A 144,179-nucleotide genomic window follows, 5' to 3' on the forward strand; every position below is an offset into this window, starting at 1 on the left:
AAAAGCCTCCAAGAATCCAGCTAGTTTCAAAGTAAAAGAGCTTCTGTTCTTTGGATACCAGTCAGGCAGAGAGCAAAGCTGATATGATTTCATGAACTGATAAGCCTGGCTTGCATTCCAAGTGTTGGAGGACAATTCTACCTCTAGCAGAGTTAACCAGAGGGTTGCATCTAGACAAGACTACCATTTTTGCTTCCAGAGAAGCCGATTTGGATGCTCTCCAAATTTGGGGGTGGACTGGGGCTCAGGTGGTGTGGTTCAAGAACAAGATGAAACAAGACTGGACATAAGCTGATAACTGCTGAAGCTGAGACGTGGTACATGGCTTCATTACCTTATTCTCTCTATTTCAGCTTTTGTTTAAAAATTTCCATTGCAAAATGTTGAAGCAAGAAAATTCAAGTCACACACACACACACAGCCTGGCTGAAGCATTTGATACCTAATTATAGACTACAGATACTCCTGTGGGCCTTTTACATCTATTCTTGAATCAAATTAATCACCAGAAGAATGACTAACTTAGATGAACCTGATTAATTTATACTCTTGTGGAAAAGTCTTTACTAAGTTACCTTTTAATGTTATATCCCTTGCTGTTACCAGTGGTGGATGTAAAAGATGCCCTTATAGAAAATATTTCTGCATCTTCTATGTAATCAATGCAAAGAGATCTTATCTTGTCAGATCTATATACTCTAGAATTGCAGGCTTGATCTGATTCAGGTACATTTTTTTTTCAGCAATACCAATAACAAATGGTATTGCACACTTCTCCCAGAAGGCATCTGTGACCAGTTTGCCTATTTGTGATGTGGCAGCCATTGATGGTCTTTGCCTAGACTCATCATCTCAAGAGGCATTTACAAAGTGATGATATCTGAATGATATCCTCACCTCATTTATTTACTGAAAGATATCTATGAGAGTAATTTTTTTCTTGTGACATTGCACTTCCTCTCTATACAGCATGGTGGACACAATATAAACCTGGAAAATGCTATGAGAAGCTACGGCCTTCTTCAACCTCAGGAGAACCTTACTGAGCCCAGGAGTCTTCTGGAATGGCGAGCACGGCATTTGGACAGTGCAGACTAGATGAATTCATATATGTCCTGGAGGGATATTAGGGGCAGATGAATAAGTAGGGCTGCTTTAACCTTGTCTATTTGAACATTAGCCAGTTTTCCCAAAGCAACAATTTCAATGTTTTTGTTGTTGTTGTTGTGCTTTTTCAGGGTCGCTCTTGCGGCATATTCCATATGTTCCTCTAGTTCCCAGGCTAGGGGTCCAATTGGAGCTGCAGCTGCTGGCCTTACACCACAGCCACAGCACCACCACATCTGAGCAGCATCTGCAATCTCCACCACAGCTCGAAGCAATGCCAGATCCTTTAATCCACTGAGCGGGGCCAGGGATCCAATCTGCATCTTATGGATACTAGTTGTGTTCATAACCCGCTGAGCCATGACAGGAACTCCCAACAATTTCAGTTTTGACATAAATTCTCCAGAACTTCTTTGGACTATGTAGAACAGAGTTGGTTGTATACTAAGACCTCTTCTGGTTGGTGGCAGTAAAGCCACAGAGGGCTAAGCAATGAGAGAAAGGGTGTAGTCGTGGTGCCAGGGTAGAAGCTGGGACTAGGACATCCCTATAAAACAGGAGCAGTCACAGCAGCAAAGATCTTAAGTCAGTACATTTGAGCTCAAACCCTAGCTCTGTAACCTACCAACTATGTGTCCTTGAGCAAGGCATTTGGCTTCTTTGAGCCCCAGTTTCCTCATCTGTAAGCGGGGCTTGGACATTGCGACCGACCTTTCAGACTTTAGAGATAACATAAGCCAAGCACTTTGCCCAGTGCCTGGCAGAGAATAGACACTCGCTAAATGGAGATCATCAAAGTACCTGCTTAATGATCAGGGTAAATAGTTAAGCAGGAATGGGGGCCCATCCCTAAATTCAACAGATGGACACATCCAGTGGCAAAATAACTTCTGGAGTAATTGAATGGGTTACATTTGAACTGGGCTGGGAGACTTGTAGGCTCCACAAAATACAGAGACATTGCTGCAAGATTATCAAGTTAGGGCAACTCTCCCGTCAGCTACCAACAGAAATCAGAGTTCCCACCACACTTCCAGGAGTCATTTGGTGGGAAATATGGCTAAGTCGTGTTCACTGTGAAGTCTAATGACTCATTTCAAGCTTTCTCAGTGATGTTTACTGTATGTTAGCTTTTAAAATAGAAACGTACAGAAGGATTTGAGCTTAACTCTCTGTGGCTTCCTTTGTATTCGGTTTGGTGTGGTAACACCACCAATTTTAGTTTGCTAGCAGACTTTGTAATCTGGTCAAGCCTTCTAGTTACCCAGGCTTGTGACAGATGAGGCTAATTGCTGTTGCTTTCTGGTCTGAGTGTTGGTTGGGAGACAGATGGAAACACTCTTAAGGAGGCAGAGTGGAGCTGAAAGGCTCTTTGAAAAGTAAATAATGGAAAATGTTGGGCTCTCCTCTTTCCACCTTCAATATATACTTAAATATCTTGGCACCACTTTTAGACAGTTCAGAGCTCCCTGCAAACACCCCCTAATGTTCTTTAGTTTTCCAGCCCCTTAATTGAGCCATTGCTGTTACAAGTTCAAACAGAGTAGGGGTTGTGGTATGGAGGATCTGGTCCAAGACTTCCAAATCCATGTTGGTAATAAATATTGAAGTGAAAGGATAGTCTTGGAATTGAGATTTGGATCCTAATTTGCCAGTCCGCAAAGTTTGTGGTCTTAAACACTCTGACTCAAATAAAAGTAGACTTGTTTATTAGGGAGCTGAAGAAAGATGGAGAGAACTAAGTTCTGGTTGTCTGTGTCAGGCTCAGGAACTGTGACATGGAGACTGTGGGACTGGTTCCCTGATAATTCTCCCTCCATGCTTTCCCTTATGATCAGCAAAGAAAAGGACCAAAGAGTCCTACATTCCAAAGATGGAAGAAAATGAATTTTCAAAGTCCAAGGTGCCTGGAGACCAATGTTGAATTCCAGAAGGAAGGTCAGCCTGTTGGCATTGTGGCATTGTGATACCCTAGTATCAGAGAGCATGTCCGTCACTGAGGAGAGGATACATTTAGAAAGCCCACAGAGATACCTCTGTGGAAAAAGTGCACCAGGCATCTTGTCTCTAGACATATTGGCCGCTAGACCTGGCTGGTCTGAGCTGAGCTCCAGTAAAGCAAACCACTTCCTCACTGGTTCTGAGAGGGGGTGACCTTGCTCCAGACCAGGGGTGACTGGATCCGAGCCAGCCAGGTGATGCTCTTGCTCCACAAGGAAGTCAAGGGTTATCTAAGAGGATAGCAGCTGGGGAAGAGATTTGAGTAGACAGCTGGTGGGAATGTCATCGTGGTGGAAGTATTGATGTTTTGGCTGTGGCTCTGTGAGCTGATGCATCTTCTTAGTGGACCTGAGCCACTCGTCTGTTTGCTGTGTCGGGCGGGTAAGTAGAACCTCATAGGGGACCGTTCTGCAGGCTATTACAGGAGTTCAGCCTTGGGTAGCTGTGTAGGGCTTTGATTTTTTTTTTTTTTTAATTTACACTTGGATTCAAGCCTTGGAGAATCTATTTTTGTCTTCTTTGTTTCTCAGTTCCCTTATTTGTAAAGTAGTAAAAATAATAACCTCACAAGGTTGTCATGGGGATTAAATGAGATGATATGCGGAGAACAGTTAGGAAAGTGCCTGGCAAAGGGCAAGCTTTGGACCAGCGGGTCCCATCCTCAGCTGTGCCTTTGATACCAAGGAGAACCTAGAAATGGTTGCTGCCAGGTCACCAGAAATCAATCCAATCAGAATGCTTATGATTCTGTTCCTCCAGGGCTGAGAACCCTGCTACTGAAGATTACAACTTGTCTTCAGAAAACTCTTTTGGGGGCTAGAAAAGAGTGGTGGCTTTTGGTTAACTTTCAGTCAAGGCCTGTGTTCTTAACCATTATTGGGTTTCTTTTATATAAAGTGGTAACTTAGAGAAGGTACAGCCACCTCTGTCTTGTAAATCGATTTGGATATAGCCCTGGTTCTAGGCAATGCCCTTTGCGTCTAAGGCTGAGGGAGCAGAATTGGGAAGGTATGGGAGTGAAAAAGTCCCTCTGGAGCTCTGCCTCTGTGAGACATTGGTCAAGCTCATCAGGTTTAAACTGGGGACAGGTGGGATTAGTGTGACTCCAGCAATTTAAAGATGCTCTGCGGGGGCCTCCACCATGCTGTAAGAGCTTTTTCCTGAGTTCTTATTTGGAGCTTCAGAACCTGGAGTATCTCAGAACCTGGAGCATCTCAGAATCTGGAGCATTCCAGAACCTGGAGCATTCCAGAACCTGGAGCATTCTAGAACCTGGAGCATTTCTCCCCAGGAGATCCCATCCTCTCCTCCTCCTTCCTCTGCACTGTAGGGCCCCTCCTGAGGACTGGCTCAGGCAGGGGAACTAAGTGGATTGCAGACCTCAGATTCCAGTTCCTGGGTTTTCTCATGTAGTGACTGGAAAATTTCAGGCTGAAGATAACAGGGCTTTTCCAGGAATTCTCCTGGGTTGTTACCGACACTAGGCTTAATATTATCCTGAGCGGGAAGACCAAAGGGAGAAAAAAAATTTCTCCTTTGTCTCTTGGGTTACTAGGTTTGGTTACATGGAAAGAAAATCGTCTTCCCTTTTTGGGTGAGCAGCAAGTTCAAAGGGTTTCTCTAGCACTCAGCTGCCTGAGAGAGAGACTGAAGCGCCTGTGATCACATTGCTGTCTTCCTCTTCCTTCTTTGTTCAGAGCAAAAGTAATCTCAAGCACTGAAATGTTCTTATTCACATATTAAAATTAAAACATTCACGGAGTTCCCATTGTGGTGCAGCGGAAACGAATCCCACTAGGAACCATGAGGTTGCGGGTTTGATCTCTGGCCTTGCTCGGTGGGTTAAGGATCTGGCATTGCTGTGAGCTGTGGTGTAGGTTGCAGATACCACTCGTATGTGGCATTGCTGTGGCTCTGGCGTGGGCTGGCAGCAACAGCTCAGATTAGACCCCTAGCCTGGAAACCTCCATATGTCACGGGTGCGGCCCTAAAAAGACAAAAAGACAAAAAAAAAAAAAAAATTACAACATATGGGATTTCCCTCTGTGGTGCAGCGGGTTAAGGATCTGACATTGTCTCTGTTGTGCCTTGGGTCACTGCTGAGGCGTGGGTTCGATCACCAGCTCGGCACAGTGGGTTAAGGATCTGGCATTGCTGCAGCTGTGGTGTAGGTTTGCAGTTGCACTTGAATTCGATCCCTGGCCTAGGAACTTCCATATGCCATGAGTGAGACCGGAAAAAAAGAAAAGAAAAACAGAAAAAAAAAAAAAAACCTGAAGTTCAAATAAAATGTTCAGTAGACTGTGAAAGAAAAAAAGTCCGATGGAGTTCCCGTCGTGGCGCAGTGGTTAACGAATCTGACTAGGAACCATGAGGTTTCGGGTTCGGTCCCTGCCCCTGCTCAGTGGGTTAACGATCCAGCGTTGCCGTGAGCTGTGGTGTAGGTTGCAGACGCGGCTCGGATCGCGAGTTGCTGTGGCTCTGGCGTAGGCCGGTGGCTACAGCTCCAATTCGACCCCTAGCCTGGGAACCTCCATATGCCGCAGAAGCGGCCCAAAGAAATAGCAAAAAAAAAAAAAAAAAAAAAAGAAAGAAAGAAAAAAAGTCCGAGGGAAGATGAGTACATTCGTGTCTGCCAGATTCAGCCTGCATGTCCAACATCAACCCAACTGCAGTGTTGTCTCAGAGAGATCCTGCAGAAATGGATCCTAAATGGTGTGGGAAAATGAATCTCCAAAACATATTTGCTAAAAACATTTACTGGTGGATAAAGCACAGAATCCCTAAGCTGTGTTTCTCTTAGAGTACAGAAGGCTTTAAAAATGTTGATCGCTCCGATGCAACCCAGACCTCCTGAACCTGGATCTCATGATGGAAGGCCCAGTTTTAATAAACTCACCAGATTCAGAAAGCTCTAGAAGGCATTTGTCCAATGTACGGCTCAGGATATGGCTATTGACTAACCATTCTGCTCACAGGATTCCCCAGCAGTTTCCTGACGTGGGTAACTAGAGTCAGATTAAGGACCTTGCCTGGAGCAACCATCTATAGATGGAGTTAAAATTTTCCTGAAATAAACAACTGCAAACGAGGTCCAATCTGTTCAAATAGATAATGGGGGCGGGGTCGGGGAGAACCCTTTATTAGCCTCAGACTCTCTTTGGGGAAATTTTTAGGGTGAGCACATGTGACTATTAGCTAATAATCTGCAGCTGCGTTATGTATGTTTCAGTGTATCTTACTTGGCATTAGCGATTTATTTTACTGAGTCTTAAATCATTTATTGATTCCCTAAAGTGTTGTGGTTTGGAAAATTGCCCAAAACAGCAACATCCAAATTTTTATAAAGTTTTCATCTGGTAGGCTATCCAAACTTTACTCATTGCTAACTAGCACTGTCCATAAATTACACATTACTTAAATAGTTTCTAGGGCTAAGGAGAAATGGATGAGACATTATTATAGACAGAAGGGCTAAAATATTTAAATACCATGAAGCTGTTAGTCAGAAGAATTTGCCCACATCTTTTCAATTCTCCACTTGTTTCCATCATATAATTTATAACTACTTTGCTATGATAAAGGGAATTAGTAATCTTTATCAATTAAATTTTCTTATTCTTCCTCTTATTCCTGAATCAATATTAAATTATTGAACTAAGGAGTTCCTGCTGTGGCTCAGTGGTTAATGAACCCAACTTGTATCCATGAGGATGCAGATTTGATCCCTGGCCTCGCTCAGCAGGTTAAGGATCTGGTGTTGCCATGAGCTGTGGTGTAGGTTGCAGACGCGGCTCTGATCTGGCTTTGCTGTGGATGTGGTGTGGCCGTGGATATGATTTGACCCCTAGCCTGGTAACTTCCATATGCTGTGGGTGTGGCCTTAAAAAAGACAAAAAAAGTTATTGAACTAGAAATGCTTCATTTTCACATGAAAATGAGTACCTAAAATGCAGTTGTGTTTATCTTGAATCACGGGGGAGAACATGCATGCTCTTAAGCTTTGGATTTAATCTGGAATGATAAAATCTAGATAACTTTATAAATTATAAATGTATGATTTAATATATAAATGATGAAACACACATCTCTGAGAACCATGCTAACCCATTATCGTAGAGAGCACAGAAAAAACCTTTATAATTATGAGATGCAATCACCTCTGCATTTTCTCTGATGGGTGGTTTGGGCCTTTTTATTTTTTTTTTTCCTTTTTCAGCTGCACTGATAGCATATCGAAGTTCCTGGGCCAGGGATTGAATCTGAGCTGCAGCTGCAACCTACGTCATGGCTGCAGCAATACCAGATTCTTAACCCACTGTGTCAGGCAATACCATGGAGACAAGCTGGATCATTAACTCACTGTGCCACAGTAGGAACTCTGATTTGGAACTTTTTAGAGTTTAAGCAATTTGATTCTTTGACTTGGAAGTTACAGCCTAGGAGTAGCATAAAATATATAAAGCGAAGCCCAATTTAGGTACTTAGCCATCTCCTGTTAGGAGCAGACTCACATAGAGGAACTTCTTCATATGTGTGTGTGTGTGTGTGTGTGTGTGTGTGTGTGTGTGTGTTTTCATTATAGCTGGTTTCCAGTGTTCCGTCAATTTTCTATTACACAGCATGGTGACCCAGTTACACATAACAAGTATACATTCTTTTTCCTCACATATATTTTTTATTACTTCCACGGAGCCAGAAGGAAAATAATCTGGCAGAGTCCACACTTGTGGTGAATAGATTGGACTTTGAATCAGAGAGAATAGGGTGGGAGTCCTGAGTCTGCAATCACAGGCTGTGTGACTTGGGCAAGAGGTAAAACCCCTCTGTGCCTTTGTTTTCTGTCTATTAGAATCCATTTCATGGCTGGTTATAAAGATTAAATGTATATCATATTTTAAAACTGATATACCAACACGCTATGAATGTAGCTGTAAAATATCACTAAGAAATGATGACTATAATAGCAATACATAAATACATAATATACATATACAGAATATATACATATAGACATAATATATAAATATATATATATATACACATAAATACATGAATAATACATAAACTTTTTTTTGTCTTTTCAGGGCCACACTTGCAGCATATGGAAGTTCCCAGGCTAGGGGTTGAATTGGAGCCGTAGCTGCCCACCTACACCACAGCCACAGCAACATGGGATCTGAGCCACATCTGTGACCTACACCATAGCTCACAGCAATGCTGGATCCTTAACCCACTAAGCAAGGCCAGGGATTGAACCCACGTCCTCATGGATACTAGTTGGGTTCATTAACCACTGAGCCATGACAGAAACTCCCATAAACTTTCTTTTAAAGAAAATGTTATAGGTTTAAAAGTACTTTTTGCAAGCATTATGAACAAGTTTCCAAAGAAGAAGCAAACTCCTTTCAGAGCAATACCGCAAGATTCTTGTCATTGATTCACGAAATGAAACATACAAGTGGAAGCTGTTTGAATTTGTGGGACAAGGTCATTTTATTCAATTCTTGGGAAGGCAGAGGTGTTAAGAATGTGCGAGTTGCTTTAGCCTCCCTAACTTCATTTCCCTAAATGTAGTTATGATGATTGTGAGACAGAGGAAGAAGGAACTTTCTTGGGCTTGTAGGTCAGCCAAGCCTGCTAACCACTGGCATGCAACTAGGTGGTTTCATTTCAGGGTCCCCAAGACATATGAGGCTTAGAGCAAGCAAAGGGTCTTCTCAAGGGCCCTGGGAAGGAAGAAGCCCGTCTAGGCAGTAGGCTGGGCTCTTGTGCTTTCATTGTGCTAGAAATCTAGATGCACACCTAGAGATAAATGGAAAACACGACACAGCTCAGGAGAAGCCCAGAAAGGAATGTCAGAATGAATATCACATTTGATATAAAAATAACTTTGATTTTCATCTTTAGTGTAGATTCCAAGAGTGACTGAGGGGCGGGAATCAGAATCTGTCTACAAGAGGCCTTGACTTAAGAAATCTGGGGCTCTTGGTTTTTGCTGTTTAATTGGAAACCTTATTTTGAGTGGAAAAAGCAGTCACTTTCTCAGAGTGGTAAGAAAAAAGGTTTGTGTCTTGGGGGAAGGCTCCTGCTGGTTGGTTGTTTTATGCAGACTTTGAAGAGGTACCTTGGATTTCAGAAGCAGGTGCAGCCAGATGGCATCATTGGTTGTGCCTTCTGAGACATTCCCCATGTCTCTTGTGGCTGGTTATCAATGAACTGCATCACTGCTCAGACATGGCACCCTGTGCTCTGTGTTTGAGATAGAATCTACATAAATATTTGTCAATTGAGTCTTCTATGCAGACACTGCTTGGGAGCAAAATATGGATAAAACTCTGATGTCATGAAGCTCACCCTCAACAGATGGTTGAACATATGGAAAGTTTTTCCACTTTAACTTCTTGTCTTTTAATTTATGGAACCTTCTAAAAATCAGAAATCAGAAATCAACTTTGAGATATATTAGATGTGAATTAACTTCTTTTCATACATACCCATTTCTTTCCTGGAGTGCATGTAGTAATACCTTTTATGACATCTGATGGTTCCTGAAAATCAATAAACCAGTCAATGGTTAATGTTTGACTGAAGGCAAAGGGAGAGGCTGGGGAAGTGGAACACTGCAGAGGGAGTGTCCTCTGGGGGAGCTACTCAAGTTCCAGACAGACTCTCAACAGCTGACTGGAAGAAAATAACTTTTAACAACCATTTTGTTACCTGCTTACAGAAAGGTAAGGCTTGACATGTCTTAACTACGTGGATAACATATTTCTTTATGAATAGCAGAATAGATGGCGGAGGGGTTCCTTAAGAAGTTGCTGGACAAATTTATTCCTTGAGGGGTGCTATGTAGCATTTGTTGGGAAAGGAATTTTATTCCTGGTATGACAAGTTTTGCTGATGGAGCATAATTCCTTTTGTGGTTTCTTTCTTCTCATTAGTCTATATCTTTTCTAAATTCATTTGATGAAGCAGTTTGGGTTGAATCAAGCTTGGTAGTGGAGTGAAAGAAAAGACTAAGCTTTGGAGTGTTTAAATGAGGATGACACATTCTTTGTAATTAAAATGTAAAAGTGCCTAGCCCTGAGATGCCCTGCAGCTCTTATAGTCTACAGATCAGAACTGGAATTTCATTCTCACGAGGTGTCATTTCTCAGATGTGGTCTTCAAATAATTGAGCATTTGGAGTTCCTATTGTGGTTCAATGGGTTAAGAACCCGACAGTGTCTGTGAGGATGACGGTTCGATCCCTGGCCTCACTCAGTGGGTTAAGGATCTGGTGTTACCACAAGCTGTAGCATAGGTTGCAGATGCGGCTTGGATCTGGTGTTGCTGTGACTGTGGCATAGGCCGGTAGCTGCAGTTCTGATTCAACCCCTAGCCTGGGAACTTCCAATGCAGGTGTGGCCATTAAAAAAAAAAAAAAAAAAAAAAAAAAGAAAGAAAGAAAGAAAAGAGAAGAAAAAGAAAAGAAAACAAAACAAAACCCTGAGCATTCTATTTACTTCTCAGAGAAGGAGATCCAATTTAGGATTTTCAGGACTGTCTGGGACACAGAGGGGGAAGGGGAATGAACAAGAGAAAAAAAGAGCAGTGGAATAAGAATTGAGAATGGAGAGATCTGCCTTCCCAACTGGGAAAGCAAAGTTGATGTATGTGTTGGTTAGAGTCTGGTCTTTCTCTCAGCAGAGCTGGTGGTGGTGGTGATATTAGCTAATGAGTGATTATTCTGAGATGTCAAGCAGCGTACAGCTTATTGGTATCTTTAAATGTTATAGTCCCTGCCTTCGTCCCAGTTTTTTTTTTTTTTTTTTTTTTTTTTTGCTGTGAGTGACTTTCTGGGAACAGATGCCCTCTGTGACGGGAAATGCCAAGCAAGAGATAAGAAAGGCATTGCATTCTCTAATATTTTCTTGTCTTGATTTTTTTCTTCAAAAACTTAGATCGCAAGGGAGGACCCATTTGAAAAAAGGGGAAAGCACATGTGTAGATGACATGGAAAATTTATCTCTCACCAGGAAACAAAATGAGTCTTTCTGAAGGTTTATTATAGATTATAGGAAATAGAGTTTATGAGTCCTCAGGGTTGGTTAGATGGGTTAGGTCAGTTTCATCATTTACTAGCCAGTGGGCACTGAGAAGATTGCTTAAGCTCCCTGTGCCTTGATTTTCTCATCTATAAAATGCAGACATTTGTCTAACCAAGTAGTTGTTAGAGTAAATTAGATAAGCACGTAAAGAACTCAGTCCATTGTTTGACATACAATAGACATTCAATGAATGTTAACTCTCTTTTCCAGTAGAAAGTTCAAGCAGGTGACAGGTCAAATTGAGAAGTGGTTTCATTCTCTAGAGAAAGAAATTCAACAGTAATTCTACTATAACTACAACTTACAATGTACAAGGGAGCAACTAATTCTTTTTTTTAAACCAGCAATATAAGCCTATTTATTTATTAATTACAGACTTGTACGATTGCACTACTATGTGTATTATAAATGATATACAAAAGCATTTAGAAGGATGACATGAAAATTCAATGCAAATAAAAAAATTTTCTTGATTTTTTTTCTTCCTGGTTCTTATTAGACTGTCTTTCGAACCTCACTTTGGAGAACACTTTTTATTTTGTTTATTTATTTATCGACTTTTATAAGAACATATGGAAGGATATTTTTTACTCAAGATAAGAAATGATTTCTTAAATCCAAAAAGCATGGCTGTAAGGAAAATCATGATAAATTTGAGTACACTGAAATTACAACCTTTTTTTTTGGCACTTTAACTTTGTTTATTAAGTTTTTTTTTTAATTAAAATGTAGTTGATTCACAATGTTGTACCAATTTCTGCTGTACAGCAAAGTGACTCGGTCATGCATATATATGCATTCCCTTTCTTATAGTATCTTGCATCCTGGTCTAGTCCAAGAGACTGGATATAGTTCCCTGTGCTCTACAGTAGGACCTCATTAGGGAGCCATTAATTCAAAGAAGTGAGGTCCAACAAGATGAGAGAATAAGAAAACACTTGGGTTTTGCTTTTTTTGTTTTTTTGTTTTTTTTAAATGAGGCATTTTAAAGCCTCTCTGATGTTTCCTGTATCAGTCTTCCATTGAGGTGTGGGTGTGGCATCCTTTGAAACCTGCTAAGATAACCCCGGAAAAAAGTCATCATCCTTCAAGGTGAAGACTGCATTTCCGGTGCCTCCTCCCTTCTCTTATGAAAGGCAAAATATATCCTGGCAGCAACTCTACTTCCTGTTCCATTGTCAAAGTAATGCTCTGAAAAGGAGCCTGTGCTCCCACTTTTCTTCCAAATGAAAAGAAATGACCCTGAGAAGAAAAGCTGGGTATCAGCGTGCTCCTTTTCCCAAGGACCCACATGTGACTGCTGGTTTACATGGGCAGAAATACCCAAATGTATTTGTTGATGTAAGAGCGTATTCCTTCAGAAATCCCTGGTGTCAACGTTAGAGGGGACTCGTTGTTCTGTGGTCTCTTCATCAATTAAACAAGGAAAGAAGTACTGAAGATCTTTGGGGAAATATCTACCTACCTCCTTGTTACTAGTGAGAACAAACAAGAATGTTTACTTTGGAACAAGAAATATGAACTTAACAAAAGCAGATATTCACCCAATGGTTGAGGTTTTAACCATACTGAAGAGGGTTTTTCACCTAATATAAAAAAATACGTAACAGACCAAGCTCTCCTTGGCTATCGTGTATGTGGCACAAAGAAAACTTAATTTCTCTTCAAATATTCTGTAAGATTGAATTGAATTCTCTCATCCATGATATTCTGAATCAATGATTTCTTTTTATTTTAATTTTTTAAGAAACATTAGGACTTGTGTTTTTGAGTAAGAGACAAAGAGAAATCAAAAGGATAGATTTGTGCCTTTAAAAAATGTCTAAGGGTTCCCATTGTGGCTCATTGGGTTAAGAACTCAACTAGTATCTGTGAGGATTCAGGTTCGATCCCTGGCCCTGCTCACAATCTGGCATTGCCGTGAAAGCTGTGGTGTCATTCAAAGATAGGGCTCAGATCCCATGTTGCTGTGGCTGTGGTGTAGGCTGGCAGCTGCAGCTCCGATTCGACCCCTAGCCTGGGAACTTCCATATGACACAGGTACTGCCCTAAAAAGAAAAAAAAAAAAAAAAAAGAATGCTTAAACTAAAGATGTGATATCTTCCTCACAAGGACTGTTCTGTGCTTGGTCTCTGTCAGAATGGCAGCCCTTCCTCCACCTCACTGAGCTGTTTCCTGCCCTGTAGGATGACAACAGGCCTTGCCTTGTAGGATTATTATGAAACTTAAGGAAGTCGTCCAAAAGACTTAACTTAGTAAATGCTCACTAAATGCTAGCTTAAAAAAAAGTTTCAATTATAAAAAACTAACTCCTGAGTGTGATTTCATGCTGATATGGTAACCTTTATGAAGATAGAATTAAATTCATTTTCCCTTTCCTCTCTTGCCCATCCCAGCTGTCTATTATGACTTAATTACAGAAATCAAAATGTTAGGCTACTGTACTTGAATATGACTGTACAATTTTGTCATTAGAATTCTTGCTTCAAGGTCATCTTATAAATGAGCTTAGTATTATAGTAATTCTTTTTTTAAGTATGTTATTGAAGCATAGTTGACTTACAATGTTGTGTTAATTTCTGCTGTACAGTAGAGTGACTCAATTACTTTTCATATTTTCCATTATGGTTTACTACAGAATATTGAATATAGTTCCCTCTGCTGTGCAGTAGGATCTTGTGGTTTATCCATCCTATACATAACAGTTTGCAACTGCTAATTCCAAATTCCCAATACTTGTCTCTCTCCCCCTCCCTCCCCCTTGGTAACCATCGGTCTGTTCTCTATGTCTGTGAGTTTGTTTCTGTTTTGTAGATAAGCTCTTTTCCCCTTTGTTTTAAATCTCCATATTTAAACCCTATGGGGTGGACCTAATTTAGATCTAGCTCATACTGAATTTCTAAGGCCACACTGTGTAATTTTATTATCCTGACACTCATCTGCACCTTTTATAATACACAAAGAAACGTATAACACTTGAAGAAACTCTTTGTCAAAAATAACGAAGCCACTTTTTTTGAGAAATAGTGATTTCTCGCCTCCTCTTTGGGTCGGGAATGACCCTTGTGATGTTGTTCTGCTAGATGTGGAGAAAAGGAAGTCCTCCCTCTGCCTCCCTTGTAGGGTTTCTGAGATGTAAACCTGCATACTTCTGGGAACACAACACCAACGTCCTTACTGGCAACTGGCTTAAGACGTCAGAGAAGCATCATGGTGGAGTAGCCATCTGCGTTCCCATGTGGGTGCCTCCCTTCCCTCTGACCTAGTCTGGACACCACTGGCGCTCAGGGCTGGGGCACCCTGAGCCACTTCTAGGAGTGGGCCTCTCACTCTAGCTGCCCCTTCCCTTGCTCCCTCTGGGGAAGTGCTGGTGGGTCTTCTCATGATTATTTTCTTTAATAATTATGCTAGTAATTTGTATATAAATCAATTATATAAATTTAATAAATTTATATAAATATGTATTTATATAATAAATATATGTAAATAAATAATATATAATAACTATATAAATTTATATAATTTATATAAATTATATAAATTTAAATTAAATATAAATTTAATTATAAATCAATTATATCAATTATATAAATCAATAATATAAATTTAAAATATTTTAAGAGGAGCCATCTACCCCTCCCATGAGCCTATTTCCTCGCCCGTGAACATATTGATTAAATAAATAATCACCCCCAATTTTGCATATGCATAAATCCAGACTTTCATATGCTGAAAGGTTGGCATATTTTCATTGCATAGTCTAGTGAGAGAAGAAAGTGCTGACATTTCTGTGTGTGTTGGATGGGAAGGGGGCAATCCACCCTTCCTTTCCTTCCTTTCTTATTCCTTGTCAGTCTGAAGTGCAAGGCAGCAGCCCAGATTTTATTCCTCCCTCTTTGTTTCTAGCTTATTAATGGCCACTTTAATTGGATCCCTAATTTGCTATGAGTGCAAATTGGTCAGATCCTCCTGTGGTTTTTTCCTAAACCTTAAGAGATGTAATTGGTATCAGGGATTTGTGAGTGAGACCACAAAGATGGGCATGATTGAGCTGAACATTTCTTGATGAACAATGATGTGAGCAAGCTTTTAATCTGATCTTTATTCATATCTGGCCTTGCTGTGTAATTTATGCCACTCTTAGAAATATACAATGCGGAGGTGAACTAAATGGCACCCAAGATATTTGGCACTGTTTGGTCCTGGGGGTTTTATGAATTCTAGTCACATTCTTTCCTGTCGACATCACCTATGATAGTTGAAACAAATTTTGCAGCTGTCTCCTCCTGTCCCTTCTTTGTTTCAACCTCAGAGCATGGTGAATTATTTTACTTCAAAGCCTTTAATATATATATTTTTTTCTTTTGAGAGCCACACCTGCTGCAAAGGGAAGTTCCCAGGCTAGGGGTTGAATCAAAGCTGCAACTGCCACCCTACACCACAGCCATAGCAACACTGGATCCTTAACCCACTGAGTAATGCCAGAATTTGAACTTGCATCCTCATGGGTAATAACTGGGTTCATTACCACTGAGCCACAATGGGAACTCCCAATACGTGTATGTGTTTTTTTTTTAAAAAAACCAAAAAAGATGAGTGATGACTGATTCTCTTTAGGTTTTGCCTATCACTTAGCTTTTTGTAAGTGGGGGGAAAAATCAATGATTGTGTATTGATTTACTTGTGGGTTTTGAGAACTGAGACTTAGAAATTCCCTATCCTTACTCAGATAAATGGGGAAATGACAGGAGTATCCAAAAATGCCTCTTGGAGGCACTGGAGCCCAGCAGGAGCTTGGAGCAGACTTTCTGTGATGCCATGGGCACTGCATATATAACTGAACAAAGCCTCATTGGAGGCCACCTCTATCTGGGATGACAGCACCTTTGTCAGTTAAAACTAGAGTTCCTTGATATATTAGTTTGCTAGGACTGCTTTAACAAAGCACCACAGCCAGAGTGGCTTAAGCAACAGAAATTTATTGTTTCACAGCTCTGGAGGCTGGAAGTCCAAAATCAAGGTGTCTACAGGGTTGGTTCTCTGAGGGCCATGAGGTTTGGTATGAAGCCTCTCCCCTTGGCTTACAGGGGCCGTCTTTCCCTACATGTCTTCATACTGTCTTTCCTCTGTGTGTGTCTCTGTGTCCAAATTTCCTCTTTCCATGAGGACACCAGTCTATTGGATTAGGGCCTACCCTTATGACGTCATTCTGCCTTCAGTATCTCCGGAAAGACCCCGGCTCCAAATCAGATGACATTCTCTGGTACTTGAGAGTTAGGACTCCAACATGAATTTTGTGTGTGGGGCAGACATTATTCAACCCATAACACTTGGCTTGATTAAAAAGTAAGAGATGCCTGAGGTGAAGGTCAGAGGGGAAATGAGAAGGAGAGATGGTACAACACAGAAATAGATGTGCCCTAGGAGCTAAATCTAGGCTGACAGTCCTCTGGGAAGGTGGAGTCATGTCAGCATCAGAAGAGGAAGAGCAGCCATGGAGTGAAAAAAGCAAACAAACTTTGGAAGTTTTGGAAAGATATGTAACAGATTAAGTGATCCTAGATGTCTTATTTGTGAGAATATCTGTGCTTTCAGAGGGAGAATAATATATGAATAAGCACCTAGGTGTGAACTGAGCCAGGCAATGTGATCTTGGACAAGTCTTATAACTGCTTTGACTCTTAACCTTTTTTTTTTTTTTCAAGAGTTTCTTTAATTTGATTCTCAACTTTTGATTTTTGATTTATAAGAGACAAATTTTAACAGTACCTGTTTCACAGGGTTCTTAAGAAAAATCAATAAGATACTTCATATAAAAAAAAATCTCATCATGTGCTGAGACAAAGGGCTTCCAGTACAGGTGAGCTGCCTTTGTGTTGTTATTCTGGCTGGACACAGATTCAAGGCATGGAGAACTTTCCGTGTTTTCTGGGCTGTGTCAAATTCAATGAAGGTATCAGCCCTAAGCAGCAAGGCCAACAGCCCTGGTTCCATATTTGTAAATGATCCGCGGTGAAAGCAAGCGGTGGTGGCTTTTTAAACCCCCCCCTTCAAACCTTTGACCTTTGTTGCTAAGGATGTACTCGGCCTCTCAGATAGTTGCCATAGAAACCATGTGAATTTAGTCTTTGTACCTGAGGGAAACCCTGACAAATAGCAAAAATTCCCAGCAGATGGTTGGATCAAGTATTTCAGGTAGTTCAGATATAATGTCACTGAATTATCTGGAAATCTACTCCAATCTGTTTCCAAGTAGGGTTTGTGAAATAATCTATCAAGTGTCTATGGCTTGGTGGTTTTAGGCAATTTCAGTTATAAACATGGTTTCCCTCCAGCATCATTATGATCCAGGATGTGATACTCACTGGAGAAATTATGTCCATGCAAAGAGGAAATACAGACAAGGCTTGTTTGAGAGGCCGAAGTTCTCTTCTGGCATAATCCTAGCAGTGGCGTAGTTTGCCCTGAATCATTCAGACAAAGGCTTTGCCTCTCCACTTCACTGACTGTGAGGATGTCACTGTCAAGTCTGCTTCTTGATTATCCTCCTGACCAGGGCCATCGAAAGCTGGGAATTGTGACAGATGTCCTGTATGACAGTGTTTAAAGTTCTGACTAAGCAAACTTGGGTGGCAGAAGGAATTTTTATTTGACAAACACTCTTCGAAATATTAACTTATCGAGTCCCATAACTCTCAAAGGTAGGTAATATTATTATCCTTGCTTTACAAATGAGTAGGCATGAGTCAGTGGAGGAGCCAGGATCCAAGCCAGACAGACTAATAACCACATCGTGAGATAGAGTCATCTACAAAGAAATCACGGGACCCTAGGCATGGGAGCAGAACACAATTACTTCCGTTTCTCACCGGAAATGCGTCTGTGAGGGATGAAACTAAATGTAAATGACAAAATAAAGGATGAGTGCATTGCTAACTTTACTTTTTAGGTTCCATTAAAGCACCCCAGACCATGGCCTGTGTGAGCATTTGACTAAAGTGAGGCATTTATTTTATTTTTATTTGCTTTTCTATCATTCAAATTATATGTCTTTGGAAGATTGAAAGTGCTAAAAAAAAATCACTTCAAGGAGAGGTGATGTATATCAACCAGTTCTTATTTACTAAGCATAAATCTGTTAGTGTATTTAAAAGAGAAATAATCCTTTCGTCAACAATAAAAATGTATTGTTTTGCATCAAAATAAATGTTTCAATCTTAAATTAGTTTCCTTAAACATTTTCTGTTTATTCTGAACACTCTTATAGATTGGACAAAGCATAGGATATGAATGTTAGACATTCATAAATGTTTTAGATTTTAACCAACATCTATTGAGAGCTTAATATATACAAGCCATGGCAGCTGTGAGCAATTAAAAAAATTTTTTTTAAAAGTAAGGCCTCATCTGGAAGGATTTTGTTTTCTAGTAGAAGCAGAAACAGAGGCATATAAATAAACAATGAAAAAATAAAATAAAATACAGGCCGGAGGGGCTTTAGAAGGAAGATGCTTCCAGCTGGAAATCAGAGAGGAAGTAGGTTCTAGCACCACAAAGCAGACCCTGTACTCCTTATTTTGTTATCCCAGTTCCTAGCTCAGGATCTGGCACATAATAAATCTTTTTACAATTCGGCGACTTTAAAATAAATGAATGGTCCTAGATGGAAAGAAATGAATAAAAGTGGAGGTGAGAAGGATAATTTCAATCTGGCTTAATTCAGCAAATAGCAATTGTCATTTACTCCAGGTGGGGCCCTATGCCGGGTGGGGAGAACAGCAAGTGCCGAAGCCTGGAGACAAGGAAGCTAGGTGCAAAGTCCATGGGGTGCTAGGCATTACTGGGTGTGGGGAGGGAGTGGGAGATAAGGCTGGAAGAGCAAATTGGGACAAGTATTGGAAAGATCTGGTGTGCCGAGGGGTTTGAGGAGAAAGATCCTAAATGTGTCATTATAGTCTCTACTTTTACTTTTCCTAAGCAAATATTGATTGATGGCTGATCATGTTCATTTTGCTAATAAAAAAAGACTTGTTAGACTTAAGAATACAGATTTATTCATTTAGATGTATTTCACATTGCAATCGTCTAGAACCTGGGATTGCCATTTGTTTCTGTGTGTTTCCAAACCGCATAAGAATTCTAAAGTAGCAAAAAAATGTCTTGTATGTGTTTAAGAGAAGGAGCCAATCCTAAAATGATGTTTGGACACAGAGACCAAATGGATTCTGTTGCAAAAGCTCATTTCTAAACATTCACAGAATTTACAGATCTAACTCACTGAGAGTTTTAGTCCCAGGTTTTATTTAAAACAGCAGTAGATCCCTGGGACAAGTTGCTTAAGCAAGTTTAACTTATAACTTCATTTAGAGCAAGTGGCTTCATTTATAGCAAGTACGAAGAATATGTACATTTTGCATATCTCTATATCTCTATGCCTGCCTCTGTGTCTCTTTAGCTATCACACTCTATAGGGTTACAGCAAAAAGAATCGAAAGAGGTTTTGGACTTTGACATCTGACAGATCTGGTTGGAAGCAAGGCAAATGTCACTTCATAGCTTTAAGCAAATGGCTTAACTTTGAACCTCAATTTCCTTATGTAAAAAATAAGAATAACATTTCCTAACTCATTACGTTTGTGGGATACTCCTGAGAGTACATATTTATGACTGAGCAACTGCTCTGTATTTTCCCTTTGAGGAAACTGAGGCACAGAGAAGTTAAGTAGTACAGCTGAGACCACACAGCTAATGAAATGCAGAGCTGGGTTTCCAATCCAGACTCTGACGCAGAGTTTACCTTTTGTACCTCTGTCATTCTGTTTGTAAAGGCCCCTTTACTAATTTACCATATAGGTGATGCTTAATAAATGTTCATTTCTTTTTTTTTTTTTTTTGGACATACCTGTGGCATGCAGAAGTTCCCAGGGATCAAAACCAATGGCACAGCAGGGACAAGGCCAGAACCTTAACGTCTCGAGCCACCAGGGAACTCCAATGTTCATTTCTATCTTTATCTTCCAGGGTATTTGTGACACTAAAATGAGATAGTACTTTGATCTTTTCAAAGTTCAAATATAAGCTATCCAAAAGTAGGGAATTAAGTAATTTCAGGGTCTAAATTTTTAGAGTGGCTAGAATTTTGTACATTTTATCTATTTGGATTATCTAGTGATATAAGTTTAATGTAGAAACTTTAAAACATGAAGAAAAAGATGAAGTATGCCAAGATCATCCATAATTTCTAGAGACAATAAAATCATTGGAATTTTTATGAAGTGACTGCATTCTTCATTTCCTTGGCTTTTTGCTTTGTTTTAGAGTCCAATATTATGATAGGCAACAGCCCTGCTTTACAGGCCATGTGGAAAATTTATCTCAGCTCTTAAAATCAGTTGGGATGTGTCTTAGAGCAAAAGTTATAATTTCTATGAAATATGAAGGCACAAGGAAAAAGGGAAAAATAATGTTGAAGAAGAGAAGAGGGGCAGAGTTTAGATTTAGATTCTTTTTTTTTTTTTTTTTTTTTGGTCTTTTTAGGGCTGCACCACAGCATATGGAAATTCCCAGGCTAGGGGTTGAATCAGAGCTGCAGCTGCCAGCCTGCACGACAGCCACAGCAGCATGGGATCTGAGCCACATCTACAACTTAACACCACAGCTCACAGCAACGCCAGATCCTTTACCCACTGAGCGAGGCCAGGGATCAAACCTGCGTCCTCATGGATACTCGTCAGGTTATTACTGCTGAGCCACACCCGGAACTCCCAGAGTTTGTATTCTTACTGGGTTGCTTCTGGAGTAATAAGAAGTACATTTTCCCCTCTGATTTAGTGCATAGTTAGCAACAAGGTTTTGAAGAGCAAAGAGGTGGAGAGGTGTTTGAATGAAGGATTGTGAACCTTCTTGAGTTTTTCCTGCTTGAAGAATCTCGTAAATTTGCAGCTTTGAAACAGAACCACTCAAATTTTAGTATCTGCTTATTTTGGCATGGGCCAAAACTTATCTCCATCATCCATATAATGAGTGAAAATTACACTTACTGCCAATCATTTAAGACTCTTAAATGGAGAAGACTATAATAAAGTAAAGCAGTTATTAAAGAAATGGAATTGCCACAAGTTCATTTCAGGATGTTGACTTGTGATGGCTGTGGATAAGGTATCATTAAGCTTCTAGATGACCAGGCTGTTCCACAGAGGATGCCGTTATACCAGGCTTATACCTGAATTTCGTCCAATGATCCTTTCTGCTTGGAAAGACGTGGTTTTAACAGCCTGGGAAATAAGTTATCTCTGGTTTATTCACAGGAGTTTGAATAAAGAAAACCATGACGACGCAAGCCCGACTGGACTGCTTGTGTCTCCTGATACTTTACTTGGTAAGAGAAGAGAATGTTCTGTGTTTATTTAGCACAATATTTCTCATCATCCTTCTACCCTGTGCCAAGGAAGCAATGGCTATCATCACTTAAAAAAAAAAGTCTATCAAAATTAACTCACTGTGTACGAAGGACACATAGTTTACTCCAATGGGCTATTTTTTTTTTTCTTCCCAGTGGGCTATTTTTGATGAGATGGCTACAAGTCATATGTCTAACCTTCAACCAGGGAGGTGCTTCCTCCTCAGCTCTTAAAAGCAGATGCCACTTCACAGGCAAGGTTTTCAAATATCCATCAACCTTAGACCTTCGCATGCAGCTCAGGGAATCTGGAAAGAAAAATGTACTGATACAAGGGTTAATCTATGCCCCTTAATCTTGACTTTTTTTAAAAAAAAACTTTGACCATGAGAAATTACCACTGAAATGAAGAAAAGTATTTTCTCTATTTTCAACCCTGCTCTGCTTCTGTACTTTTCTTCCCATATATGGTTTGGAGTTTTCTGGCCAAATTTGTCCTTAGGTCACTTATTGAGCTAACCCTATCAGCTTAGAGGCTTCTAGAAGTCGGAGCTGGAGGGAACGTGGGGAGATCAGCCCTTGATCTGGGGTGGAGAGAGGAACACCCATCTTGGCTTTCCTCAAGGGGCTCTTAAAGGGGCTTTCCACAAGGGGATCACTTGCCAATTTGTTGTATTATGAAGCAAGATTACAGAGAAACATTTGCTTTCCCCTTAGGAGGAATCTTCTAGATCCTCACACTGCTAATCTTGGTTCCTTTCTTCCAGGGAACATATAACATATAACAACATAAAGCAACATATAACATATTGCATTTCAAGTTCTAGAGAGCTGCTGGAAGCCTACACAGTTCAACATATCTAGAGTGAAGTAAAGCCAAACTGGTAAACCCACCAGAGATTTCCTCTTGGTGGAGGGAAACTGTGATTCTAACTTCAAGAGCAATATGCAACCTCACAGACCTCACAGGGCACAAAACGTCGCTAGGACTACAACTGGGTCAAACATCACTTGACTTCTCTTCCTGCCCTCTCAAATGTCCTTTGCTGTCAGTATTATCATAGAATAGTGGTGAGGTCAGGCCAAGGTTTGAACTTGGCACTGTCATTTACTGATGATAGGAATTTGGCTGAGTTACTAAGTGCGGAACCTCAGTTTTCTGCCCTGCGAAATGGGTCTAATAAGAGCGCTTATCGACAATTAAATGAGATAATGCATTAATAAAGCCCTTGAATCAGTGACTGGCACAGTTTAGGCACTTGATAAATATTAGCTCTTATTATGAATACTTTTTTTTTTTTTTTTTTTTTTTGCTTTTTAGAGCCAAATGTGCAGCATATGGAAGTTCCCAGGAAGGAGTCAAATTGGAGCTACAGCTGCCAACCTACATCGTAGCCACAGCAATGTCAGATCCTTAACCCACTGAGTGAGGCCAGGGATCAAACCCATGTCCTCATGGATACTAGTCAGATTCTTAACCCCCTGAGCTGCAATGGAAACTCCTATTATGACCACATTTGAAATATTTGAAGTCTACACTCATATGTACCCTGTCCTCCATGAGGAGGACGGGGTTTTAGTCATCTTTGCAGCCTCAGCACACAGCACAGTGCCAGGAACAAGGGTGAAATTAAATACATAATTATGCACTTATATGAGGAAACAACAAATGAGATCTAAGAGGGGGGAAGATTCCATCATGATAATTTGGTATTAGCAGGCTCATTTGCTTCTTGTTTAAGAAGGGGACACACATTTTTCTTCCCAGATAAAGGGTGAAAATAAGTTTTCCCTTTCCATGCTCTCATCCCAGTGGGGTTTCTATCTGGAGTAAGAAATACTGCCCAAATCACTGCTGGCAGCAAGCACCTTGCCCATGAGACAGCAGCATGCACAGCTGTCTTTGGGTGAAGGAGGGAGGCTGCGATCTGTGTGCTGGGACTTCAGGGGCGTTGGGATGGAGCCATTTCTCTCCCGCCTCCACCTACTCCTCTTTTGTGAAGACTGGAAGTTTAGCTGGAGCTTCTTTCCTCCGGCATAAGGCTTTATTCAGTAGAGGTAGCAATTTAAAACGATTGCCCATCATTTATTCCATACTATGAGTGCCTCTCCTGTTCTTTTCTGAGAACTGGTTCTCATAGGAGTTGGAAAACACTGCAAGAGTATATCACAAGGGCACCAGAGAAAGAGTAAGTAAGTGATCCGGGGTTTGGGAGAGAGTGTTGAGTAGGGAAGCAAGGAAATCAATGAGAAGCCAACTATTTTTGAGTTTTGCCTGAGATTGTGCTTCTTCTAGAAAGAAGAAGAATAAATACTATATACATATACAGATGCCTAAATAGTATATAATCCATGCAAAGAACTCTTGCTGGAAAGTACACTGAGGGGAGCTACCAGGCAGGCAGATTTGGCAATTGCATGTGGCCTTTGCTGGGCTGGAAGGCAGTGTAGCAACATGGCAGAGTTGGGGTCTGGTTGTCAAACAGAGCTGGTACCATCCCATTGCAGCACCAATTATCTGTGCCTCTGCTGTGGGACTTCTCTGGAGATACGTTCTCTGGAGGATCTGAAGAAATGATGTGTACCAAGGGTCTAGTTCTACAGCTGCCATCCAGGAAATACTCAAAAAACTCAGCTCCATTCTCTTTCTACCTTTCACCTCTTTGTGCAAGATGGTGTTTTTTCCCCCAAATCTTTTCACAAGTTTCCACCACAGCATTTGTCTTAGTTCTGGCTGTATGGCTGGATGACTCATGATGCACACATGCATTTTGAAATCTTTATAGCTCAAATAGCCAGGTTAATGGCAGAGATTTGTTGCCCTGATAAGAGAGCCCAACCCAACTTTGAACCTTGCAACTGAGACTTATCCTTTTTTTTTTATTTTAAATATGTATGATAAATGAGCCAACTTGTCCACCTAGGAAAAAAATGCAGGTTTGTGAGATCTGCCTGACTAATGTAGTTTTCCTGGAGATGCTGTCACTGATATGATCAACTGAAAGATGGACTGCTTGCTGATCTGAGCAAGAAGTTGATGAAGGGAGTTGCTGTGAAACAGTAGCCCTTGAAAAATCACTGCCCTCATGCTGTACCAGTCAGGGTGGTGACTGGACATTTGTACCCATTTCTTGTGCCCCGTCTTCCAGAGGAGCTGATGGAGCTGGAGAAGATGTGGAAAGAAGTGGAAGGGAAGAAGAGTCCCCAGAGGAAGACACACCTTGAAAGGAACTGATGAGCTAGAAGTCTATAAAATGATTGTGTCAATTAAGAATGCTTTTAGGGAGTTCCCATTGCAGTGCAGTGGAAACAAATCTAACTAGCATCCATGAGGATGTGGGTTTGATCCATGACCTTGCCCGGTGGGTCGGGGATCCACATTGCCGTGAGCTGTGTTGTAGTTTGCAGACGTGGCTTGGATCCTGAGTTGCTGTGGCTGTGGTATAGGCTGGCAGCTGTAACTTCGATTTGATCCCTAGCCTGGGAACTTCCATATGCCATGGGTGTGCCCTAAAAAGCAAAAAAACAAAAAAATAAAGAATGATTTTAGCTGCAAGCAACTCTAGAAGAATGTCTGCAGTAAATAGGAGCTATTTTTTTTTTTTTCTCAGATAACAAGATGCCTACAGTGGGCGGTCCTGGGCAGGTTTAGCAGTTCTCTGATGTTATCAGAGATTTGGGCTTCTTTCTCCTTGCTCTACCATTATTTGAGATGGTTTTGTGATGGCTGCCACAGCTACAGACAGGAGGTCCATTGTCTGAGTAAGAATAGCAGGGAAGGAAGAAGGGCGATGCCAGATACATCTGTCTTCTTTCATCAGGAAAAACAAGCTTGGTGGGCACCATGCCCCTCCCTACCCCGCAAGCAGACTTCACCTCTTGTTTCCTGAACCAGAACTGGGTCACGCGGCCACCCTCCTAGCTGCAAGGGAGTCTGGGAAAGAGCTCACTTGTCTTCCCAAGGAAGAGAGCTTGGTAATGGCCGAGGGTGGGCAGCCAACCCAAGGGCCCACCACAACTCTGAGGGAGAGGAGGCCAAGTTCCAAAATCCTCTGTGTTCTTGTTTGTTAATTTTGTCGTTGTTGTTGGACAACCCAGATCAACGTAAGAATAAGTGAACCAAGGGATATAATACAAGATCTTTTCCTTATCATTTCAACCTAATTGTTTTTGGGTTTTCCCAGTGTTCGTAGAGCAAGAGTGCACTCTCTCTCCATAAAGAAATGGACAAAACGTTCTCTTCCCTCCAGTTCTTACTTCTTTGGTTTTACCTCTCCATTCCCCAAGCCATTAACTTTCCACATCATACTTTTGATTCTAACCTATCCCATCCCTGATCCCCACCTCAAATAGGAAGAACTACTTGGGAGGGAGCAGAACCGCATTAGGTCTGGGTGCTGGATCCTGTGTTCCAGAGGGCACCCTCCATGGTGGGGTCTGGCTGGCTGTCCCTTCCTGCATGCCACCTGCTCCGCTCTGCCTTTGGTGACACAGTCATGATGGGAGACAAGGGATGGGAGGATGTGTCGCTGAATGCTCCGATCCTTCTGGGCTAGGAGTGCTGGGAATCACCATCCTGCACAGCCCCCGCTGCCAGCTTTCCCACCAGGTTGAATCGGCCACTTTGGCTCCCCCGGTGGGTAGTGCAGAGTAGTGGCTAAGACGGCTGGATCTGGAGTGGAAGGTTGGAATCCTGCTTCTTCCACTTCCTGTGCCTCTCTGTGCCTCAGTCTCATCACCTGTGAAATGGAGCTAGCAATAATAACTTACCCCATTAAGTTGTAGTCGGGACTGAATGTACTTAGGACAGAGCTCAGCATATATTAATTTAGCAAGTGTGAGCTCTTCTTACTGTTCCAGCCACCACTTGTTGCCCTTCCAGCCTGGACTTGGGCCTACTCTGGGAGGAGGGGTTGAGGGTGGCTGCTTGTCTGTCAAGTTCAGGGTCTTTGGATTTTAGAAATGTTGTAGGGCTACTGCTTGAAGAAAACATCTTTTGCTTTAAATTTTTTTCTACATGAGTATAAATTGCTAGTCAAATGTTAAAACAACAAGTTTTCTTAAAGTTACAGTTCAAATTTGGATTCGGATTTGACTAACATTTACCATGGAACAATGTGCCAAGCCAGCATTGTACTAAATGCATCTATTTATTTTCCCTCTTATAATTTCAGTGGCCTTTGAGGTGCCTGATTTCTAGGGTGCAGGAAATCTGCCATGGATTTCCTTACACACTAATGCGAGCAGAGGGAAGGGGTTTTAAGAAGCTGGTGTAAAACCATGTAGAAGTTAAGGGCAGAGAAGCATTGTCAGAAGATCGTGAGCTTTCCTTCAGTTAGAGCCCAGTGTGTGTGTATTTTATTCTGGGCAAGTGGCTAAACTCTGTGAGCCTCATTTGTAACATGGGCATGTTAATTTCTCCCCACAGGGTGATGGCTTGAAAGGTTGAATGAGAAAAGCAATGCAAGGCTCTTAGCAAACCATCTTGACATAGTGAGCCACTACAAATATTAGACCCCTTCCAGCCTGTTTGGACTAGATTTCACATTGTTTTGAGCCAGGATAGAATCTGAGGTTTTGTGTATCCATCCTGAAACCATAATAAAACCAGCAAGTGACACATACATTCATAGTAAATGGTGATGAAAATTTTCTTTTTCTTTCTTTCTTTTTTGAAACAGACAACTGGATACGGCCAAGAAGGAAAGTTTAGTGGACCCCTGAAACCCATGACATTTTCTATTTTTGAAGGTCAAGAACCGAGTCAAATCATATTCCAGGTAATAGCTGTTCTTGATCACTGTTATCTTGATTTTGCAGGCTCTCAGACTGGACTTTTACTCCTTTATCTACGGTGCACCCGGAAATAAAACAGAGGCATAGCAGATCTCATTATCAAGAATGATTTCAGGGAGTTCCCATCGTGGCTCAGAGGAAATGAATCCGACTCGGATCCATGAGGATGTGGGTTCAATCCCTGGCCTCGCTTAGTGGGTTGGGGATCCCACGTTGCTGTGGCTGTGGTGTAGGCTGGCAGCCGCAACTCCAATTCAACCCCTAGCCTGGGAACTTCCATATGCCATGGATGTGGCCCTAAAAAAGAAAGAAAGAAAAAAAAAAAGAGAATGATTTCAGAAGCTAAGTTAAACACAAAGATGAGTGACCTCGGTATTGGAAGACCTTCTACCCGACATCCTTGTTTGGACTCTTCCTCCATGGTGTCTGGGGCCAGTCCTCCATCCCTGGGGCGGGGACCTGGGTGCCTGTGGGCTCCCTCTCTCCCCCAGGATGGGAAGGGAACCAGTCTCTGGAGTGGGATGGCCATCTGAGCTTGTTCAACGAACTGGCTGTCTGAAACATTTGAAGATGCGGGTTTTCTGGAATAGTGCTGGAATGGCCTGCCTTCCCCGTCACCTCCCCTGAACCTACCTGTGAGCCCTCACCTATGGGTTGGTCTAGGCACACTGGGAAGCATCATCCTGTTTAACTAGTTAACTGAGAAAAGCATCAGATTGAGGTGTGGACTGTAAGGGTGAGGGTGGGGGCAAGAGACTTCAGTTGTAAAGGGCACTGAAGTAAGTAATTCTAGAAATGTGACAGGGAGAGGGAGAAAAACATACTCCTGCATTGACCAGAAATCCCCTGGGGAAGCCGGCCTGGCCTTGGAGTGGTTGAGGATGCGTTGATAAGCCTGGGGTCTGGGGCTGCCCATGATCCCCGACCCCATGCACTGGGGGGGGGAGCGGAGGGTTACTAACCTTCCCTCCTTTTATACAACACAAGCAGAGGGTTACTAAACTACCACTTAAGGTGGATGCCTTCTGTGAACTGCCAAGCATTTGCTTTGTTGGACAGCTCCCATCCACAGAGGAGAGACTGAAAGCTGTCTCATCCCACCTTCTCTCATTTGGCCCTAGGTGAGTGCAAAGGGCCCCATCGTAGGAGCTGGTGGGGATGGACCTGTAACCCTGTCCGCCTCCTTGTTCTAGAGGCCTTGACTTCTCCAAGGGGAAGTCAGGCACTGAGGGAGGAGCAAATGCTTAGAGAACTGGAATCTGATAGCGAGAGAGGAGCATTCCAGCAAAGGCAGAGCCCTGTGCTAGGAGAGGGCAGGCCATCCAGGGAGTCCTGGCAGAAGGCCAGGCTGCTTGGGGAGCAGAGAGCCTGGAGAAGAAGGTGGGTGAGGAAGCTGCAGACATCAGAAGGGCCCTGACTCCTGAGGCTCTTAGATTTCCTCCCCAAAACAATGTGCCTGAATCAAGTTTCCATTCAGGGCTACAAACTGGAGAGGTGGGGTGGGTAGGAAACTGGAGAGGGTGCAGGGAACTGATTGGGAGTCTATGGTGAGGGCCTACACCAGAGATAATGTGCTTGTTTACTAACTTTCTCTGCCTTGCCAGGGTGCACTTAGTTATAGATTTCTCACGTACCTTTAAAAATTTTTTTTGGTGTTCCTGTTGTGGCTCAGCAGGTTAAGAATCTGACTAGTATCCATGAGGATGTGGGTTTGATCCCTGGCCTCGCTCAGTGGATTAAGGATCTAGTGTTACCACAAGCTGTGTCGTAGGGCTTAGATGTGGCTTGGATCTGGCATTGCCATGATCATGGCAAAAATTTCTTTTCATTTGCGTCTTTTTTGTCAATATAATTTTTATTTTCTATTGGGGTATAGTTGATTTATGATGCTGTGTTAGTTTCAGGTGTACAGCAAAGCGATTCCATTATACATATACACATATGCACTCTTTTTCAGATTCAGTTCCCATATAGGTTATTACAGAATATTGATCATTTGTGTATTTCTATGCTCCATGAGCTGGTAAGAACATTCATCTTCTTTTATTTACTCTGTATGAAGCGCCTGCTGTTACAAGGTGCTATGCTGGGTACTGGGGACACAAGATGGGCCCAACCCCATCCAGCAAGCTCGTGGAATCATAGAAGGAGACTAACAAGTAAGCAGGCATGCAGTGAAGGGTTCTGATTGGAGTCTGGTGGGATGCAGAGGGGACCAACTGCACGTGGAGAAAGGCTCATCATTTTAAATGAGGATGGTAGTGGGTGAACAGAAAAAGTTTCATTGACCCCTAAACTGAGTATTTAACATTGAAAAGGTGCTCACAGACAGAGAGCAGGCCCTGAATATTGCATGGGAAAAAGCATGGGGGTGTGCATTTAGCAAGGAAATGAAGTTTAGGGTGGGAGATGGTGTGCAGTCAAAGGTGAGGCTGCCAAGGTCAGGGAGTGGGGTTGTGGTGGGGTCTGGACTGGCTCTTTAACCTGTGGTAAGCTGCAGGGCACCATGGGAGAGTCAAAGAAGGTGTGAGGGAATTAGACTGTGCTTGTTCAGACCTACTCTGTGATCACTTAGAGCATATGATGAAGGCATGAGCCTCGAGGTGGGACGGCTCTTGGGAAATGTCAAATAGTGATTTGCCATAGACCAGTGGGAAGTGATGGAGGCCTGGATTAAGAAAGTATGAAGGCCATGATTTTCTTTTCTGAGGAGATGTTCATTTGTGCTGGATATTAGATTCCAGTTATAAGTGATATCATATGGTATTTGTCTTTGTCTTTCTGGTTCATTTCACTCAGTATGAGATTCTCTAGTTCCATCCATGTTGCTGCAAATGGCATTATGTCATCCTTTTTTATGTCTGAGTAGTATTCCATTGAAAAGAAAATCATGGACTTGGAGAAGAGACTTGTGGTTGCCTGATGGGAGGGGGAGGGAATGGGAGGGATCGGGAGCTTGGGCTTATCAGACACAACTTAGAATAGATTTACAAGGAGATCCTGCTGAATAGCATTGAGAACTATGTCTAGATACTCATGTTGCAACAGAAGAAAGGGTGGGAGAAAAACTGTAATTGTAATGTATACATGTAAGGATAACCTGACCCCCTTGCTGTACAGTGGGAAAATAAAAAAAAAAAAAAAGAAAGTATGAAGGGGGAATGGAGAGAAGGAGATGGGTAGGATCAGTGTGAGGAAAGAAGTCACACCTGCTGGGATTGGTTACAGTGAGTGCGGCATAATGTTTTCAAGGTTCATCCATATTATGGCAGGTATAGTACTTCGTGTCTTTTTATGACTGAATCATATTCCACTGCATGAATAACAACAGTTGCGTATCCATTTATCATTTGATGGACAATTTATGGTTGTATCAATAATGCTATTATGGCCATTCAATGACAATTTTTTTGTAAGGACATATGTTTCCAATTCTCTTGGATAGTTCCTATCGTGGCTCAGTGGTTAATGAATCCTACCAGGAACTATGAGGTGGCGGGTTTGATCCCTGGCCTTGCTCAGTGGGTTAAGGATCCTGTGTTGCCGTGAGCTGTGGTGTAAGCTACAGATGCAGCTCAGATCCCATGTTGCTGTGGCTCTGGTGAAGGCCGGCAGCTATAGCTCTGATTAGACCTCTGGCCTGGGAACCTCCATATGCCATGGGTGCGGCTCTAAAAAGCAATTCTCTTGGATATATGCCTAGGAGTGAAATTTCTGGGTCATAGTTAATTCAATGTTTACCTTTTTGAAGAATTGCCAAACTGGTCTGCTAAACAACTGAGCCATTTTACACTCCTACCAGCACCATATGAGATTTCTGATTTCTCTGCATCTTTGCCAATGCCTGTTGTTATGTTTTTTTTTATTGTAGCTATTCTAATGGAGGTAAAGTGGTATTTCTTTGGGGCTTTGATTTGCATTTCCCTAATGTTAAAGTCTTTTCATGTGCTTATTGGATATTGGTATATATTTTTGGAAAAATATTCAAATTCTTTGCCTATTTTTAATTGGCATATTTGCGTTTTTGCTGTTAAGACCTCTTTTTTTTTTTTTTTTTTTTTTTTGCCTTTTCTAGGGCCGCACCCACGGCATATGGAGGTTCCCAGGCTGGGGGTCTATTCGGAGCTGTAGCCACTGGCCTACACCAGAGCCACAGCAACGCGGGATCCGAGCCACATCTGCAACCTACACCACACCTCACGGCAATGCCGGATCGTTAACCCACTGAGCAAGGCCAGGGATCGAACCCGCCACCTCAGAGTTCCTAGTCGGATTCGTTAACCACTGTGCCATGACGGGAACTCCAGAGGTCTTTATGTATTCTCCTTATCAGACACATGATTTGCAAATATTTTCTCCCCTTCTGTAGCTTATCTTTCATTTTCTTGATTGTGTCACTTGAAACAGAAAGGCTTTTAATTTTGGTGAAATTCAATTTGTTTTCTTTTTTGTTTGTGCTTTTGATATCATGTCTAAAAAACTATTGCCTCGATGTGACCAAAATTTATTGCCTATGTTTTCTTCTTAAAGTTTTATAGTTTTAGCTCTTACATTTATGCCTTTTATCTATTTTTAGTTAATTTTTGCGTATGGCGTGAGGTAGGGGGTCTAACTTTATTCTTTTGCATGTGGACATCTAGCACCATTTGTTGAAAACACTTTAAATTGTCTTAGCACCTTTGTCAGAAATTAATTGACTATAAATACTGAAGTTTATTCCTGTAACCTGCTTCAATTCCATTGATCTATATGTCTATCCTTATACCAGCACCACACTCTCTAGAATACTGTAGATTTGCAATAAATTTTCCAGATTGTTTTGGCTATTCTGGGTCTCTTGCATTTCCCTATAAATTTTAGGATCAGTCTGTCAATTCTACAAATAAGACAAAACAAGACAAAAGTAATTTTGATAGGGATTTTGTTGAATCACTATCTCCATTGGGGAATATTACTATCTTAACAATTTTCTTTTCTTTTTTCTTTTTTTTGCTTTTTAGGGCTGTACCTGCAACATATGGAGGTTTCCAGGCTAGGAGTCCAATTGTAGCTACAGCTGCCGGCCTTCACCACAGACACAGCAACATCAGATCCGAGCCATGTTTCGACCTACACCATAGCTCACAGCAATGCCAGATCCTAAACCTACTGAGCAAGGCCAGAGATCAAACCCACAACCTCGTAGTTCCTAGTCAGATTCGTTTCTGCTGTGCCATGACGGGAACTCTACAATTTTCAATTTTTGGACATGGGATGTTTTTCCATTTGTTTAGAGCTTTAATTTCCTTCAGCAATGTTTTATATTTTTCAGTTTTCAAATTTCTTGTTTCTTTGGTTAAATTTATCCTCATGTATGCTATTCTTTTTGATTCTATTGTAAATGGAATTGTTTTCATTATTTTCAGATTTCTCCTTTACTAGTGTATAGAAATACAATTGATTTTTGTATATCCATCTTTTATCCTTCAACCTTACTGGGCGTATCAGCGGTAAAAGAAAAATATTAGATTCTTTAGGATTTTCCATATCTTAAAGAATCATATCATTTGTGAATAGAGATAGTTTTTTCTTTCCAATCTGGATGACTTTTATTTCCTTCTGTTGTCTAGGATCTAAAGTACAATGTTATACGGAAATGACAAGATTGGGCATCATTTTCTTGTTCCTGATCATATGGGGAAAGATTTCAGTCTTTTACCCTTAAGTATAATGTTAGCTGTGGGTTTTTCTTAGATGCCTTTTATCAGATTAGGAAGTTACCTTCTATATAGTTTACTGCATTTTTTTAAATCATGAAAAGATGTTGGATTTTGTAAAATGATCTTTCTGCCTCTATTGAGAAATATCTGGTTTTCTCTTTAATCCATTAAAATGAGGTAGTAAATTAAATTGATTTTCGTATGTTGAACAAGCCTTGTATGCTGGGACAAATTTCACTTGGTCCTGACATATAATTCCTTTTTATATGTGGCTGGATTCAGCTTGCTAGTATTTTGTTGAAGACTTTTGCATCTATATTTATGAGATATTGGTCTGTAGTTATATTGTGTTATTTTTTTCTGATTTGCTTATGAGGTTGAAACTGCCCTCATAGAATAAGTTGGGAGGCATTTTGTGAAGGTTTGGTGTTAATCCTTCCTTACTTGTTAATTAGAATTCACCAGTGAAGTTATCTGATTCTGGGTTTTCTTTTGTGGGATTTTTTTTTTTTTGGATTACTAATTTAATCTCTTTACTTATTATAGTCTTATTCAGATTTTCTATTTATTCTTTGGTCAATTTTGGTAGTTTTTGTCTAAGAATTTATCCATTTCATCTAGGTTGTTGAATTTGTGGGGAAACAATTGTGTATTCTATTTAGTCCTTTTTATCTCTGCAAGGTTTGGTAGTGATGTCCTTTTTTACATTCCTCACTTCAGTTATTTGAGTTTTGTCTCTCTTTCTTTCCTTGGTAAGTCTAGTTGAAAATATGTCAATTTTGTTGATCTTTACAAAAAAATATTTTTGGTTTTGTTGATTTTCTCCTTTGCTTTTGTATTCTCCATTTCATTAATTTCCACTCTAATCTTTATTTCCTTCTGCTTGCTTTGGGTTAGTTTATTCATCTTTTTCTAGTTTCTAAAAGTAGATTACTGATTTGAGATTTTCTTCTTTTGTAGGCATTTACAGCTATAGATATCCCTACATATACTGTTTAAACTACATCCCATTAGGTTTGGTATGCTGTGTTTTCAATTTCATTCATCTCAAAGTATATTCCAATTTCCCCTTTGACCTATTGGTTATTAGATTATGTTGTTATATCCATATCTTTGTCATTTCCCAAATTTATTGCAGTTCTTGGTTTTTAATTTCATTCCATTGTGATCAGAGAACATATTTTGTATGATTTTAATGCTTTAAAATTTATCGAGCCTTGTTTTTTGATCTATCATGCGATATGACCTAGAGAATGTTTCATGTACATTTCAGAAGAATGTGATGTGTCAAGACTTTTGATGATCAGAGTGTTCCGTAGAAGTCTATTAGCTTCTGGTAGGTTTATAGTGTTGTTCAATTTTGTATTTCCTTGCTGATCTTCTACTCGTTATATCCATAACTGGAAGTGAAGTTTTGAAGTCACCAACTATTATTATTCAATTGTATATTTTAAATTTTTTCAGTTTTTGTCTTCATGTGTTTTGCCATCTATTTGAAGGTACATGTATATTTAAAACCATTGTAGTTTCTTGATGGATTTACCCTTGTATCATTATAGAATGTCCTTTTTTTTTTTGTCTCTAGTAACAGTTTTTGTCTTAAAGTCTGTTTATCCTGATAGCTTAATTTCACCTTCATTTTGAAGAATAGTTTTGTTGGCTACACAATTCTTAGTTGGCAGTCTTTTTTTTTTTTTTTTTTTTTTTTTTTTTTTTTGCCATTTCTTGGGCAGCTCCTGCGGCAGATGGAGGTTCCCAGGCTAGGGGTCGAATCGGAGCTGTAGCCACTGGCCTACACCAGAGCCACAGCAGCGCAGGATCTGAGCTGTGTCTGCAACCTACACCACGGCTCATGGCAACGCTGGATCCTCAACCCACTGAGCAAGGCCAGGGATCAAACCCACAACCTCATGGTTCCTAGTCAGCTTCGTTAACCACTGAGCCACAACGGGAACTCCAGCAATCTTTTTCTTTCAGTGCTCTGAACATGTCATTTCACTGTCTTCTGGACTCCATGAGAAATGAGCTGTTCAGTTTATTGAGGATCCCTGCACTTTCAAGATTCTCTTTTCATTTGTTTTGTGTTTGATTATGATGTGCCCAAGTTTGGATCTCTTTGCTTACTGTGTTTTGAGTTTATTGAACTTCTTGGACACATAGATTAATGTTTTTCTCAAATTTGTGAACCTTTTGGTTAGTCTTTCTTCAAATAATCTTTCTGCCCCTTTCACTCTTTCCTTTCCTTCTATGACTCCCATTATGCCTGTGTTTGTTTGTCAATGCTCCATTGGTCTCCAGGGTTCTATTAATATTTCTTTTTAATTTTTTTCAAGGGTGATAATCTCAACTGATCTGTTATCAAGTTCATAAATTCTTTCTTCTGCTAGCTCAGGTTTACTGTTGGGCCCTTTGTAATGAATTTTTCATTTCAGTTATTATGCTTGTCAACTCTAGAATTTCTATTTCTTTAAAATAATTTCTATATTTTTATTTATATCCTCTATTTGGTGAGATATTTTTCTCATACAATTGTTCTTAAAGTTTCCTTTACTTTAGTTAGTTAATCTGTTTAAAAAGGATAATTTAAAGTCTTATCTAGTAAATCTAACATCTGGGTTTCCTCAGGAGCAGTTTCTATTGACTGCTATTTTTTTTCTTTTTTTTTTTTTTATGTATGGGTCTTACCAGCCTTTGCCAGTAGATTCTGTGTGTATGTTGGGCACACCTTCAAGGATGTGGCAAACAGTTTACATTTGTGCCTTAGCCTTTACTTCCTCCTTGCACAGAGCCTCAAGGTTAGTCAGAGGTGAGAGATTAGGGCCATCTAAGGTCTTTCCTGGACATGTGCAGAGCCCTACTTATGAACATGGCTTTTAGACTCCCAGAAATATACCGGAGGTTTTTGATTCCTGCCCCCCCCCACCCACGTGTCCAGGGACACCTCATTCTCCAGATTTACCTTTTAAATTTTTTTGGTTTGCTTCTTGTTCGCATCAACTATTATCACTGCCTCAGGTAGCTGCAGTGTTAAGCATTTGCTGATGATTATTTTTAATTCCCAAGGGAAAAAAATTGTTGCAGTGAGTGAGATTTGAGTCGGGTCAAATAAAGACAATCTACATGAGCAGGTGTTTCTAGGGAGCTTGCAGACAGGTTAGATAATAACAGTTCTTTGGGGATGGAACTTCTGGGAAACTCCACATCCCTTCTGTCTTCTTCATTGTACCATGGTTGTGAGGCGGTTCATTCTCAATGGCACTGTATATCTTGAGAAAGGATGATGGAATTAGGGCAAGTCAAAGTAACCACAAAGCTTGGTTCTTACTGATAGTCAGCAATTTTCTTTTTATTTTAAATTTAATTTTATTGAGGTATAGTTGATTTACAATGTTGTGTTAATTTCTGCTATATAGCAAAGTGATTCAGCCCATGCATGTACACATATCCATTCCCATATAGGTTATTGCAGAACACAGGGATTTTCTTAAACATTCCTTGGACTTTTCAAGCATTTGATTAACTTCCAAGGTTCTGAAAAAGTTGGTATTTACAATTCTTGCCAGTTCTTCATGAATTTTACGGAGGGAAAGTGTTTTTTTTTGGGGGGGTGGAGGTGCTGCTCCTGTGGCATATGGAAGTTCCCAGGCTACGGATCAATTAGAGCTGCACCTGCGGTCTATACTACAGCCACACCAACATGGGATCTGAGCTGCACCTGTAACCTACACCACAGCTTGTGGCAATGCTGGATTCTTAACCCACCGTGCAAGGGTATGGAATGAGTCTGCATCCTCTCAGACACTATGTTGTGTTCTTAACCTGCTGAGCCACAAGTGGAACTCTGAGGGAAAGATTTTTGTGAATCCTTACTCTACCTTTCCACTGATGTCTGGGCTTTTTATTTAAAGTGCAAAGTAATAATACTTCCATTTATTATATAAACAATATAATATCAACAAGCAAACACTCAAAAAAAAAAAAACCTCCACCCACAATCTTACCCATTTAACACATTAACTGTTTTTTTTTAATTCCATTTCTTGCCCACTGACATGAATACTTTTGGTACTGTTAACAATCATAGTCTAGATTTACTCTTATATTCTCCTCTTGGTACTTTATATCATATTGTTGTTTCTTTTGCTGCTTTGTAATTTATAGAATGGATATTTTAATGCTTAAAATTCTATCAATTTTATCTGTTATGTAATTCATTACCTTTCTTTTTGACCATTGAGGAGTTTTCAACTTTACCAGTATTATAAATAAGATTACTATAGCACAAGCATGCAGTTCATTGTTTCAAAGATATTTCCTCAGGATAAGTTCTGTTTAGTATTGTTTGCTCTCAAAGGCTGAAAACATTTTATGTTTCAAGTTATTTCCAAAAGGATTATGCTAATTTATATTTTCATCAATAATATATATGTTTATTTATGTCCTTTATAACATTGGCTGTTAACGATTTTTAATTTGTAAATACATATAACATTAAAATTATTAATGAGTTGAACAACTTTTATTTCTGCTTTATTTTATGTGAATTTTCTCTTCTTCTGGTCTTAAAATTACTATAGCTATCCCATATATAGTCATTGATATTTTCATCACTTCTGAAAAAGTGAGATTGTCATATAGAATCTTGTCATTTAAAGCCACTTTCAAATTATTTTCCTTAATATTAAAATGTCTCTTAATCATTGCCACAATTTTTAGAAGTACTAAATGATGTCTTTTTTTTTTTTAATCGTAAAGTAAAGCTATCCTTCTTAATGTTTCTTAGAGGCTAGTAGTTTTATACCTTTCAGATAGTCCCAGAAAAATCTCATGTAATTTAAAGTATCATTTAGCTTTTGTCAATGTATTGAATTATGTCATATATTTTTTCTTGAGGGAAATGTATATTTTGAGTGTTAAATAATTAGTGTTCAAGCAAACTTTTAGAATGTATCACTTTAAAAGCTTAAAACTTCTTATTTTAGTGATTGTGCAAATGAAAACATTACCTGAAATTGGTGACTTATTACAAATTCTACAACCTAATCTAATTTTTACTTTTCCCCAGTTTAAGGCCGATCCTCCTGCTGTGACTTTTGTACTAACTGGGGAGACAGATGGCATATTTCAGATACAACCAGATGGACTTCTATATCACAACAAAGCCCTGGACCGGGAAACAAGAGCGGTTCACAAACTCCAGGTGAACTAAGACCTGATGAAGGACACTTAACGCCAACCTCTCTGAGCACCCTTCGTCCTGGAAGGATCACTGGCATCTTTATCCCTGGCATGGAACCCTGTTTCAGCATGCTTTGCAAACTTCATTTGTCCTTTCATTCTCTTATTTTTTTTTTAACCAGCTAGAGAGGGATGTAGCAAATGTACCCTCGTCTCATTTTTAGGCTTTTTGACCAGAGTAACCCAATTTATATTAACAAGGCCTGAGTGTGGCCATAGTAAGGCACCTGGATCAAAACCAAGTCAATACTTCTCTAATGTTTCGCTGGTATCTGCCTGAGCTCTGGACCCACAAAGAAGGCAGCATCAGTGCTAGACTGGAGCTCCTGTGGGCCTTGCAAGAAGCAGAGGTAACCAATGACTAAAGTCAGAGACTGACTAAAGAGATCCTCCTTCCTTAGTTTTCATGGTTTGTATCTGAATACATAGGAATGGTAGAGAACTAATTGCAGGAAAAAAGAGCAAGCCGAAAGCTTTCTGTTGGTAACTTTTACTGTTGGCTTTGCAGGCGACCACTAAAATGCTTCTGTAACAGGACATGGCATTTCCATATCCTCAAGGGTCAAAGTTTTCTTATTTCATTCATTCCAACTATTTAGAAAAAAAAGCATGTCCAGTGTCCAGCACACTCCACTGCTGGAAACACAGTCATGATTATCTTGGTTTAACTGATAGGGCTTCTATTTGAGCAGCTCCCAATCTGGGCTTTTATGGGTGTCTTTCTCCCCTGTGGTCACCAGGTTATTTGTTATTTGGGTTCTAATTCCCTTCAAGTGACTTTTGGGTGTGTGATATGAAGTCCAGACTCACCAAAGCGGTTTCCCTTTCCTTTCGACATCAGGTCTCAGCCCTGGATGCTCATGGCAACACAGTGGAGGGCCCAGTCCCCATCACCATAGAGGTGAAGGACATCAATGACAATCGGCCTACGTTTCTCCAGACAAACTATCAAGGCTCAGTCAGGCAGAATTCTCGCCCAGGTAACAGGCAAGGGGCAAATTTATGCGGCTAACATCGGTAGCTGTCATTCATTAAGCTCTTACTATCTTATTTAAATTTCGCAGTAGTCCCCTGGGAGTTGTTTTATTATCCCCACCATTCTAGGGCACAATTTCTCAACCTTGGCACTGTTGACATCTTGGGCCTGATAATTCTTTTTTTTTTTTTTAATTAGGGACTGTTCTATGCATTATAAGGTGTTAGGCAGTGTCCCTCATATCGACGCACCAGGTGCCAGTAATCACATTTCCCCTCCAAGTCACAATAGCAAAAGTATCTTCAGGCATTGCTGAACATCCCCGGGAGGGGGGCAAAATCACCCCAGTTGAGAACCATTATTTTAGGGTGAAAATTTAGAATACCTTAGACCTCTAGAATACTATAGAACACTCTGGAAAGATAAGCTTACTCTCTCACATCCTCCTCAGAATCCGCTTTCTCTTGGTCACTGCTGGCTCCTAGTTCTTTTTCTTCTCTTACCTCCAGCTCCTAGCTATGGCTCCTCCCTTTGCTGTTCTCTTACCTTTCATTTCCATAAAAGTCCCTCATCAAGACACGGGTGTGTGCTGCAGGCTCTACTGAAGATGTAGAGGCATGAAGGTGCAGCATGTCAAAACAGTGTACAAAATAAACATGAATATTAGACTTTGGGTTCTCAGAAAGACTCTTGGCCAGTTCCATCATCCCAACTGTCAAATTTCCTTCTGTGTTACTTAATCTTCTCTCTCACTCCTCAATGCCACTTCCAATAACTCAGGAAGAATATTCTTTCCACTTTATTTATTTATTTATTTTAGGACTGCACCTGAGGCATATGGAGGTTCCCAGGCCAGGGGTCCAATTGGAGCTACAGCTGCTGGCCTACACCACAGCCACAATAATGCAGGATCCAAGTCACATCTGCGACCTATACTACAGCTCATGGCAACACCAAGTCCTTAACCCACGCTTGCCAGGCCAGGGATAGAACCTGCAACCTCATGGTTCCTAGTCAGATTCATTTCCTCTGTGCCCCAATGGGAACTCCTCCATCCACTTTATTATGTGGAGTAAGTTCATGTGTCTCTGTCCCTGAGGTTACATACTAAAGGCTCATTACTGAACTCTGCTATGTAAAAATCTTCCAAGTTTTATCCTTTTTCTCTTCACTAATAGGATCTTCTAGATCAGCGGTTCTCAAGTTTTTTGGATTCAGGGCTCCTGTATTCTTGTGAAAACTACTGTGGACTCCAAAGAACTTTTGGATTTGGGGACTCTATCCAGTGGTGTGCTGGTGAATTTTAATAGCTGTCTATTTAGGGGTGGGGAACCCTGATTTGTAGCATTTTCCTTCCTGTCTCTCTCTCTCTGTCTCTCTTTTTTTTTTTTTTTTTTTTTTTTGCTTTTTACAGCCACACCTGCAGCATATGGAAGTTCCCAGGCTAGGGGTCAAATTAGAGCTGCAGCTACTGGCCTACTCCACGGCCACAGCAATGTGGGATCTGAGCCACATCTGTGACCTAGAACACAGCTCATGGCAACACTGGAAACTTAACCCACTGAGCAAAATCAGGGATAGAACCTGCATCGTCATGGATACTGGTTGGATTCGTTTCTTCGGAGCCACAATGGGAACTCCCAGCATTTGTCAATTTCTGTGCTGTAAATACTCCCACCACAAACTATTTTAAGCTACCAATGGTGTTAACAATTGTCTCACAAAATTTCCAGAAATTCAACTAGTTCTCAAGAGCTGGCTCCAGTACATCTTTGGTTATATCTATCAATATTTATCATATTTGAAATTAAAACTGAGAAATTAAAAATATTTGTTTTGTAGTTGATTTAAAATAATAAGCATATTTAAAAATTTTTAAGCTTTTTTCTTTCAGTTTTATTGAAATATAATTGACACGGAGTTCCCGTCATGGCTCAGTGGTTGACGAATCCGACTAGGAACCATGAGGTTGCGGGTTTGATCCCTGGCCTTGCTCAGTGGGTTAAGGATCTGGCGTTGCCGTGAGCTCTGGTGTAGGTCGCAGACGAGGCTTGGATCTGGAGTTGCTGTGGCTCTGGTGTAGGCTGGCAGCTACAGCTCCGATTAGACCCCTAATCTGGGAACCTCCATATGCCGCAACTGTGGCCCTAAAAAGATAAAAAAAAAAAAAAGAAAAGAAAGAAAGAAAGAAATATAATTGACATACAGCACTACATAAATTTAAGGTGGACAGCATGATTTGACTTACATACATCATGAAATGATTATCACAATAAGTTTAGTGTACATAAAAGAAAAAAAAAGCATTTTTTCCCTGTGATGAGAACTCTTAGGATTTATTCTCCTAACAACCTTCATATATGTCATACAGCTCTGTTAATTACAAAATCATGTTGTACATCACCTCTCTAGTATTTATAAGTTTGTGTCTTTTTTGGGGGGAGGGATGCTGGCCCATGGCATGCAGAAGTTCCTGGGCCAGGGATCAAACCCTCACCTCACCAGTAACCCAAGCCACAGAGGTGACAATGCCAGATTCTTAGACCACTGAGCCATCTGGGAACTCCAAGTTTGTATCTTTTGACCATCTTCAACCAATTCCTCCTCCCTCTACCTCCAACTCTGGAACCACAAATCTGATCTCTTTTTTCTTTTTCTTTTTTTTTTAATTTTAATTTTTTCAGCTGTACCTATGGCACATTGAAGTTCCTGAGCCAGGGATCAAACCTGCACCAGAGCAGTGACATCAGATCCTTAACCTGTTGCACCACAGGAGAACTGATCTCTTTTTCTATGAGTTTGTTTTAAGTATGGTCAACTTACCATGCTATGTTAATTCCTGGCGTACAATGTAGTGATCTGATATTTTTTTACATTACAAAATGACCATCAACTGTTTTAGCCTCTGTACCTCTACCTAGAACAGATCTCTTCCATTTTCTCTGCTTGTAAATACCAACTCATCCCAGAAAAATCAGCTAAAAAGTTGCTCCCTTTGTGACACTCGCTTCATCTGCCCCGTAGATTTAATTGCTTTCTCTGTTCCCATGACACTTAAATTTTTTTCATGTAAGTTTTAATTGAAGGATAATATACACAAGAAAAAATAAATCTCATACATTTCAGTAATTATGCAAAGTGAACTTACTGCTGCCACAAGCACCTAATTCAAAAAACAGAATGATACTGGAGGTCCCATCATGGCTCAACGGTTAGCGAACCCAACAGGGATCCATGAAGACAGGGGTTCAATCCCTGGCCTTGCTCAGTGGGTTAAGGATCTGGCATTGCCATGAACGGTGGTGTAAGTCACAGACATGGCTCAGATCCTGCATTGCTGTGGCTTTGGCATAGGCCGGCCCCCAGCCTGGGAACCTCCATATGCTGCGGGTGCAGCCCTAAAAAGACCCCCCCAAAGAAAAGAAATACGATAATACTAGGACCACAAAATTCTCCCTTTCCACTTCCAGAGACTATACCTCCAGTCTGAATAAGATGTTGGTTTTGCCTGTATTTGAACTTTATATAAATGGAATCATACTATGTGTTTTCTTTTGAATCTAGCTCCTTCTCCCTTGTGTCTTTGAGATTCAGAAAAGATGCTGAATAGATGTAGTTAATTTGTTCTCATTGCTCTTCAGCAGTCCACATTTATCTATTCTACTTCTGATGGTCACTGAGTTGCTTTCAGATTTGTGTTGTTAGCAGAGTGTCTTTTTGTAGTTGTCCTTTTTTTTTTTTGGCTGTGTCTGAGGCATGTTAAGTTCCAAGGGCAGGGATCGAACCTACATCACAGCAGTGACCCAAGCCACTGTAGTGGCAACGCCAGATGCTTAACCCACTGCCCTGGGGTGGGGATTTACCAATGTTGTATTTTTAATGTTTCCTTTTAACACTTCCTCATTGTGTTGTAATGATTACATTCCATGTCTGACATACTAGACTTGGTTCCCTAAAAGGCTTTGTAACCTAAGTGTCGATTATATTACATGAGACATCATAGAACTTTTAAGATGTTTGTAAAGGAAGGAGCATCTGAAAGAATCCTTCTTTAGTTAAAACCCTTAAATGTATTATATTTACCTTTCTTACAGTCATGTGTGAGAAGTGGGCCCATTCTTTTTTTTTTTTTTTGTCTTTTTGCTATTTCTTTGGGCCGCTCCCATGGCATATGGAGGTTCCCAGGCTAGGGGTTGAATTGGAGCTGTAGCCACTGACCTACGCCAGAGCCACAGCAACGCAGGATCCGAGCCGTGTCTGTAACCTACACCACAGCTCATGGCAACGCTGGATCGTTAACCCACTGAGCAAGGGCAGGGACCGAACCCGCAACCTCATGGTTCCTAGTCGGATTTGTTAACCACTGCGCCACGACGGGAACTCCAGTGGGCCCATTCTTAATTAAAATGTCTCTGGAGATGTATGACCAAGGATGATCATACATTGTGATGATCACAATATATATAAATGTTGAATCATTATGTTGTACACCTGGAACTAATATGCTAGTAGTATATTATATATTATATATATATATTACATCAATATACCTCTTTTAAAAAATTCATTATTATCATTAATTTACAATGTTCTGTCAATTTATGCTCTACAGCAAAGTGATCAGTTATACATATAAATATACTCTTTTTCTCACATTATCCTCCATGATGTTCCATCGCAAGTGGAAATAGTGATTAGATTAGATATAGTTCCCTGTGCTAAACAGCAGGATCTCCAAACTCAATAGTTTGCATCTACTAACTTCAAACTCCTAGTCAATCCCAGACCCTCCCCCTTCCCTATGGCAAACACTAGTATGTTTTCCATGTCCATGAGTTTTTCTGTAGACAGGTTCACTTGTGCCATGTATTATATTCCAGATATAAGTGATATCATGGTATTTGTCTTTCTCCTTTTGACTTACTTCACTTAGTATGAGAGTCTGTAGTTCTATTCATGTTGCTGCAAATGGTATTAGTTTGTTCTTTATTATGGCTGAGTAGTATTCCATTGTGTATACGTACCACATCTTAATCTATTCATCTGTCATTGGACATTTAGGTTGTTTCCACGTCTTGGCTATTGTGAATAGTGTTGCAATGAACATAGGAGTGCACATATCTTTTCCAATGAAAATTTTGTTTGGGTAGATGCCCAGAAGTGGAGTTGCTGGATCATATGGTATTCTATATTTAGTTTTCTGAGGAACCTTCATACTGTTTTCCATAGTGGTTGTACCAGCTTACATTTCCAACAACAGTGCAGGAGGGTTCCCTTTTCTCCATACCCACTCCAGCATTTGTCTTTTGTAGACTTACTAATGATGGCCATTCTGACTGGTGTGAGGTGGTACCTCATTGTGGTTTTGATTGGCCTTTTTCTAATAGTGATATTGAGCATTTTTTAATGTGCCCTTTGGACATCTGTATATCTTCTTCAGGGAAACGTCTATTCAGGTCTTCTGCCCATTTTTCCATTGGGTTGCGGACTTTTTTGCTGCTGAGTTGTATGAGTTGTTTGTATATTTTAGAGATTAAGCCCTTGTCAGTTGCATCAATTGAAAATTTTTTTCCCATTATGTGGGTTATGTTTTTGTTATGATTTCCTTTGCTGTGCAAAAAATTTTAAGTTTGATAAGGTCCCACTTGTTTATTTTTGTTTTTATTTCTATTGCTTTGGGAGACTGACCTGAGAAAACATTTATATGGTTGGTGTCAGAGAATGTTTTGCCTATGTTCTCTTGTAGGAGTGTTATGCTGTCTTGTCTTATATTTAAGTTTTTAAGCCATTTTGAGTTTATTTTTGTGCATGGTGTGAAGGTGTGTTCCAATTCCACTGATTTACATGCAGCTGTCCAGTTTTCCCAGCACCACTTACTGAAGAGACTGTCTTTCCCCCATATTTTTGACTCCCTTGTCAAAGGGCAATTGACTGTAGGTGCCTGGGTTTATTTCTGGGTTCTCTCTTCTGTTCGATTGGTCTGTCTGTATGTCTGTTTTGGTACCAGTACCACATTGTCTTGATTATTGTGGCTTTGTAATATTGCCTGAAGTCTGAGAGAGTTATGCCTCCTGCTTGGTTTTTGTTCCTCAGGATTGCTTTGGAAATTCTGGGTCTTTTGTGGTTCCATAGAAATTTTTGGATTGTTCTAGTTCTGTGAAAATTGTCATGGGTATTTTGATAGGGATTGCCCTGAATCTGTAGAATGCTTTGGATAGTGTGGCCATTTTAAGGATGTTAATTCTTCTAATCCAGGAGCATGGAATATCTTTCCATTTCTTTGAATCTTTTTTAATTTCCTTGATTAGTGTTTTATAATTCTCAGCATATAGGTCTTTTACCTCCTTGGTCAGGCTTATTCCTAGGTATTTAATTTTTGGAGGTATGATTTTAAAAGGTATTGTATTTTTATATTTCTTTTCTAATATTTTGTTGTTAGTGTATAGAAATGCGACCAATTTCTGAATGTCAGTCTTGTATCCTGCTACTGTACTGAATTCACTGAGGAGTTCGAATAGTTTTTGTGTGGAGTCCTTAGGGTTTTCTGTACAAAGTATCATGTCATCTGCATAGAGTGACAATTTTACCTCTTCTCTACCAATTTGGATACCATTTCTTTTGTTTGTCTGATTTCTGTGGCAAGGGCTTCCAGTACTATGTTGAATAAAAGTGGTGAGAGTAGGCATCCTTGTCTTGTTCCAGATTTTAGTGGGAAGGCTTTCAGCTTTTCTCCATTGAGTATATTGGCTGTGACTTTGTCATAAATGGCTTTGATTATGTTAAGGTATGTTCCCTCTATACCCACTTTGGTAAGAGTTTTTTTAAATCATGAATGGATGTTGGATTTTTTCAAGTGCTTTTTTTGCATCTATTGAGATGATCATATGGTTTTTTGACTTCTTTTTTTTTTATGTGGTTTATTACATTGACTTCGTATGTTGAACCATCCTCGCGAATTTGGGATGAATCCTGCTGGGTTGTGGTGTATGATCTTTTTAATGTGTTGTTGGATTTGGTTGGCTAAACTTTTGCTGAGAGTTTTTGCTTCTATATTCATAAAAATATTGGCTTATAATTTTCTTTTTTCATAGTGTCTTTGTCTGGTTTTGGTATAATGGTGATGGTGGCTTCATAGAATGTCTTTGGGAGTGTTCCTTCTTCTTCAGTCTTTTGGACAAGTTTAAGAAGAATCAGTATAAGTTCTTCTTTGTATGTTTGGTAGACTTAGCCTGTGAAGCCACCTGGTCCTGGACTTCTGGTTTGTAGAAAGTTTTGTTTTGTTCTTTAACAGACATATTGAAGTTCATTTCTAGTGATCAGTCTGTTCAAATTATCTGTTTCTTCTTGAATCAGTTTTGGTGGACTGTGTGTTTCCAGAAAGTTGTCTATTTCTTCTAGGTTGTCAAATTTATTGGAATATAATTGTTCATAATATTCACATTTTTTTGGTATTTCTGCAGTATCAGTTGAGATATCTCCTTTTTCATTTCTTATTTTATTTGGGTACTCTCTCTTTGCTTCTTGGTGAATCTGGCCAGAGGTTTGTCAATTTTGTTTATTCTTTTAAAGAACTAGCTCTTGGTTTTACTGATTTTTTTCTTTTTTTTTAGGTCTATTTTATCGATTTCTTCTCTGATCCTTATGATTTCCTTATTTCTGCTGACTTTAGGTTTTGTTAGTTTTTTTTCAAATTCTTTTAAATGGTAGGTTAGATTGTTGATTTGAGATTTTTCTTCTTTTTTGAGGGAGGCCTGTATTACCATGAACTTCCCTCTGAGAACTGCTTTTGTGGCATTCTGTAGATTTTGTATGGTTGTGTTTTCTTTGTAATTTGTCTCAAGGTGTTTAATTTCCTTTTGACTCCTGTTGACCCATTGTTTTTTTAGTAGAATGTAGTTTAGTCTCCAAATAGTCAGTTTTTTTCTCATTTCTTTTCCTGTGATTGATTTCTAGTTTCACGCCATTGTGGTCAGAGAAGATGCTTGGGGTAATTTCTATACTCTTAAATGTGTCGAGGTTAGTTTTGTGCCCCAGGATGCAGTCAATCCTAGAGAATGTTTCATGTGAACTTGTAAAGAATGTATATTCTGGGTTTTTTTTTTTTGATGTAATGTCCTGAAAATATCAATTAAGCTTAACTGTTCTATATTGTCACTTAGGATCTCTCTGCCTTATTGATTTTTCTGTCTGGAAGATCTGTCCATTGATGGGAGTGACATGAGGGCTGCTCTTGGTTTGGATTCTTCCTTTCTCTTTCCTCATTGTGGGCAAACTGTTGTTCCCTTGATAGGGGGTGTGCAGACACATGTCTTGCTCATGCTTCCAAGGAGGTGGGGGCAACAGCAGTGCTTTCAGGTGTTGTCCAGTACTAGGCCCTTGGCAGTGGCAGTGACCCATGGATAGGTGAGGGTGGCAGGCTACACCTAGTTGCAGGGCCCTTGGTAGTGGCAGTGATCCCCCAGGAAGGTGGGGGCTGTGCCCTGGGGCCCTTGGCAGTGGCAATGGCAGGGCATGTGTTCCCAGGGAGGTGAGGGCAATGGGCAGCACTTGGTTGCAGGGCCCTCTGTGGTGGTGACCCCTGGGAGAACTAGGGTGGCAGATGGTACCTGGTTACAGGATCCTCAGTGATGGCAGGCCACACCCACCTCTGGAGTCTGAGATGGCTGTGGTGGTTTGTACCTGTCATCATAGCCCTCAGAAAAGGCATCCTGCCACCTGAGAGTCCATCAGTGTGTGCACAGAGAAAGAAATTCCTATAGTGGTTCCACCCCCCCAACCCCTGCCTCTTGGACCCCCCCAAAATTGTGCCTTGCTTCTCCAGTGGACCTCCTATGGCACTCCCCTGGCTATGGTGCATCACTCCCTAGCCACCTCAGTCCTTTCCCTGGGACTGACCTCTGAAGCCTGAGCCTCAGCACCAGCCCCCACTTGAGTGTCTCAGGATGTGACGTGCCAGGTGGTGATTGTCTTTGTGGCTCTCTCTCTGGCTTTGCCCAACTCAGACTGAGTACTATGCTTTTCTCTGAGGCTTTGAGCCTCCCCCTCTGTCTCAGCAGATCTCCCCACCAGTTAAGTTATGTGGCCTCCCAGAATGCAGATTCCTTTCCTCTTTCACAGTTCCCTCTCAGAAGTTCTGGTCCCATCCTGATTCATTTTTTCTCTTCTCGCTCTCTCTTTCCCATTGTTCTACCCAGTTATATGGAGTGTCTCTTGCCTTTTTTGGAAGTTTGAGGTCTTCTGCCAGTGTTGAGTAGATGTTCTGTGAGAATCATTCTACATATAGACTTTTTTTTGATGCATTTGTAGGAAAAGGAGAGCTCCACATCCTACTCCTCTGCCTTCTTGATTCTGGATCCTTAATAAGCATATTTTAATAAAAATAACTGTATTTTTGAAGAAAAAAGGAATTATGAAGAAGAATGGCATTGCTTTAATCTCTGCACATCTCTTTAATGTTTGGATTGATTGAGAACAATTAGATTCTCATGTCTGCTTCTGCATTCATTCTGTTGCCATATGCTCTTTTGGTTGAAGCATGTAAAGTAAAACTCTTCTTACATAGATAGGTAGTTGGAAAAGAGAGGAGTGTTGTTAATAGCATTTTCATATAACTGCAGATATTCTCTGACATTAGACCAAAACTCAACGATCTGTGGTTTCTCAAAAGCCAGTTGCAATGTGGAATCTTAAACTATATCAATGCCTTTTTTGGGGTACTCTTTTATACTAAAATCCATTGAGTTATCCTGTGATTTGAATGGCTCTTTTATACATTCATGAGTTTGGCTCCATTGACCCTAAAATCAGTCCCAAAGACCCCTCATGGTTCCTGGACCATACTTTAAGAAACCTCATCTGAGGGGAAAGGAGCAAAATAAAGATTTATTCCCCTATTGATGTGAATTATGGCATCTTCCTCCATTTTATTTCTGCCTTTTAGAAGGCAAATGTGGCTATGTTTGGTTTGGGTTTCAATTAATATCTTTTTTTTTTTCTGGGTATATTTTGTTAAACAGGAAAGCCCTTTATGTATGTCAATGCTACAGACTTGGATGATCCAGCCACGCCCAATGGCCAGCTTATTTATCAAATTATCATGCAGCTTCCCAAGATCAATGACGTCATGTACTTTCAGATCAACAACAAAACGGGAGCAATTTCCCTTACTGCAGAAGGTAAGTTAAATGATATCCTCATAGGACTCTCTGAGTCAGAAAAAAAGGACCTAGATTTATATCACCTGCAGAGACATCTCCTTTTCTCACTTCTCCTACTTCTCATAGGATCCCGGGAATTAGATCCTATTAAGAACCCTTTCTACAAGCTGGTGGTCTCAGTGGAGGACATGGGAGGTCAGAATGAGCATTCCTTTAGCGACAGCACATCTGTGGATATTACCGTGCAGGAGAATATTTGGAAAGCACCAGAACCTGTGGAGATTGAAGAAAACTCAACTAATACTCACCCCATCAAAATCACTCAGGTAATGGCCAAGGAATGCTTAGAGCCCTCCCAGTCAAGGCACCCACTTTGTAAGGGCTCACCCTCATGGTCTTCACTGACATTTTTGCATAGCGTAATTATAAAGTGAATTAAATAAAATCGCTGGAATTTTCCATATGGGTGTACTCTGGACTTTACCAACTTGCATTCAGATACGTGTGTGTGTGTGTGTGTGTATGTGTGTGTGTGTATGTGTCTATGTCTATATCTATCTATCTATTTCGGTTTTAAAAGGGAACTTCGCTCACTTTCTTTTTTCATTTATTTATTTATATATTTCTTAGGGCCATACCTGCTGCATATGGAAGTTCCCAGGCTAAGGGTTGAATTGGAGCTACAGCTGCTGGCCTATACCACAGCCACAGCAACAGGGATCCAAGCCATGTCTGTGGCCAACACCACAGCTCAAGGCAATGCCAGATCCCCGACCCACTGAGTGAGGCCAAGGATCAAACCTCATTGTCATGAATACTAGTCAGATATTTTTTTGTCTGCACTTCAGTGGGAACTCCTTCACTCACTTTCTAAGTAGCTAACACTGTTATTTGTTGTTCTCTGTCAATAATGTAGGATATGCCTGCCATAGAGTGGGTTGTCTATGAGACAAGTACGTGATTTGAAGTTGGTGCTGCAAATATTTTTGAAAGGCTTCTTCTTATTCCTGTGGGAAAAATCTCTATGCGAAAGATGCATCACAAGCTCAGGGACAGAGTTAGGACTGGCCAAGAGTAAGAGCTGAGTAGACAACTGTTATCCTTGGAGCCCACCCCTCCCAATTCCACCCCCTGTGGGTACCTCTCCTCTCCATTCAAATCCTCCCCCTGTCCCATCTATAATGCTGGTATCTCACCCTGAGTCCCCTCCTCCTTCTTTAGCTCCTGGAAATCCATTCTGGGGACCACCCAGATCTGATCTTTTCTGGAAGATCAGGAGGTTTCCTGACACAAAAGCTGTGAGTTAGTGGGAGAGCACTGGATCTAGAAGCAGATAAACAAAACTGGGCTCTTGCTCCGTTACTTTAAGGACTGATCATAAGCAAGTCATTTAACTGTAATAAACTCCAATTTCTCACCAATAAAATGGGGATAATAAGAGCTGTTTAGGTTGTTGTGGCAATTAGTGTCTGTGGAAGTGGATAAAATGTATTAATGTTATGAGGGAGTCCTAGTCTGTAGTACCCCTGAGTTTGTTTATATGACAATGTTGTTGTCAAGGGGCTCTGGAATTGCCTGTCCCACCATATTCATTGTCTAACCTAAAAGTTTTTTTTTTTTAATTTTAATGTTGAATTGATGTATTTCACCTTCAGGGAAAAAAAAAAAAGGGGGGGGGAAACCATGAAGTATTCTGCTTTATCAGCTAAGAAAGAATGTCAGGATGCTTTACTGTGAGAACTTCAGATTGGGTTCCTTTACTAAAGCCTTCCTGTTTATTATTCAGGTTACCTTCATAGGGATTTGTAAATGCATATACTTATTTGCTCTCAGGGCTGTCAAAGAAAAGAAGATCCAAGAAGCCACATCCAATACTCCGGCTTGAGTAGTACACTTTGGGTGTCTTGAAACTGAAGAAGAGTGGAGGGAGACAGCTCAAGAGAGAGAACTTGGGCTGGATTTTTAGGGCACAGGGTAGGCTTGCTTACAACAAAGAACATGGCCTTTGGTTTGGACAGAGGGTGGTGCTTAAATAACTAGCAAGGGACAGTTGCTTGATACCCTATCGCTGATATCTTGGCTTGAGAGGATAGTTTAATGTGAAATTTTCAAATAGCTGTAGGACCTTGGACAGGCCACCTAAACTTTTTGTGCACTAGTTTCCCCATTTATACAATAGGGATAATGATAGTCTTGACCTTATGTGGCTGTTTGAGAATTTAATGAGATAACACATAAAAATGTTTAGAATTGTGTCTGGCATGAGTAAACCCTGAGTAAGTATTATTATTAGTAGTAGACTATCAGAGAGGCCAGGCTCTGTCTATAGCAAGTAGACTGGTCTTACTATTGAGTTTATTGATTTTTTTTTTTTTTTGCCAAGTTGTTTACAAAACAATGCTAGGAGTTGGCAATTATTCTTATCCCTGATGTCTTTAAGACTAAATATTTAGGGAGGGAATGTTCTTTATTTACGTATTATTTGTCTTGCTGTAATAACAGTGTGGTGAAGAGCTGAAAGTGTCTCTTACCCTCTTCACTGGTGAGTTTTGGGAGTTCATCATCCATCATGGCTTAGTTCTCAGATAATGCCAGCTACTAAGTACATTTTGTTTGTCCCTCCCCACCCCCTTTTTTGGTTGTGCCAACAGTATACAGAAGTTCCTGGTCCAGGGATTAAACCCATGCCACAGCAGCAATACGAGCCGCAGCAGTGACAACACCAGATCCTTAATCCACTGAGCCACCAGGGAGCTCCTATTTTTTGTTACTTAAATTGGTGTTTCATGATATGAAGCCTTCACAGTCAGACTTCCAAAAGAACAACCCACAAACTCTTTAGAGGGTTCACAGAGAATCACTTTAGAGAAGGAAAAATACCCCATGTGCTTTTTTGGAGCAATGTAACTTAGTAAAAAGGAAAAAAAGGGGAGGAATTATTTTAGGTTGAAAGTGAAAAGGGTAATTTAGTAGTTATAAGAAACCTCAGACATCCAAACAAGGTTGTCAGAAATTTTAAATCTAGATCCAGAAAGTTGCTTATTTCCTTTCCTGTTTGCTCTGTCCGAATGTATCTTTCCTCACATTTCACTTTGGGCCCTGTAGGTGCGGTGGAACGACCCAGGTGCACTATATTCTTTAATGGACAAGGAGAAGCTACCAAAATTCCCTTTTTCAATTGACCAGGAAGGAGATATTTATGTCACTCAGCCCTTGGACCGAGAAGAAAAGGATTCAGTGAGTAAAACTAGGGGGAGAGTTTTGCAGATCAAGACAAGATTCTGTGCCCATGGATATCTGAGAGCAGAAACAATTTTACTTAAAAACAAAAACACCACCACCAACAAAACCACCCAAACTGTGTTCTGAACCTCAAAACATCATTGACCTCAAAGACGTGATAATATCGCTGCAAATTCCACCCATTTTATATTTTCTTATTTCCAAGTTCTAAGTAAATTGAAAATAAGGGAGTAAATGAAATAGCATTGAAATAGTTATTTTCTCTGCCTTTTGAAGAGGAGTGATGAAGGAGTCATGTTTTAACTCTGATCTCGTTGTAGTATGTTTTTTATGCGATCGCCAAGGATGAGCTTGGAAAACCACTTGCATTCCCACTGAAAGTTCAAGTGAAAGTTAAAGACATTAATGATAATCCACCTACATGTCCATCTACAGTGACTGTATTTGAGGTCCAGGAGAATGAACAAATAGGTAAGAAACTGTGTAGCTCTTCTCCCTATGTTAACTCTGTAGTCCCTTTCTCCTCCCCATGGGGTAAAAGGTAGGGGGTACACCTGAATGGGGATCAGTTGTCCATGCCCAGCACAGTGTAGAGAATGCACTTTGGGACTCACACAGGTACAGTGTTTAGGCTCAAGCAGTATCTGAGTAGTGTTCTTAAATTGGAGCTTTTATAACCACCGCTACTCCTAGCACTATTACTGCCACTACTATTACTACCGCCACCACCCTTACCACTACCACTAGCACCATAACTATTTACACCAATCTCCTATATACATATATAAGATTATCTCATTTGTATGGTTTTCCGAGAGATTATTTGCCCTCCAGCAAACTGAGTGACAGATAAAATCCCATCAATTGTGCCAAATAATTTAAACAAATATTTACACCCAATGTCAGATACCTGGCAACTGACCTTTGATTGATCAGCTTGGAAGATGAAGTTCAAGTCCTATCTGTTTTTATTCTTTTTTCCTTGACCTGTGTCATTTCCTTAGGCTGAGCCAGGAAAGCTTTAGTTTTGTGCAGGAATAACTACTACGAGCTCACTATGATTTCTGGGAGTTTTTCTTTCTCTCTCTCTCTCTCTCTTTTATTAAACATTTAATTAATTAATTAATTAATTTAGTCTTTTTAGGGCCACACCTGTAGCATATGGAGGTTCCCAGGCTAGGAGTCAAATTGGAGCTGTAGCCACTGGTCTACACCACAGCCATAGCAACACCATATCTGAGCTGTGTCTGTGATCTACACCACAGCTCATAGCAATACTGGATCCTTAACCCGCTGAGTGAGGCCAGGATCGAACTTGCATTCTCTTGCATATTTGTTTCCGCTGAGCCACAAAGGGAACTTCCAGTTTCTGGGAGTTTTTCAACTTCCCTGGATTTGGAATACCTCTTATCTATAATGCCTCAATGTTGAGCCCATTGGCTGAGCAGGCTGGCATTGCTGGAAGTATTCTGGTCTGTTTCGTGTAAGTTTCAGGACTTACAAAGTGAGTAGGCTCTCATGACTACCATTCCTAGGGCTTAGCTGCCCTCCTGGGTATATCCTCCCCGCCTCATGGACCTTCTCATCATTTTCTCTTGATCTCGCTACTCTTCTTGCCATAATCTTTTGACACAGTAGGTGCTATCTTGGTGGCATGGTGGGCACCAGCTTGCATGGCTTGCTTGCTCAATGCTCCTTTTTTTTCCCTTCTTGCTGTCAAGAGTCATATGTAGACTGCGTATTGTCAGTGTGTTCTGCTTAGGTCTTCTCTTTTGCGTTTATTCCATTTCTTGCAACAACAGGAAGAATTAAATGACAGTTTGAAGGGTTTTAGTTAATAATACGGAAGAATCTTCTCACAGTGACAGTGGAGTAACAATGAAATATGTGACAATAGTTAAGAAACACTTATAGCATCACCTTTTTGGGAAGTATGGGATGCTCTGTGATGCTGAATGAAGGCAGAAGACTTTGAAGGCCTTGTAGATGATAACTCAAGTCTCTTTGCGCAGGGCCTAACATTTTGTGCATTAGTCATCTATACTGCCTAACAAATTGTCCCCAAATTTAGCATTTTGAAACAATGAACATTTATTATCTGACAGTTTCTGTGATTCAGGAATCTGGATGTCAGGTGAGTACCTCTGATTCAGAGGGAGAAGCTTAGAGAGGGAGGGAGGGAAGGAGAGAGCTTGAGCTCAAAAAATGGCAACCAGAATGGAAGTGTCTTTTTATAATCTAACCTGGGAAGTGACATCCCATAACTTTTGCCATATTCATTAAAAGTGAGTCACTAGGCCCAGTTCACACTCAAAAGGAGGTGGTTACGCCAAGACATCAATATCAGGGGTAGGGAGGATTGCTGGGAGCCATCAGAGAGGCTGCCTGCCTCATTGGGAGGAAGACACTAGTTTTCTGAGAACTGGTAAAGAAGTCATTGTTTGTAGAATAAAGTGTTCAAGGGTTTAGCATGCTCTTTGCCTCTTGAAAATGAGAATATATTTTGTAATAATATTTTACAAAGTCTTGAGTTTTGGACTTAATGGACTAGAAGTTCTTATAAATCAGCACAGATAGCGTCTTTTCTATGTATGTAGCCTAAAAGGAGTACAAACAATGCCCCTGCCCTTTGGGGGGCTTACGGTCTAGATCAATAAAATACTAAATTATTCATTAGTATATTTATTTATTTAGTCTTTTTAGGGCTGCACCTGCAGCATTTGGAAGTTCTCAGGCTAGGGGTCTAATTGGAGCTGTAGCTGCCGGCCTATACCACAGCCACATCAATGCCAGATCTGAGCTGTGTTTGAGACCTACACCACAGCTCATGGCAATGCTGGATCCTCAACCCACTAAGTGAAGCCAGGGATCAAACCTGCATCCTCATGGATATTAGTTGGGTTCATTACTGCTGAGCCACAATGGAACTCCCTCCTTATTATATTTATATTTTCCTGTTTGGTGTCTTATATTAGCCAGAATCTTGTGGGACTCATGTCCCCAAGTCTCAGCAATGCCAACATTAATTCTGAAATCCCATTTTCTACCAGGTTCTTTATGTTCATACAGGAACGTTACCCTTTTGTTGAATTTCTATGTCCCTAAGGTATTTCTGAGTGCCCCAAGAGATGCTGTATATATCTCTGACTTGATTTGGGCTGCTGCTTGTTCCTGGTTCTTGTCATTTGGAGACATGGCACTCCTTTCACATTTGGGTTATTCACAAAATTCTGTGCTCCCACTGAGCAGTGCCCCCTACTGGAGTTTCCCTGCCATTGATGTCCATAGTCTTCATAGCGCCTCTGACAGCTGGAGGTTTCCTGTGGCGTGAGAAAAGAACAGTGTCCTCTGTGTTATGCTCACCTGCCCAGGGGGAAGGACCAGAGCGGGGATGCTCAGACACCAAACAATCACAGAATTTACTTTTTCATTGCAACAGACAGATGCTTTTCATACAAAAGCAGAGGCCTGTCCCAAAGGTAACATAGTTGCTTGTGATGGGCTCAGAAATGGCAGCTGCTACTAAACTAGTTACACATTCTCTTCTGCTCTGTTGCTCATGTTGCCCCTCCTGCCCACCCCCGCCCCCAGACATGTCTGCACGTGCCAGCTCTGTTATGGACATGAAATTGGTACTTCCATTCCTCCCCCCACAAACTCTCCAAATTTCCTGGTAAATCAGTAGATACAAAGTAGTTTGGGGAAGGGGAAGAAGCCAAACTCCACAAGTGTGGTGTACATATTCAAGTGTTAGCCCCCACATGGGATTCTTGCTGTATGTAGAGAAGCCCACAATTCCCATTTGTCTGAGCAGGATGACCCAGCACCTATCAGAACTCATCCAGAGCTGGGTGGAGCACTGAGTCATAGCTGGACTTCTGGAACTCCCTGAACTGAGACACTCACAGAGATAAAACTTAGGGTCATAAAATGCAGCAGAGCAGAGAGGATGGCTGCCTGCTCTCTGCCCCCTGCTGCCTTTATCTTTGGGGTGGAGTCAGTCTCTGCACTTGTTCCATAAATTTGCTTAGGAGTAACCACGGTCGGCTTGTCCTTGTTTAGTTATACCATTTTCCTTGTGTATTACCACAAACTTGGTGACTTAAAACAATGGAAATTTATTTTCTCACAGTTCTGGAGTTTAGAAATCAAGATGGCAGCTTGAGGAGATTTCTTCCTTGCCTCTTCTGGCTTCTGGGGGCTCCTGGCCTCCTCTGGCTGCTGGTGGCAGCATAACTTTAGTCTCTGTCCCCTTCTTCACCTTGCCTCCTGCTCCATGGGCATCTCTGTATCTTCCCTTCTTTTTTAAAAATATCATTATTATTATTTTTGGCCACACTTGTGCAATGTGGGAGTTCCCACCCAAGCCAGGGTTTGAACCTGTTTCATAGCAGCCACCTGGGCTGCAGTGACAATGTCAGATCCTTAACCTGCTGTGCCACAGAACTCCTGTGTCTTCTCTTAAGAACACCAACCACTAGATTTAGGGCTTGCTCCAAATCCAGGATGATTTTATCTCAAGACCCTGAATTGCATCCTCCCAAAATGAATATAGTGAGGCCTTGATCCCGAGCACCTCAAAGAGTGACTATTATTTCAAGAAAGGGTCTTTAAAGAAGTAATTAAGTTAAGTGATGTCATTAGTGTGGGTCTTAATCCAATAGGACTGGTGTACTTTTAAGAAGGGAAAATCTGGACAGAGATAAGTATGGGGGGAGACCATGTGAAAACACAGAGCAGATGGCCATCTTCAAGCCCAGGAGGAGCATCTCAGAAGAAATCAACCCTGCTGACCTTTAGTCTCCAGAAACTATAAGCAAATAAATTTCTGTGATTAAAGCCACCCTGTCCGTGGTACTTTGTTATGCAGCCCTAGCAGACCAATACACTTCTCTTAACACTGCACTATGGAAAGGGTTGGAAGAACCAACATCAATCTAAGAACTTTAGTCTGTTACTCAGAATTATTTACAGTGCTTTTTAGAAACCTGTTTCTCCAGTGAAACCATTTTAAAATAGATTAACAGGAGCCTGTAATGGATGGATTTCCTTCTTTCCTTCTCTACAGGGAGCAATATTGGAACCCTTACTGCTCATGACATAGATGAAGAAAACACAATCAACAGTGTCTTGGGGTACAAAATTGTGGATCAAATCCCCAAAGTTCCTAGGGATGGACTATTCCTGGTCCAAACCTACTCGGGAACATTCCAGTTAGCTGGGCAGTCCTTGAAGAAGCAAGACACTCCGCAGTACAACTTGACAGTAGAGGTTTCTGACAAAGGTTAGTATCACCTTCACTGTGTAAAGAGTGAAAATGTGAGTTTTCTTTCTAATTGTGACTTGTTCCACTGCTCTAATGCCTGGGGTATTACAGAAAGATGCCATTTAAAAGTTCTTGCTTTTGGGAGTTCCCTTTATGGCTCAGTGGTTAACGAATCTGACTAGGAACCATGAGGTCGCAGGTTCAATTCCTGGCCTTGCTCAGTGGGTCAAGGATCTGGCGTTGCCGTGAGCTGTGGTGTATGTTGCAGACATGGCTCGAATCCCGTGTGGCTGTGGCTCTGGGGTAGGCCGGTGGCTACAGCTCCAATTAGACCCCCTAACCTAGGGACCTTCATATGCTGTGGGAGCAGCCCTAGAAAAGGCAAAAAGACAAAAAGACAAAAAAAAAAAAAAAAAAAGAGTTCTTCCTTTTTACATAACACACATGTAGCACAGAGGCAGCTGGTCCCACATAGTAATAGCCAGAGATGCAGCTCAGGCAACATTGCTGTGTTGGTCCCCTGAGAAGGAGATGCCAAGAGAGTATTAAATATATTAGGGTTTTATTAGGGGAATTTCTTGTGAGAAAAAATGGAGAGGGATACAGAGAAGGTTGGGAGAGCCATCAGACCTCAATGCAAGCCTGACCTTGAGTGAAGGAGAAAAGGAAGGAAGGCGCTGGGAGTACCAGAGACCACTTAATAGTCAAAGGGCAAGATCATTGGGAAGTCCAAAGCTGGTTGTTGAAGGAGTCTGTGATCTCCAAAAGCCTGCCTACCTTGCTCAGTCACTGGCTGGGGACAGCCAATGGCAGACAAGGTCTTGATGCAAATGTGGTGATGGGTTTCAGAGCATGGCAGTATGTCAATTAAGATCCCTGTTGTTAGGGGTTAACAAGGCACGTTGTCATGGCCATCCTGATCGCAAACAAGAAAATTAGTTATTATTTCCCAAGTCTCCCTTTCAGACTCAAAGTGTTCTCCCGTATGAAAGTAAAGGAAAAATGCATCTTTGGGGGAGTTTTGTCTTCTCCTGTTGGCTTCTAGTTGGCCATTTGACGACGATACCAGGAGACATTCTTCCTTACTCCTTATCCAATTTCAGAGCAAGCGGTTCTTTTTTTTTTATTATTATTATTTTTATTTTCCCACTGTACAGCAAGGGGGTCAGGTTATCCTTACATGTATACATTACAATTACATTTTTCCCCCAGCCTTTCTTCTGTTGCAACATGAGTATCTAGACAAAGTTCTCAATGCTATTCAGCAGAATCTCCTTGTAAATTGGTTCTTAATCTTTATTAAGTTACAAACCCCTTTGAGAATCTGATGAAAACTATGCATTGCTAAACAAATGCACACTTTCTCAGGCAAACTGCATAAACATGCAGACATATATGAACTCAGAGACAAGCACATTTTAGGATCATGGATACTCCTCGGTTAAGAAACTGCCTTAGAGTTAACTGGTATTGGATCTTAAATAACCAAATAGCTCAGATTATGCCAGGAGACAGATTATATAGATGTGGAGAAGTAAAGAGCATCGTTTCACACAGAGTGTCACATTTTTTCCCTTTACACAGATGTTGAGATATTGAAGAGAACTGGGATTGAGCAGGCCCCCAAAGCAGAATGTTTGAGATGTAGTGATTTGACCAATATTAAGGGCCTAACATAACGTCTAGTGTTACATTAAGAGGTACACCAGAAGTGAGTATAATAAATCATTCCTGTCCATGATGAACTGACAGCTTCACACTCTTAGCCACCCATCCTTTCAGCATTTATTGAGCATTTACCTTGTTTGATGCACCATTCAAGGTACTGGGGACATACAAATGCATAAGGCTCAGTGTCTGTCTTTAAGGAGCCTTGTGACAGAGGAGGTGGACATGCGAATAAATACATTGCAAGAAACCTATACAAGGTAGACCATGAAGGCATGAGTGACTTGAGAGGGAGAGAGTGGATAAAGCTTTCTGGTGGAGCTGTCACTGATCTGAATTTTGAAGGATGAATATGACCAGTTACATAATGGTCTAAAGGCTCACGGAGGAGAAGAAATCCCAGGTGCAAACACATGAGGACCTAAAGCAGTTTGAGGCTGTAAGAGCATAAAGTGCCCATATGGACTGTCAGATTATAGATTGTCCAAGTATGTGAGAACCTCTATAGAATATATGGACCAGACTGTACAATGCATTTTTTTTAGATTGTCCAAGTATGTGAGAACCTCTATAGAATATATGGACCAGACTGTACAATGCATTTTTTTTAAATGTCTGTATGTGTGTTGGTGGAAGTAAATACACATTCAATTGTGTACTGCAGAAAATTAGACAGTAGGCTGTAATTAATATAGTTTTACATAAACTCAGGGGAAGGCCGTTCAGCAGGAGGCCACTGCTAGCCCAAATGAGGTTTGTGCAGAGCAGGGAGTTAGTGCTTTCAGGCCTGGGACCTCCTGAAGCCATCAGTCATTCTTGCTGTCTACAGATGTTCTGGGGACTAGACCCAGCTTTCATGAACATCCACTTATTTTGATACAGTTACTAGTAGATTGCATACCTGGCCTCATGTCTAGTGCATTGAACACAAGCTCTGGAGCCAGGCTGCCTGAGTGCATTTGTCAGGGTCCCAGCAGGAAACAGATGATGCCCCTCAAAAGGAGTAACCAAAAAGAGTATAAAGAAGGAATTCTTTGTAAAGGCTGGGGTGGGGGGTGTTGTGGGAAACCAACAGGAGATGTGAAGTACAATGGACTTTGTTTCTCACCCCGAGGTGAAAAGGGTCAGGGAAAGGAATATTTCCTGAAGGAGCACCTGAGCCTATGACTCTAGAAGAGGCTGATGGCAGTGGGGAACTAGACCCTGACCCTGGTCCAACTGCCCTTCCTCAGATCTCCTGCCTGTGCGCCCACTGGTAGAACCCACATGTGCCCAGAGGGCCAGGATGTCTACTGATGTGGTTCCTTACGTCGGCCTCCCAGGGCGCAGAGCAGGATGAAGGGGCAGGGGGAGGGGACAGAGAGGGCAAAGGAGAGCATGGATTTGAATTCTGGTTTGACCACTAGTTAGTGGTATGACCTTGCTCAAGTTACCTGCACCTCTGTCCTTTAGCTTTCTCCTTTGAGAACTAAACGAGAATGATAATAGTACCTATACCATGGAGTTAGAATAAAGATGAAATGAGTTAAGGAAGCAAAGAACTTAATACAGTACCTGGTACATCGTGGGTGTTGATAATTTATTTTATGAGGAAAACTTTGGCTCTGTTTCTATCTACATCTTATAGACAAACTATCACACAGAGACCTTGAGTGACACACCCAAGCTCTCACACACCTAAGTAGCAGAGACAGAATTTTTTTTCCAGAAAGTTAATTTTATTTCCATTGAAATATCAAAGCTTAAGATGAAATACACTGAAACATTTTAATGGGATTAGATTATTTTATCTTTATGCTTTTTTTATCTTCAGTTTTTGTACAATGAATAGGCATTACTTTAATTTTTTTTTGCACAAAGAAAAATAAACTTTATTATTTGGTTTTTACCTAATTTTTTTATATCTCAATGATGATTTTTACTACATTTATAGTTGTACCATGATCATCACAACCCAGATTTTTTGTTTTGTTTTGTTTTTTGTTTTTGTTTTTGGTCTTTCTTTATCTTTTCTAGGGCCACACCAGTGGCATATGGAGGTTTCCAGGCTGGGGTCTAATCAGAGCTGTAGCCGCCGGCCTATGCCAGAGCCACAACAACATGGGATCCGAGCCATGTCTGCGACCTACACCACAGCTCACAGCAACGCCGGATCCTTGACCCACTGAGCAAGGCCAGAGATCGAACCCGCAACCTCATGGTTCCCAGTCGGATTTGTTAACCACTGAGCTGCAATGGGAACTCCACAACCCAGTTCTATAGCATTTCCATCCCAATCCCCCAGCCCATCCCCTCACTCCCCAACCTGTCTCAGAGACAGAATTTGAAGAGTGTGCTTCCAGAGCCCAGAGTCTTAGCTGTTGTACAATATAGTACTCATGGTTAGAACAATGGCAACCCAAACAGAAAATCCATCATGCTGTTTCTCATTCTGGATATTAAGTTGAACCTGCTGTCTCTGACTAGGTCTTTGAGTTGACAAACTTACCCAAACCTGTGTGCATTCTGCATGGTTCTATGAGCTACCTCTGCCTCTGTAGGCTGGGCAGCCAGGGCCCCCCCCACCTTTTTTTGGCTTTTTGACTTTTTAGGGCCGCTCCCATGGCATATGGAGGTTCCCAGGCTAGGGGTCAAATCGGAGCTGTAGCCGCTAGCCTACACCAGAGCCACAGCAACACAGGATCTGAGCCGCGTCTGCAACCTACACCACAGCTCACGGCAACGCCAGATCCTTGACCCACTGAGCAAGGCCAGGGATCGAACCCACAACCTCATGGTTCCACAACCTCATGGTTCCTAGTCGGATTTGCCAACCACTGAGCCACGACGGAACTCCAGTCAGGCCCTTTGAAGGGGGCTAATTGTGCCCTTCCTCCTGCCCTTGGACCTTCCCATCATGGAGCAGAGGAGACAAAGGACAGTAAGTGCTGCCAGAGTTCAGAGAAGGAAAGACAGAGAGCTGGGGTGCTCAAGAGAGGCTTTCTAGAAGGACAGTTTTGCACTGGGCTTTGAGGCCAACATAGTAAGTTTCAGTAGTCAGAAAAAGAGGCTTCTTCATAGAAAAGAAACAGGCTTTCTGGAGTAGGGGCAGGCAGAGGGAGTGGGAAGCCCAGGGCAGCCTCATGCGAGGTTTTCTTCAGCCTCCCCTTGGTGACCAGCTCATGGGTACAGGTGGGGGCAGAGAAGTCTCTTACCACATAAGCTGCATGTTGATAGTAAAAGTGCGGCTATGGCTGTCATTTCACTTGCCAGTTGTTTTTCTTTCAGCTTCTGTTCCCCCCAGCCCCCCGCCTTTTTAGGGCCACACCTGTGGCATATGGAAGTTTCCAGGCTAGGTGTCAAATTAGAGCTGCAGCAGCTGGCCTACACCACAGCCACAGCAACGCAGGATCCGAGCCGCATCTGCAATCTACACCACAGCTCACTGCATTGCCAGATACTTAACCCGCTGAACAAGGCCAGGGATTGAACCTACATCCTCATGAATACTAGTTGGGTTCTTAACCCGCTGAGCCACAACTGGAACTCCCAGGTTTCTGGTTTTAATGTACGATTTTTTGTGGTATGACTCTTTTTCAGATTTCAAGACCCTCTGCCATGTGCAAATCAACATTATTGATATCAACGATCAGATCCCCATCTTTGAAAAATCAGATGTGAGTAGTTTTCTTGTTTTTTCTTTACTTCGTCCTTATTACCTGACTCCTACTTCTGGAATAAAGATACGCACAGCAGTCAGGGAAAAGGCCAGACTTAATGTCTTAGTCAATGCACTGGTAACAAACTCAGATATCATCTTCAGTGGAAATCTTCAGGGAATAATAACATTCATTGTTACAGCATATGGGACTGTCTGTTTATAAACGTCTGCCAACGGCTCATTTATTCCAAAGACTGCTTAAAAGCTATCGCCACAGTCTTGGTCAAATTGAAAAGAGCTGAAGGGCTGCTTGCAGTTCGTCATTATATAGTTTGTGTCCACTAAGAAAACAAATAGATTACTACTAGGTCTCAAACAAACATTTTTAATCAAAATTTAAAATTTGGAATTTTGGCACCTTCACCACATTGGACAATAATTGGATGAGAGAAAGGGGGAAGAAAAAAAGTTGATCTCTGGTTTATGCCCCCCAAATGTGCTCAAGACATTTGTAAGAATTAGAACTGGGCAAAAAGAAAAGGAGAGAAAAAGGTCAGTTGAGTATAGCAAGAAGAATTCAGGTTCCTGTTTACTTATTGTTAATGTGGGCTTTACACTTGGGGTAGTTTTATCATTGCTTCCCTTAAAAATGCTGTGTCTATTTATTTATTCTGGAGGAGAGAGAAGCCCTTTCGACTAGATTGTTATGTTTGAAATCAATGTTGAGGCAGCCCAGAGCCTTGCGATGATGTTCATAAATCAAAATAGGAATAAGGCAGTGACAAAGAAAGGGAATTGATTTATGGGAGGGTTTGGGGAGGTAAAAGGTGTGACGGAATATAATGTGTAGCAGGCACTGAGGTTAAACAGGCATGAGACTAAGAGCCTATTTATTCTCTGTCTCCATTCTCTTGGGCATTTGAGCCTCTCTGTATGTCGCCATTTCCTTGCATTACATCTAGTCAGTGTCTTTAGGTTGAGGCTAAAAGTCCTGCTTTGGGAATCTCAGAGCTTGGAAAGGCACACTGGGCTCTAAAAAGAACGAATCCACATCTTTCATTGCTGGGGTCCTCTCCTGGTCTCTGCCTGTTACCATCTTCATGATCATGATGCCAAGATACATGATCTGGGGGTTTTCAGTGGAGGAGTGGGAGATAGTCTAGGCCAGTGATTAAGTGCGCCAGCTTTGATGTTGGACAAACATGAGTTTGAATCCCAGTTCTGTGACTCACTAGCTATGTGGTCTCAGGTCAGTTTTACCTCTCCAGTCCTTTGCTCCTCTGTGAAATGGAGATGATAACACTCAGTAGGGTGTTTTGTTTTGTTGCTTATCTTTAGTGACCACTTATTGTATGCCAGGCAATCAGGGGCTTGAGCTGCATTATCTCTGTAAACCCCCACAGCAAACATGAAGTAGGTTCTATCATTATTGTTGTTGTTATTATTTTTTATCATTATTGCCAATGGACAGATGATGAACCTGAGACTTAAAGAACTTATTTCAAGTCACCCAACTAATAAACAGCAAGCCTGGGGTTCATACCAGGCCATTTATCTCCAAAGTGGCTCTTAACCACTCTTCCTTGATTGATTTAAGAATTAAAATAATGTGTGGAAAGTGCCTCCCACATGGTGGGTACTCAATATGTAGTAGTTATTTATCTCATCACTAGTATAATGATAATTGCAGTTTAAAACATGTTGGATGTGGTAGAGGAATCTGTTTTAGAGTCCTATCAGTAGCTCTCTGAGATGTTGTGTTTCTTGGTACAATGGATATCAGTCTAGAAGTATGACTGATGCCAAAATCAACTGCAACCTACTCATCAACAGGAAAAACATGCTGGGTAAGTATTGATGCAAACTATGACTGTGTCTACTCTGACACCAAAGAGATAGGTTTGCCCTTTGACAGTTGAACCTGATGACAATGTACATTCTCATTGTTTTCTTCCCCTGTTTCCTTTTCAGTATGGAAACCTAACTCTCCCTGAAGATACAGCTGTTGGATCCATCATCTTAACCATCCAGGCCACTGATGCTGATGAACCACATACTGGGAGTTCTAAAATCCTGTATCGGATTATACAGGGAGACAGTGATGGACGTTTGGAGGTTGAAACAGATCTCCAAACCAATGCTGGCTATGTCAAGGTTAAAAAGGTAAAAAAATTTTTCATAGATTAATTTACTTAGGACCATTCAAGGACCTATAAGCAGAGGTGACATATTAGCAATGACCTCGTAGACATGTGATAGACTCCTGGAGCACTCTCGGTCATGCCTGCCCTCCCAAAAGACAGAAGATCAGGATTCTTGTTTTGGGTCTGTCACTACCTGACTGAGTAGCCTTTGCAGAAGGAGGTAGGATTGCCAGTAAAAATATATAAAATACAGGATAGATAATTTTTTAGCATAGATATGTCCCATGCAACAATTCCTGGTTGTTTATCTTTAATTCTGATTTAACCAGGTCATCTATATTTTTTTTTGCTAAATCTGGGGTGAGGTAGTGCTCAGGGCTTTTCTTTTCGCTTTGCAAATGTATGACTGGGTGAACCCTATGAGCCCTTTAGGCTCTAGATCCTTTATTCCAATGGGCCAGCTATAGGCTCCTCTTTCATAATGATGGTGGAAGGTCTCCATTATTTTTATCTTTAAGTTTTATTAAAGTATAGTTGATTTACAAGCTTGTGATAATTTCTGCTATACTACAAAGTGATTCAGTCACACATATGCACATATCCATTCTCTTTCAGATTCTTTGCCCACATTGATTATCATAGAATACTGGTTAGAGTTCTCTTGCTATACAGCAGGTCCCTGTTGGCCGATCATCCCATATACTTCAGTGTGCATATGCCAGTCCCAAAGCCCCAGTCCATCCCTCCTCCCCTCACCACCTGTCCCCATTGGTAACAATAAGTTTTCCAAAGTCTTGAGTCTTTTCCTGTTCTGCAAATAAGTTCATTTGTATCTCCCCCCTTTTTTTTTTCAGATTCCACATATAAGTGATTTAATATGATGTTTGTCTTTCACTCTCTAACTTCACTTAATGACAGTTGTTTCTAGGTCCATCCATGTTGCAAATGGCATTATTTCAATTTTTTTCTTTGCTTTTGTTTTTTTTTTTTTTTAAGGGTTACACCTGTGGCATCTGGAAGTTCCCAGGCTAGGGGTCAAATCGGAGCTGCAGCTGCCGGTCTACACCACAGCCATAGCAACATGAGATCCAAGCTGCGTCTGCAACCTATACCACAGCTCATGGCAACATTGGATCCCTGACCCACTGAGCAAGGGCAGGGATCGAACCCATACCCTCATGGATGCTAGTGGGATTCGTTTCCTCTTCACCACAAAGGGAACTCCTAATTTCATTATTTTTTACAGCTGAGTAATATTCCTTTGTATATATGTACCACATCTTTTTATGACTTTTTTTTATTTAAAAAATTTTATTGTAGTGATTTATAATGTTCTTTCAATTTATGCTGTATATGTATATGTGTGTGTATATTCTTTTTCTGACGTTATCCGCAATTGTTTCATCACAAGTGATTAGATATAGTTCCCTGTGCTATACAGCAGGCTCTCATTGCTTATCCACTCCAAATGTAATAGTCTGCATCTACTAACCCCAAACTCCCTGTCCATCCTACTCCCTCCCCTTGTAAACTGCAAGTCTGTTCTCCATATGTACTACATCTTCTTCTTCTTTCTTTCTTTTTTTTTTTTTTGTCTTTTGCTATTTCTTTGGGCAGCTCCTGCGACAGATGGAGGTTCCCAGGCTAGGGGTCGAATCAGAGCTGTAACCACCAGCCTACGCCAGAGCCACAGCAACGCGGGATCCGAACCACGTCTGCAACCTACACCACAGCTCACGGCAACACCGGATCCTTAACCCGCTGAGTGAGGGCAGGGACCGAACCTGCAACCTCATGGTTCCTAGTCGGATTCGTTAACCACTGCGACCACGACAGGAACTCCATGTACCACATCTTCTTTATCCATTCCTCTGTTGATGGACATTTAGGCTGCTTCCATGTCTTGGGTATTGTAAATAGTGCTGCAATGAACATAGGGGTGCATGTATCTTTTTGAGTTACACAGTTTTCTCTGGATATATGTCTAGGAGTGGGATTGCTGGATCATATGGTAGTTCTATTTTTAGTTTTTTGAGGAATCTCCATACTGTTTTCCATAGTGGTTTCACCAGTTTACATTTCCACCAACAATGTAAGAGGGTTCCCTTTTCTTCACACCTTCTCCAGCATTTATTGTTTGTAGACTTTTTGATGATGGCCATTCTGGCTTGTGTAAGTGGTATCTCATAGTAGTTTTGATTTGCTTTTCTCTAATAATTAGTCATGTTAAGCATCGTTTCATTTTTTTTTTTTTTTACCATCTGTATGTCTTCTTAGGTAGGTATCCTTTAATAGACATGTTTTAATAGACAAATTTATCCTTTCATGCCTTCTTCCCAGCCCACCTCTTACTTTCATCTTCTATGGAATTGCCAAGTCCATTGCCTCTTGCTTCATCTCTCCCTTTGTAAGGTCTGGGAAGTCTGGAGCCAAAATCTTGATTGCCATTGTACTTGCTGCTTTACAGAAGGTTTTCCCATCCTTCCCTCAGTCTTCTCCCATCCCCCATGGTGTACACATGAGGCTTGACCTTTTCCTCCATGGCAGCCTCATTTATGCTTTAGAGCATGTAAATGGCTTACCAGATGACTCAATAGGAAGCAGCCTTCAATGTCATCCAATAAAATGAGAATTTAAAAGGGTCAGAGTTACAGCAATAGAGACTCTGCAAATATCGTTGAAGGCTGAAGGTTTGTAGTACAGTGTGCTGAAGGCTGCAAAAGAAGGCTCTGAAGGAAAGTTTTGAACCAGAATAAGGAAAGCTGAAGTAGAGGCTAAAAATGAAGACAAAATAGAATAATTTCAAAGAAAATGGATCAAAGCACAGGGAGAAAAGTGCTAGTGCCAAAGGAAGCCCTGGGGGTAGAATTTTGGAATTCTGATACCATTATGACCATATACTTACCACTGAAAAGGGTCTCACTGGGTTTTAGCCAAGAGGTTTGTATGTGGACCAACTCAGCATTAGTATTCTGTGTGAGCCTGCTGCTTGAAAAAGGTTCCATTATAACTTCCCCCTCCATCCATGGCTCCCTACAGGAGACAAAGAAGCCAGAAGGAAAAGCCACTTTTCACAGTTGGGAGTGGGTGGTCCGGGTAGCATTCATGATCCTTTGCAGGAGGTGGGGTAGATCACTCCCATCCTTCCCCAGGGACAGAGCTCTCTAGGGATCTAAGAGAAGATAAAGACCTGTCCATCTCAGTATGAATGATTCCCACATGTCAACATTTTTTCATGATGGCTTGCTGTGAACCAACTTAAGTAAATTTGACCATTTGTGGCTAATGGGGTCCCATAGGGAAAGGCTGGTAACCTTGATGGTTAGCAGTAGGTGATACTTATAAGTATCCTCCCATATGCCCTTGACACAAGAAGGTTTGTCACAATATAGCAGACTTCTGGCCAAAATCTTTATCACATTCTCATTTTGTTTGTGGTAATATTCCAAGTGTCCAGAATATTGCCTGATACATCATGGCGCTTCAGTAATTACTGGTTGATTGAATAAGTAATTGGATTCTGTCCCATACACAGTTATTAATAGGCAGGGACAAAAACCATCATCCAGCTTGTGCTTAAGGCTTGTGATGTTCCAGCTGTCTGTCCCTTAGGCACTGTAATCACTAGTACTCTAGTAAGAGGACTTGTCTGACCACAAAAAGGTGATGATAGACAGAATAGACAGGACAGGACTAGAGTCTGGAACTCTGAAGGGTATAATCTACAGGGCTGCCCAGATGCTATACTTTTGTTCATTTGAATGCCAAGAGATATACTATATGTTTAACCAAACTGCATGTCTTGAATATTACTAATATTGCAAATCCTCTTTATAAGATTACTTTGCTAGTAACAAACTTTCTAGTGCAATGAAAACCATCCTGAGGTGTGGATTCTTTTTAAAAAAATTTTTTTTTATTGAAGTATTGTCGATTGACAGTGTTGTATTGATTTCTGCTGTGCAGCAAAGTAATTCAGTTATACAAATATATACACTCTTTAGCATATTCAGTTATGCATATAGATATATATACACTCATATATATATATAGATTCTTTTCCATTACAGTTTATCATAGGACATTGAATATAGTCCTTATGCTATACAGTAGGATCTTGTTGCTTATCCCTTTCATGTATGACAGCTTACATCTGCTAACCCCAGCTTCCCAGTCCATCCCTCCCCAACTCCCTCCCCCTTGGCAATGGCAAGTTTGTTCTCTATGTCTGTATGGATTCTTGATTAGGATACACCAGATGTTAGCCAACTGCCCTTAGGAGGTGTGTATTCACTATGACAGATGTCTGTATTCATGCAGTTTTTAGTATTCTAAATAAATTAGATCCTGTTATGTGGTTCCTTGGGTATGGCTTAGCCTTACTAATTCCCTCCCTATTAAGCCATCCATTGCTTCAGAACCATTGCGTTAATCATTTTGTAAAGTTTTAAATCCCAATGTAAACTCTTTTTATTTCCTGACATTTGTAATATTCACAATATTTATTCTATGAGTGATCAAATAATCACACATGACATGCACCTTTTTGTGCTAATTTTTTTTTTTTGGGGGGGCCAATCCAGTGGCATATGAAAATTCCCAGGCTAGGGGTCAAATCTTATCTGTAGCTGCCCACCTATGCCACAGCCACAGCAACGTGAGATCTGAGCCGCATCTGTGACCTACACCACAGCTCTTGGCAACACCAGATCCTTAACCCACTGAGTGAGGCTGGGGATCAAGTCAGGTTCATTTCCACTGAGCCACAGTGGGAGCTCTTTGTGTTAATCATTTTTACGTCTTGAAACTAACATTTTAAAAAATTGTAAAAAACACAGAAAATATACCCTCTTAAAATTTTAAGTGAACAGCACAGGATAGTTAACTGCACATACACTGTTGTACATCAGGTCTCTACACATTTTCGTCTTGCCTGAGAAAACATGCAACTCCCCATCTCCTCCCCCTCCAGCTCCTGGCAGCAGCATTCTGCTTGCTCTTTCTGTTAAGTTTGACAACTCTAGGTCCTGCATATTAAGTGGAATTGTACAATGTTTGTCCCTCTGTGGTTGGCGTATTTCACTTAGGCAGGCATAACGTCCTCAAGGGTCTCCCATGTCATAGCATGTGACAGGATTGCTTCCTTTTTTTAAGGCCACTTAATTTTCCATTGTGTGTATGCATCACATTTATCTCTTGAAGGACATTTATCTTGTGTCCATCCCTTGACTATTGTGCAGGGAAAATGGAAACAAATGTTCTGTTTTTAGTTCTTTTGGATAAATACCCAGAAGAAGGACTGCTGGATCATATAGTAGTTCTAGTTTTAAATTTTTGAGAAGACCCTGTACTGTTTTGCATGGCAACCACACCATTTTACCTTCCCACCCACAGAGCAGAAGGGTTGTTTCTCCCCTCCCAGAGGTTGCCTTTCCATGCTCCCAATTATTTCCTTTACTGTGCAGAAATTTTTTAATTTGAGGTCGTCTCACTGATGTATTTTTGTTTGTGATGTCTGTGCTTTTAGTCCAGAAACCAAGTTACTCAATCGCAAGTCTACCAGTACCTGAATTACAAATGTGTTAATGGCAAGTACAATTCACCCAGCATCGTGTACCCTACAACTGAAGCCCCTTTCCCTTCGTGAGGCTCTTCTGCACATGCTCTTTAGCTTCTCACTCTGAAGGAGGCAGAAATAAGCACCGCCATACAGATGAGGTTCAGACCCACAAGGTACAGTCAGGTCCCCAAGGGATGGCAGAGCTAGGAACTTGACCCCAGGCTTCTGGCCTCCCTCAGGAAATGATTTCTACTGGGAGGCTTAGCCATTGCCATTTACTAGCTTTGCAATCTTGACCAAATGCTGTAACCTCAGTTTTCTGATCTGAAAAATAGGTGAAATGGTAGCACCTTCTTGAGAAGGAGGTTGGAGAATTTAGTATGAAAATACATATATTAAATAAATAAATAGATAAGTAAAACTCTTGAAAACCTAAAAAAAATGAAAATAAATAACAAAAAGTAATAAAAAAGCCACAGCACTTGGAAAAAAATACATGTATAGCCCTTCACGCGGCCCCCAGCAGGTAGCAGTAAAAGTAATAAATGTCCAGCATTATCTGAATTCTGACTCATCAGAGGGAGGGCAGAAGCCAGGATTCTGTCTGTGGACAGATGTGCTTTCTCCTCTTGCCAAGGGAGCCAAACTTGCCTGATTCCAAGCATCCAATGGTGTCAGGTAGGGACTGCTGACTCAGCCTCTCTGCAGGATGGCCTGGAAATCAGTAATTTTAGCAAATGCCCTGCAAAGTGTTTCTCCTTTACTCTTGCGTTACCACCACACTTTACTTTTGACACCAGATGTGTGGGTTTTCCTCACATCAAGCAAATCTCCAACCCCAGCCTGAGGTCCTACACTTTAACTCAATTCTGACACTGTCTACGTGTCCCTCCGAGCATCATGTCCCACGGGTATAGGGCTCTGTCCCTCAAGGACTCCAGAAGCCAGTTGCAAGTCCCAGGTTGTCACCTGATTGTATATTGAAGGTTCTCATGCACCTCTTCCTTGGATTCGATCATTTGCTAGAACAGCTCAGAGAGCTCAGGGAAACACACTTACCAATTTTTTATACAAAAACGGGTATGACGGAGTTCCTGTCATGGCTCAGTGAGTAACGAATCTGATAAGGAACCATGAGGTTGCGGGTTCAATCCCTGGCTTTGCTCAGTGGGTTAAGGATCCAGCGTTGCCATGAGTTGTGGTGTAGGTGGCAGACGTGGCTTGGATCTGGCATTGCTGTGGCTCGGTGTAGGCCAACGGCTACAGCTCCAATTTGACCCCTAGCCTGGGAATCTCCATATGCTGCGGGAGTGGCCCTAGAAAAGGAAAAAAAGACAAATAAATAAACAAATATGGGTATGATCAATGGGTATGATCAAGAGATACATAGGGTGAGGTATGGGAGGGTCCCGGGAATAAGAGCTTCTGTCCCTGGGAGTTGGGATGTGTGTCACTTTCCCAGCACATGGGTGTTCACTCACCCAGATGCTTGCTGGACCCCTCACTTTAGGGATCTTTATTGAGGCTTTATTATGTTGACAGGGTTGATCCCTAACTCCATCTCCGCCTCCTCTCCCCTTCCTGGGGAGATTCAAGCTTCTAATCATGACTCAGTTCTTCCAGTAACCAGCTCCTGTCCTGAAGCCACCCAAGGGCTCCACCAAGAGTCACCTCATTAGCACAAATGGTGCTCCTATCACCCAGGAAATCCCAAGGGATTTAGGAGCCCAGAACCAGGGGTGGAGACTAAAATATATATTTTCTATTATTTCCCATGCCCCAAATGATGCTTAGGATTAGAACAAGTTTTAGAAACACTGTTCTCTGTAAGTTTACTTCTACCCCAAGCTCTGGCCTGTGTGATAGATTATCATACCCTTGGGACTAATCAGATGTCAGGGGGCAGGAAGGCTATTTCTTTGAGCCCTGACTGACTCTGCAGTAACTCTCCTGGGACCCCCTTTCTTGCAATTCAGGGGTTTGTTTTGGCTTTAAGTTTTTTTGAATGCCACACCCACAGCCTATGAAAGTTCCCAGTCTAGGGGTTGAATCTGAGCTGCAGCTGCCAGCCTATGCCACAGCCACAGCAACATCAGATCTGAGCTGCATCTGAAATCTATGCTGCAGCTTGCTGCAACATGGGATCCTTAACGCACTGATCGAGGCCAAGGATTGAACCCGCATCCTCACGGACACTATATTGGGTTCTTAACCCACTAAGCCACAACAGGAACTTCAACATGACCTATTTTCGACCAGCCGGAGTGTCAAATGGAAAACACATGTGCTATTTTTTCTCATCATGGATGATTGGTGAACAGCTTAAATAGCCCCAGTCTCAACCTCTTTCCTTCAGCACTTTCTCTCTGCTTCCAGGTTGAATCTATATCATGGGGTTTGACCTTTCAAGCAGTTGTGCGCAGAAGGGGGATTGTAGTGTGAACATGTGAATAAATTATTCAAATGGGCCCCAGATAATCCCAAGAGGCCATGAGGGTCTCTCGACTTGGCTTTGCAGGCAGATCCCCGTGTCATGAAAGACAGTACACGCAGTTTGACAAGGCTTGTCCTTGTTTAAGCTCTGCTGATTATCATTTGCTAATTTAGTATCTTCCACTTCTAATTTTTTCCCTGGAAGATTTGGTTCACTGTTTTTCCTGGTGTGAAACTTCAGCAGACTGATGGCATGCTAGTTCTTCTCTTCAGTGTTTAAAGAGCATTGGCACCTTCTCCTGACTGGTGTTCCTGCCCAGGTCTGGATTAATTCAAGTCTATCCCTCCATGGCTGCTCCCAGAGTTAACTTTCTAAAACACACTTTCTTGTGTCTCAGTGGGTTAAGAACCTGACATAGTGTCTGTGAGGATGCAGGTTCCATCCCCGGCCTCACTTGGTGGGTTAAGGATCCAGCGTTGCTGCAAGCTGCAGCATAGGTCTCACAAATGTGGCTCTGATCTGGCATTGCTGTGGCTGTGGTATAGGCTAATAGTTGCAGCTTGGATTCAACCCCTAGCCTGGGAACCATATGCCACAGGTGCAGCCATAAAAAGAAAAAAAAAAAAGCCCACAAATCCCACCTCATCGGTCTTGAGCTTATGGCCTCTCTCATCTCAGCAAGAGTAAAATCTCAACTTCTTAACTCGATGTGCATAGTCCCCTCCATCACCTCCATCTACTCTCAGCTTCATATGTTCTGTTCAGATAACACAAGCTGCTCCTCATTTGTAGACACACCATGTCATTTCTTTACCCCTTGCCTGTGGGTAAAGGGATGGGAAAGCCAGGGAGGGGACTTAGGACTTGATGGATGGTAAGGAGGTGCAGTCCTCTGCCTGCGCACATAGACCACTGCGCTGCCTGCCTGAGCCTGGGCTTGGCTGCCATGCGGAACAGAGTGCTGGGTCCTTTGCCCACATGGCAGACTTGCTCTGGGGGTTGCTGCCTTCCTGCTCCGTCTGCCTGGCTTTTTCAACTTGACACCGCTGCCCTCATCCCTTGAGATGATGAATGGTTTCCTGGGAGTCAGATGCCTCAGCTTGTACACACCTCCCCACTACTGCCAGGTGAGGAGTCTGATCTGACCACGTGACAGTGATCAAGAGGTCATCACAGGGTCGTGCCCTGCAGGCAGTGGCTGCTTATCCCTTATATCTCAGCTTGGCTTATAGAATTTTATATCCTGTATTTTAACAAAGGTCAGTTGATTCTTATTTTTTATCTCAAGTGACCTTGAGTCTTCACACACAATTCTTTGCCTTCCATATGAGCAAAGTTTCTTTTTTTTTTCAGGTTTTGATCAAATTTATTTTTTAAAATTTTTGTTATTCTTGATTTACAATGTTCAGTCCATTTCTGCTGTTGAGCAAAGTGACCCAGCTATACATCCATATACATTTTTTTAGGGCCACACCTGCAGCACATGGAAGTTCCCAGGCTAGGGGTCGAATGGGAACGACAGCTATTGGACTACCCCACAGCTGATCCGAGTCACATCTGTGACCTACACCACATCCGTGACCTACACAACACTCACAGCAATGCTGGATCCCCAACCCACTGGGCGAGGCCAGGGATTGGACCCGAATCCTTGTGGATACTTGTTGGAGTTGTTTCTGCTGTACCACAGTGGGAACTCCCCATCCATATGCCTTCTTTTTTTCACATTATCCTTCATCATGTTCCATCACAGTGGTCAGATATCGCTCCCTGTGCTATACAGCAGAATCTCATTGCTTATCCACTCCAAATGCAATGGTTTGCATCTCTAACCCCAAACTCCCAGCCCCTCCCCTTCAGCAACCACAAGTCTGTTCTCCACATCCATGAGTTTGTTTCTTTTATGTAGATAGGTTCATTTGTGAGTATATTAGATTTCAGATATAAGTGAAATCATATGGTATTTGTCTTTCTCTTTCTGAGTTATTTCACTTAGTATGAGAGTCTCTAGTTTCCCTCCATGTTATTTTGTTCTTTTATTATGGCTGAATAGTATTCCACTGTGTATATATACCACATCTTTTTTTTTTTTTTTTTGTCTTTTTGCTATTTCTTTGGGCCGCTCCTGTGGCATATGGAGGTTCCCAGGCCAGAGCCACAGCAACGTGGGATCCGAGCCGCATTTGCAACCTACACCACAGCTCACGGCAACGCCGGATCCTTAACCCACTGAGCAAGGGCAGGGACCGAACCCGCAACCTCATGGTTCCTAGTAGGATTCGTTAGCCATTGCGCCACGACGGGAACTCCATATACCACATCTTCTTAATCCATTCATCTGTCATCAGACATTTAGGTTGTTTCCATGCCTTGGCTATTGTGAATAGTGCTGCAATGAACATAGGAGTGCATATGTCTTTTTCAATGAATTTTTTGTCTGGGTGGATGCCCAGGAGTGGGATTGCTGGATCATATGGTAGTTCTATATTTAGCTTTCTGAGGAACCTCCATACTCTTTTCTATAGTGGTTGTACCAATTTACATTCCCAGCAACAGTGTAGGAGGGTTCCCTCTCCAACATTTGTAGACTTACTAATGATGGCCATTCTGACTAGTGTGAAGTGATACCTCAATATAGTTTTGATTTGAGCACACTTTCTAACATACTTTCTTTTGAATGAAAGCTTGGCCTGTGATGTTGTGTGGGTTTGCATGTCCACAGAGGAGAGGGTAACTAGAGGGTGGGGATTTTCTCCAAAATCTCTTTCTCATGGGAGCCCTGAAGGCCTTGAGAAGGGCCAACACATGCTTATTTTTATCTTTCCTAGTGGATACACTATGGGTCCTGCGTGTCAGGGAAGTGATGAATGTAAGATAATTCCTATTCTCAGAGAGCTCATGGTCGTTAAGAGTTCCTGTCATGGCTCAGTGGTTAGCGAATCCGACGAGGAACCATGAGGTTGTGGGTTCCATCCCTGGCCTTGTTCAGTGGGTTAAGGATCCAGCGTTGTGTAGGTTGCAGATGCAGCTCAGATTCTGCGTTGCTGTGGCTCTGGCGTAGGCCGGTGGCTACAGCTCCAATTAGAACCCTGGCCTGGGAACCTCCATATGGTGTGGGTGTGACCCTAGAAAAGGCAAAAAGACAAAAAAAAAAAAAAAACAAAAAAAACCCAAAACCTTCAATTGCTTAAATTATATTTTAAGTTCTTTTATGGTAGCCTGTCACATGTTGGTTAAGCCTATTCTCGTAAGCTTTAAAATTTGGGAATGTATTGTTTTTCCGAAGCAACTCTTTCTGTCTTGGGTAACCCTCACTGTCAAATTCTTCCTCTGCCTAAACCAAAATTGGTTTCTTGATTTTCGTTCCTGGTCCGGTTCAGTATAGCTTGAACCAGAGCAGATCCTTGATCTCTTGATTGGTGCTGCAAACCCCTCCCAACCTCCATAAGTTTAAAGTCTTATTTTGAAGTTAAAGTCCTGAAATCCCTGGAAAATCATCTTCCACACAGTGTGGAAATCTCTTCTATAAGCATTTCCCAGTGTCTTCTGAGAACTGTCTTGAGAGAATCAGTAAGTTTCTGTTGAATGAATGAATTATCCCAGGGTTAAATAAGTTTGAGGAATGCCGCATTGATTTCCTCTTCTAGGAGAGTCACAACACACAGCAGCATATCAAAAGTCCTGACAAGTCCTGCAGCAAAGACTTCCAGAACTCTGTTGTACTGTGAACTAAGTTTTTGCTGACACTGGATCAAGAACTGCTGCTCTGTAAGGGAGTTTTTAAAGAACAGAGGGAATGAATCTTAAGGGAGCTAATTATCCCCCAATTAATTTTCCTTCTTTTTTTTTTTTCTTTACACAGCCTCTTGACTTCGAAACAGTAGCTGTTCACAACATTGTGTTTCAAGCAGAAAATCCTGAGCCTTTGGTGTCTGGTGTGCAGTACAATGCCAGCTCTTTTGCCTCATTCAGGCTTATTGTGACAGATGTGAATGAAACACCACAATTTTCTCAACAAGTATTCCAAGCAAAAGTCAGTGAGGATGTGCCCAAAGGCACTAAAGTGGGCAATGTGACTGCCAAGGATCCGGAAGGTCTGGACATAAGGTAGAGAAGAGCAGTGCTGGGCAGGCCTAGCATTGATCATGGCCAGTGGGGAGGAGGAAGGGCTGGGAGGGCGAGAAAAGCTTACACTTGGTGAACTTGGCCTTGGTTCAGGCAAGTGCCAGCACCCTGGGGGGCATCAATGAGAATCCAGCCTCCAGAAAGTGGGAAGCAGGTCATATTCCACTCCAGTGGGCTTATAGCAGGTCCCAGCTGGGGGCTGGTGAGTCCAGGAGGTGGTGTTCGGAGACTGGGCTGTCCAAAGCCAGGCTCTATGTCTGGACCATTACAGGGGCAGAGGTCTGGGGAAGGGTTCTAGCACCTAAGGCAGACTGGGGTTCTAGACCGAAGAATAAAGCAAAAGCCCTATTGGGCAGACTTGGCCACCTGACAGGGTGAAGGGTATTTTCTCGATGGAGGAGGCATAGGTTCCTCAGTGCTGCAGAGAGCAGGTCCAGGGTAACAAGACTCATTCCAGAGCTTTAGTATCACCTAGTTAATAAGCACACGAATAGGCCCTGAACCCAGATCTTTGCCTCTTTTGTGTAACATTAGCCCTGCTGCCATGGTATGACAAATATGTCAGCATGACTTAAAATGGAAATCTAGAGTCAAAGACAAGTGAATAGAATTTTGAATTTATGAGTGGGGAAAACAAAGACTCTTAAGAACATTTCTCAGATGGATCTAGGAAAAGCTGTCATATATGTGCTATTAAGAGCAGGAAGATGGGGAAGAAAGCTGAGAAAGGGAGTGTCCTGTAAGAGATAAATGATAAAAGTACTTCATGAATGAGGAATAATCAATCGTTCAGATGCTAGTGATAAGTCAGTTGAGGATGACTCCAAAGTTATTGGCCTGACCAATTTAATTCCTCTCTTTCTTCATGCTCCACAAACTTAGACTCCATTAGCACCCAATGGATCTCGATTCAATCTATCAGCAATATTAGAAATTCTTTCACTGAAATATATCCAGAATCCACCCACTTCTCACCACTTCCATGATGGTCCAGGCCACCACTATCATCTCTCCATCCCTCCCTGAGTCCATTCACTGCATTTAAAATACGGGTCTTTAAAATAGTAAATCAGATCATGTGACTTCTCTGAAAACCCTCCAAAGGGTTTCTGTCTCACTCAGAAACCTTGAGGACATATGATTTTTTATTCATCGTCTGTACACACAGCCGAACATAGTGACTGGCATATAGAATATTCTAACATTGGGAAAAATGAATTTGAACTAACACATTATAACTTTTAAATCATTCTACTCTTGGACATGTAGGTTGTTTCCAGTGTATTTTTTGTGTTATAGACAATTTTTTGAATATACGCTTTTTTTTTTTTTTTTTTTTTTTTTTGTCTTTTTAGGGCTATACCTACGGCATGTGGAGGTTCCCAGGCTAGGGATCAAATTGGAGCTGCAGCTGCCGGCCTACGCCACAGCCACAGCAATGCAAGATCCGAGCGGCATCTGTGGCCCCCACCACAGCTCAAGGCAATGCCAGATCCTTAACCCACTGAGCAAGGCCAGGGATCGAACCGGCATCCTCATGGATACTAGTCGAGTTCGTTAACCACCCAGCCATGACCGGAACTCCCATAAAATTTTTTTGTTACCTTTTTTTTTGTTTTTCTTTTAGGGCCACACCTATGGCATATGGAAGTTCCCAGCCTAGGGGTCAAATTGGAGCTGCAGCTGCAGGCCTACACCACAGCCACAGCAACACCAGAGCCAAGCCACCTTTGCAACCTATGCAACTTGCAGCAATGCCAGATTGTTAACCCACCGAGCAAGGGTAGGGATCGAACTTGCATCCTCATGGATACTAGTCAGATGCTTAACCCACTGAACCACAATAGGAACTCCGTTTAACTTCTATTTAATAGTTTTTATTTGGAGAAAATTTCAAAGGTGGGATTTTTTGATCCAAAGATACAGACATCCTTGTGGCTATGATGCGTTGCTCCCAAAAGACTCTAGCAATTGGTTTTCCTGTGGTTCTAGTCCTGTCTCTCTCAAATTCATCTTTCACACATCTACCAATGAATTCCACTGAAAACATAAACATGACTAGGTCACCTTCTGGCTCACCACCGTTCCCTGGCTGCTCATTGCTTCCCAAGATCCAGCTCTTTCCAGTCTCTCTGGTTTCATCTTTTGCCCTCCACTCTATCCTATTTTTATCCCACCACTGCTGGAATGTCTGACACCCCCACACCCTAGGCTCTTCGACTCTGTGCGTTAGTTTATGCAATTCCTTCTGTTTGAAGCCTCCTCCTTTTTCTTGCTTTAATTTACATCTACTCTTTCAGAAAGACTTCTCTGATTCCCATGAACTTACTTGGAGTTCCACATGACTCCTTTCAGGTATTTCACATTATATTGGAATTATCTGTCTTTCTGTCTGTCTCTTGGTCCAGTTTGACATTTGCAAAGCCTTCAATAGATGTCTGTTGAAGGAAGAATTCATAGTGCCGGCGAGCAGCCTCTGAGTATCCACTCATTCATACAATGTTTCCACCGTGGGTTATTTAAGTTTTCTTAGAGGGGCTGTTTGCTCATCAATTTTCAAAGATACTTTCAGGTTTCATGTTTTGTTTTGTTTTTGCCAAGCTCTTAGCATGTGGAAGTTCCCCAGGCCAGTGGCTGAACCTGTGCCACAGCAGTGACAATGCCAGAACCTTAACCCACTTAGCCACCACCAGGGAGCTCCCAGGTTGTTTTAATTGAAATGCTTTGCTGCAAAAGTTTAACTTTTTTCTTCTAGAGTTTCTATTAAAACAAGTACAACCACCACTTTGTGAGGCTGAATAAATCCTCCTCTTGAAAGATGATGGTATGGAAATAAGGCATTAATAATATTAGATCACGCTCCTTTAAATGCATTGCAAGTAATATGCAAGGGAGAGCACTTATATAATAGCATCGTGATGCATAAACTATCTTCACATTTTCATGCAGAGTAATGTGGGCTTTGGGGGGCTCTTTTCTCTTTATAAAGTTATTCACTGAGAGGCGACAAGAGAGGTTGGCTTAGAATTGACCCCGTCACTGGCGAGATCTTCAGTGTGGCTCCGCTGGACAGGGAAGCTGAAAGTCTGTATCGAGTTGAAGTGGTGGCAACGGAAGTAGGTGAGCCAAAAAAACCAAAAAATATATTAAATAAGTAAAAGGCAACATGAATGTTTAGGGGATTAATCAATAGAAGTGGCAAGAAATGTGAGATGGGTGGGAAACTACACTGGGTCAAATTGCCAGCGTATCTTATGTGGAAGAATGAGTACAAAAATGGAGGGAAGTGCTCACACCTTTTTGGTTTTGTTCAAGGTGAGGAACTGCCTCTCGTGTTCCCTCTGTGGTTTCCTGTAGGGGTTACAGCTTTGAGGAAGCCCCTGTGTCCTCACGAACCACCCACCTTCCTCCAAGTGTTGTGGGTTTTTCCTGGGAATAGGGTCAAGCCACTGCCCTGCGGACCTAGATCTTTACCTTAAACTGCAGTGACTGAGGACGCATCCTTTTGAAACTTTTTTTTTTTTTTTTTTTTGCTTTTTAGAGCTGCACTGGCGGCATATGGAGGTTCCCAGGCTAGGGATCTAACTGGAGCTACAGCTACTGGCCTATGCCACAGGCACAGCAATGCCAGATCCGAGCCGCATCTGTGACCTACACCACAGCTCACGGCAATGCTGGATCCTTAACCCACTGAGGGAGGCCAGGGATCGAACCTGCAACCTCACGGTTCCTAGTTGGACTCATTTCTGCTGGGCCATGACAAAAACTCCTGAAACAGAAAATGTTTTATGCAATGTTCTCAACTTTACCTGTGCCACAGTCACTTGGGAGCTTGTTCAATACAGACAGAAATTCACCTTGCAGACGGATTCAGTAGATTTGAGTGGCCCTGGATATCTGTTTTGATGAAATAAAGTGAACTTTTGAAAGGAAAGATTTATTATGTTGATAATCCAAGGATGTTTGAATCATCTTTATATAATCTATAAAAATAAGCTCTCAGGAATAGTATGCTTACCAGTGATAAGGCTGGAGATTAAAACATTGAGTTTCTTTGTATTTAAATGGAATTTTCCAGCTTAGAGTTGGGATGCTGTTGATCTTATGCTGGTTAGAGCCTCTAATTAAATAGGTGTAAATATATCTGCCTGGCTTATCAAAAAAAAAAAAAAAGAAAGAAAAGAAAATTGAACAAATTATGACTCAATAAATCCAGTTTCAGACCAAAAAAAGAAAACTTCAAAATGCCAAGCCCACGATTGGCAGCTGGAATGGAGATCATTCCAGTAGATGGGAATCATAAAAATAGCCCCAGGGTGTGAAAAGATGAAGGCAAAAGTACTGCAGTCAAGTCAAACCAATGAAGGTAGAGATGCAGAGCTGTGTGCCTGATTCTGAATGGTTGTGGATGAGTGGACAGGCCTCGCTGAGGTGGGCCAGGGACTGGCTCTCTCTCTTGTTGCTAGTTCATGTGCCTCTAGCACATTCTGCTCTCACACTCCATACATTTAACTCTTGATTTAAGAGCTCATGATGTAATCAGCAGGCAGTTTCTGGCTAAGCCTTCATGCTGCGCCTTCTGCTACAATATGCTGTCCCGTGGGGTCTGCACTTCACTTTGGATGTGTCCTCAGGGCCTTCCACATTTTAGAAGTTGCATGAACCAAAATCAGGGTTCAAAACCCTGCGGTGTTTGCAGTTGTTGGCCCCGAAAGGATGCTCGTCAATGAAATGACGTCAAGAACACGGTGGCTTTTTCTCCTTTGGTTAAGTGTGGTCAGGGACATGGAAGATGGCTACAAAAAAAGCAGGCAAACAGGGTTTACTGGAATTGAAGCAGGTTGAAGTCAGAAATCATAGAAACAGCAGGGAAAATGAGAACAGTCCATGTTTACATTCTACTGACAGGCCTGTTCTCAGCACCTCATATAACACCATGGGGTAGGTTATTATTATTGACTGTATTTGATGTATGAAGAAACCAAGACACTAAGAAATTAAATTAAGCCCATGATCACACAGCTACCAATTGTTTAGTCTACAAAGGTCAAGCTTTTTACCACGATACCACTGCAAATAAGGTTTGTGTAGCTTTGTACACTTTTCTAAGAACACTACATGCTGGACACTCATAAAGTTACATGTTTTACAACTGAAGCAACGAGGCTTAGAAACTTAATGAACATGCCCAAGTCAGTGTTAAGAAACAGTTGAAGGTGTGGGTTTTAGAGTCAGACCTCCTGGGTTAGAAGACTCTCTACTGCTGTTTGACCTTGGGCAAGTCACACAACTTCTCTGAGCCTCAGTCTGCTCATCTGTAAATGTATGTGAATTGCTCTGAAGTAATATGTATAAAATATTAGCATGTAGTTCTTCTTATTATTATCCAGACTTTTTAACCAGAAAGTGAAACTATGTCTGAAATGTAATTTTTTATTTTTATTTTTTAATTGCGGTATAGTTGATTTATAATGTTTGAAGTGTAATTTTTTTTAAAGAAAAGGAAGTATCTTCTTTATGTGTCTTTTGGCCATATGGATGTCTTCTTTTTTTATTTTTTATTTTATATTTTTTTGTCTTTTGTCTTTTCAGGGCTGCACCTGCAGCATATGGAGGTTCCAGGACTAATGATCCAATTAGAGCTGTTGCTATTGGCTCACACCACAGCCACAGCAACGCCAGATCTGAGCCCTGTCTGTGACCTATACCATAGCTCATGACAACGTCGGATCCTTAACCTACTGATTGAGGCCAGGGATGGAACCTGCAACCTCATGGTTCCTAGTCGGATTCATTTCCCCTGTGCCATGACGGGAACTCCCTCTTTGGAAAAATGTCTATTCAGATTTTCTGCCCACTTTTGGATTGGGTTGTTTGTTCTTTTAATATTGAGCTGTAAGACCTGTTTGTATATTTTGGAGATTCATCCATGGTCAGTTTCAACATTTGCAAATATTTCTCCCATTCTGTAGGTTGTCTTTTCATTTTGTTTATAGTATCCTTGGCTGTGCAAAAGCTTTTAAGTTTAATTAGGTCTCATTTGTTTATTTATGTTTGTTTTTATTTTCATTACTCTAGGAAATGGGTAGATTAACAGCAAGGACCTACTGTATAGCACAGGGAACTTTACTCAATATTTTGTAACAATGTATGTGGGGAAAGAATCCGAAAAATAATATATATGTATATATATACATATATATATATATAATTGAATCACTTTGCTGTGCACCTGAAACTAACCCTTCGTAAATCAACTACAGTTCAATTAAATATAAAATAAATAAATAAAAACAAAGTAGTGGGGAAAGAATGGATTATTATTCCATTGTTTATTCCATTATTATTCCAACTTACTGATGTAATAAGTTGGGTTTTGGAAATATTAATAAAATTGGCATATATCACACCATGCACAAAAGTAGATTTGAGGTTGATTGGATATTTTAATATTTAAAATAAAACATAAAATCATGTAAATAATAGAAGAAAAAGGAAATATCCTTTCTTCTTGTGAGGTGAATGACAGCTGATACCATGTTTCAATGACTCAATTCCTTAGGTGGTTCCTCCTTGAGCTCCACTGCGAATTTCCACCTGGCTCTCACGGATGTGAATGACAACCCCCCTCGGCTGGTCAAGGAGTACACAGGCTTGTTCTTCTGCTATCCCCCCAAAGAACCTGGAAGTCTCATCTTCGAGGCCACTGATGATGATCAGCAGCTACTTCGGGGTCCACACTTTACCTTTTCCCTTGGCAGCGAAAGCTTGCAGAAGGACTGGGAAGTTTCCAAAATCAATGGTGGGTTGTCAGAAGTATATCGAGAAAAACAATGATGGGTGATGAGTTTTTATTTGTTTTGGTGTGCACAACACTCAACACAGAGCTTTCCTCCATGCTCCAGGAAGGAAATTCATGCTGTGGCTACTTGCACAGGGAAGCTCTCCAGAGGGTTGAAAGCCCCCAGGCTTGGAGGAAGGAAAAATTGTTAACACACAGCATCCCCCTTAGTGTATGAATAGTTGGGCAATCTGAGCAGCATTTGCAAAATTTCCAATAGCAGCTGAGAAACAGCATTCATATGATTTTTTAAAAGCAGTTTTACTGAAATATAATTAGCCTACAATTCATAGCATACAATTTATTTATAGCATACAATTTTATAAAAATATATGTATACATCATTGAAGCCATCAGCACAGTCAAAACATGAACATTTCCAGCACCCCCAAAAGTTTTTTCATGCTCTGGTAGAATCCTTATTTTTCACCCCACTCTGCTCATTGCCCCCCACCCCCACCACAGGTAACCGCTGATGGAGCTGCTTTCTGTCACTATAGATTAGTTTGCATTTTCAAGAATTTTGTTTGATAAAATGACACAGTTATGCACTTGTTTTGTTTGTTTTTTCATTGGAGTATATAAGTCAAATTTTGAATCTTAAACTAGTCTTCTTTTCCTGGGATGAATTCTACGTGGTGGTGAAATGTTAACATTTTCGTATGTGGTTGGATTGATTTGCTAAAATTTTAAGGATTTTTCTATCTATATCCATAAGGGACACTGGTTTGTATTTTTCTTTTCTTGTCTGATTTTGGTATCAGAGTAGTGTGGGCCTCATAGAATGAGTTCAGAAGTGTTCTACCTCTTCAATTATCTGGAAGAGTTTTATATTAAATTGTTTTTTATTTATTCCTTAAAATTTGATAGAATTCACAGTGAAGCCATCTGGGTCTGAAGTTTTCTTTGTAGGAAGTCTTAACTACAAATTCAGTTTAATAGATGGAGGGCTATTCAGGTTATCGATTTCTTTTTGGCTGAGCTTGCTAGTTTGTATCTTTCAAATAATTCATCTAGTTCATTTGATTTGTCTAATTTATTAGCACAAAGTTATTCATATTATTATTTTATTATTCTCTTAATACCTGCAGAACATGTAGTTATATCACTTCATTCTGACATTCAAAAATTTTACTTGTTTTTGTCTTGATCAATCCGTGTAGAGCTTATTAATTTTATTGATATATTTTCAAAGAACCAGCTTTTGGTTTCGCTGATTTCTCTATTTTTTGGTTTGTATTTCCTTTATTTTTTTTTAAATTATTTTTTATTTTTATAGAATTTTTAAAATTACTCAATTACATTTGTAGGTGTACAATGATCATCACAACCCAATTTTATAGCATTTCCATCCCAAACCCCCCAATGCATCCTCTACTCCCCAACCTGTCTCATTTGGAAACCATAAGTTTTTCAAAGCCTGTGAATTAGTATCTGTTCTGCAAAGGAGTTCATTGTGTCCTTTTTTTAGATTCCACATGTAAGTGATAGCATTTGATGTTGGTGTCTATCTGACTGACTTTGCTTAGCATGATAATTTCTAGGTCCATCCATGTTGCTGAAATGTCATTATTTCTTTCCTTTTAACGGCCAAGTAATATTCCATTGTGTATATGTACCACATCTTCTTTATCTACTCCTCTGTTAGTGGACACTTAGGTTGTTTCCATGTCTTGGCTATTGTATATGGTGCTGCAATGAATACCTATATTCTTCTTATATTGTATTTAATTTATTATTCTTCCATTTTTTTTTTCTTTTTTGTGCCTGTGGCATGGGGAAGTTCCCAGGCCAGGGACTGAACCTGCACCAGAGCAGTGACCCAAGCCACAGCAGTGATAATGCCGGGTCCTTAACCACTAGGCCACCAGGGAACTCCATTCTTGTTCTACTTCTATTAAGGTAGAAGCTGAGGAAAATGAGAACTTTTTCTTTGTTAACATAGGGTGTTGGGTGCTATAAATTTATCTCTTCGTGTCATGTTAGCTGTACTCCATAAAGTTTGATGTATTGTGTTTTTGTTTTCATTCAGTTCAAAATACTTTCCTTTAGATTTCCCTTTAGATTTCTAATTTCCCTTTAGATTCCTCCTGTGACCCATGGGTTATTTAGAAGTGTGGTATTTAGTGCCCATGTGTGTGGGGATTTCCCACACCTTCCTGGTAACTGATGTCTAATTTAATTCCACAGTGAGCAGAGTACATTTGACTGAAATACTTTTAAATTTATTGAGGCTTTCTCCTTTCAGTACTTTAAAGATATTTCTCCACTGTGTTCTGGATAGTATTGTTTCTTCTTTGGTCCCTTGAGTGTGTTGTCAATGTGTCTTTTTTTCTCTGAATGCCTTTATGATTTTCTTTTTCACTAGTTTTTTTTTTTTTGGCCACCCCACCGCATATGGTGTTCCCAGACCAGGGATCAGATCCAAGCTGCTGTTGACTTACACCACAGCTGTGGTAACTTTGGGTCCTTTTAACCCACTGTGCTGGGCGGGGATTGCTGGGTAGGGATCGCTGGGTGGGGATTGAACCTGTGTCCTGTCCAGGAGCTGCAGAGATGCTGCCAATCCCATTGCACCACAGCAGGAACTCCTCTTTTTCACAGTTTTAAGCAATTTGAGTATTATGCATTGTGGTGTGATTTTGTTCATTTTTCTTTTTCTTGAGACTTGCTGATCTTCTTGGATGTGAGGATTAAGAGTTTTCATCAAATTTGGACAGAAGTTAGCAATTACTTTTTCAAATATTATTTTTTTCTCTTTCTAATACAGTGTTTGCAGCAACTTCATGGAACATAACTACCAGGAGCAATGACAGTCGACTGTATTTTAATATTCATTTCTACAGAGAAAGTCATAAATTGAGAACTTGAAGGATGCTGTAGCACCCTTTTTGTCATTGTGGAGGGTGCAGGTGGAGTGGTGATGCTTTGATAAGTTTAACTCTTATCTAACCATTTCTCAGTCAGCTCTAGTATATGATGCAGAGATGAGCTTTATTCTCACTCATCTAGCGGGCTGCAGCTGTGTTCTCAGGTCATTCCTTTTTTTCCCTCTTCCAATAGGAACTCATGCTAGCCTCTCCACCAAGCACACCAACTTTGAGGAGAAAGTTTACCACATCCCAATCCGCATCAATGATGGTGGCCGGCCACCCTTGGAAGGGACTGTCTCTTTACCAGGTATGCATTTTGCTGTAGGCAGCTTGGGATAACATCTGGCGGTATGGGTCCCTGGTGAGCATTCTGGTCTTTGGTATGGGATTCTGCAACTGTTCACCTGAAAATTTATTCTATCAAACACGGTTCTGTTTTTCAGTTACTTTCTGCACATGTGTGGAGGAAAGATGTTTCCAGCCAGCAGAACGCCTCCCTGGGATACCCACGGTGGGCATGGCAGTGGGGATACTCCTCACCACCTTTTTGGTCATCGGTGAGTATGATTTCTCAGACTCAAGGATTTCTGTCCTGGGCCTCAGAAGCAGGAGCTCACCTCAGGGTTTGTCCTCATGGGCTGGGCTGCGGCTGCTCCAATGGCAACCTAGGCAATAGCCAAGAATGTAGATAACCAATAAACCATATCTGACTTTCCTGGTTGGGAGATACCACTTTAGTGCCACCTTCACCTATCACTGCCTTGCTGGTTAGTGTGGGAAATACAACACAAGAGGCTTTAAAACATTCATCGTTGTATCTCAAATGCAGGGGCTGTGCCTTTGCTAAGTGTCAGGCACTGGGCTTGATGGGGACACAGTGATACATATATGCAGACCCGACACTCACAGAGCTTATGGTCCAATCTGCCATTGTTGGAACAGGTAGAAGTTAGCCTTCCAGTGGAGGCTGGAATATTGCAGAACTCCCTCTATTTTTTTTTTAATTACTCAATGAATTTATTACATTTATAGTTGTAACAATGATCATCACAATCCAACTTTATAGGATTTCCATCCCACAACCCCAGTGCATCCCCCATCCCCCAAACTGTCTCCTTTGGAAACCATACGTTTTTCAAAGTCTGTGAGTCAGTATCTGACCTGCAAAGAAGTTCATTGTGTCCTTTTTTCAGATTCCACATGTCAGTGAAAACATTTGATGTTGGTGCCTCATTGTTTGAATGACTTCACTTAGCATGATAATTTCTAGGTATATTCATGTTGCTATAAATTCTGGTATTTTATTCCTTTTAATGGCTGAGTAATATTCCATTGTGTATGTGTACCACATCTTCTTGATCCACTCCTCTGTCGATGGACATTTAGGTTGTTTCTATGTCTTGGCTATAACTCCTTCTGTTATGTTTTCATGATTGTGGATTCTGATTCTTTATTACCTCAGAATAACTCCACTACATCACAGGCCTTGGCCCCTGACCTGCCTTGGCCCCTGACCTGGCTAGACAGAAGAGGTCCCTGTCTTTTTTTGTGAACAGCTCAGTGACTGCTGTAGTCCTTGGCCTCTTTCAGCCAGTGTCCTCACCACGAGCCAAGGATGAGAAATAGATACTTCATCAATTCCTGTGCATCTGAGTGGAGGAGTTTTCACAGTTTCACACCCTTTCTCTTTTGAAGGAGGGGCTGATGAGTTTCCTGGTAGCCTAGTGGTTAAGGATTCAGCATTGTCACTGCTGTGCCTCAGGTCACTGCTGTGGCATGGTTCGATCCCTGGCCTGGGAACTTTCATATACCATGGGTATAGCCAAAAAATAAGTAAATAGAAGGAGAGATAGGATTATTCTAAGTATTCTTAAATGTTCTCTTGGCATCTGGTATCTTCTGCCACCATCCGATCCATCATGCTGGATTATGTTCGCGGCTCTAAAAGGGATCTCATTTCCTTATACCCTCTGTCTGAATTCCTCGTTATTATGACATAGCAGGCATTTCTAACATGGCCACTACCCACCCATCCTAATAGACACACGGCGATCATCATTTCTCCCTGAGGACCACAGTTTGGTGCACACATCTTTTTTTTTTTTTTTTTTTTTTTTTTTTGCTATTTCTTTGGGCCGCTTCTGCGGCATATGGAGGTTCCCAGGCTAGGGGTCTAATCGGAGCTGTAGCCGCCGGCCTACGCCAGAGCCACAGCAACGCGGGACCCGAGCCGCGTCTGCAACCTACACCACAGCTCACGGCAACGCCGGATGATTTAACCCACTGAGCAAGGGCAGGGACCGAACCCGCAACCTCATGGTTCCTGGTCGGATCCGTTAACCACTGTGCCACGATGGGAACTCCTGGTGCACACATCTTATACTAACTGAGCTGGCCTTTGAGGTATATTCACTTGCCAAGATCTCCTCTACCTCCATGAATTTTTTCCCCCCACATGCTGCACCTGTGGCATATGGAAGTTCCCAGGCCAAGGGAGCTGAGCTGCAGGCCTACACCACAGCCACAGCAGCACTGGATCTGAGCCACATCTGCGACCTATACTGTAGCTTGCGGCAATGCCGAATCCTTAACCCACTGATCAAGGCCAGGGATTGATCAAACCCACATCCTCACAGAGACTATGTTGGGTCCTTAACCTACTGAACCATAATGGGAACTCCTCTTTTCTTTTTCTATTTGTCCTTCCCATCTTGAAAGGATTTTTGAGTTTATATACCAAGCACGGTTTTCTTTTTTTCTTTCTTTTCTTTTCTTTTGTCTTTTTAGGGCTGTACCCGTGCCATGTGGAGGTTTCCAAGCTGGGGTTGAATTGAGCTGTAGCCACTGACCTATGCCACAGCTACAGCAATGCCAGATCTGAGCCATGTCTGCACCACAGCTCACGGCAGTGCTGGATCCTTAACCCACTGAGAGAGGCTAGGGATCAAACCTATGTCCTCATGGATACTAGTCAGATTTGTTTCTGCTGAGCCACAATGGGAACTCCCCCAAACAGCAGTTTTCTTTTTAGGGCCGCACCCACGGCATATGAGAGTTCCCAGGCTAGGGGTCTAATCGGAGGTACAGCTGCCAGCCTACACCACAGCCACAGCAATGCAGGATCAAGCTGCATCTGCAACATACACCCACAGATCACGGCAATGCAGGATCCCTAACCCACTGAGCGAGGCCAGGGATCAAACCTGCAACCTCATGGTTCCTAGTCAGATTCGTTTCCGCTGAGCCACGATGGGAACTCCTAAGCAGCAGTTTTCTAATATGACCATCTGCTCTCATAATTTTACAAGTTTGGTGATCTAGAGGTAGAAGTAATAGGAACTTAGAGTTAAATATTTTTACTTTTTTTCAAAGTTAGATGGTTAGAATTATTGCAGGATTCTTGGCCTCTGAGCATCCAGTCTTTTCTGCCATGATTCTTCCTATAAACCTGTTGCCAGGTTAATTTCCTTAAAACTACCTCCTCTTCCAAATGGGTCTCTGATATGTGGTACCCATTTAGTGCTAAAATGCACCATGTAGTTTTGTAGGAGATCAGAGATGGGAGAAACCCAAGGGATTAGGTAGTCTACTCAAGCTGGAGCCATGAGGAAGGCACCAAAGCAAATGTGATGCTTGGTGTGGACACAGTGAAGTAGGCTTTAGGTAGATGAATGAGTCCTGGAACAGCTTTCTGTTTGTTCTCATTGGACTATTTCCTCTAGGGAAGGGGAAGAAGGACCACAGTTACTGAGTGTGTCCAGAGTTCAGGAACTCTGTCAGACACTCACACACTTAGTCTTCAGAGAAGTATAGGCATTAAGTCCTATATTCCTTGATAGGGACCCAGCCAGAGTCACCAGCTTAGATAGGACTTGGGATTTGTACATCCTTACTGACAACAAGATAAGTGGTAAGCTTCCTTATCCCAGAAAGCCCATGCCTAGAATCCCTTCATCACCAGGACAACGGACCTTTGTTGAACCACAAACAAAAATGAAATTATATGAGTCATTTTTTCCTACCAGGGTGCTACTTTGTAAATGCATGTGAGAGTACATTTTAAGATTCCATCTATTTGACTCTGAGTTTTCTCTTTTAGGTATAATTTTAGCAGTTGTGTTTATCCGGATGAAGAGGAATAAAGGCCAAGATAATGTGGAAAGGGCTCAGGCATCTGAAGTCGAGCCTCTGAGAAACTGAATGTGAAAAGGAATGTTTGGGTTTATGTATCAAGTGCTATTTCAGTAACATAACCATTCAACCCCCTGATTTTTCTTTTCATCCAACATGTGTGCTATAATTTTTTACAGATATACCCTCTTGCCCTTTAATATTTTATGACCCTTAGATAGTTCATGTGCTATAGACATTAGAGACATTTTCCATTTTCTCATGACACGTTCCCCCTCTGCAAAAGCCTCAGCTATTTATCCAAACACAAAAATGTATGTGTTTTTCCCTCTCTGGGGAAGAGCGGTTGATGAAATTTCTTCTTCATCAAGGAGATTTTTATCAGTCATCTACCACAGAACTTCCTGGATTCCATGTATGCTTTTTCTGAGTCCATCCTGTGGCTCCTCCCTCTAAGCCTCCTTTGGTATTTTGCTAATGTGGAAACATTTGTTCCAGAAGAGAGCAAAGCGAAGTCTCAGGAGAAGATAAAAGCACAGACCGGACCCTGAGTTTGAACAGAAACTTCATTGTTATCAGCCCCTGGGGGCTTCTCTGTTGCTTTTCACTGGAGGATTTTGCATTTGGGAACAGCACAAGCCCAGCACAGACCATGCTTCATGAACCCTGGTGCAGAAACCAGCCACTGCCACGTTTTCTCACTATCCACCATGATCATGTGCTGTGCATGTTTTCTTGTATAGTAATACATTTTTGGTTATTATATATTTAATGGTGGAGGAAAATAAGGAAGCATGAAAGATGTGTAGTGACAGAAATCAAGAATAAACATTGGCTGTGGTTTTGTTTCTTGGATCTCTTTGGCTCTGCTTCCTGGTTCTCTGCTTTTGTTGAAGGAAGGACTAAATAACAATGGTTACGATCGTGTATCAAAATTTCCTCCCATGTAGAATTAGCCCATAAAGATAGTTCCACAATTAAATAAAAGTTTACTGTGCTCATGACTGTGGATTGGGACGTTCAAGGTATCCTAGTTCAAGATACACTAGGAATTTTAACAATTTCAAGTAAGAAAATCTTAGAGATTTGGAAGCATTTCTAGGCTCTGGAGCTGTTGCTGGCTCTTGATTCAAGCTTTGAAAGCACTCAGCATTACACAACCTTTCAGAATTTTCAAGAATTTTGAGGGAAAATTTCATGTCTGGAAAAATGCTCCTGCAATGACGGCTGAAGCAAGCCATGGAGTTCTGTTTTTCATAAACAATCCTCTTCGTGGGCTTCAATTATTTAAAAGCAAAAAAGTAAAATAAAAGAAAATATCCAAACTCTGTTTCTAAGACCTCAAGATTACTTTCTTGTATAACATTATCTTGTTATCTTGAGCTTCAGGATAACATGGAGGTCTTTTATCATTTTTTTTTTTCACATGAGGCTCATTGGAATCTCATAACGGGTGAGGTTTTCTCTTGTCTCATACATTGAAAGACAAAATAAAAATCCAAGAGAATCAAAAGCAAATTTCCTGCACAAATTACACACCAACCTAAGGAATGGTTTAACTTTCTCAGCAACTTCTACAAGTATTTTACTTGTGTGTTTTTGTATGTTTTTTATGGCTGCACCTGAGGCATATGGAAGTTCCCAGGCCAGGGGTTGAATCGAAGCTGCAGCTGAGGACTATGCCATAGCTATGGCAATACCAGATCCTTAACCCACTCAATGATGCCAGGGATGGAACCCACGTCTTCATGGATACTAGTCAGGCTTGTTACCACTGAGCCACAATGGGAACTTCCTTAACTATTTTTAAGTGTGCAGTTCAGTTGCATTAAGTACACATTCTTGGGCAATCATCGCCGTCATCCATCTCCAAAATTTTTTCATCTTCCTAAATGAAACTCTACCCATTAAACAAGAACTCCCCTTTCCTTCCTTCCCCAATCCCTGATAACCACTATCCTAACTTTCTGTCTTCATGGATTTGATTATTCTAGGTACCACATATAAATGGAATCATACGCTATTGTTCATAATTTTAATATTTTAAATTTTTTAATTTTAATTTTTAAATTGAAATATAGTTGATTTATGATACTGTGTTAGTTTCACGTGTATAGGACAGTGATTCAGTTAAACACACAAACATATATATTTGTGTGTATGTGTGTGTGTGTGTGTGTATATATATATTCTTTTTCAGATTCTTTTCCCTTATAGGTTATAGGTTACAAAATACTGTGTGTGTGTGTATATATATATTCTTTTTCAGATTCTTTTCCCTTATAGGTTATAGGTTACAAAATACTGAATATAATTCCCTGTGCTATACAGTAGGTCCTTGTTGGTTATCTATTTTCTATATAGCAGTGTTTATACATAATATCAATAATTTAAAACAGGTTTTAAAGAGGAAGAGAGAGAAAAAATAGCATTCAAACCAGAAGTTATCTTAGGAGGAGATTGTCTCAAGGCTAATGCTTTTTTTGATTTTGTTACATTCTTATGTGTCACACATTGTATACACTTAACTATACATTTTACACACCTGTGAAGATATCCATACAATATATACACAATGCACTCTGTTCTCCAAACACCACACACACTCTCATTGCTCCTAAATTGCTTTCTATCTTTCTTTTTTTCTTTCTTTTTTTTTTTTTTTTTTTTTTTAGGGCCGCACGCATGACACATAGAGGTTTCCAGGCTAGGGGTCTATCAGAGCTACAGCTGCTGGCCTAAACCACAGCCACAGCAATACAGGGTCTGAGCTGAGTTTGTGGCCTACACCACAGCTCATGGCAACACCAGATCCTTAACATGCTGAGCTAGGCCAGAGATCAAATCTGTGTCCTCATGGATGCTAGTCAGATTCGTTTCCACTGAGCCACGATGGGAACACCTCATTGCTCCTAAGTTTCTTCTCCCCAAAGCCTGTCTCATTCTGGCTGGATCCCAAGATGTGTGGTCACATATTGAATGCCCAGCTGTCTACCACAGGGATGCTCAATGGATGTGTGTTAGACTCACCTGAGGGAGTTTTTCAAAAATACTGACTCCCGAAGCCCATCCTGAGTATCTCTGGGCAGGGCACCCTAGCTTTAGTATTCTGGAAAAATATCTCCATGTGAGCCTAATATGCAACCACATTGAGAACTCTTGTTCCAGATGATCCCCAGAGGCCAGGTTAGTACCAGGCTAGTGTGGAATACGATCTTTTTTTATTTTTATTTTATTATTATTATTATTTTTTTATTTTAGGGCCACACCTGCCTCATATGGAAATTCCCAGGCTAGGGGTCAAATCTGAGCTGTAGCCACTGGCTTACCCCACAGCCACAGCAACGTGGGATCCGAGCCATGTCTGCGACCTACACCACAGCTCACAGCAACACCGGATCCTTAACCTGCTGAGCGAGGCCAGGGATCAAATCTGCATTCTTGTGGATGCTAGTCAGATTCATTTCTGCTGAGCCACAAAGGGAACTCTGCAATAGGATCATTTGTAGGATCTGATTCAGGGTCCTTTTTCAGAACATCGGCTCCCCAATCCGCTCAACTTTCTGGGCACACTGAACCCTAAACAGTCCTGCTTAGACCTTTTCCCAGATGCAAACCATGCCCCAAGCTCAGGGAAGGTGGGAGGGGCTACTGTCAGAAGAGCCCTGCCCACAGAGAGGCTTTAGCAGAGAGCAGCCTGGAGGGTCCAGACTCAGTTCACTCTGCCGGCACATCAGAGCCTATGAACTCCGGCTGACAAGCTGAGAAGAGAGCTGCCTATGATTTCTGACCATGAAGCTGGGAAGAAGGAAGCTGGTTTCACCTTCAGGAGAGCAGCTCCTTTCTAGACCAGAGCAAAAATTACCCTGAAAACACACATTTCTGTAATGCGATCTTGTGCTTATGCTCGGTGAGCTGGCTATTGAAAGGAAAATTCCGGACGTAAAACACAAAGACTTTTTTTTTTTTTTTTTTTTTAATCTTTTTGCCATTTCTTGGGCCGCTCGAGCGGCATATGGAGGTTCCCAGGCTAGGGGTCGAATCAGAGCCATAGCCGCCAGCCTACGCCAGAGCCACAGCAACGAGGGATCCAAGCCGTGTCTGCAACCTACACCACATCTCACGGCAACGCTGGATCCTTAACCCACTGAGCAAGGCCAGGGACCGAACCCGAGACTTCATGGTTCCTCGTCGGATTCGTTAACCTCTGAGCCACGACAGGAACTCCACAAAGACTGTTTTTTATAACACAAACAATTACTTCCCATTTTATTGGGTTTCCACTTTCATGTCCTAGCATGGTACAGGCTCCATTCGACATTTCAAAATGATTGCCTGAGTACCTGCCATGTTAGCCATGTGTAAGCATCCGGGCTTTTAAGGCAAGGAGGGTGGCCTTCTGAGATGGTAGATATTCTAAAGGGTAAGAAATCCAGGTCTAATAGTCTAATAATGACTTGTGTTAGAGCACAGGCTGCACTTGAGCCCTCCACAAATCATTTGTCTCTAACAGCCATAGGTTTCTTTGGACAGAAACCAAAGCTCCCCCCCCCCCATTTTTTTCACTTGATCCTTATCCTGGGTGAACCGGCTGAGTGGGCAGTGAGACAGGAAGAGGAGTGAGGAAGGACCAGACTATGGAAACAAGTGTCACCTGATAGAAAGATTTTTCATTTCTTCCATTGCAGCCATGAGGCTGATGGGAAAATCCAGAAGAAGGAGGGCTACATTTGGAAGAGGAGGGTAGTGTGCATAGGTGAGGTGGGAATAAAAATAGCACCTGTGTGCACCCAGCATTTTTAATCTCTTAAATTAAGCACAGGACTGGGAGAAAACAAGGTATTTTTAGTAAGAGAAGTTAAACTGAGCCTCTTTGGCTCCTGGCCAAGAAAAGATCCCAAAGGCAGAATTCCCAGCGACTCTGCTCAAGCACCATCCTAAGTGAGGCATGGCCTCGGTTGGCGCAGACACAAAGAAACAGGGACAGGTTCTTGAAGTGGTTGGATCCACCGTAGGTCAGGAGGTGACAGTCCCTGGCTGAAGTTCCCTGCTAGTTTTGCGTTTTTCCAAGGGATCTCTGACAGCCTTTCTGGGGTCTACAAGGGGCAGGGATTTTTCTGAGTGAGCCGCCATAGCTTGGTGTATGCTCCTTGAAATCCTGGCACAGTCTGTGCTGAATGTTGGCCCCGGGGTAAGGCTTCCTTGGAGACTGAGTTCTTCCGGGGCTGTTCCACATCCTCTTGTCAGGTTCATCTGCTCAGCGCCATCTCCCTCAGTCCTTGTCTACATTCCACAAGGATTTGGAGGTGCAGGCGGATGAATCGCGGTAGCGGCACTGTAATAAAGCCAGTGGACGTCTTTGCGCAAGGATTGAGGCAGGCGGTCTGGCAGGATGTTGTTCTGGCCTGGAGGTGCTGCAGGAGCGCCGGGATAGACGCAGTAGTCTTGCCACGCAGGAATGGAGGCCCGCGGACTCTCCAGGCAGGAGCAATCAGCTCAGGACGGGATGGGTTCCGGGTCGAAGGGAATTTCTCCTCCTATCGACATCTCAGTGTAACAGCTCTGACCTGAGCTCTTTTAATGAGCCCTTTCCCTCAGTGTACAGTAAGTTTTATTTACGCCCTCAGAGAGAGCGGGCCACCCTGAGCAGGGACTGGTGCTGGTTGCAACTGAGTCTCTCCTTATATTCCTTTATCACCGACCTGTTTGGGGACCCCTCTTCTCTTGCCCCATGCCCACTAATTTCCCTCCCCCCCCCCCCCCCCCCCGTCCCATGCGGTGCGTGCGTGCGTGCGTAAGGGGGTGTGTTTGGGCCCTCTGATTGGTTCCAGAGAGAACGCCTAATTTGAAGGGAAAAAGGTTATAGGGAAATGCTCAAAGGGCATTCCTCTGGTATGTGTGTGTGTCTTCGTTGTTTGATTGCAGGCCTCCTGTTTTTGGTAAGGATAAATGGCCTATTTTGAATCTCCAGGATCAGAGTCCCTATCCTGCCCTACCTATCGCTCTCAGCTCAGTTTTGCCCCTCCTGTGGCATGGGACTTGTCCAGGGAGGAAACGTGGAAGTATCACCTGGGCCCAGGTAGGCACACGTGTGTTCTCCAGAAGGGCTTTCCAAAGAAGCAGAGGGCCAGACAGAATTAGCCAAGGAGAAGATGTGTGGGAGGAAAGGCCTGTGAGGGATAAAGAAGGACCTGGAGAGGGCAAGGGAGGCCCTGGGTACCATGCTAGGTTGACAGCTGTTGAGGGAAGGAAGGGGAGATGGAGGCTTGATGGGAAGAGTCCTAGCCCAGTTCTGGGGGAGCCTGGGCCGGGCAGATGCTGAGCCCTACAGAAAATATTGTCTGTTAGAAGAACCCATGTTGGGCAGAAACCACAGGCTTTCGAACCCCTGCTGTGCCAGGTTGCTGACTGGCTGGGGCAGAGTTGGGGGTGAGGGCAGGGGTATGAGTGGAGTGATCCTGAAGATGAAGTTGAGAGCTCCCATGGGGGTGGGTAGGTTGGGGAGGGAGTGTGGGATGTTAGGGGGTGAGGGGATGAGGGGGTGGGGCTTTCAAGGGAATGTCTGAGCCTGAGCCTCCAATGACTGTCATGGTTAGTTTATTGTTTTGCTCTTTTGCTTATTAGTCATATATTTATCGAGCTCCATTCTGGGCAAATACTGAGCTGGTCACTAGGAACACAAATAGCTGTAGCTAGTAATTCTATAGCATTCATAATGTGCCCGGCACAATTCTAAATGCCTTAACAAAATATTGTTACTGAATCCTTACAACTGTATGAGGGAGATACAATTATTAGGTCTCTTGTACAGATTAGAAATTGTGATAAAGCTTAAGTATGTAATTTGCTCAAGGTCACATACCAAATAAGTGACCTGAAAGTCTTACTCTGAAGCCCATGCTCAAAGTTACTGTATTTCATCTGATCTAAGGAAACAGCTATTGTAAGATGCCTTGTTATTTTATGTGACACTAAGAAAGAAGAGTGCTATCAATTACCTTTGCGCTGCCATTGTTGGTAAAATGAATCCTCAACCTCAGAGATGTTAAAATGTGAAAAAAAAATGAGTCTTAAATTGACAGTTGTTACACAGAGGCAGTGTCTTGGTTCTCAGGGGCTGCACAATTGCACAAGGAAGACAACCTAAGCAATCTTCCTGCAAGAGGTGAGCATCAAATATCACCAAGGTGGAGCACATAGAGTGCTGCAGGGGCCAGAGAGGGGGCAACCTTCACTTCTGCTGGAGGGTCTGTGAACCCATCACAGAAGTGGCAGCCAGGTGTGCCTTAGGGTTTTTCCAAATAGAGAAGGGGAGGATGAAATTGGGAAGTTTGGGGTGTTTTAAGGGCCATGGTTGATTATGCTAATGCTAATAATAATTAGCAATAGCTAACAATATCTAATCATTAAGCTCTTACCTTATGCCAGGCACTGTGTTAAGGGCTTTCCAAGCATTGTCTCATTTAAACATCAGAGAAGCCCTAGGAGAATTTGTTCTCACCAGGAAGAATCCCAAGGCTCAGGAGGTGAACCCATTCATCCTGCAGGGCACAGCCGGGGGTAATGAACCAGGGTTAAAATCTCCAGCAGCCCCACTCCCATTGCCTCACACTGCTGGACCACCTCTCAGAAGCAAATTACTCTGATAACACTGGATCATATGGTTGAAATTGACTAAGAGAGTAGAACTTCAGTGTTCTCAGCAAATTAAAAAAGATAAATATATGAGGTGATGGTTATGTTAATTTAATTAGCTCAAAGAGAGTTCTTTCACTATGTGTACTTATCACATTGTACAATTTTAAATATCTTATTTTATAATAACATTTTATTTGTAATAAATAAGTAAATTTTATAATAAATATTTTATTTGTCAGTTACTATGTATCAATAAAACTGACATAAAAGGAAAAAGAAGAGAGCTGGTGATGAGACCAAAGTCATTCTAATCTACTGAGCTCTGTTTCTTGGGAGAAGCACAAGTGAGGGCTGGACATTGTCAAACATGAGGATTGAAGACAGACCCTTGGCTGTCCTGACTCTGAAGTTGGGCAGAGGATGATTGATGGGCAGGAAGTTCTGTGAATGTTGGCGCAAGACTGAGACCTTGCAGTCATTTCGACCTACCCAGAGTTTACTAAGAGTTTACCTTGAGCAAAGGTCTGTCCTAGGCATCAGGGATACTTTTGAAGGAAGCTGTGGGCTGAGGGCCAAGTGTTGAATGAGTAAAGCATAAGGTTGAATACTTTCACAGGCCTTCCTAATCCAGGCTCTATCCACTCTGACCTCATATCCTGCCTCCTTCCTCTTGCTCACCATGCTTTAGTCACACTAACCATCTGACACTTCCTTGAGGAGGCTACGTTCCTTCCACTTCTGTTCCTTTATGTGTGCCTCTGCCTGGGACATTCTCCCACCTCCAGCCTGCTTTGTGTGACTTTCTCTTGCTTTAGATCTCAGTGTAACCTTGGTCTCCTCTGAGCTGTCCTGCCTGCTATTTTCCACCTGTTAATTTTCTTCCTAACACTTTTCATGGTGTGTAATATGTCCTTTATTAATTTGCATCTTTAGGAGCAGAAACCTTGTTCACTATTGTGTCCCAGCACTGAGCATACCTTGTAGATACTCCATATTTCAATGGATAAAAGGATTAGCTTAGAATCTAATTATAGAACCAAGATGTACATCTATGACACAGAAAATAGCTGCTGAATGTCTCAAAGAATGGGGAGATTGTTGTGGGAAGAAACTGTCAAGGAGATGAAAGCATTGAACAGGTGGGGCAGGAGATCCCATCGTGGCTCAGTGGTTAATGAATCTGACTAGGAACCATGAGGTTGCAGGTTCGATCCCTGGCCTTGCTCAGTGGTTAAGGATCCAGCATTGCCGTGAGCTATGGTGTAGGTTGCAGATTCAGCTCAGATCTGGTGTGCTGTGGCTCTGGCATAGGCTGAAGTCTACAGCTCTGATTCAACCCCTAGCCTGGGAACCTCCATATGCCATGGGAGTGGCTGTAGAAAAAGGCAAAAAGACAAAAACCAAAACAAAACAAAAACAGGTGGGGCAGAATCCAGAGACTTAGGATGGCCCTGGAGGAAAACCAGCAGGGGGAGAAAAATCCAGTCTGTGGGAGAATGGAAAATAGTTTTCTCTTTCCTGCAAGTTTGAAGCACCTTCATTTTCAGTATCTGGAATCATCCCAGCTTTCCTTACCTCCTGGGTGCTCCTTCTACTTATTGAATCATGGGCTAAGACCATGGTGGTCAGTTGTCCAGGCTTCTCTTTCCAGAGTGCTTTGGTGGGTGCCCTTAGGGGACCAAACAAAACATTGCTACCAAACTCATACGGTTCCTCCTTCTAGGGTTGAGGATGTTTTGGAGGAAACCATTATGGATGCTGTTTTCACTTCATGCTTCATGAACGAAGTGATTCCCAATGTTCAGAAAGAACAGGCGGGAGTATTTTAGAATCCCTTCAAGGATTTTAGAAGTATAGATATAGCTCACAGGTTATAGTGTCTTCAGTCAGCTATTTCTGCCCCCTCCTGTCCACCACCACCCCGAACACAAATATAACAGAGCACATCATTTGGTTCACTCCCTGAATACTTGACTTGCACGGCCTTGAATTTCATGGATTGCCATACCATATATTTCTCGAAGGTCAAGACTTGTTGCCATTTTATGTATGTTCTGCCTGATGTTCAATAGGCACTTATTTATTTTACCTCTCTAGAGGGATGTCTGTCTGTTTATAGAGTTTCAAGTTTTATTTTTACTGTTTATTCCTGTGTTCACCTCCTTTTTCCCTACCCCCATCAAGCACAACTCAGAGCAACTTGAGGACTGGAGATCATGGCTTATTATCTTCAAAACTCTTTTGACAGCAAAGAATCTTTCATAAAACAGCTTCCTGGTAAATGTTGAATTAAATCGAAGAGTTCCAAGACTTTCCAGAAGATCAGTTACCTTTTTAGCAGAGCAAGTTGCCTCAATTCACCTGAGCCCAAGGATGTTGCCTGTTAAACTATATAAAACAAAATCTGAGTCCTCCTTGTCAAAGACTATTAAAGAGCAGAAATCTCATTTTAGCTTTAATTGATCTGTGATTTAATTTGGGAAGCCTCTCTATACCCAAGATGGGACATTATTGAAGAAGAATACAAAGGAATGAACTAAAAATAACTTTCTGCTATAATGGAACAACAATCTAAAAATCTAAGCAAAACACTTTGCCACAAACCTCAAGCCTTTAGGAAGCATCTAGCTTTTTCAGAATTTGTAGGGAATATTGATGGCTGCATTTCAGCCAAGGACAACACCATGCGATGGAGCTAGGCATGAAGTCATTTGGGTGTGTGTTTTCTGGAACTGTGCCCAGAATAGTTTTCTTCTTGACATATGTCCAAGCTCTTTAATACAGCTTAACATTAGTAATGCTCATAGTTTCTTTACAAAATTGTGTTTAGAATACAAAGGAAGGAAGGGAAAATGTTCAGAGTGAGGGAAAGGAGAGAAAAGGAAGAAAGAAAGTGTTTTTTGAGGAGGAGTGAGCCTGCTCCCTGAGAGTGCGTGGTGAAGACTTCTTTGTCAATGAGAGTCTCATCCAGGGGGTCGTCCCGAAGGTTTACGTATTTGCTCCCTGAATTAGGACTTTTTTAATAAGCTAAGGATTATCATCTTCAGATTCATGCATCATTCACTTAATCCACAAATGATTCTTTCTTTCTTTTTTAATTCCTAAGAAGCAGGCAGAAGCAGTGGTAATGCAGTGCAATGCAGTTTCTTTTCTAGTAATCTTCTCACTCGACAGAACCTTGTCAAATATTCAGAGGGAATTTTGGCTGTTCCCAGGTTCCAAGTTCAAGGACTTTTCCACGAAATGACTATTAATTAAATATTTACAGTATTATTTACCCACCTTGGAATATTCCTATCTCTGGTATTTCATCATGATCAGATTCTGATCTTAAGATGAACTGGGAAACATTTCAAGGAAATAAAATGTCTGAAAATCCCTTTGTGAGGCTAGGACTATGGAGTTACAGAGAGACTTGGAAAAGGCTCCTCATGAGCTGGGAACAGTCAGCCAGAGAGTGATGCAGATTTCAAAAGCCATGTTAAAAGTTTTGGTGCTTTGGAAAAAGCTCCGAAATGTTCCAATCATTAAATTACTCAACTGAAATCACTTTCAGATGAGCAAATTCAGGACAAACATTACCAAGCTTTTAAAATACATATGTTCCAAAAGTAAAATGGAAAAAACAAAGCAGAATCGTCTATTCTTACCCTGCCTTCTTCGGCAGGTGATTTCAGATTTCACACAAGGAAAGTGGAGTCAAAAGAAATCTCCAGTATGTCTGCCCTCAGGGCCAATAGTGGGGATATAATAAGCTTGGACTGCTGATTCAAAAGAGTTTAATCTTTAAATGGTTCTGCCAGTTAGAATGGTTGATGTCAGGGCACTTAATATGAAGTAGTTGCTTGGTTCATTTCACTGATACATGAACACATGGATAAATAACTTCTTATGAAGAGAATAAGGTGAAAACTCCTAAAGTTTGGCAGAGTACCATAGCCCAATGTAAGAGAATAAAAAGTAGCCAAAAAAGGAAGAGAAAAAGTTGCAGATTAAAGTTTTGACCCAAGTCAGAGAAGAAAGCAGTTCCTCTGTGGCTTAGCAGGTTAAGGACTCTGTGTTGTTACTGTTGCGGCTCAGGTTGCTGTTGTGGTGTGGGTTCAATCCCTGGCCTGGGAACTTCTGCATACCATGGGTGTGACCAAAAAGGAAAAAAGAATCAGAGAAGAAAATTATAAAAAGGAGTAAGTGGTTAATGAGTTCAAATGTAACCCAGTGCCTTGAACTGATAAGAGTCAAGAAGATTTAACTACTAAGTGGTAATATGGATGATAATATTTGCAATTGCATACAAGACCAATTAGGTAGGTAGACTTTAACACTGCCTCTAACTCCTGGTGTTCACGCTCTTGTATAATCCCCTACCTTGAGTATGGGCTGGATTTAGTGACACAATCCTAATGAATAGAGCCTAGCAGAAGTAAGGGATAGTAGGTAACAGAAAGACTGTGGCTTCTATCTTGGACTGCCCTCTCACTCTCTCATTTGCTTATTCTGGGAAAGCCAGCTGCCACTTTGTGAGCTATCTTAAGGAGAGAGTCACATGACAAAAACCCTGCAGTTTCTGGCCAATACCCAGGGTGAACCTGAGGCCTGCATGCAGCTATGCGTATCCAAGCACATTCTTGCAATCATTTGCTATGTTAGGAATATGTAATCATAGACACGGATTTCTTTCATTTATCTCAAGAAGTACTGCTGTGCTATTGCTGAAAATCACGTTGAACCACAAAGAATGGTGGCTCAGTGGGCTTAAGGATAAACACAGAAGGGAGTTCCCTGGTGGACTAGTGGTTCAGGATCCAGCGTTGCCACTGCTATTGCGTGGGTTTGATCCGTGCATGTTGTGGGCATAGCCAAAAGGATAAACACAGAAGACATCCTTCCTAAATGACTGAGATGAGAAGATGGATGTCTTCCCACATTCAATTTACTCTTTAGTAGTTCATGGTTTCACCTATTGCTTCAAGGTCTGTTTAGAAAATTCCAATCTGATATGGCTAAACAGATAAAATAGATGACTAAGAGGCAAAACAGAATATTTTAGAAATTATGATTTTTTTTAAAAAATGGGACTTTGTTTTAAAGTCACGTTCTTTTTTTATTGTTTTGTTTTTCTTTTTACAGTCATACCTGCAGTATATGGAAGGTCCTGCCATCCCGGCAACACCAGATCTCAGCCACATCTGCCACCTGTGCCACAGCTTGCAGCAATGCCAGGTCTTTAACCCACTGAATGAGGGATTGAACTTGTATCCTCACAGAGACAACATCAGTCCTCAACCTGCTGAGTCACAATGGGAACTCCCTATTTTCTCTTTTTTTAAAAAAGATACCTAAAGAAAAACATTTAAACAGGATTGGTTGATACAGGCTTTTGGATGTGATTGTTTCGATTTAGGAAATATTCTGAAGTAAGTGTTTTGTTTGACTTCAGTGTCCTGATGCTTCACCAAAATGAAAAATTACTATTTATTTTTTAAATTACTAAACGATATACTCAATAAATCAGTGGATCTCTCTATTCTGGTCCTCCCCCATCCTAGACCACTTTGATCTTAATTTCCAGGTAAGAGTTGATGGGATGAAACTTGGGGATTGTGTAATAATGACAGCTTCACAGTATGGTAGAATGATATTAAAATGTAAAATTTTAGTGGCATAATTTTGGAGGGGATATTAAAATAATCTGATTATCAATATGGCCATTTCAAAATATCAACTACTTGGAGATTTTTTGCTAATATCTCTTTGCTTTTGTGATCTCTACTCAAAATGATCAGTATCCCCTAATATAACTCCATGTAAATATAGGTGTCCAGCTCTAAATGTAGATGGACAGGAGTTATGTATAATGCTCCTTAGAGTGCATTATGACATAGTGGTTAAGAGTACAGGATCTGGGGAGTCTCCATCGTGGCTCAGTGGTTAACAAACCTAACTAGTATCCATGAGGATGTGGGTTCAATCCCTGACCTCACTCAGTGAGTCAGGGATCTGGTGTTGCCGTGAGTTGTGGTGTAGATTGCAGATGCAGCTTGGATCCCACGTTGCTGTGGCTGTGGTGTAGGCTGACAGCTACAGCTCTAGTTCGACCCCTAGCCTGGGAAACTCCATATGCTGTGAGTGTGGCCCTAAAAAGACAAAAAAAAAAAAAAAGAAAAAAAGATACTGTCATTACTGTCATCTCCCTAGCATTTCATATTAAAAAAAAAAAAAAGTACAGGATACCATCTACTGGCAGTATGACATAGGGAAGAACTATTTAATATCTTTGAACCTTAGGTTTTTCTTTTAGAAAATGGGTTTAATAAATAGTATTTGACAGATTATGTTATTAGTATTGTTATCAGATATGGATGTTTAAATTGGACCTGGGAAGGTGATTCCATTGATAATATCATATGTAGGTAAAATATAGATAAAAATTATGCCAAAGTTGTTAATATCAGGATTTCCCAAATATGGCTATGTATCAAAAGTCATTGGAAAAACTTCACCTTCCTATGAAGATGGAGTAAGGAGGTTTGGACTTAACTTCAGACTGTAAACAACTGGAAAATTGGGCAAAATAGGTGAAACAATTGTTTTCATACATTGAGCAACAGGCAGCACATGTCTGTGATTCTTGAGAAAAGGAATAGACAAGGTGAGCCCTGTGAATCCTGTGAATGCCCCAGCTTTCTGCCCAAAGGCAAATTATGGACCAGTGTCACATCAGGAGGGAATCCAAAGAGATTGGCTGAGTTGAAGAGACTGAGAAAAGAGTTTGGGGAGGCTGAAATGGCTGAACTTGTGGGACGAGTTCCAAAACGAGGGAGTAACACAGAAAAAGGAACTACAAAAATTTGGGTAGGGGTTCCCTTGAGTCTTTGCTGAGTACTATGCTGTATGTGTATAAAGTATGAAATTCCACAAGGCTGGGCCCAGAATGACTAGGGAGTTATAAGCTGAATAATTGGAGTTATAAGCTGAATAATTCCCAAAGCTCACACAGCTAAGGGAGAAATTTGAGATTTGATCAGTCAGACTGATGAATCCTTTTTAATCACCCACAACCTTCAATGGAGAACCCAGAATAGTCATATCACAGTAATAGGACTCTAGCATTTTTGGAGTGACTAATACTCTGGACCTACCCTAACAAAACTTAAAAACTAGCTTCAAAAGGAATCAAATGGATTAGCAAATAATTGTTTTCAACATAAAGTTCAACAATCTTTAAAGAAATAAAATAAAATTCAGACACTCGACACGGTAACATTTACAATGTCTAACATCAAATAAAAATTTCTAGGCATGCAGAAAGAGAAAAGCATGTTACATGAGTAGGAGACAACAGAAACAGATTTGGAAATGACATTGATAAAGGAACTAGCAGACAAAGATGTCAAATGAGAAAGAAATATAGTGAGATAAGCAGCATTATAAGTAAGAATTCAAATAGAAATTCTAGAGATAAAAACACAATATCTGAAAATTTTGAAAGTTCAGTGGATGATATTAATAGCCTATTAGCCACTGCAGAAGAAAAGATTAGTAAACTTGAAGACAAAAAAATAGACTCTATACAAACTGAAGCACAAAGAAAAAAGACTAAAAAAATGAGCAGTTCAAAAGAATGAAAAGACAAATCACAGACTAGGAAAAAAGATTTGCAATAGACATATATGATAAAGGACTGTTATCCAAAATACACAAATAACTCATAAAACCTGACAGTAAGAAAATGAACAACCTGATTTAAAAATGGGCAAGAGACCTAAACAGAAACCACACCAAAGAAGGTATACAGAAGACAAATAAGTATATGAAAATATAGGTAACATCATGTCATTAGAGAATTGCAAATTAAAAAAAGCAATGACACGCTACTACAAAAAAATTAGAAAATTTTGATTTAAATGAAAATAAAAACACAACATATTAAAATGTGTGGGATACAGCTAAAGCAGTTCTTAAAGTGGGAATTTTATAACTCTACATGTTTACATTAGAAAAAGGAGGGCCAAAATCAGTAATCTAAATCTTCACCTTAAAAAACAAGAAAAAGAAAGTTCCCACTGTGGCTCAGTGGTAAGAGCCCAACTAGTATTCACGAGGATGCGGGTTCCATCCCTGGCATTGCTCAGTGGGTTAAGGATCCAGCATTGCTGTGAGGTGTGGTGTAGGTTGCAGTTGCTGCTCGGATCCTGCATTGCTGCATTCCTGCCAATAACTGTAGCTCCGATTCAACCCTCAGCCAGGGAAATTCCATATGCCGTAGTGCAGCCCTAAAAGAAAAAAAAAAAAAAAATTAAGAGTAAGTTAAACCCAAACTAGCCAGAAGGAAGGAAATAATAAAGAGAAGAAGGCGATCTATTAGAAAATGAAGGAAAAGTAGTGAAAATCAATTCATGTAAAAGCTAATTCTTGGAAAAGAGCAATGAAATTTATGAACATTTTACTAGACTAATCAAAAAGAGAGTGGGACAAAGAGAGACACAAACTACCAATATCAGAAACGAAAGAAGAGACGTCACTATCTTACAGACATTAAATTCGTAATAAGATAATATTATGGACAACTTTATACCAACAAATTTTTAAATTTAGGTAAAATGGACACATTTTTGAAAGACTCAAAGTACCAAAACTGACTCAGGAATAAATAGATGACTTTTATGTCGTCAACCTAGCACTGATTCACTGAATGCTACCGAGAAACCATTGGGTTTGATAAGATTTTATCTAAATATATCAGTGAACCAACATCGCAGAAGATTTGAGCAGGATTAAAATGTCCAAATAAAGCCAAACAACCCACTAAACAATAAAATACACAACAGCAATTGATGGCTTCATCACCAAACAGATTTCCAAATATTTTTCACTGAGTTGCTAAACAACTTGAGTCAGTTGTTCAGGAGTTTTATAAACGTAGCTTTCAAGATTCAGATGTGAAGGCACTGTGGGTGGCTTACTTAACACCCAATAGCCATTCCCAATCCCCCTCTCTCACTTCTTTTCTTTCTTCTTCTTTTTTTTCTTTTGTCCTTTCAGGGCCCCACCCCCAGCATATGGAGGTTCCCAGGCTAGGGGTCGAATCGGAGCTCTTGCTACCAGCCTATGCCACAGCCACAGCAACAACAGATAGGAAAACATCTGTGACCTACACCACAGCTCACAGCAACGCTGGATCCTTAACCCACTGAGCAAGGCCAGGGATCGAACTGGCAACCTCATGGCTTCTACTCAGATTCGTTTCCTCTGCGCCATGATGGGAACTCTGCTCTTGCTTATTTTCTAAGCCTTCCTTGCATCAAGATAAAGGTAGCCATATGCACCATTCCGGCAAGAAGTATAAGCAGATGTCTGCTAAAGGGTGCAGACAATAAAAGGGGACAAATGGGAGTTCCCGTTGTGGCCCAGTGGTTAACGAATCCGACTAGGAACCATGAGGTTGAGGGATTGATCCCTGGCCTTGCTCAGTGGGTTAAGGATCTGGTGTTGCCGTGAGCTGTGGTGTGGGTCGCAGACGTGGCTCGGATCCCGCGTTGCTGTGGCTCTGGTGTAGGCTTGGCAGCTACAGCTCTGATTCGACCCCTAGCCTGGGAACCTCCATATGCCACGGGTGCGGCCCTACCCTATAAAAAGGCAAAAAGACAGAAGAAAAAAAAGGGGGGGGGGAAACAAATGTTCAGTAGCCATCTTGCAGATGAGAAAATTGCAGGTACCGTAGCTCTAATATCTTTTAGCTGTTGAATTGGTAATGGAAATAATTATTGATTTTTCGTTGTTGTGAGAAAAATCCTTATTTATTTATTTATTTGTTGTCTTTTTAGGGCTGCAACCACAGTATATGGAGGCTAGGGGTCAAATTGGAGCTGTAGCTGCTGACCTACGCCACAGCCACAGCAATGCCAGATCCGAGCTGCCTCTGCAACCTACACCACAGTTCATAGCAACACTGGATGTTTAACCCACTGAGCCAGGCCAGGGATGGAGCCTGTGTCCTCACGGATGCTAGTCAGATTCGTTTCCACTGAGCCCTGATGGAAACTCCAGAAAAATCCCTATTTATTTAAAAAGCTGATGTGGAGCTTTCATTTACTTACAACCAAACAATCTCAGCTGAAGAAGACTAGGGTACATTTATAGACCCCCATAACCAAGAAAACAATCAAGGTAAAAAGCCATCATTCAGCTCTTCCTTTGACTGGGTATAAAAGCTTAGAACCATTCCTTAGTATTGATGAACTTGTTTTGACGCTAATAGATTAAAAAAAAATAATAAAAACAACAATAACAACAATAGCTATCTAATAAAGACAGTGCTGCGAGAGAGAACAAAGAAGAGGTTTCAGAATCTCTTTTGGCCACTGGAAAGAGAGACAGTGTACCAATACAGGAATTTTTTAACACATCAGAATGGTTAAATTGAGGCTATGATTCTACATGTGGCATAATAAAGATGTCATTAAGCATTCGTTTCAGCACAAAGAGGCTTAAAATTTTTCAGTGGCACATACACTGAGAAGGCGTCAAGTCCTAAGAGGATCATAAAAAGTAAATAAGACACTTTCAGGAGTTCCCATCATGGTGCAGTGGAGTCTAAGAATCGTAAGGTTGAGAGTTTGATCCCTGGCTTCGCTCGGGGGGTTGGGGATCTGGTGTTGCCATGAGCTGGGGTGTAGGCCGACAGCTGCAGCTCCAATTGGACCCCTAGCCTGGGAACCTCCATATGCCACTGGTCCAGCCGCCCCCCCCCTTTCCCCAAAAAAAGACACTTTCAACGTTTCCCCAACAGAAGCCTGTGACACTATTTCGCATGAAGGAAGCTTTGCCTCTGTGATTCACTCTGCAAACCCATGATCCATGTTTCTTTTTACATGACAAACCACCAGAAATCCACCTGTTCAGCAGATATTTGAGGTCAAGATTCAGAGATGATATTTGCCCCTAAGTGGCTTGTGCTCTATCCAGTTGGAAGAAGGGTGGGGCTCACAGAATTTCAGCTAGACTGCTAAGGCCCAGGGAAATCCATGCAAACCAACCGGGCAGGATAGCAAATGGAGCAAGACACAGTTATGTGCCACTTCCAGTTGAAAAAGAGGGACATCGAGAATGGAATCCACTCAACCATGGTGGCTTACCTTTGTTTCTTAAAGGCTAGAGATCTGTTAGCTGACTAGTCTAACTGGTTTCTTGTATAAAAAGAAGGGCTCTGGGAGTTCCCATTGTGGCGCAGTGGAAACGAATCCAACTAGGAACCATGAGGTTTTGGGTTCAAACCCTGGCCTTGCTCAGTGGGTTAGGATCCGGTGTTGCCATGAGCTGGGGTGTAGGTCATAGACACGGCTTGAATCCAGCATTGCTGTGGTGTAGGCTGGCAGCTGTAGCTCCGATTGGACCCCTAGCCCGTGAACCTCCATGTGCCTCAGGTGCAGCCCTAAAAAGACAAAAGACAAAAAAAAAAAAAAAAAAAAAAAAAAAGAAGGGCTCTGGCATCACTCAGCTCTACCACTTAGCAGCTGGCTATGTTGAGACTGGGGAAATAATTTAAACAAGTTGTGCCTCAATTTCCTCATGTGTAAAATAATAATAATAGCTCCATAATAATAATAATGATTATCACTATTGTTATGATATATCCATTGAGAGCTTACTTTGTACAGAACACAGTTTTAAGCACATTAAATATGATAAACTCCTGTGATCTTCACAACTCTATGATATAGACTCTACTGTTATTATTGTGTATTTTTTTATTGTAATTTAAAGTGAAAATTTGGAGAAAGGGTAAGAACCTTTCCTGGGGTCTCATAGCTGATAAGTGGAAAAGATTATAAACAGGGTTACTGCTAGGATGGAATATAATAATGAATATATGTAAAGCCCTGCCTGGTGCACAGTAGGAATACACCATGCTAAATGCTATTTCTTTTTTATCTTAGGGCTGCGCTTGTGGCATATGGAGATTGGCAGGTTAGGGGTCAAATCAGAGATGCAGCTGCCAGCCTACACCACAGCCAGAGCAATGCAGGATCCAAAGCCACATCTGCAACCTACACCACAGCTCAGGCAATGCCAGATTCCTGACCCACTGATCGAGGCCAGGGATCGAACCGGCATCCTCATGGATACCAGTTGGCTTTGTTTCCACTGTGCCACAGCTCCCAAGTGCTAGTTGTTCTTTCTAGGTCACCTTAGAAGTGATGATGGGAATCTATTGGAGGTCATGAGCAGGGAAGGTAGCACAAAAATAAAAGCAGTGAATCTTACTGAAAACCAAGTTAGTGGGATAATAACATGCTGGGTAAGGCAGTTATAATTGTTTTCTAGGAAGCCATTGGAGAAAAGCAACCAGCACACACCAGATACAGATCCGTGATCAATGATGAGCTAAAGTCAAGCTCAGGAGAGAAACCAATGCCAAGTTCTTACAATGGCAAGGGAGTTTTAAGAGAAAGTAGAGAGGGTAACTCTGCAACAGACATATCCCCTCCGGCTCCTTTCTAAAATAATCTACAGTGATCTAATCTTTTTGTTTTTCTATTTCATAACTAAAGAGTCATTGACTATCTTTCTGCTCCACAGATAACCCCATTCTATTAATATGAATGCTTAGAACATTTTTTCCATTCCCCAAGATATACTTAATGCTAATCCACTCTTGGTTTCATCTTTAGCTAAGCTGAATTTTATGCATCTTTACTTGTATTGCCCCAGCCAGGTTTAAAATTTTTCAACTGAGCTCCTATTTTCTCAAAGATGTTTCTTGCCATTAGAAAGATTTATTATGTAATGAACTTCCATGGAAATTTTTTTTTCTTTCTTTTTTACAACTCTCCAACACAGCTTTCTGTATTGATATTTTTTTTGGGGAATGGGACCTTTGGGAACTGTCTTGTGATTTGTGATATGCTCCAAGAGATGACTCCTTCCTTTCCCAGAGACCTTTCTCCTCTGACCAAGCTCAATCCCCTTGGTGCACCTTTGACTGCACCCTCTTCTTCTCCCCCTTTTAGTCCACTTTTAGTTCTCTTTCCACCATCATCCATCTCTCCCTCTCTTGTGGTTTCCCCTCCACCCCGTCCCACTGTCTCATTGACCCCTTGTCCCTTCTAGTTCACCACTACCCTCTCAGCTGTCTGCCCACTTCTTTCTCAGAGTGGTCAATTCTCTCCAACAAGTGGTATCACTTCTAGTTCCAGCTTTGCCACTGCCTCAGTCCTATTACCCTTTAAAAATACTCTCTCCTTGGTGATTCATGACTTCCTATTTGTCAAAGGCAAACTTTCTCTGGTTTTGTCATTTTTTTTTTTTTTTTGGTCCTGTAAGGCCACACCAGTGGCATATGGAGGCATATGCAGGGGAAATGATTACTCTACGATGAAGTCAGCCCACCATTGGGAATGCATTTGGTTTTCCTGAGACTACACTGGGGAGGAACAAAACTGTGATTCCGTTAGAAGAAAGGAGGAAATGGATGCTGGGTGGGCAACCAAGAATTTCCTCTTCCAGGAGGCCATCAGGGCCATCGGGGTTATGCGAGGGTTAAGGGAAATAAGTTGATAAAAAGGAAAACACTTGTTCTCTTAACTCACTATTCACTGAATGCCTCTGTGCTCCAAGTGTAGAGAGGGTTTTTGCCCTTACCAAGCAATTCTCTAATTTTCAGCAGATACCAGATGGATGCGCTACAGATTTAACTCAATTCCAACCTGGAGCTAGCATCAGATCCCAAGGGTCAAGGGCTCAGTCACACAAGGTTGCCCCACTCTCCACTTTAGACGCCAATCTCAAATCCAGGTTATCATCTGTGCCTTTGACAACAGGGGTTCTCATGATGCTCCCCCACCTCCCCGGACTTGATAATTTGCTAGAGTGACCCACAGAACGCAGAACAACTGTTTACTTGCTAGGTTATTGGTTTCTTATAAAAGGGTACCACTCAGGAACATCAAGATGAAAGAGATACATAGGATAAGGTATGAGGGAAGGAGTATGGAATTTCCATTTTTTCTCTCAGGACTTACCACCCTTCCAGCTCCTGCATGTGTTCAGTACCTTCGGAACTCTCTGAAGCCCACACTTCAGGGATTTTTATGGCGGCTTCATTACACAGGCATGATTGATGCAATCATTGGGTACTGGTGGTTAAACTCAATCTCCAGCCCCTCTCTCCCACTGAGAAGTGGAGGGGTGTGAGACCAAAAATTCCAACTCTCTAAGCACTTGGCTGGTTCCCTTGGCAACGAGCCCCCTTCCTCAGGGGGCATTCTGAAAGTCACCTCATTGACATAAACTCAGATGTGGTTGAAAGGGGCTTGTTATGAATAACAGATGATACTCTTTTAGCCTTTATAACCCCAATCACTTAGGAAATTACAACGGTTTTGGGAGCTCTGTGCCAGGAATGGGGACAAAGAACATATATGTATATTTCTTATTATATTTCAATATCACAGGTAGTCAGTATTCAATAAATGCTACCCATCAGTATTATCGTTCTTTTTTTCCTCCAGGTTCCATCAACCCTTCTTTATCCTGGATGTTTTGGCCTTGATCCCAGATATGTGATCAGATACTTTAAAAACAGTTTCTGGTATCAAGCGGAACTGTGGGGATAAGACTTATAAGCAGAGGGGACGCAAAACCTTTTGAGTCACAACTGTACAGAGTCCTCCTTAGCATGAGGATTAGCCACAGGTGTAAGAACACCCATGGTGGAAGTTCCCTCACATGGCTCAGTGAAACGAAACTGACTAGGGTCCATGAGAACGCAGGTTCCATCCCTGGCTTCACTCAGTGGGTTAAGGATCCAGTTTTACTGAGAGCTGTGGTGTAGGTCACAGATGTGGCTCGGATCCTGTGCTGCTGTGGCTGTGGTGTAGGCCGGTGGCTACAGCTCGGATTCGACCCCTAGCCTGGGAACCTCCTTATGCTTCAGGTACAGGTGTGGCCCTAAAAAAACAAACAAACAAACACCTGTGGCTTCTGTGTTTGGGGAGCAGAGAGCTGGCACAGTCCTCGTAGGTTATTTTACAGCTGCAGGAGTTGACCCTGCAGCCTGCGGACTCACTGCCTTCTTCACCACCCTCAAGGCTTCGTTTTTATTTATTAGCTCTTTCTAGCGATAAAACCGTATGCTTATGACCCTTAATATCATTTCTGGCTGAACTATCCTGAGCAAAAAACTGTGAGTACAACAGAGATACTATTTTGAAAATAAGAATCTGATATAGTTTTCATTTGTCTATCTATAGTCGTTGAGTCATAAGTCTGAGCATTAGGCTTATTACTCAGACGAAGAGGGTGGTGACTCCTAAAATAGCAAAGGTACTGTTTTTTATCTTCCTTTCTTGGATAGGGGTATCCACATTAGAACATTCCAGACCTCAGAATGGGTTATTATTATTTTTTAACAAGGCCATCTGGCGGAGTTCCCGTCGTGGCGCAGTGGTTGACGAATCCGACTAGGAACCATGAGGTTGCGGGTTCGGTCCCTGGCCTTGCTCAGTGGGTTAACGGTCCGGCGTTGCTGTGAGCTGTGGTGTAGGTTGCAGACGCGGCTCGGATCCCGCGTTGCTGTGACTCTGGCGTAGGCCAGTGGCTACAGCTCCTATTTAACCCCTAGCCTGGGAACCTCCATATGCCGCAGCGGCCCAAGAAATGGCAAAAAGATGAAAAAAAAAAAAAAAAAGGGCCATCTGGCTCGAATGGCTGCTTTCATGAAGACACAGTCTTCATATTTTCTGGTTGGGGGTAAAGGGAAACAGCATCACAAAATAAGGCCCTGGTGAATGTCCTCTTCTCCAGCCACGCTAGAGTCCTTTGCTCTTATCTCTGGTCTCATTGCTTTTCTTGTACAATTCTCTCCTTTTTTTCTTTCTTTTTGCCTACTGTTAATTTTGCCCTTCCTACCAGACCCTCAAAATTCAAAATTCACCCTCAGAAAATTTATCCTCAGAAATTCACCCTCAGAAAAAAAATTTTTTTTTTTTTTGTTCTTTTTGGGCCACACCTGCAGCATATGGAGGTTCCTGGGCTAGGGGTTTGATCGGAGCTGTTGCTGCTGGCCTATGCCACGGCCACAGCAACGCCAGATCTGAGCTGCATCTGTGACCTACCCCACAGTTCACGGCAACGCTGGATCCTTAACCCACTGAAAGAGGTCAGGGACCGAACCCGAAACCTCATGGTTCCTAGTTGGATTCGTTTCCGCTGCGCCACGAGGGAAACTCCTAAAAAATCTTTCTTGAACAGCCCTGGATTATACAGGAACCATTTATGTATCACTTGAGATTCAGGGGGAGCTTCGAAAGAAGATGTTAATTTTATAGTTTAGTTCTGCCGTATATGTCTATTCCAAGGACAACATAGTAATTGCACATGTGGTAAGCGGAAAACAAGGGAGGTGCAGCCAGTCTTATTAATTGGATATTTCATTCTAATTAAATGGATGCTATTCTAGTGGGTACAGACACATCAGGTGACAGAGACAGAGCTGTTCAGAAATTTATTGCTTGCTTTTGAAATGTAGCAAAACACACTCACCAACCCATCAATAGAAATCCCATTGAGATACATTGCTCTCAATGGTTCTCCTGTAGGCAGGTCCCTCTGACCTTTGAAGGTGATCAGTGTGGTGATGATATGTCATCATTAGTGAGCTGAATCTGTATAACGCTAGCAATTGGGAATGGTTTTGGACACAAGAATCCTCTTTCTTTTTCCCGTTCTTTTCTTTTTCCTGCCATATCTGTGGCATTTGGAAGTTCCCAGGGTAGGGGTCAAATCAGAGCTACAGCTGCCAGCCTATGCCACAGCCAGGACAACACTGGATCCTTAACCAACTGAACGAGGCCAGGTTCTTAACCCATGGAGCCACAATGGGAACTCTAAGAATCCTTTTTCTTATTTACTTTTTCTTTTTTTTTTTTTGCCTTTTTTGCCTTTTCTAGGGCTGCTGTCGTGGCATATGGAGATTCCCAGGCTAGGTGTCTAATCGGAGCCGTAGCCACTGGCCTACATCAGAGCCACAGCAACGCGGGATCCAAGCCCAGTCTGCAATCTACATCACAGCCCACCGCAACGCCAGATCCTTAACCCACTGAGCAAGGCCAGGGGCTGAACCCGCAACCTCATGCTTCCTAGTCGGATTCGTTAACCACTGCGCCATGTCGGGAACTCCATGAATCCTTTTTCTTAATCTAATGCTATTTTGGAGAGCAAACCCTCCCACCTATAGGAAAAAAAAATCAGTCTGTTATAGGTAAGGTAGCTCTCAGAACACATCTTTCTTGATCCCCAAAGTAATTGTCACAGATTCATTAGCTTCTCCTTGTGGTGGCCATATGATGCTGTTAAAAATTACTATTTTATCTATATGTATAATCCAATTTTTTCAATATTCTTAAAAATATACTGAGATTACACAAAATTTTTAAAGACACCATCTATTTCTAAAGCTAATACCAAAAGTATATTGTGATTAATTCACAGGATTTACTCATCAAATCCAAAGCAGGCAGAGGGGCACCTCAGAACAGCTGGGATCATGAGATACTGAAGTTATCAGATAATAGGCTTTTGACTGAGATTCCATAGTGCTTCCACTCCAGAGTAGCATTTTTGGATTGTGTATCTTCTTTTAGACAGACTTCACCTGTAATGCCCACAGGATTTTCCAAATCTTCTTTCATCTGCTGGGACTTTTTATCTGTATTCTTCTTTTAGTCAAACTCTTTACAGGGATATGTCTTTCTCAAGTTTTTTCTCTATACCTTCTATGAAGAGGTATCCTTTTAAAATTTCAATTCTGCAGTGTTTTTTAAAAATTTCTTCACCTGGGCATTTGATTATTAATAATCAATAACATTTTGTCAGGTAACTCAGTGACCATTTCATCCCCTCCAATATGGAGACTCTTGGAGTTAGTTCAGTCCTAAGATACTGCTCCATGAATGATTCAGTGGAACTTAATCCTTTTGTTCAGCATAGACGAGCATTTTTTTTTCTTTGTCTTTTTGCCTTTTCTAGGGCTGCTCCTGTGGCATATGGAGGTCCCCAGGCTAGGGTCTAATCGGAGCTACAGCTGCTGGCCTACGCCAGAGCCACAGCAACACCAGATCCGAGCCACGCCGGCAACCTACACCACAGCTCAAGGCAACAATGGATCCTTAACCCACTGAGCAAGGCCAGGGATCGAACCCACAACCTCATGGTTCCTAGTCGGATTCGTTAACCACTGAGCCACGACGGGAACTCCACAGATGAGCATGTTTAACAAGAGCATAATGCAAATGATTCTTTCCAGTCTCCTCCAAAGGCCCATATCATGGCTCTTAGCCAAGAGACCTTTGCCTCTTAACTAGCCTTTGCTCAAGGAGAGGAGATGGGCCAGTGACAGCTGGTCTAGGGTTCTTATTTGCAGGCTTCTTAAACTTTCTTGGAATGAAATGCTGACTTAGTGTTAGAAATGATTGTGTATTTTACATCCTGGATTCCTGGGACCCAATAAACAAGCCGGTCAGGTGGATTTCAGTAACTTTCTATTGTGCCTGCATATAGCTGACACCATCTGAGATTGCAAGAGAGCTGAGATAGAAAGAGTAGAATATGGTTTTAATGGAAAATAGCACTCCAATCCAAATTGTATTCTTCTGTTACTTTCTCAAAGTACACTATTCCTTTTTGAGTCCTCATTTGTTAATGTTCATCTCCCCAACTCAGGAAGCTCTAAGAGGGCAGGAAACTTCTCCTTTACAATTATTGTTACTATTTTTGAGGTATTATTTACCTATTCAAAAACAAACATTATGTGCATATATACCCATGTATCTTCCACTTAGATCAAAATATAGACCATTTTCTTTTTTTTTCAATTTCTTTTTTTTTTTGTAATTTTTTTATTTTCCCACTGTATAGCAAGGGGGTCAGGTTATCCTTACATGTATACATTACAATTACATTTTTCCCCCACCCTTTGTTCTGTTGCAACATGAGTATCTAGACAAAGTTCTCAATGCTATTCAGCAGGATCTCCTTGTAAATCTATTCTAAGTTGTGTCTGATAAGTCCAAGCTCTCGATCCCTCCCACTCCCTCCCCCTCCCATCAGGCAGCCACAAGTCTTTTCTCCAAGTCCATGATTTTCTTTTCTGAGGAGATGTTCATTTGTGCTGGATATTAGATTCCAGTTATAAGTGATATCATATGGTATTTGTCTTTGTCTTTCTGGCTCATTTCACTCAGGATGAGATTCTCTAGTTCCATCCATGTTGCTGCAAATGGCATTATGTCATTCTTTTTTATGGCTGAGTAGCATTCCATTGTGTATATATACCACATCTTCTGAATCCAATCATCTGTCGATGGACATTTGGGTTGTTTCCATGTCCTGGCTATTGTGAATAGGGCTGCAATGAACATGCGGGTGCATGTGTCTCTTTTAAGTAGAGTTTTGTCCGGATAGATGCCCAGGAATGGGATTGTGGGGTCATATGGAAGTTCTATGTATAGATTTCTAAGGTATCTCCAAACTGTTCTCCACAGTGGCTGTACCAGTTTCCATTCCCACCAACAGTGCAGGAGGGTTCCCTTTTCTCCACAGCCCCTCCAGCACTTGTTATTTGTGGATTTATTAATGATGGCCATTCTGACTGGTGTGAGGTGGTATCTCATGGTAGTTTTGATTTGCATTTCTCTTATAATCAGCAATGTTGAGCATTTTTTCATGTGTTTGTTGGCCATCTGTATATCTTCTTTGGAGAACAGTCTATTCAGGTCTTTTGCTCATTTTTCCATTGATTGATTGGCTTTTTTGCTGTTGGATTGTATAAGTTGTTTACATATTCTAGAGATTAAGCCCTTGTCGGTTGCATCATTTGAAACTATTTTCTCCCATTCTGTAAGTTGTCTTTTTGTTTTCTTTTTGGTTTCCTTTGCTGTGCAAAAGCTTTTCAGTTTGATGAGGTCCCATGGGTTTATTTTTGCTCTAGTTTCTATTGCTTTGGGAGACTGACCTGAGAAAATATTCATGATGTTGATGTCAGAGAGTGTTTTGCCAATATAGACCATTTTCATCACTGCAGGAAGTTTTTTTTAAAAATTAACATATAGTTTATTTACAATATTGTGCCAATTTCTGCTGTACAGCAAAGTGACCCAGTCATACGTATAGATTCATTCCCTCAGAAAATTGTGATATTGTGACTTCCCAGTCAGTATTCTGACATATACCTAAAGGTTAATTTTGCCTGTTCTTGAACATCATACAAATGGAGATAAACAAGGAGTTCCCGTCGTGGCGCAGTGGTTAACGAATCCAACTAGGAACAGGTTCGATCCCTGGTCTTGCTCAGTGAGTTAAGGACCTGGTGTTGCCGTGAGACGCAGCTCGGATCCCGAGTTGCTGTGGCTATGGTGTAGGCCGGTGGCTACAGCTCTGATTAGACCCTAGTCTGGGAACCTCCATATGCCGTGGGAGCGGCCCTAGAAAAGGCAAAAAGACAAAAAAAAAAAAAGAGAGAGAGAGAGATAAACAAGTATGTACACTCTTTTATGTCTGCTTTAAAAAAAAAAAAAAAAAAAACCTCAATATAGGAGTTCCCATCATGGTTCAATGGTTAATGAACCTGACTAGGAACCATGAGGTTGTGGGTTCGATCCCTGGCCCCGCTCAGTGGGTTAAGGATCCAGCATTGCTATAAGCTGTGGTGTAGGTCGCAGATTCGGCTCAGATCCTGCATTGCTGTGGCTGTGCTGTGGCGTAGGCTGGTGGCTACAGCTCCAATTAGACCCCTAGCCTGGGAGTCTCCATGCACCTCAGATGTGGCCCTAAAAAGCAAAATAAACAAACAAACAAACTCAATATACATGTTTTAGAGATTCATCCATATTTTTATTTCACCAGCTTTTTTCCCTATTGGTGTATAATATTCAATTTTGTGAATGTATCACAATTTATGTACCATATTCCTGTTGGTAACATTTATTTCTAGTTTTAGCTACAATGAATACAGTGGCTATTAACTATGTCTTTTTTGTTTGTTTGTTTGTTTGTTTTGTTTTGTTTTGTTCTGTCTTTTTGCCAATTCTTGGGCTGCTCCCGCGGCACATGGAGGTTCCCAGGCTAGGGGTTGAATCAGAGCTGTAACCACCAGCCTACGCCAGAGCCACAGCAAGGTGGGATCCGAGCCGCGTCTGCAACCTACACCACAGCTCACGGCAATGCCAGAACCTTAACCCACTGAGCAAGGGCAGGGATCGAACCTGCAACCTCATGGTTCCTAGTTGGATTCGTTAACCACTGAGCCACCAAGGGAACTCCAACTATGTCTTTTTGCAACAACACATTAACTTCGTTGGGGTATGCACTTGGGGTAAAATTCTTGTATCACAGGATAGTATGTTTAACTTTAGTACATATTGCTCAGCAGTTTTCCAAGATAGCTGTACCATTATTCACTTCCCTTAGCAGAGACAGAGAATTCTAGTTTCTCCATATCCTTGTCTGCACTTGGTGTTGCCAGTCTTTTGTTTTAGCCATTCTGTTTAGTGTGTAGTGGTAACTCATTGGGGTTTAATTTGTATTTCCCTGATGAGTAATTATAAAAAAAAATCTCCCTCAGGATAATATTTTCTTTCCCACACCTGTAAACAGACTATTTGTTGGTTGACCAGAGTTACTTGACTAGATAGAGATGCAGGTATCATTATGTTTCCTATGTTCTGCTAGCCCAGTTTATTAGAATTCTTTGTTCACTTAAACTGAACTTTTAAAAAGCATAGAATTTCTATTAGAAGTTTTACCTTTACTTTCTGAGACATGTAGAGAAATCATTTCAACAAAAAGAATTTTCCTTGGGCCATTATCTCTGAAAGTTTGGTTCCAAGAGAACTTTGTGGGGTAATGTACTGGATTTAATATGTTTCCCCTCCAGGAGTTCCCATCGTGGCTCAGTGGTTAATGAAGCCAACTGGGAACCATGAAGTTGTGGGTTCAATCCCTGGCCTTGCTCAGTGGGTTGGGGATCCCACATTGCTGTGGCTCTGGCATAGGCCGGCAGCTACAGCTTCGATTAGACCTCCTTGCCTGGGAATCTCCATATGCCGCGGATGTGGCCCTAGGAAAGCCAAAAAAAGCCAAAAAAAAAAAAAAATAGAAATGTTTTTCCCCCAAATTCATATCTCTATAGAAATTTAGAATGTGACCTTTTTGGAAATAGGACCTTTGAAGATGTAATTAGTTGAGGTCACACTAGATTAGGGTGGACCCTAAATCCAACATGTGTTTGCATATAAGAAGGCCATGTAATGACACACAGGAGAAAGAAGACCCTGCTAAGATGAAAGCAGAGATTGGAGTGGTTCATCTACAAGCCAAGGAAATCCGAGACTCCTGGGAGCTACCAGAATCTAGGAAAGGCAAGGAAGAATTCTCCCTAGAGCCTACAAAGCCATGAGAGAGTAAATTCTATTGTCATAAGTTACCCATTTTGTGCCAATTTGTTATGGCATTCCTAAGAAACTAATAGAGATGGCTTAATGGAGAACTCCATACCCTAGGAAATGGAGCAGAGTCAGCTAAGAATTCTAAAAATGACCCATGTGGTGGACTAATGTGGAAGCTCTGTAGGAGAAATAGCAATGCTTCAGATGCGATTTTCTTTTTTGGTAAAACTAAATGATAAGATGAGGCTGATGAGAACTACATCCTTGATATTTCAAGATTCATTAAGTAGCCAAGGATTAGGGCAAACAATATTTTTGGGTTCCAATAGGCTCTTAGGAGCTGACTCACTACTGCTGAAGACTTTCTGTTTCATTTGCCTCAAAGGAAACTGACAGTCTCTCAAGATAAAGCACAGCTCATTGCCTGTTACAAAGAAAGAGATCAATAAGTATTGCTCAATAAACTTTGCAGTAGAAGGGTCTCCTTCAGTTGTCAAGCAACAGAGGCCAATTGATTATGCAAAGACTGGGACATAGCTTGTTTCTGGGAGGGACCCAGGGACTCAGAAGATGGCTCTCGGGGACTGAGTGTCTTTTATATCTCAGCTCTATGTTATCTCTATTCTTGGGTATCTTTTGTCCACCTCTCTTTGTAAAGGCAAAGAGAACCAACAGCAGTTCTAGGCGTACATAATTCTCTCAGCTAATGATCCTAATGAAAAAACAAAGGTGCAATTCTTTCTTATCAGTTCCAGAAACAGTCCAGTATAAACTGTGATTTATCCTGTCTGGATAAAAATAACTGTGATGGGGGTGCGGAGAATTCTGGACAGGCCCAGGTCACATGTGGCTGAACCACAAGGATGGAGAATGGGGAGGGATATTTCTCTCAAGAGATCTCAGCAAGCAAAAAACATATCCATCACTTGCCTAAGCTGTCATTTGAAGTCATCTTTGGAATGGATTGCCATGTTGGTAGTTGCTCAGCTTTCTTTCTTTCTTTCTTTTTTTAAATAGCATTCTTGTTGTCTCCAGAAGTTTCATTCCTCTATCAGTCAGCAGTCAGAAGAAAACAGACCATCAGTAACAGCTCTTTTCTGGAGCAAACTTCCCTGGGCTAACATCCAAAAGCCAGTAGAATACGACCATAGGATTTCAAAAGGAATAAAGGCACTAATGGAAATTTAAAAGAATAAAAGTGCAAAGATTGAACCTCACTGGTTCCCAGCACAAAAAAGACCCATTTTAAGATTGGCAGAATTGGGTAGCATTGCAAGGATTCTTCCAATTTATGAACCTTGAATGAAATCAAGTGGGGTAATCAGTTTGAAAACAGAAAGGGATCTATGCTTGCAGAACCAAATTAAGCCTGATTGAGATGCTTTATCATCATCTTGTTGATGACTGAGATTTCTTTCTATCTCCACAGGACAAGAATTAATCAAACTAACTTTTTAATTATTCAAAATAAAAAGGATTTGGGATACAAGCACATTTATTTTATGCTAAAAAGGAGGGAAATTGAGTTAGAAATGATTAGCAGCTAGCATTTATATAAAATACTAATTGTATATCAACACTAGGCTAACTCAACGCTTTATATGAAATAATTAATTCTCCCACTATCCTTATAAGGCAACATCCTTATACCATCTCCGAGACACTTCTAGAATTTTCCATTTAGCCATTTAGGGTATTTTTAAATAATGCATTACAACTTTAAAATTCCCATCTCTAGAGTCTTGGGTGCAGAATGAGAAGCAAAACCACTCTGGTCCACATGGATTGTAAGCAGCTCTTTGCTGGAAACAACCCTTTGGAGGAAGCAGTTCTCTGCAGGGGGCCCTTTTGTCCCATCACTTTAGCAAAGCTATATTTTAAACTAACCTCAGGCTCAAGTACACCTTGATCACACACTGCCTGGCCTAACCTGTTGATTCTTTTCTTAGATTAAAGAAGTAGAATAATGTGAGAAAAAAAGAAAGTATATATGTATGTGTGACTGGGTCTCCTTGCTGTACAGTAGAAAATTGACAGAACACTGAAAACTAGCTATAATGGAAAAAAAATAAAAATCATTAATAAAAAAAAAGCAGAATAGAAGAATAAGTAATTCACAGAGGACTACGTCTTTCCCCCAATTTTCCCTTCAGTAATCTCATGAGCAGCCTTGTGAACAAGGTGGCATCTGGAGAAAGATCACAAGGAATCGACAGGCCTGCACATAAGCCTGCACGTCATGGAGGGTGGAGAGGGCTCAGATCCCCTACCTCAATGATTAACTGAGATCGCTTCCCCTTTTTCTCTTTTAAAAACCTTCAGGACTTGGTTCTGGGATGTGAGTCCACCTTCTCCCCAGGTGGCTGGCCTCCTGAATAAAGCAACCTTTTGGTACATACCAGCATTTGCCACTCGAGTACTGGTTTTCCAGCAATGAGCAGCCGACCTTGAGTTCATTTACAGGATCAGAGAAGGATAAAGCCCGATAACACATGCAAAGAGAGGGCTTGCCCAGGGGCGGACCCAGCCCACCCTCAGTCCCCCTCCTTGTCTCTGGGCCCATTCTGTTGCCACTTCTAGTTCCACATCTGGTCTCATAAAGGTCTTAAGAACAATGAGAGTGAGCTGCCACAGTGAAGAAGAAACAGACCAAACAGATGAAGACACGGAGGGCAGACCCAGGAGTCCAGGCATGGCTGGCTCCTGAGAGTGACAGGCAGCAGGCAGGCTGGCACTGCCAGATTTCCTCCTATGCCTCGTCACTGACATTTCTCAGAGTGCACGCTGCGCGTCAGAGTTCTCTCAGAACTAAGGCTCTCTTTTTCTCCAATGCTTCTCTGCGGTGCCTGAGCTTCTGGCTTATCACAAGAAGTATTCCTGCTATTCCAGAAGTAATTTTTGTCATATCTGGACATCTGCTGTCGAGACTTGGGCCTGCGAAGGAATCCTGGACCTCGTTCTGGCTGAAAAATTCTGCGGCAGCAGCCCTCTCCCTGAGGCTATGACTATTTAAAAAATGATTTTTTTAAAAACTTTGCAAAAGGGTATATGATCATTTTACAAAAATTAAAGGAAAACAAGTAAAAGGAAGAAAACAAGAAACACAATGTTTCCCACCCACTTAATACACTAGTTTGTATCCTTCTAAATCTTTTACTCTCTCCCTACAAAAGATTCATACAATGCAAACTATTTTATGATTTGTTTTTTGCATTTAATAATATTCAAGTAAGTGTCTTCCTATATCTGCAAAATACTACTATCATTCATAATTATACAACAACACAGCATTTTGGGTGAGTACAGTTATTTTTACATTTGAAAGCTGGTAGGTGCCATATGTTCTGATAGCTTCATATTTAAGCAGACATTGAAAGACTAGTTGGGAAATATAAAGAAGAAAAATATTAAATGATGGTTTTCATAATTGTATATCCAAGAATTGGTTTGGTTACTTTTTCCCTTGAGACCAATGCTGCTTCTTCTTATTTCATTAACTTAATTGGTCAGTAGTACTGAGGTTCTGTGTATAGATCCTAAAAGCCCCTGGAAAACTAAACAAAAATATTAGATAAACATTTGATGTAGGTTTTCCTGCCAACAGTCAGAGCTGCCTGCTCAGCTCTCTGGCTCTCCGGGGCATGCTGGTACCCAGATGGAATCCTCAGGCTTTGTTTATGTTCTATGGGCCACGTGACGTCATTAGACTTGGGAGGGAGGGTACAGGTGGTGGGAGGGGACTTTACAGCCTGCTTCTCCTACAAGTGCTTCTTCCTTGAACAGATTTTATCTGTCACTGAAAGGATTCTTTGACCTTTGTGGAGACTTCTGGGCAGTAGTATTCAGGGAGAGTGCCTTTCTGGGTGTTATTATCCAGTGTGAAGATAATGCTCCCTTGCTTACTATTCTATTCTTGGGCTATTGAGGGGGATGGAGAGAAAGCAGGAACATGTTTTTGTTTTACTTTGTTTTTGTTTGTTTTTGGCCCTTCCTGTGGTATGCAGAAGTTCCCAGGCCAGGGATCAAACCCAAGCCACAGCAGTGACCTGAACCACAGCAGTGACAAGGCCAGATCCTTAACTGGCTAGGCCATCAGGGGATGTCAGCATGAATGCTTAGTAGAAATTTTGTCTCAAGGAAGACCATCCTCTTGCACTCCTGTATGACTCAATGGGTTAAGAACCCAACATAGAGTCCATGAGGATGTGGGTTCCACATTGGGCCTCAGTGGGCTAAAGACCTGGCATTGCTGTGGCTGTGGCGTAGGCCTCAGCTACAGCTCCAATTCGACCCCTAGCCCAAGAACTTCCATATGCTGCAGGTGCAGCTGTAAAAAGAAAAAAAAAAGAGCATCTACTCTTTAAGGATGCTCAGAATAGCTGTGTTGCCCAAAGCCAGGGATTGAATCCTGAAACCTCTGGTTACTAGTCAGATTCACTTCCGCTATGCCATGCCCCTAACCTTGACCCAAGGACAGATCCTGTGATGGAACATCCCTCCCTCCCCCCACCCCCCAACACCCTGGTACAGGCTGGCAGGGAGCAGCCTCTGAAGTGAGTGCCTCCATTTCATATCTGCTGAAGAGTTTTGCATCACTAAGTTCTAAGACATCTTGGGATGAAATAGATGAGGTGGCAGTGGGAACAGAGCCTATGGTCAGAAAGAAAATAAAGAAACGGGTCAAGTCAGAGGCAGAGGCTGTGTGAAGAACTGGGCATGCTCTTATACCTGGCTTTCCTGATACCTCCCTGAAGGCACTGGTCCTGATGTGGGACACAGGTTTCCTGTTATCTCTGGCCCAGACCTCCCTCTGGCTGACATGTCTCCTCCTCTCTCTGCATTTCTGACCTACATTTTGGCTTCTCTTAACTTGAAACTCTGTCTCTGGCCTCTAAAATTTTCTCTTCTGTTTAATGATATTTCAGCAACAGGCCCCAACTCTTGTGTTTGGACTTGTCAAATTGACTTTTTTCTTTGTCATTGCCCCCCCTTTCTGACCTTGCTCTGCTGCCCTGAGCTGCCACCCCCTCCCTTGGTGAGGTCCTCTACCTCCCAGCCATCTGCTGGACACCTGCCTCTATTCTGCTCCCTCATTGTCCCAAATGGCACAGAAGCACCAGGATGCAGAATTAACTCTGGGGGAGCTAGACTCTTCTTTTTAATTTTATTTTTAATTGCACATACAATTCCTTTTACTACTTAGATGTCACTGGTTACTGATTTTTTTTTTCTTTTTTAGGGCTTCACCCTTGGCATATGGAAGTTCCCAGGATAGGGGTCGAATCAGAAATACAGCTGCTGGCCTATGCCACAGCCACAGCAATGAGGGATCCCAGCTAAGTCAGCTACCTGCACCACAGCTCATAGCAACACCAGATCCCTGACCCAGTGAGCAAGGCCAGGGATTGAACCTGAATTCTCATGGATACTAGTGGGATTAGTCTCTGCTGCTCCACAATGGGATCTCCCTGGACTCTCTTTTAAAGGCCTACCCCAGTCCAGGTTCCTGTGCATGCTCAGCTGTTTCCCACCAAGTCTGCTTTTTAAGCACCACTCTGGCCTGAGATGGCAGCATCCTGGGCCCTGGGCCCTTCCTGCACAGATGCTCCATGAGAATTGTGTAAGGCCCGCTAACCCCATAGCCACTCATCCCTCCCAGATGTGCTTCTTTAGGACAGAAATAGAAGAGCAGGAGGGCAAGTGAGTCATCGTGGGAGCATAATCTCCTCTATGAATAACAGAAATCCCCTGGATTAGGTCTGACCTCCTTTTCTGACATCAGCTTTTGTCCCGAGGGACACCATTGCACAGAAGGGAGAGAAAGATTTTTGTTTATTGTATTTATCATTCGGAATCAATTATTAAGAGGCCTGCAGAAGCTCCCAGGCCAGGATTGGACCTGTGCCACAGCAGTGACAATGCTGGATCCTTAACCTGCTAGGCCACCAGGGAATTCCCAAGAGGTGATGTAGTTATTGAGTGGATGGTCACTAGCAGGTGGCACTGCGTGGTGATCCTCATCCTGAATGATCCAGAGTTTTCCATGAGAAGAGCATGAGAATCTTTGCAGCACCAAATTAAAACCAGGCTCCACCTATGGTCTCAATGGGAATGTACTGGTCTCTAGATCCACTGATAATAAGGAAATTATTCACTTAACTGTGTCAGCCATTGAGAGAAGTGGCCTTTCACTGACAATCTGCATTTCATTTTGGGCTCACATCACTGGGCGTGGAGGTCATGAAGTGTCTAAGAAGGGCCTTGTTGACTCTGTGCTACTCCAGATGTTGTAACAGAATCATTTTCTTTTTTCCTTTTTCCTCTTTTCTTCTTTTGTCTTTTTAAGGCTGCACCTGTGGCATATGGAAATATGGACGTTCTCAGGCTTGGAGTTGAATTGGCGCTGTAACTGCTGGCCTCTGCCACAACCACAGCAATGCAGGATCCAAGCTGGGGCTGTGAGCTACACCACAGATCAGGGCAACACCAGATCCTTAACCCACTGAGCAAGGCCAGGGGTCAAACCCATAGCCTCAGGGATACTAGTTAGGTTCGTTAACTCTGAGCCATGACAGGGAACTCCCAGAATAATTTTCAGTTATTCACAAACTTACCTTTAAAAGTAATAAAAAAGTATGATTGCCACCCTCATCAAGAAACATTTATCTTAGCAAATAAATAATGATCTAATTGGTCTTGAGTTCAGATTTTGTATCACTCTTAGCTGTTGACTTGGAACAGCTATTATATCTTGTTTTGAAGATTAAAAGAAATAATGCATGTAAAGTGAGCACACAGAAGAGTGTGGGCATAGCAAGGATTTAAAAAAGGATGAGTTGATGAGTTCCCTGGTGGCCTAGTAGTTAGGAATCTGGCATTGTCACTGCTGTGATACAGGTTTTATCCCTGGCCCAGGAACTTTGGCATGCCATAGGTGTGGCCAAAAAATAAAATAAAATAAAATTGAGTTGTCTTCATATAAAAATAGAAAACAAAGAATGAGCTGAGACAATTGTATTTGTTTTCCATAGCTGATATAAAATATAGCCACAATTTAGTGGTTTAATACAACACAGAGGGAGTTCCCGTTGCAGTGCAATGGAAATGAATCTGACTAATACCCATGAGGATAAATGTTTGATCCCTGGTCTCACTCAGTGTGTTAAGGATCCAGCATTTCCATGTGCTGTGGTGTAGATCACAGATGAGGCTTGGATCCCTCATTGCTGTGGCTAAAGCATAGACTGGCAGCTACAGCTCTGATTTGACCCCTAGCTTGGAAAACTCCATATGCTGCAGGTATGCCCCCCCAAAAAAAACCCCACAAAATTAAAAAAAAAAAAAAGACAGAAGATGGGATTAAGATGGCAGAATAGAAGGACTGGAGCTCAACTTCTCTGCTAAAAACAACAAAATTTACAATTAAATACTGAGTAATCTTCAACTATATGGAACAGAAACCTTCAAAAAGATATCCTACTCCAGAAGACAAAGAGGAGGCCACATCAAGAGGTAGGAGGGGCAATTACGTGATATAACCAACCCTATACCTCCCAGGTGGGAAGCCCCACAGACTGGAAAGTAACTTGTTCACAGACACTCACCTACAGGAGTGAGAGTTCTGAGCCCCACATCAAACTTCCATGTGTGGAGATCTGGCACTGGGAGAAAGAGCCCCCGGAGCATTTGGCATTAAAGGCCAGTGGGGCTTGTACACAGGAGCTCCACAGGACTGGGGGGAACAGAGACCCCATTCTTAAAATGTGCACACAGAATTTCACATGCGCTGGGTCCCAGGGCAAAGCAGTCTCCATAGGAATCTGGGTCAAACCTGACTGCAGGTCTTGGAGGACCTCCTGGGATGAATGTGGCTTGTTGTGGGGGAAGGACGTTGGAAGCAAAGCTCTTGGGAATATTCAGCAGCATGCCTTTCACTGGAGGTGGCCATTTTGGGAAAATCTGGCCCCACCCGTCAGTCAGTGCTGAGAAGCCCTAGGGCAAACAACAATCCAAGTGGGATCACAGCCCCTCCCCTCAGTAAACAGGCTGCCGAAAGACCCCCCAGACACACAGCCACCTCTAATCCCACCCAGAGACAGAGCTCCACCCACCAGAGGGATTAGAATCAGCTTCACCTACAAGTGGGCAGGCATCAGTCCCTCCCATCAGGAAGCATACAGCAAGCCCCACACCAGCTTCAGCTACAAGGGGGTCAGACACCAGAAGTAAGAGAGGCTACAACTCTATTATCTGTAAAAAGATCACCACACCAAAAACCTATAGAAATGAAAAGACAGAGAACTATAACTCAGATGAAGGAGAAAGAAAAAAAAAACCCCGAAAATCAGCTAAGTGATCAGGAGATTCTCAGCCTCCAGGAAAAAGACTTTAGACTGTTGATGCTGAAGATGATGCAAGACATTGGAAATAAACTGGAGGCAAAGATGGACAATTTACAGGAAACAATGAGCAAAGAGATACAAGATATAAAACTTAAACAAGAAGAGATACAAAATACAGTAACTGAATAAAAAATTCACTAGAAGCAGCTAACAGAAGAATACAGGGGGCAGAAGAATGAATAAGCAAGGTGGAGGACAGATTAGTGGAAATTATGGATGCAGAACAGAAAAGAGAAAAAAGATTGAAAACAAATGAAGAGAGTCTCAGAGAACTCTGGGACAATGTTAAATGCACCAACATCCGTATTATAGGGGTGCCAGAAGGAGAAGAGAGAGAGAAGGGGACAGAAAAAATATTCCAAGAGATAATAGCTGAAAACTTCCCTAACATGGGAAAGGAACAACTCACTCAAATCCAGGAAGCACAACGAGTACCATATAAAATAAACCCAAGGAGGAACACCCTGAGACACATATTAATCAAACTGACCAAAATTAAAGACAAAGAGAAAATCTTGAAAGCAGCTAGGGAAAAGAAACAAATAACATACAATGGAACCCCAATAAGGTCACTGGCAAATCCCTCAGCAGAAACTCTGCAGGCCAGAAGGGAGTGGCATGATATACTTAACATGATCAAAGGAAAAAACCTCCAACCAAAATTACTTTACCCAGCAAGACTCTCTTTCAGATTTGAAGGAGAAATCAAAAGCTTCATGGATAAGCAAAAGCTGAGAGAATTCAGCAACGCTAAACCAGCTTTACAACAAATACTAAAGGAACGTCTCTAGGCAGAAAAGGCCACAACAGGAAACAAAAATACCACAGATGACAAGGCTCATCAGTAAAGATATATATACAGTAAAGATACGAAATCATCCACACACAATTATGCCACCAAAATCAAAAATCATGAGAAGAGGTGGGTATAAATGCAGGCCTCTGGAGACGAACTTGCAATTAAGAGACCAACAACTTAAAACGATCCCATATATATATATAGACTCTATACCAAAATTTCAGAATAACAGCAAACCAAAAATCTACAATTGATACACAAATAAATAGAAAAATCAATTCAAATACAACACTAAAGATAATCATAAAACCATAAGAGGAGAGAACAAGAGAAGAAGGGAAGAAAAAAAAGCAGCAAAAACAAATCCAAAGCAATTAATAAAATGGCAATAAAAATATACATCTCAGTAATTACCCTAAACGTTAATGGACTAAGCGCCCCAACCAAAAGACACAGACTGGCTGAATGGATACAAAAACAAGACCCACATATATGCTGTCTTCAAGAGACCCACTTCACTTCTAGGGACACATACAAATTGAAAGTGAGAGGATGGAAGAAAATATTTCATGCAAACGGGAATCAAAAGAAAGCTGGAGTGGCAATACTCATAACACAAAATAGACCTTAAAAGGAAGAATATTTTAAGGGACAAGGAAAGTCACTACACAACGATCAAAGGTTCTATCCAAGAAGATATAACAATTTTGAATATCTACACACCCAACATAGGTTCACCACAATATATAAGGCAACTGCTAACAACCTTCAAAGGACAAATCGACAATAACACAATCATAGTGGGGGGCTTCAATACCCCACTTACAGCAATGGGCAGATCATCCAGACAGAAAATCAATAAGGAAATAGGTCCTGAATGACACATTAGACCAGATGGACTTAATAGGTATTTATAGGACATTCCATCCAAAAGCAACAGAATACACATTCTTGTCAAGTGCACAGGGAACATTCTCTAAGACTGATCACATCCTGGGCTACAAATCCAACCTCGGTAACTTTAAGAAAATTGAAATCATATCAAGCATCTTTTCCAACCACAACGCTATACGACTGGAAATCAACAACAAGACAGAAACTGCAAAAAACACAAACACATGGAGACTCAACAACATGCTACTAAACAACCAATGGATCACTGAAGAAATCAAAGAGGAAGTTAAAAAATATCTAACAGCAAATGACACCAAAGATACGACACTCCCAAACCTATGGGATGCAGCAAAAGCCGTCCTAAGAGGAAAGTTGATACCAATACAAGCCTGCCTCAGGAAACAAGAAAAAGCTCAAACAAACAAGCTAACTTTACATCTAAAGCAGCTCTAGAGAGAAGAACAGACAAGACCTAAAGTTAGTAGAAGGAAAGAAATCATAAAGATCAGAGCAGAAATAAATGAAAGAGCTACAAAGAAAACCATAGAAAAGATCAATGAAACGAAAAGCTGGTTCTTTGAAAAGATCAACAAAATTGATAAACCCTTAGCCAGACTTATCAAGAGAAAAAGAGAGAGGACTCAAATCGATAAAGTTAGAAGTGAAAAAGGAGAAGTAACAACAGACATCGCAGAAATACAAAGGATCATAAGAGACTACTATATGCAACTATACGCCAATAAAATGGAAAACCTAGAAGAAATGGACAAATTCTTAGAAAGGTACAATCTTCCAAGACTAAAACAAGATGAAATAGAAAAGATGAATGGACCAACCACAAGTACCGAAATTGAAACTGTGATTTAAAAACTTCCAACAAGGGAGTTCCCGTCGTGGTGCAGTGGTTAACAAATCTGACTAGGAACCATGAGGTTGTGGGTTCAGTCCCTGCCCTTGCTCAGTGAGTTAACGATCCAGCATTGCCGTGAGCTGTGGTGTAGGTCGCAGACAAGGCTCGGATCCCAGCATTGCTGTGGCTCTGGCATAGGCCGCAGACTACAGCTCCAGTTCACCCCCTAGCCTGGGAACCTCCACTTGCCCAAGAAATAGCACAAAAAATAAATAAATAAATAAAATAAAATAAAATAAAATAAAATAAAATAAAATAAAATAAAATAAAATAAAAACTTCCAACAAACAAAAGTCCAGGACCAGATGGCTTCACTGGTGAATTCTATCAAACATTTAGAGAAGAGCCAATACCTATCCTTCTGAAACTATTTCAAAACATTGCAGAGGAAGGGATACTCCCAAACTCATTTTATGAGGCCACCATCAGCCTGATACCAAAACCAGACAAAGATACCACAACAAAAGAAAACTACAGGCCAATTTCACTGATGAACATCGATGTAAAAATCCTCAACAAAATACCAGCAAACCGCATCCAACAATACATTAAAAGGATTGTACATCATGATCAAGTGGGATTTATTCCAGAAATGCAAGGGTTCTTCAATATCCACAAATCAATCAGTGTGATACACCACATTAACACACTGAAGAATAAAAATCATATGGTCCTCTCAATAGATGCAGAAAAAGCCTTTGACAAAATCCAACACCAATTTCTGATAAAAACCCTTCAGAAAGTGGGCATAGAGGGAAGCTACCTCAACATAATAAAAGCCATATGTGACAAACCGACACAGCTAACATCATTCTCAATGGTGAAAAGCTGAAACAATTCCTGCTGAGATCAGGAACAAGACAAGGATGTCCCCTCTTGCCACTACTCTTCAACATAGTTTTGGAAGTCCTAGCCACGGCAATCAGAGAAGTAAAAGAGATAAAAGGAATCCAAATTGGAAAGGAAGAAGTAAAATTATCACTATTTGCAGATGACATGATACTATACCTAGACAGCCCTAAAGACTCTACCAGAAAACTGTTAGAACTCATCCATGAATTTGGCAAAGTCACAGGATACAAAATTAATACACAGAAATCAACTGTATTTCTATAGGCTAACAATGAAATATCAGAAAGAGAAATTAGGGAAGCAATCCCGTTTACCACCACATCCAAAAGAATAAAATAGCTAGCAGTAAATCTATCTAAAGAGACAAAAGGCCTGTACTCTGACAACTATAAAGACCCTGATGAAAGAAATCAAAGATGACACAAATAGATGGAAAGATATACCATGCTTGTGGATTGGAAGAGTCTATATTATCAAAATGACTGTACTATTCAAGGCGATCTACAGATTCAATGCAATCTTTATCTAATTACTAAGGACATTTTTCACAGAACTCGAACAAAATATTTTAAAGTTTGTTTGGAAGTACAAAAGACCCAGAATAACCAAAGACATCCTGAAAAAGAGCAATGGAGCTGGAGGAATCAGGCTCCCGGACTTCAGGCTACACTACAAAGCAACAATCATCAAAACCATATGGTACTGGTACAAAGACAGACATATAGATCAGTGGAACAGGAGAGAAAGCCCAGAATTAAACCCATGCACCTACAGCCAACTAATCTATGACAAAGATGGCAAGAATATACAATGGAGGAATGAAACCCTGTTCAATAAATCGTGCTGGGAAAACTGGACAGCCACATGTAAAAGAATGAAATTAGAATGCTCCCTAACACCATACACAAAAATAAACTCAAAATGGATTAAAGACCTAGGTATAAGACCAGACACTGTAAAACTCTTCCAGGAAAACATAGGCCAAACACTCTCTGACATAAATGACAGCAACATCTTCTCAGATCCACCTCTTAGAGTAATGAGAGTAAAACCAAAAATAAACAAATGGGACCTAATTAAACTTAAAAGTTTCTGCACAGCAAAGGAGACCCTAAACAAAACGAAAAGACAACCCATAGAATGGGAGAAAATCTTTGCAAATGAATTATTTGACAGATTAATCTCCAAAATTTATAAACACCTCCTACTGCTCAATACCAAAAAAACAAATGACCCCATCAAAAAATGGGCAGAAGATCTAAACAGACAATTCTGCAAAGAAGACGTACAGATGGCCAAAAAACACATGAAAAAATGCTCAATATCACTCATGATTAGAGAAATGCAAATCAAAACCACTCTGAGGTACCACTTTACACCAGCCAGAATGGCTAACAGCAAAAAGTCTACAAACAATAAGTGCTGGAGAGGGTGTGGAGAAAAAGGAACCCTATTACACTGTTGATGGGATTGTAAATTGGTAAAACCACTGTGAAAAACAGTGTGGAGATTCCTCAGAAAACTAAACATAGAACTACCATTTGATCCAGCAATCCCACTCCTGGGCATCGATCCAGGGAAAATCATGACTCGCAAAGACACATGTACTCCGATGTTCCTTGCAGCACTATTTATAATAGCCAAGACATGGAAACAACCTAAATGTCCATCAACAGAGGAGTGGATCAAGAAGAAGTGGTACATATACACAATGGAATATTAGTCAGCCATTAAAAGGAACGAAATACCAGCATTTTTAGCAACACGGATGGACCTAGAAATTATCATGCTAAGTGAAGTCAGTCAGACAATAAGACACCAACATCAAATGCTTTCACTGACATGTGGAATCTGAAAAAAGGACAGACTGAACTTCTTTGCAGAACAGATGCTGACTCAGAGACTCTGAAATACTTATGGTTTCCAAAGGAGACAGTTCAGGGGGTGGGGGGATACACTGGGTTTGTGGGATGGAAATCCTACAAAATTGGATTGTGATGATCATTGTTACAACTATAAATGTAATAAATTCATTGAGTAATAAAAAAAAGAGACAGATGCATTATCTTAGAGTTCTAGAGGCCATAAATCCTAAACAAGATGATTTCCTGGACGTTCTAGGGTGGACCCCATTTCCTCACATTTTCTTGTTTCCAAAGGCAGCCCACATTCCTTCTCACAGCCCTGTATCACTCCAGCTCTGCTTCCATCTTCACATCTTCTTCTCTAACTCCCCTGCCTCCTCCCTCTTTCACTTCTAAGAATCCTTGTCATTCTAATGGGGCCACCAGCACAACCCAGTATAATCTACCCATCTCAGAATCCTTGGTTTAATCACACCTGCCACATCTCTTTTGCATATAAGGTAGAACAGGCACAGGTTCCACAGATTAGGATGTGGATGTCTTCAGAAGGGGCACTATTCTGCTTACTCAGCAACTTAATGTCATTTTCAGGAGTTTAGGGGATCATTTGGTGGCACAGTGAGACATGGTTCAGATAAAACATGGGCTGGAGATGTGCAAAGGCTTCAGAATTTTTGAATTTGGGAGCAGTGATGAGCAGCCCTTACTAGCATGTAGATTGAGCCCTTATCAAAACAGTTATTTCCCAAACTCCAATCCTGAAAGAACAATGAGGGTGAGCCAATGGGTACAGAATAAAGCATTTTAGATTTGCGTCAGTCACTGAAAAGGTTGGTGTGCTGGGCTTGTCTTCTGATGGTTACAGCCCTTGGGCAAGTGATTCCACAGCAATGGTGGATTGAATGGTCCTGACTACTCCTGTGACGTCAAACTCTTATGCTCTCCTGTATTGTCAAGAGACTACACTCAGAGTGGATATATCTTACAACAAGGATCCGAAAGTCATTCCTTTCAAATGTGATCATCAGGAAGGCTAGCACCTCTGTCTGCCAGGGGATGGGGGTGAGGGGTGTTGTAGGAGCTTAACTTTGATAAGTCCAGTTTGCAGACACAGACAGCCTAACCACATTGACATGGACCAACCTTCTTTCTCCTCTTTGGTAATACTTCCCTCCCCTGACTCTGCTTGGGCCCTGCTCCATTCCCTCGTTCTCCCTATAAAAGTCCCAGTTACCTCTGTGCCAACCAGAATTGAAAGCTCAGCTCTTTCCCCTACTATAGTGGTTATTGAGTAAAAGCTGTTTTTACCACTTATAACTACTGTCTGGCTTTGCTTTCTCTGACAGACCCCAGCTGTGCCAACAATCTTAGCCCTCCCGGCTCAGAGCCCAGACAAGTGTGTAAAGCTATCAGAGACCATCTAACTCCAACAGAGTCAGCCCCGATAAGAGGAGCCACTCAACCAGTAATAAGTGTTTGAGAAATAATAAATATTTGCTGTTTGAATCCACTAATTTTTGCAGTGTTCTGTTACATAACAAGAGCAAACAGATACCATTTGAAAAGTATGTGTGTTTTTTTTTGTGCAAACTCAAATGATAGAGCAAGTTAAGTTTCTGACTCCCAGTTGATATAATATCTTGTATGACAATGATAGAACTCAACTAAAAGTGTGCAAAATAAATCCATTACTGTGGTTGGGCTGCATGACAAAATACAAGGCCGATGAATTTTTAAAGTCATTGAAGTACACTCTGCGTTAAAACAGACAAACACTGAGGGGAATAAACATCCACCCTCCAGGTAAAATGGATTTGCGGAGGGCTGAGCACTCCAGGTGCCTAGCTATTCTACTCAAGAGCTAATGTTTCTGGAAGATTCTAAGAGTTAATGATACATTAGAGTGTTGCAATCAGGTACAGGATGGATTGTAAGTAATTAATTACTATTAATTTGTTTCTAGTATACACTAATATAGCCAACAGCTAACTTAAAAATTAGAGTGGTTGCCATGTTCTCCCAACAGAATGGCTATTTGTGCTTTCCAGAGGCAGTAAACAGGGTAGTGTTGTAGAGAATGCAACAGGATTTGCATGCTGCTGCACAGGAGCCATTTGTTTTATGTCATATCAAAAGCTTAAGAATTTCGGTCTGATCTAACTGATTTCTATCTTCCAATCAATGATTGACCTAAACAATGAGGCAAGAAGCTGTACCTTGGACTCCTTGCCTCAGAGCTGATCGATACTTGAGTACATTTGTCACTTTCTATGAGTACGAATTTTACTCCTTCAAAATACCCAGTTTTACTGGAGATGGGAGGACCTTTTTGTTTTGTTTTGTTTTGTTTTGTTTTAGCAAAATTCACTATGCAGTAAAGTAAGTTAGCTGCATCTTGAGTTCCATACAGATCCTTGAAATGCTTACTCATCAAATTGATTCACTAAGAATACATCATTGGATTTGATGACTAGTTGAAGAGGAGAGAGTGATGGTGATGGGTGGTAATGTCTTAACTGTGTTGAGGTGTTTAGTAGGTTCCTGTGAAGGAAACACCTTTGTTTATGACCTGGAAGATCAGTACACTAATATCATGCATGAAATTTGCAGCAACACGGACCTAGAAATTATCATGCTAAGTGAAGTCAGTCAGACAATGAGACACCAACATCAAATGCTATTACCTACATGCGGAATCTTAAAAAGAACACAATGGACTTCTTTGCAGAACAGATACTGACTCACAGACTTACGGTTTCCAAAGGAGACAGTTCGGGGGGTGGGAGGATGCACTGGGGTTGTGGGATGAAAATCCTGTAAAATTGGGTTGTGATGATCATTGTACAACTATAAATGTAATACAACTCATTGAGTAATTTAAAAAAATTAACCAAATCTGGAAATGTTACTGACATAGATGAAATGATTCAAATGATATCAAAAAAAAAGTCCAGACAAAAAATAAAAATTATTTTCCACTTCAGGAAAGACATGAACCAATATCTGAAAGGCACACTGATCTGAAATGCTGACTCTGTAGATGGGAAAACCCCAGAAACTGGCAAATGCAGGAGAATATTAATACATTTATGCATTGGTATAAAACATATAAATTGTAAGCCATTTGCTTTCTGTTTGTAAAGATTCTTTGTAGCATTACTTGAATGTTCACTACATTGAAAACTGAAAGTTATATTTTTATAGTGTCATTTTTCCTGCTTATGCTACTCTCTATGTATTACAAAAGCTATTAACCTAGCATACATTTATTAAGTATCCACTATTTTCTGGCCACTGTGCTGGGTGAGAAAACAATTGGAAACAAGTAAATGTGATATAGTATAGCAAGTGCTCTAAGAAGGGTAGGTAAAAATTTCTGTGGAAGGAAAAAAAAATGATTTTTGTATTCATACTGTCCCTAATTTCTTACAAGCAGGTGATTCAGTCAAATGACTATTCTTATTCCATTTTATAGTCAAGGAAATTGAGGCACAAAAAAAGCTGATTGTACATCAGTTTCATTAGTCCCATCATCATCATCTTCACAATACTTTTGAGCACTTGCTAAATGCTTGGGCTTGACGTTCATTTTCTCATTTAATGTTCACAGTAACTCCAAGGTTTAAAGAGATTCATTCATTCAGTGTTGAGCACCTCTTATTTACTAGGCGGCAGGAATGCAAGGATGACTAAAACGTAGTTCCTGCCTTGCAGAAGACATTGGAAGTAAAGGCAGAGCTGGGATTTGAACACAGCGCCATCTGGCTCCAGTGCTTGAATTTCTTGCTATGCTCAACATTTCTTCATTGACTTAGCATCAGGTTCTGGGCCAGGTGACATGGCCAGGAAGTCACCAGGGCATGAAAAGGCTGGGACTTGACCCCAGATCTCCCATAACAGCCCAGTTTTCTTCTTCTTACACCACTGCCGTCCTTGTGAGCCCAAATAGGGCAAACCCCAAGAGAAAGACTAAATAGGGTTGGGGAGTGTGATCTCACCTAGTTCAGAGGCACCCCCACAATGGGCAAGCCTTTCCAGATCTGACTAAGTGCCTACTGGCCACATCCCCTTCCCACTGCTGGAAAGAATCACCCACTTTATGTCTCATCCTTTGCTTCTATTTCCTTCCTGGGCTGCCCGCAAGACGCCAGGGACTTAGCGTAGGCTTTTATTTATTCTTGTCTCCTTGAGGTTTTGCTTATGTGTACTTTCCAGTTTCCAAAATGCTGAAAGATATATTGTCTTTTTTTTTTCTTCCAGGCAGTTTATTGCAGAGCTATTCACAGAATAACTCATTTTTAAAAGAGATTGCTACAAGTGTAGCACGCACTTAAATTTAGGGCTGTCCTTGTTGTGCCATTAGAGCCATCAGTCTTGACCTCTGGGATTTGTCTCACCTAATGAAGGTTGCAGCAAATATGATTTTTGCCTGAATTTCTACATTTTTAGGAGGAGGTTTAGGATTGTTTAAATAGAGATTAAATCCATTTAATTGAGCAAGCATTTTAAGGTCCAGTGAAGTGTAACCATCAATAATGGGATCTCCCAGGTTGGAGGCCAAGGGGACAGCCAGGATGAATGAGGTAGTCTGTGCCCTCTGGGAGACTTTGGTTTAATTGAAAGGGAGGCTGATGGAGAGCAGGGGTCAGCGAACTTTTTCTGAAAAGAGTCAGAGAGTAAATGTTAGGCCCATAGAGTCTCTGTCACAGCTACCCAACACTGCCTCTGCAGCATGAGAACAGCCATAGACAAGAGTAAACAAATGGGAGTGGCTATGTTCCAATAAAGTAAAACTTTATTTACTAAAACAAGCAGTGGGCCAGATTTGGCCCAATGGCCATAGTTTGCTGACTCCTGGTTTGGAGCAAGGTCTCTGCCATCAGATTGCCCATTTTTCAGCCCCCCTGCCCTAACAGTGGGACTTTGGGCAATCTGCTTAATTCCTCCAGGTCTTGGATATCTTACCTCTAAGGGGGAACGGGAATAAAAGCTGCCTCATGGGATTGTTCTAAAATTGAATGGGATAGAGCTTACTTAGGGCGACGACCAGCTCCTGGTAAGAACTCAATAAATGTTTATTACTACTAAGCCAGGAGCCCAGTTAGAAACCTCCTTCTCTAGTGAGGACACATAGCCGCAATGACAGTAGAGAAAGGAGACTTTAAATCATAAAGCGTTGTAAAGAAATTCTCTTCGAAGTGAAAGGCTTACACAAGGCCTTCGTGAAGAGGTGAGGATCAGAGAGACTTCTGAGGGTTTTTTTCTGACCTCCCCATGCCCTCCTTACAAAGGTGCTTGGCTTTTGCTCTGCTCTCATCATGTCTTGGGCAAGTAGGGTCTTTGGAGGTTCCTTGGAGGTAACCACGGGTCAACATCTGTCCCACCATCGTTGGGAGCCCCTCATGCTGAGATTCCAGACCTGGGCTGGAATTGAGGGCTGGGCTCAATGCTAGATGATTAGTAAGTATTTTTTTCTGTATATTTTTCAGCAGCTAGGTAAAGAAACAGCTCTGCTGTAACAGCCCTGAGTCCCATAAAGCCAGTCAAGTTTCCAAGGAGGTTTAGAGGGTCCCTCCCCAAATGCTAGTAAGCCTCTTTCATTTCACTGCAGTTCCTAAGCTAAGTCTTCACCATTCCCTGAATGTCTGTTTTCTTTATTTCTAAAAGTCAAGGAGTGATCCTGTAATGCTAACAGAATGTTCTGGAATAACCCATCGACCTCTGATTATTAAACAAATAACCTTCTCTTGCTCACAGAAATGAAAAACAAGTTAAAATGCCAAAATCGAACAAGCTGAGCAGAGCCATTCTGTGGTGGATGGAGGCAGTGCCACTGTGCAGAGACCCAGATAAACAAAGCGAGTGCAAGCCAGACAGCCAGCTTTCCATCACACACCTGGTAGACATTCTCCTGCGCCTTCCTGGCACAGCCTGGAAGAGTGGTGCCAAATGGGGACATGGCTGGCATCCACCTCAATTCTAACAGACGCAGATCAATGGACCTGGCACCTGGTTCATCTTTATTTGAATTGCTTTTGAAAAGCCAGGATGGGAAAGCCAACAGGCTCTGCAACACAATGTGCTATTGGCCTTGGCCAAAGACAGGTCATCTGTCTGTCTCTCTGCTGTGGTGAGTCATTCTCAACAGGAGGAGGCGGGAGGGGGCAGGGGGTCTTTTACAAAGAGTGCCGAGGAACTGGCCCACCGCAGCCAGTGCTGTGTGCAAACTGAGCATTGTTGCCCACCTCTCTCTGAGCCACAGAGTCAGGAATCGAGCAGAAGGGAAGAATGGGGACCTGGGAGAGGAAGAACAAAACCAACACATATCGATGCCCGGGCAAGCAGAGCGACACGATCACGTGACATTCCTACAGAAAGCCGGGGTCCTCCATGCCAGAGCACATCTTTACCCTGGATCCCAGGGACGGAGTCTTCCCAATCTCTACAAACCTCCAAGAGATTCTGTCACTGCCTCACACTGTCCCTAAGCTCCATCAGCACTGGCTATGCGGGGTTTTCTCAAATTCAACATTCTCTCTTTGCCGCAGAAACTTGACACAGGCTATGCCCTCTATCTGGAACTCTCTTCTTCTCTTCAATTCCCTCCCTCCAGGCTTTTATCTCAATAACTCAGTATTTAGATCTCATTTCACGTTATCAGGAAAGCTTTACCTAACCCCGCAGAGCAAGTATCCTAGAGTTACCAGCTGCCTTTCTCCTCTTTGAACCTCTTGCCTCGATTTATAATCACATGTCTCTTAGGGGCAAGTAAGTAGTTGATGCAGTGAAGGCGTCAACTCCATCGTTAGCAGAGTTCCTGGCTCTAGAGCTGAACTACTAGGATTTAAATCTTATCTCCATCACCTACCAGCTGTAGGACAAGGGCAAATCACTACATCTCTCTCAGCCTCAGTTTCTGCATCTGTAAAATGGGCATTAGAATGGTATCATCGTAGTGTCGTTGGGACTCAAGTGCACTGCTGAGGTGCCAGTGCTGCTGCTTCTCCTTGGTGTTGACACCTGCTAGGACTTGTGCCTTCACATACGCAGTGGGACCTCAGCCATAACCACTCTTTTCTTCTTGTTTTGACCAATGGGTTTTGCCATCATATTGCTTCGTTTCTGCCTGGAGTCCATGAGTTTTCTCTTTGACTTCCTGACACTGTTTCCAGCCCCGAAGCTAACAGGCACATCACCAGCCCTGACCCTCATCCAGGTTGGGACCACCACTCTGGAAAGGGGGGTGGAGGCAAGATGACAGCAAGGTGGATTTGGACAGCCCCAGCTCTCATCTGGAGCCACCACCATCTATAGGCTGGGTGTCAGTGAGGGGTGGAGGTGACAAGCAGATCAATTCTGAGCCTCTCCAAAAATCTGCCATTGTGGAATCTCAGTCACATTTTCCCGCACTCGCACCCCTGACCTGGGCAACCCCGTCAGTGCTCCCCTCCCTCTTGGCCTGAAAACAGCACTGGGAAGAATTATGTTGGGGGAGTTTTCCATTACTTTTCTAATACGCTATGATTACACCTATGTTTAGATTCCTATTTTATCTTAAATTAGTTTTAACTATAAAAGCAATATAAATGCACATGGTCCAAAACTGATCCAAAGCATAGATAAGTTATTAAAAAGCTTTATTGCTGCTCTGGACTGCTGTGAATAAAGAGGTTTAATAAAAAAAATTAAAAATAAATAAAGAAAATAAAAAGCTCTCCTCCAACTTACGTATACGTCATAGCCCAGCCCCTTCTGGGGGGGAGGGTGGTATCCTCACCCTATTGTGTGTCCTTCTAGAAAAGTGTTTGTCACATATGCAATTTATTCAAAAATACGCATTATGCGTCCCTTTCTACACAATTGATATACATATTGTCCTGCACAAGAGCACTTCTTTTTCTTTTTTTTTTTAGGGCCACACCTACGGCACATGGAGGTTCCCAGGCTAGGGGTCAAACCAGAGCTACAGCTGCCGCCCTACACCACAACCATAGCAATGAAAGATTTGAGCCACGTCTGCCACCTACACCACAGCTCATGGCAACGCTGGATCCTTAACCCCCTGAATGAAGCCAGGAATGGAACCCGAGACCTCTTGGTTACTAGTCAGATATGTTTCCATGGCACCACAACAGAACTCCAAGAGCACTTCTTTTTTTTTTTTTTTTTTTTTTGTCTTTTCAGGAGCACACCCACAGTGTATGGAGGTTTCCGGGCTAGGGGTCTAATCGGAGCTGTAGCTGCCGGCCTACACACAGCTCACGGCAAAGCCAGATCCTTAACCCAATGAGCGAGGCCAGGGATTGAACCCACAACCTCATCGTTCCTAGTCGTATTCATTTCCACTGTGCCAGGAGGGGAACTCCAAAGAGCACTTCTTTTAATGAAGCCCTAACTTTGTTTCATTTTAAAAGATGGATAGAGACTGAAGGAGAAGCAAAGACATTCAAAATACCGCTGGTCAACTTGTGCTGATTCTTTAAACATTATTGATATATGACTCATTCTTCCCAACACAGTAACATTTGGTTCAAAAAATGCAGAAAAGTTCGTCATTTTAAAACCAAAAGAAAACGTTGGTCTTAAATAGATATTTAATAGTGCTTATACAGAGTAGGCATTTAACAAATGTTAGATATTGTCACGCCACTATTGATATCATTATTAACATATTCTAGAAGGGAAGGCTGCCTAAGGGGGAGCTGGTTACTCCTTCCTTTGTGCCAGTGTTATCCTTTGAATATACTGTAGTCACATCCATCTTCTAGATTTATAATTGTGTTTGTATTTATTTCCTTTTGAGTCTTATTTCTCTTTCAAGCCCCATGGGTTCAATAGAGTCTGGGATATAATATCGAATCAGTCTTTCCCTCTATCAGTCCCTCTGTAAAGACACAGCTTCAACTCTTAAGTATAAACAGGCAGATGCAAAACAGTATGTATAGGGTGGATAAACAACAAGGTCCCTGTATAGCACAGGGAATGA

At 41.6% G+C, this 144,179-nt stretch overlaps 1 protein-coding gene across 1 annotated transcript; it reads left to right on the forward strand.

Annotated features, from left to right (window-relative positions):
- Positions 1 to 9,771: 9,771 nt before the first annotated feature.
- Positions 9,772 to 92,246, forward strand: CDH17 (cadherin 17). The gene is made up of 18 exons (XM_001927101.5): positions 9,772 to 9,842; positions 21,509 to 21,579; positions 27,282 to 27,380; positions 38,161 to 38,295; positions 39,175 to 39,313; positions 49,326 to 49,484; positions 49,593 to 49,792; positions 52,572 to 52,703; positions 53,030 to 53,180; positions 57,778 to 57,993; positions 63,223 to 63,299; positions 65,255 to 65,446; positions 77,284 to 77,528; positions 80,536 to 80,666; positions 84,109 to 84,348; positions 87,451 to 87,567; positions 87,704 to 87,817; positions 91,360 to 92,246. The coding sequence occupies exons 2-18, from the start codon at positions 21,529 to 21,531 to the stop codon at positions 91,458 to 91,460; spliced, it is 2,499 nt and encodes an 832-aa protein (XP_001927136.1). The 5' UTR covers positions 9,772 to 9,842; positions 21,509 to 21,528; the 3' UTR covers positions 91,461 to 92,246.
- Positions 92,247 to 144,179: the final 51,933 nt, after the last annotated feature.

The sequence above is a fragment of the Sus scrofa genome, chromosome 4 (genome assembly GCF_054392235.1).
Source record: "Sus scrofa isolate SSC_HxYL_T2T_F1_AM1 chromosome 4, Sscrofa_HxYL_maternal_Yorkshire_Landrace_v2.0, whole genome shotgun sequence".
NCBI lineage: Eukaryota > Metazoa > Chordata > Mammalia > Artiodactyla > Suidae > Sus > Sus scrofa.

Bases quoted from the DNA above. Each gene is read 5' to 3' on its own strand.
- CDH17 (XM_001927101.5), top strand. From the start codon at position 21,529: ATGACGACGCAAGCCCGACTGGACTGCTTGTGTCTCCTGATACTTTAC. The intron at 21,580-27,281 runs GTAAGAGAAGAG...TTTTTGAAACAG, and splicing joins GTCTCCTGATACTTTACTTG to ACAACTGGATACGGCCAAGA. The intron at 84,349-87,450 runs GTGGGTTGTCAG...CTCTTCCAATAG, and splicing joins GGAAGTTTCCAAAATCAATG to GAACTCATGCTAGCCTCTCC.